At 42.5% G+C, this 142,445-nt stretch overlaps 6 protein-coding genes, 2 non-coding genes and 2 pseudogenes across 8 annotated transcripts; 5 read left to right on the top strand and 5 right to left on the bottom strand.

The window, feature by feature from the left end:
* Positions 1-7,211: 7,211 nt before the first annotated feature.
* On the top strand, positions 7,212-17,741 carry LOC114093905 (serine protease 40-like). Its single transcript, XM_027936795.2, has 7 exons — positions 7,212-7,338; positions 8,042-8,204; positions 10,136-10,422; positions 12,648-12,823; positions 15,690-15,968; positions 16,285-16,464; positions 17,598-17,741. The coding sequence occupies exons 1-7, from the start codon at positions 7,212-7,214 to the stop codon at positions 17,739-17,741; spliced, it is 1,356 nt and encodes a 451-aa protein (XP_027792596.2).
* A 10,277-nt stretch (positions 17,742-28,018) lies between these two features.
* Positions 28,019-36,162, bottom strand: Cfc1 (cryptic, EGF-CFC family member 1). Its single transcript, XM_027936794.2, has 6 exons — positions 36,140-36,162; positions 35,799-35,848; positions 35,535-35,705; positions 34,670-34,784; positions 34,454-34,563; positions 28,019-28,140 (listed from the first exon to the last, which is right to left on the bottom strand). The coding sequence occupies exons 1-6, from the start codon at positions 36,160-36,162 to the stop codon at positions 28,019-28,021; spliced, it is 591 nt and encodes a 196-aa protein (XP_027792595.1).
* A 10,828-nt stretch (positions 36,163-46,990) lies between these two features.
* On the bottom strand, positions 46,991-47,072 carry Trnal-aag (transfer RNA leucine (anticodon AAG)). Its single transcript has one exon. It is a non-coding gene; the product is annotated as a tRNA-Leu (tRNA).
* A 21,367-nt stretch (positions 47,073-68,439) lies between these two features.
* Ptpn18 (protein tyrosine phosphatase non-receptor type 18) lies at positions 68,440-80,919 on the bottom strand. Its single transcript, XM_027936770.2, has 15 exons — positions 80,812-80,919; positions 78,593-78,701; positions 78,344-78,420; positions 78,163-78,258; positions 78,043-78,081; positions 73,812-73,880; positions 72,924-72,986; positions 72,495-72,637; positions 72,076-72,142; positions 71,916-71,993; positions 71,732-71,821; positions 71,422-71,510; positions 70,602-70,804; positions 70,070-70,144; positions 68,440-69,847 (listed from the first exon to the last, which is right to left on the bottom strand). The coding sequence occupies exons 1-15, from the start codon at positions 80,902-80,904 to the stop codon at positions 69,780-69,782; spliced, it is 1,359 nt and encodes a 452-aa protein (XP_027792571.2). The 5' UTR covers positions 80,905-80,919; the 3' UTR covers positions 68,440-69,779.
* Positions 80,920-93,251: 12,332 nt separating this feature from the next.
* Positions 93,252-97,687, bottom strand: Imp4 (IMP U3 small nucleolar ribonucleoprotein 4). Its single transcript, XM_027936857.3, has 9 exons — positions 97,101-97,687; positions 96,885-96,993; positions 95,164-95,247; positions 94,447-94,556; positions 94,174-94,306; positions 93,938-94,092; positions 93,769-93,863; positions 93,585-93,658; positions 93,252-93,498 (listed from the first exon to the last, which is right to left on the bottom strand). Exons 1-9 carry the CDS (start codon positions 97,101-97,103, stop codon positions 93,386-93,388), a joined length of 876 nt encoding a protein of 291 aa, XP_027792658.1. The 5' UTR covers positions 97,104-97,687; the 3' UTR covers positions 93,252-93,385.
* A 123-nt stretch (positions 97,688-97,810) lies between these two features.
* On the top strand, positions 97,811-101,753 carry Vma22 (vacuolar ATPase assembly factor VMA22). Its single transcript, XM_027936851.2, has 5 exons — positions 97,811-97,972; positions 98,042-98,145; positions 98,226-98,308; positions 98,884-99,015; positions 100,576-101,753. Exons 1-5 carry the CDS (start codon positions 97,862-97,864, stop codon positions 100,686-100,688), a joined length of 543 nt encoding a protein of 180 aa, XP_027792652.1. The 5' UTR covers positions 97,811-97,861; the 3' UTR covers positions 100,689-101,753.
* A 919-nt stretch (positions 101,754-102,672) lies between these two features.
* Positions 102,673-102,744, top strand: Trnae-uuc (transfer RNA glutamic acid (anticodon UUC)). The gene has a single exon. It is a non-coding gene; the product is annotated as a tRNA-Glu (tRNA).
* A 1,273-nt stretch (positions 102,745-104,017) lies between these two features.
* On the top strand, positions 104,018-105,646 carry LOC114093903 (dual specificity tyrosine-phosphorylation-regulated kinase 2-like; annotated as a pseudogene).
* An 18,871-nt stretch (positions 105,647-124,517) lies between these two features.
* On the top strand, positions 124,518-133,333 carry LOC114093902 (serine protease 40-like). Its single transcript, XM_027936792.2, has 6 exons — positions 124,518-124,644; positions 125,313-125,475; positions 127,219-127,493; positions 127,579-127,754; positions 130,298-130,594; positions 133,217-133,333. Exons 1-6 carry the CDS (start codon positions 124,518-124,520, stop codon positions 133,331-133,333), a joined length of 1,155 nt encoding a protein of 384 aa, XP_027792593.2.
* A 5,256-nt stretch (positions 133,334-138,589) lies between these two features.
* Positions 138,590-139,392, bottom strand: LOC114093901 (dual specificity protein phosphatase 7 pseudogene; annotated as a pseudogene).
* Positions 139,393-142,445: the final 3,053 nt, after the last annotated feature.

The following is a 142,445-nucleotide window of genomic DNA, read 5'->3' as shown; positions in this document are numbered from 1 at the left end:
TCCCCATTCTGTTCACTCCTTCCAGATTCCATATAAAATATCCATATCTCTGACCATATTAGAGAGACACATATTACCTTTTTCTTCAGTTTTTAAAAAATTGTGGTTAAAAAAACATAATATAAATTTACCATTTTGACCCCTTTTAAGGGTACTGTTCAGTGCTATTAAATGAGCTCAAAAGCAGGTTATATCCCAGAGCCTTCAGTGAACCTGCAGCCAGCAGATACATTGGATGTAAGATCCTGAATAAGACCAAGTTGAACCATGCCATAAATTTCCGATGTTTTAAATCACTAGGTTTATGATCTGTTACACAGCATCTTAGTCAGCTCCCTGTTACTTTAGATTATCAGTTTATAAAGATAAAATGCTTAATTTGACTAACAGTTTTGAAGGTTTCAGTTCATAGTTGGTTGACCCTGTTACTTTTGGGCCTGTGGTAAGGACAGCACATCATGGTGGCAGCACATTGCAAAACCCTTTAGCTCATGGCTGGGAATCAAAAGAGACAAGGAGGAAGAGGTGAGGTTCCTTCAAGGGCACACCACCAGTGAACTAAGACCTCCCACTAATACTGTGCTGCCTCAGGTCCAAAAGGGACATGAACTGAAATTCAGTTCACGCAAACATGAACTAAAATTCTCTGAAACAACAAGCCAAAATACACGTTTTGCCTTTTTATATTGATTACCTTAGGTATGTGTTATAGTGACACAAAGTTGACTAACACAAAAAAGAATAGAAATTTTGATTCTGAGAATAGAGTGTTTCCATAAAAATACAGTAGACTCCCTTATCCATGGGACATATGTTCCCATATGTCCCATGGATATGTCCTAGTGGATGCTAGAAATCTACATCTCTGCCCTTTGCTTTTCTTTTATTTATTTATTTATTTTATTTTATTAGCTATACATGACAGTACAATGATCTTGACATTTCATACATTTGAATCAAATGGAGTATAATTTCTCATTTTTCTTATTGTACAGGTTGCAGAATCACATTGGTCATACAGTCACGTATATACATACAGCAATAATATAGTCTATTTTATTCTGCTGCCCTTCCTCTCCCTACTTCCTCTCCCCTCCCCTCCCATCACTTCTCTCTACCCAATCTAAGGTGACACACTTCTTTTTTTTTCCTCCTCACAACATCATACATGTATTCTGTATAATGATGAAGGTCTCCTTCCATCTTCCGTGCAATTCCCCTTCTCCTGCCCTTTGCTTTTCTGAACTTCTAATTTGATTCTTCTTTAGTTCAAACTTATTTGTTATGTACCACTGCACCCTTCTTGCACAAGGGGGCCTAGGAATTTTTTTCAACATGCTCAGCTACCCAGACACTCGGAGCCTGCTGCAGTCAGTGTCTCTGGAGGCTTGGCTACAGTTCAAGATGGCAGCAGACCTTGGAGTTAATCATGTGGTCCTGGTTTTATAGGATTGCAGGATGCTGTAGTTAAGAGGGTCATGGAAGCTTCTACCAAGATTTCCAAGGAAGGCCTTGGATACCAGGCAAGGTGTAGTAGGGTCAGAGTCCCTGGGGGCACCCCCTGAGAAGGCCAACTGTAAAGACTTGAGATGGAAATCAAAGCTGTAGTGGAGACCCCTGAGATTGAGAAATGCCAGTAATGTGGGATATTGTCCTAGGAAAGCTGCAAGAATTATGCAGAGACAAGCCAATAGAAAGGCTACTTGGGCTGCAACCAACAACACCACAGGGGCAGAGCTACACAAGCCCTTTGGAGAGAACAACATGATACCTGTGCCTCAGATGCCTGACATGGAGGATAAGGATAAAATTTTTTAAAGCTTCAAGAGAACAATGACTAGAAACATTTAGAGAAAAACCAATTTGAATTTCAACTGATTTCTCATTACATCTCTTTCAACACTGATGAGATCATCTGAACAAAAACTAAGTAGATTCTATAGAACTAAAAAATACAATATATAATTTGGACCTAATAGACATCTTTAAAATATTTCATCCATCCATGACTGAATTTACTTCCTTCTCAGAAGCACATGGAACATTTTCTAAAATATACACAAATAAATCACAAAGAAAATTTTAGCAAACAAACAAACAAAAAAAAAAATAGACATGATACCTTGCATTCTATCATATCATGATGGAATGAAATTAGAAATTAATGATAAGATAAAAAATAGAAAACACTCTAACATCTGGAGATTAAATAATACACTCTTGAATGATAAATAGCAGGGGAATTGGGAGAGAAATAAAAAAAATACTTAAAGGAAAATGAGAACAGGATATAACATATCAAAATCTTTGGGACAGTGTGAAGGCAGTTCTAAGAGTAGAGTTCATAGCATTAAGCTCATACATTAAAAGTATGGAATAATAATAGATAATCTAACACTACATCTCTAGGCTTCAGAAAAAGAAGAACAAAACAATACCAAAATCAGTAGAAGACAGGGAATTATTAAAATCAGAGCCAAAATCAGTGAAATTGAGATCTTAAAAAAAATATAAAAGATCAATGAAACAAAGAATAAGACAAAGAATAATATTTTTTGAAAGAATAAACAAATTGATAAACATTAGGCCAAATTAACTAAAAGAAAGAGAGAAAAAACACAAATTATCAAGATCCAAGATGAAAAAGGAAATATCACCATAGATACTACTGAAATCCAAAGGATGATCAGAAACTATGATACTCAGAAAGTGTATACTCCAATAGACTAGAAAATCTTGAAGATATGAACAAATTCCTAGAGACCCACCCAAGAGGATAGAAAATTTAAACAGATCAGTTTCTACTCATGAAGTTGAAGCAGCCATCAAAAGCCTTCCAACAAAGAAAAGCCCAGGACCAGAATTGATTCTCAGCTGAGTTCTACTAACCTTTAAAAAAGAATACAAATCCTTTTCAAATTATTCCTTCAAATAGAAAAGGATAGGACTCTTCCAAACTCATTCTTTGAAGCCAGTATCACCCTGATACCCAAACCAGACAAAGACACATCAAGGAAAGAAAACTTCAGACTAATATCCTTGATGAACATGGATGCAAAAATTCTTAATAAAATATTGGCAAACTACATAAAAAAACACATAAAAATCATTGCACCGTGATCAAGTGGGATTCATACCAGGGATGCAAGATTGGTTAACATACAGAAATCAATAAATGTAATTCATCACATAAATAGACTTAAAGACCAGAATCACATGATTATCTCAATAGATGCAGAGAAAGTACTGGACTGCATCCATTAATGCTTAAAACAATAGAAAAACTTAGGGATAGAAAGAACTTAACATTATAAAGGATATACATGATAAACCCAAGGCCAATATTATTCTGAAGGGAGAAAAACTGAAAGCATTTCCTCTAAAAATAGGAATGAGACAAGGATGCCCACTTTCACCACTCCTATGCAACCTTACACTCGAAATTCTAGCCATAGCAATTAGACAAGAGAAGAAAATTAAAGGAATATGAAAAGGAAAAAAAGAGTTCTAACTATCTCTATTTGCTGACGACATGATTCCATATTTAGAAGACCCCCAAAATTCCACCAGAAGACTTCTAGAGCTCATAAATGAATTCAACACAGGATCAGGACAAAAAATCAACACCCAGAAATCAATTGAGTTCCTATTCTCCAATAATGAATCTGCCAAAAAAATATTAGGAAAACTACCCCATTCATAATGAACTAAAAATAAAACAAAATTTGGGAATCAATCTAACAAGAAGGGTGAAGGACATCTACCATGAAAACTATACAATACCAAAGAAAGAAATTTAAGACCTTAGCAGATGGAAAACCTCCCATGTTCTTAGATAGGCAGAATTAATATTATCAAAATGACTATCCTACCAAAGCTCTCTAAGACTCAATGTGATTCTCATCAAAATGCCAATGATGTTCTTCACAGAAAGAGAAAAATCAGTCATGAAATTCATTTTGGAAAAATAAACGACCCAGAATAGCCAAAGCAATCATTGGTGAGAAAAGTGAAGCAGGAGGTATCTAATAATGGATCTCAAATTATACTACAGAGTTATAGTAACAAAACCAGACTGACAGTAAAAAGTGGGCAAACATTTTGTGCAGGTTGCACATTCCTTATCAAATTTCTCAAAACACAAAAAATTCAGTGCTTTTTTAATAAATATGAAACATACATTTTTAGTTTTTTGAGATTACTTCTGCCAAAAAGAGTTATTGTAAAAACAAAGTGCTGTCAGAAAAATAAAATAGTTAACAGATTTTCATTATACAAAAAAAGAAAAGATCATAAACAAAAAGTGCTGGTGAGGAGGTGGAGAGAAAGGAACACTTATATATTGTTGATGAGACTGAAAATTTATTCCCTAATTATTCCCAACAAATTATTAAGGAATAAAATAAACCATATTGTATATTTGTAACAGTATGAATCCCACTTTTTTATATAGTTCTAACACACCAACAAGAAAGTACTTATGAGATGGTGGAATGTGATGATCATTATTATCCAAAGTTACATGTAGGAAGACACGAATTGGTGTGAATATACTTTGTATACAACCAGAGATATGAAAAATTGTGCTGTATATATGTAATAAGAATTGTAATGCATTCCTCTGTCACATATAAATGAAAAAATTATGTTGAATTTAATAAATTAGAAAGGAAATTTAATAAAATTAAAAAGTTTTTTTTTTTAAAAGTACTTATGAATAAATATAAGGAAGACCTGAAAAGTAGAAAAAGGAAAACAGAGAGAGAAAGGAGAAATACTGGGGAACCAATTAGAGTAAATTACATTATGTACATATATGAATGTCACAATGGACCCCAATATTATGTATAATTACAATGCACTAGTAAAAACATAAATATAATCATGAAAAATTAAAAATCAATAAATGGGATGGCATCAAATTAAAAACTTCCTCACAGCAAAGGAAACAATCAAGAATGTGAACAGGGAGCCTACAGAATGGGAAAAAAATCTTTGTCACCTGCATTTCAGATAGGGCATTAATCTCCAGGATATACAATAAGCTCAAAAAACTTAACACCAAAATAACCAACTAACCCAATGGGCTAAGGAACTAATCAGACACTTCTCAAATGACAACAAATATCTGGAAAAGATGTTCTACATCTCTAGCAATTAGAGAAATGCAAATTAAAACCACACTGAGATTTCATCTCTCTTCAGTCAAAATGGCAATTATCAAGAATACAAGGAACAATTAGTATTGGCGAGGATATGGGGAAAAGGGAGTCCTCCTACTTTGCTGGTGGATCTGCAAATTAGTACAATCATTCTGAAAAGCAGTATGGAGATTCCTCAAAAAATTAGGAATGGAACAACCATATGACCCAGCTATCCTACTCCTTGGTATATATCCAAAGATTTAAAATCAGCATACTAAGAGCCAAGCACTGTGGTGTATGCCTGTAATTCCAGCAGCTCAGGAGGCTGAGGCAGGAGTATCACAAGTTCAAAGGCAGCCTCAGCAACGGTGAGGTGCTTAGCAACTCAGCGAGACCTTGTCACTAAATAAAATACAAAATAGGGCTAGGGATGTGGCTCAGTGATCGAGTGCCCCTGAGTTAAATCCCTGGTACTCTCCAAAATAATAAATAAATAAATAAAATCAGTACACTATAATGTCATATTCATATCACTTTTTAAGGCAGCACAGATCACAATAGGTAATATATGGAGCTAACTTAGGTGGCCTTCAACAGATGAATGCATCAAGCAAATGTGGTACATATACACAATGAAGTTTTATTCAACCAAAAAGAAAAATGAAATTATGGCATTTGTTGATAGATGAATGGGTCCAGAGAATATCATGCTGAGATGAAATAAGCCAATCCTCCAAACCCAAAGGTTGAATGTTTTCTCTGATATGTGGAAGCTAATCCAAAATATGGTAGGGAGGGGGGATAAAAACAAAAAATAGAAGTAAGATCAGAGGAGTAGACAAAGGGGAATGAAAGGAAGAGAGGAGGGATGGGATAGGGAAAGTCAGTGGAATGAATCTGACCTAACTTTCACATGTATACACTACAGTGAGTCTCACCATCATCTACATTTACAAGACACTAATTTAAAAAACAACAACTATAAGTAAGTGGTAGAAAGAGCAGTAGAGAAAAGGAGTAGAAGGAGCGGAGGGGATGGGGAAATCCTGGGGATTGAATTAGAATAAATTATATTCCTTGCTTTTTAAATTATGTCATAGTATATGCTATTATCATGTATAACTGAAAAACGAACCAAAAAAAAATCAGAAAAAAATGAGATGATTCACATCCTGGGTGGAATGGAGCAGGATGGTGTGATATTTCATATTTAGGAATTGTTTATTTCTGCAATTTTCCATTTAATATTTTTGGACCAGAGTTGATCATAAGAAACTGTGGAAAGCAAAACCCAGGAGAAGAGAACTACTTACCTAAAAACATTTCAATGACTTTGGAATTAGGCAGTGGGTGGAAGTTGCAAGAAAAAAGAAAAAGGAACCAGTAGGCTGGGCATGGATGCACACACCTGTAATCCCAGAAACTCCAGAGGCCAAGGCAGGAGGATCACAACTTTAGGCCAGACTGGTCAATTTAGCAAGACTTAGTATCAAAAGAAAATAGAGGGGAAAAAAAAGGAAGGTGGCTAGGAATGTAGCTCAGTGGTACAGCAGTTATCTAACTTGCACAAAGCCCTGAATTGGAAATATTTCAAGAATTGTACTCAAGAACTGTATTTAATAGATTACTGCTGGGGAAACTCATCCACACCGAATTTAGAGGATTTTGAGGAGGACATTGTGGACTGATGAGGTGGTGATTTTTAGGTGTGGACGATGACATTTTTGCATTTTGAGTGGACGTTATATTGGGATGGGACTCGTGGAAATTTGGGTGGAAAAACGTGGTGAGTGTATTTTGCATTGGGGAGGAAGTCAAATGGAGGTGAGAGGGAGGGGCCCTGTAACACCCTGTCTCTCCCTTCAATCTGGGGCCTCCCAGTGATCATTGTCTCCTGCAACCCTGGGGCTCTTGCACTTTCGGCTTGCCGCTTCTCGCACTGGGCAGCCACTGGTGAGGTCTGGTCCCTGGAACCCCTGGACAGACCCAGGCGGTTTGCCAGCGAGCTGTTTGCTACAGGAGCGCGCGCTGTCTGATTCATCCGCGAAGCAGATGTGAACCGACCACATGGCGAGTACCGGGATCAAACTATCTGGCGAAGGCAGGCAGGGGCTCTGTATGCTGGCTACTATCCTGTTCTGCCTGTGTCTGCAGCCACTGCATGCCCAAAACACCATACCCAACCTATCAGAGGGTAAGCGGGCAGATGCAAGGGGTGGCCTCAGAGGGGCCAGGCCCTAGTCGTCTTTCAGCAGAACTCATATCCCTTCTCCCGACCCCTGACATTTCCTAGGATAACCTCAGCCAGGCCAAATCTAGCTATAGGAGTCCTGAAAGTAGGCAGCCAGGAGGCCTCTGAACCAGGAGAGGGGACAATGGGAGGGGGACTGAGAAGGCCTGGGAAAGGGGAATATTAAAAGGGTGCCTTGTTTCCCTTATAGTTTTTCTGCAATGAATTTCATGTCAGTTCATGGGCCAAGGGCCTGCATTAGCTTTTCTGGGTGTTATCACAACTTCTCTTTAACCAGCAGAGGTGGGAGGTCACAGTCAAGCAACCTAACCCCTGAACAGTAACATCCCTTCTATCAGTTTTCAGTTTGTCTTCAAATAGGGCTGTGCTCCTTAGGTGAAAAAGATCTGAGCCCAGTTCAGGACCCACCACCCTCCCTGGACCTCTGCTCTGTGCTTACTTTTTCCATGAGATGCAGCATCAGGCTGATATCCCCCCGCCGCCGGAACCCATGCATGTCACTTCATCCTGGGCCTTGGATATTCCTACCTGGGAAATGAGAGGAGGGGCCATGGTGTCCCCTAGGTGCTGTTGAAGTTGATATGTGGGGGCATCAAGGGCTGGTATTCTGAATGCAGATACTTCATGTCTGGAATTGTCTCCGCAGTATGTGGCAGGACCAGATTTACAGGGAAGATCTTTGGTGGTCAGAATGCAGAACCTGAACAGTGGCCATGGCAGGCCAGTGTATTTCTCAATGGCACATATGTCTGTGGAGCTGCCCTCATTGACAGCAACTGGGTGGCCTCTGCAGCCCACTGCTTCCAAAGGTGCAATTTCCCTCTGTGGGGCCCCAGCCATTAGGAAGGGACTGCAGGAGGGAGGCACAAGGTGGGCAGGATAGAAGAGACTTTCCTATTTAGGCTTTATTCTAGGATAGTTTGCTGCCATCAGATGTCCCTGTGCTGTTGCTCTGCCTTTGGCCCAATGTGCCCTCTACCTGGAATGCCATCCCTGCTTGTTTGTGGGCATCTTTCAGGCAGAGGCCTTGGACTTCATCTTACACCCTAAGGATGCCCTGCACTCCCGCACCCCCACTTCCACTTTGGTAAACCCACCAAGATGATGTAGTTGTCACCATGACATGCACATTGCTTTTATTTTTATTTTTTTAAATATATTTTTAATTGTAGATGGACACGATATCTTATTTATTTACTTATGTGGTGCTGAGGGTTGAACCCAGGGCCTCACGCGCGCAAGGCAAGTGCTCTACCACTGAGCTACAACCCGGCCCACATGTTACTTTTAAATAGCTAACTAGAAATTAATTCACTCTGGTTGTGATTACCAATAAATACTGGAAATTAGACTTGAGTTCAAAAATGACCACCCCTACTCTTTATTTTCCATAAACACTAGGGATAAAAATCTCATCCCTCTCAGGATGGACTTTGTAGTCTGTGTCCTACCCACCCCTAGACAGTGTCTGCAGATGTCATCAGACCTTAGTTAACTCTTGTGCAAATGGTAGTGACTGTGAACTTATCCCTGGCCACACGTGTAGAACAGGTCCACGTGTTAGAATGCTAGTCCCAGGTCCCTGTTTCCCAGGGCAGGTGGATTGGGGTTAGCCCACATAGACAGATGTCTTGCCTCCTCTAGCCAGGGCTCTCCATAAGCTATTCAGGGCACACCTTCTGTGGAGTCTTTCGCCCAGGTCCTAGCAACCTGCACATTCCACTACATTCCTCTCTGGAGTTGTCCTGGGACCCTGTTTAACCAACACCAGGGGTTCCTGCTGCTCCTGTAGTGATATGTACCTAGGAAGAGCTGAGGGTAGTATAAGGCATAAGTAAATAGTTTCTGCCCTGAGAGAGTGAGGCAGGTCATCAGGAGGCTGACTCACTCTGTGACCAGAGAGAAAAAGGAGGACACCACAGTTCATCCCAGAAGTCAGAGCTGTAGGAGTAGCTGACTGTGAGATCCCAACTGGGTTCCATTCTTATATTCAGCACCTAGGAGTACCAAGCCCACATGGGAGATGTGGAGATGCAAGACCCACCTTGAAAGTGAGACACAAGCCCAACTTCCACATTAGACCCTAAGGACATGTCGGGGGCGGGGGGCACCATGGTTCCATCCAGTGTGAAAGCATGGAACTGGAGGGTCTTTTGGAGAGAAGGATCCAGGCATGAGGAGTCTGGGTAGGGGCACCACACAAGTGTGTCATGTGGGCTGGAAGGTCACTAGGATTTCAAAAAGAAGTTTCCAAGTATTCCTCCTTTTCCTTCACTACGACTTGTCGAGTGCCTGTGCCCAGGTTGGAGCCAGCCAGCTTGTAGAGAGGATGATGTGAGGATTGGAGGGAGGGGTCATGCTGGCCTGGGAAGTGGGGACTTTGAGAAGTCTGTTGGGCCATAAGAGGGTTTGATCAGGGATGAAAATGCGACACATCTCTTCCCCTCCAAGATGAAGGAGCGCAACTTGATGTACCCTATATGTTTCTTTCTAGCAATAAGGTCCTCTGCTCCTTGGATTCTGGGGCATGCTGGAAAAGCCATTAGAAGCCTTCAAAGGACTAATATCCTAGGGCTGTGGGCAATATCAAACTTACCTCAAGAGAAGGGCTATCCCGGTATTAGAAAAGGAGGCCAGAGAAACTTCTGAAATGATGGGGTGAGGCTGGTTGTCTGCCAGGTGGGTGGACAGTCGGAGCCAGGGTGCCCGTGCAGCACTCAGAGCATCTGCCTCCCGACAGGTCCCAGAACCCAGATGACTACTGGATCCTGCTAGGGTACAACCGGATGACTGATCCCAGTAACTACAGCATGCAGATGGCAGTGAGCCAGCTCATTGTCCACCCAGACTTCGACAAGCATCACTTTTTAGGGAGTGACATCACCTTGATGAAGCTGCACATGCCTGTGAATTTCAACTCCCACGTCCTGCCTGCCTGTCTCCCTGAGAGCTCCACAAAGCCGGACCCTAAGAGTTCCTGCTGGATAAGTGGCTGGGGGATGACAGTTGATGAAACTGATCATGCAGGCAAGCAAAAGAGGGCAAGGGGTTGGGAGACCATTGTAGGCCCTTCCTGTCCTTCTAAAACTTCACAGATTCCTCAGTCTACTGTGAAAACAAAACAAAACAAAACAAACAAAAAAACAAGAAGGAAAACAAAATAAAAAAAAACCTCTTACTTTCAGAATCAGAAACTTGAGCTCTTTGACTCCAGAGCCATTCTCATTTCCAGGGCTCTGAACAGCCAGACTCCAAGGTTCTGATTTATCTTTCATGGCTATGGAAAGTGTTGAGTATCCATAAGAAAAGGACCTGTATCTGGCTAAGACCAGCTGGGGCATTTATGGCTGAAGGACATTTACCTCTCTGAACCTCACTGCTCATCGTTGAGTGCAAGCAAAACTTGCCTATTCTGCCAGTTTCCGCAGGTTCCACATCTGTGGACTCAAACAATGGTGGATCCAAATCATTGATGGGCCAGCCACGGTGGCCCATGCCTATAATCTCAGTGGCTCAGAAGGCTAAAGCAGGAGAATCACGAGTTCAAAACCAACTTCAGCAATTTAGTGAAACCCAGTCTCTAAATAAAAATTTAAAAGAGGCTAGGGTATGGCTCAAATACTCCTGGGTTCAATTCCCCCTACACACACACACACACACACACACACACAAAATGGTGGGAGAAGAATGGGGGTTAGGTAATATGTATTTTCATTATTCTATAAACAATATAGTATAACAACTATTTACATAGAACTTACATTGTGTTAGGTATTACAAATAATCTAGGGATGATTTAGAGCATAACAAAGTATTAGTTCTATGCATATACTATACCTTTTTTTAATAAAGGACTTGAGCATTTGAAATTTTGGTATGGGGTCCCTGCAGATATGAAGGACGACTGTGTAGAGTTTTTTTTGTTGTTGTTGTTTTGTTTTTTGGTACTGGGGATTGAACTCAGGGACTCCTGGAACACTGAACTACATGTCTAGCCCGATTTTGTATTTTATTTAGAGATAGGGTCTCACTGAGTTGCTTAGTGCCTCGCCATTGCTGAGGCTGCCTTTGAACTTGCAATCCTCTTGCCTTAGCCTCCCGAGCCGCTGGGATTGCAGGCATGCACCACCATGCCCGGCTGACTGTGTAGTTTTAGGTTGAGAGGGAGAATGTCAAGCAAAGATTTTTACACAAGAGTGAATGCTTTTGATTTAGGAAAATATACTGGTGAGTGAAGAAAAAAAAAAGCAAAATGTAAATTTGGCGTGATTCATAGGGTTACTATCTGGAAGAACATCTCTGCATAAGCTTTGGAGACAGGAACTTCTTTGGGGTTGAGGTCAGAATCATCATCCCTGGTCTTGGTCTCTAAATGTCAATCATGAGAATAGCTAACACTTCAACATTTCCAAGGACCCCCTGCTGGGATGTATTGTTGCTTTCCAAGAACCACTGGCAAGGCAAGGAGGATCTCCAAAATGGGTCTAGATAATAGTTGGAGCACGAAGGGAAGTCATGGGCTGGGGCAACCACGAGGGCACAGAGTAGCTGACATCAGTGGGCCCTCAGTGTCCTTTCTCCAGGCCCTCGCCTGACCACAGTTGCTTGGCCTGAACTCAGGTCTGGGATTTGCCACCCATCAGGGCCTTAGATAGCAAGCACTGTGCCAAGTAAGCCATCATCCTAGCATTGTGCTCCTAAGTGGGGACCCCAGGCCACATGTGTGAGTGACAACTGGAAATAGAATCCAGTTGTCCAAGTCCACTTGCTCCTTGAGATGGGGCCGGTCTTATTGGCACCCGTGAAACATGCCACTGCTGCATCTTAGTCAGACTGAGAGTCCCAGTTCCCATCTTTGCTGCCTCCAGTACTGTCTCCACAGCAGCCAGAAGAATTGTTTCTGAAACATAAGTAAATGTTTCTATTATTTTGAAGTGTGCTTGGGATAAAATCCCAATTCCACAGACTGGTGAGGAAGACACTGCCTGTTCTGGGCCCTGCTATGATTGTGTCTCATCTTTTCAAGTCCCTGCTCTTGGGCCTTTGCAGTCACACTGACCTCTGTCCTGGTCCTTTCCACACAGACCCCTTACCACAGCTCTTGAGAACACCTTTTCTCCTGGTCTTGCCTTCAACTGGGAGGCCTTCCCAGCCCCTGCCAGCTAGAGTGGGCACCCTCCATCAGCAAGCAGGCAGGAGAGGGAGTTGGCTTTGCCCTGAGCTGCACCTCACATCTGAATCCTCTCCCACAGAATCACTGCCACCTGCTATAACGCTTCAGGAGGCAGAGGTCAGTCTCTTAGACAATGAGGACTGTAACGCCTATTATAGATATTCAGACCCCAACGCAACTGGCTCAAAATCTGTTGGTGTATTTGACGACATGGTGTGTGCTGGGGACCCCATGAATGGAACATCCATCTGCCGGGTAAGTGAACCAACTCATAGTCTCCAGCTGGACTCAGCCACCTCTCTGCTGCTGTGTTCCCTCCCCCTGGGTCTTCTTTGTACCTAGAGCCCCTAAAGAGCACCGTTAATATCCCATCCATTTTCTTTGTATCTTTTTAAAAATGTTGTCAAAGTGTAGCATGGAGAAAAGAGGAGATATAACTTGAACAGCTTGATGAATTTTTAGAAAGGGATATATTCATATAGCAGCACCCACAGGGTCCCACTCATTGCCCCTTCCTGTCATTAACTCCTCCAGAATAGCCCCCTCCTAGTTTATAAGGTGCTATGGCTTTGTTCTTAAACTTAACCTGAATGCAAATCAGATGTGATGAGGGCTTTTGCCTGGTCTCTTTTAGTCACCAATATGCTAGTGACATTTATCCATTCCACTGTGTAAGCACACATATCTACTTATCCCTTCTCGTATTGGTGGAATTGGGGGCAGTTTCCATTTGGGCTCTCTGTGAATGTCATTGCTGTGAACATCCTGTGTGTGTGAGCTTTAGGTCCCCATTTTGATTGGAGATCACCCTGGTAGTGGATTGTTATTTCATGATTGTGTCCATTTATACTCCCATCAGCAGTGAGTGAGAGTTCAGTTTGCTGCACGTTGCTTGCCAGTACTCTGGATCATCCACTCTTTTCATTTTCACCACTGTATGTGATTTTTGATCTGCACCTGATAACTAATGAAGATGAATATTCTTATATGTCTATTACAAACTATTTTTCATATATTATTGCCTTTTTGTGAAGTGTGGGGGTCATCTGTCGTTTGCATTGAATCATAGGATCTCTTTATATATATTGTGGATATGGGTCCATCATTGGATGCACATATTATGAATGTTTTCTCTGTGTAAACTTTCCATTTTATAGTGAGGAAATTAAAGAGAGGACGTGGACAGCATTCTAAGGATGCATGGCCATTAAGTTAAGCGTGAAGAGTCTCTGACCCCCTTGAGAGTTGTGTTCCCCCGACTCCTGCAACCTCCCCTCCCTCTCTTGTGCTTTCCCTCTTGCTCTTGCTCTTTCCTGGCTGTCCCTGCAGCTCAGAAGTATTCCTCACATGCTCACTTCCTGACCCCACAACTTCCTCCTGTTACTCAGTCCTCACTTCTCAGCAGGCCTCACCTCTGGCAGGTTTGCATGTGCTCTTTCTTGCTCTCTTCTCACTCTGTCTGTCACAAGCTGCAGGAGGCCCCTCCTGTCTCCCCTGCACTCTTCACCCCTCCTCTGGACACCAGAACCCAACCTTTTCTCAATGGTCAGCCTGCTGTTCTTGCCTTGCATTTGAACCTGGATGAAGAGGGGATCAGACATGGAAAATCCTGTGTGCTGACCATTTCCCACCAGACACGGCCCCCCTCCTTTCTTCCACAGCTGTATCCTGAAGAGTTCCAGAGCCCTGCTGCTGGTCTGACCCCAGCAGCCCCAGAACATCCTTTCAGAATCTGCACACAGTCCCTTCACCTCCCTGCTGAGAATTTCCATGTCCTTGCCTGTCTCTAACCACACTCAGGCCTCACTGCTCCTCCAGTCTCCTCAGAGAAGCTCTCTAATGATCCAGTTAGTATAGACCTTCTGGGACTCTTCCTGTTGCCTGTGTGGCCCCCTTTCCACATGTTATATGTGCAGGTGTGTGGACATGTGGTCTTGTCACATCAAGCACTGCTTGCATAGAGACTCCCCAGGGGTATTATTCAACAGACAGCTGGAAGGCAATATGTTTCTTTGAGCTCCTATTTTTGGCTTGTGAGATAAAGCCATTTCACCTGTGATTTTAAAAAGGGACCTTCCCTTCTGGGGCCCTGCCATATTTAACATTACCCAGCATTCTTCTGAAGACCCTGGAACTCTGTGTGTTTCCAACTGAGCCCCAGACTGGGCCAAGCAGCACCTCTTTTACCCTTAGCACATTCAACAGCTTGGCATTTTCTAAAGAAGCTCAGTTAAGGAAATGAAGATATGCTAGAGACCTATTAAGTCAAAGACAAAGGCATAGATGCCTTGCTGGACAGAGGATTTAACCAAAGTCCCTGGGCCAGGCCTCCAGGCCAGCCACCCAGCCACCCCATGGACCTCAAAGCCATCTCCCATGTGGATGAAAAGGTGGAGGGCACACTGTGGCTACTAGCATCCCCCAGTGCTTCTCATAGGTCTGTGACTGTCAGCTGTGGAATGGGTCTCTAGGGTCCTGGCCTGGAGATATTGATCCAGGAGGTTTATCCTGTACCTGGATTTTATTTATTTATTTGGGTACTAGAGATTGAACTCAGAGACACTTGACCACTGAGCCACACCCCTAGCCCTATTTTGTATTTTATTTTGAGATAGGGTCTGACTGAGTTGCTTAGCACCTCACCATTTGTGAGGCTGGCTTTGAACTTGTGATCCTCTTGTCTCAGCCTCCTGAACCACTGGGATTACAGGCGTGCACTACTGCGCCCGGCCATCTGTACCTGGATTTTAAAAAATTACCTCTGTGGTTCTGATGAACATGACTCTGAAGATGTTTCTTAATGGTAGAGCTCCTCCGAGTTTAATCTCTAGTACTGAAAAAAAAAAAAAAAAAGAAAAGGAAAAATTATCAGGGTGTGGTTGGGTGTAAGGGCATGAGAAAGCCCAGAGCAGGATCCTGGGATAAGCAGCAGCAACAGAGATTTTTGTCACTCCTAGGCTCTCAGGAACAAGAAAAGGGAGAGCCTTGGAGAGAAGGGTCCTTTGGAGTTGCAAAGACAGCCAGGAGACCTCTCGTGTCCACCTTGTCCTCTTCATACTGGGCAATGCATATTTCTGCCTGTCTTGGTCCTACTACCCATGTCCTTTGTCTTTCTCCTCAGGGAGATTCTGGGGGTCCCCTTGTCTGCCCGCTGGACGGTGTTTGGTACCTGTTTGGACTGACCAGCTGGAGCGCAGAATGCCGTTTTCCCGTTGGTCCCAGTGTCTTCACCAATCTCAGCTACTTCGCTGACTGGATCAAGCAGCACCAGAAGGAGGCTCCCACCCCCAGCAGCATCATGGCCTCATCTACACAAAAGCAGCCTGCTCTGAGCCCTGTCCTGAAGCCCAGGATGACTGTGCTGCTGTCTGCTCAGTTCCTCCTGCTGTGGCTGAGTTTGGTCAGTGCTCAGTGACAGGCTCGCAGCACGTCCACGCCCAGCTTTCCTCCACAAGGCCCCTGGCTGAGCTCCGCACTGTCCTTCCATGCTTCCATCTCTGGGCTGTCCTGTCCATCTAAGGCCCAGGCCTGATGAAATAAAAACAACCCAAGGAACTTCTGGCTCCTGTTTTGAAACTGTCAGTGCCATACCTCATGCCCTGCTGGGCTTCAAGGTACTTAGTGGTAGAGGGCCTCACTCCTCCCTAGGAAGGGACAGCTGAGGGAACACCCAGGGGACTGGGCTGGCCATATGTGAGTTTTGTCACTGTCTTCAGGCCCCAGTCTTGCCCTCAAGGGTATGTGGTTTTCTAGAAGGAGCCACAGTGCAGGGGTTGGAACCCCAGTATGTGGGGGAAGTTCTCATGATCCTGGAGCTGGATGATTTGCCCCCATTGAGTATGAGCAAGTGTCTTCCAGGCCCACAGGTCACGGAGGCTCTTCTGGAGAAGTTTCAAGTAAAGGGCAAAGGGCCCTGAGATCTGTGTCTTGGGTCAGCAATCTTGGGAGCCCTGTTGCCCCTGTACCCACCACCTCCCCTCCCCCAACACCATAAGCCTGGGCCCCAGTGCCTGTGGGCTTGCTTCAGCTTGTGTGTTTGAGGCTTAGAAGGCCCAGGACTTGCTGGCGTAGCACTCAGCTGGCCCCTGGAGCACTGGCCACCCACAGTTCCCGTTGCCACTTATCTTCCACCCAGGGTGGCTCATGCCGCCTGGCCTGGTGTTCACCCACACACAAACTTCAGCCTTGTCCCTTAACAGGCATGTTCCCGTGGGAAGCTTGGGGTTATCTGATTGCCCAAGTCCCTCAGGCCTCCTCTAACAGTGCAGGCAGGCTCCCACACCTAGTGTTCTCTGCAGACCTACTGGATCACAGCTTTAGCCCCACTCCCTGCTACCTGGGATCCACCTCAGCACTCACTTCTATTAGCCAGGTGCAATCTATTTTTACAGATCTGGATGGTTCAGTTACTTGTCTGAGGTCATGTAGGTAGTAACCTGAGGAGGATTTCACACCAAGATCTGGAGAAAGACCACAAGAGTTTGTTCTTCCCACTAGAGGCCACAGGCCCTGTCTGACTTTTCCTTGGAGGCCACATTTTAGAGGAATCAGCTGCCCTGCCCGACTGTGGTTGGTTGAAAGGGAGGTTCCCAGCGTGGAGAACACATCTTCAAGACTGGTGAGCCAGGGTCTAGGGGTATCCCTTGCATGACTTTCACCAAAGGTATGGACTTTGTAGAGAGTACACTTAAGTTGGTATATTTTCAGAGTGCTTATTTACTGAAGAACCAATGTTTGTCTGGATGCAGTGACACATGCTTATAATCCCTGCAACATGGGAGACTGGGACAGGAGATCACAAGTTAGAGCCTAGACTGCACAATTTAGGAGACCCTTCTCAAAATAAAAAATAAAAAGGTCTGGAGATGTTTCTTAATGGTTGAGCTCCTCCGGGTTTAATCTCTAGTACTGGAGAAAAGAAAAGAAAAATTATCAGGGTATGTTTGGGTGTAAGGGCATGAGAAAGCCCAGAGCAGGATCCTGGTATAAGCAACAGCAATAGAGATTTTTGTCACTCCTGGGCTCTCAGGAACAAGAAAGGGAGCGCCTTGGAGAGAAGGGGCCTGTGGAGTTGCAAACACAGCCAGTCATGGTAGCACTCACCTGTAATCCCAGTGATGTGGAGGCTAAAGCAGGAGCATCAGGAATTCAAGGTGGGTTGGCGGGGGCATAGGCACTAGGAATATAACAGATATAAAGCACACCTGGGTTCTAGTCTCAGCACCATAAATAAATATCAATAAAATGAAAACAACTCTGAAGTCAAATGACTCAAATATAAATTAAAAACAAAGATAATGCATAAACAAGTAAATAATAATCTAAAAATTAATTATCAGAATAAAATTCTTAGGCATAAAAGATCAGTAAAAACAAAGTAACACAGAGATGAAATAGTTTTAAAAGATGCATATAATCAAAAATAACTTTAAAGCTAACTGAATCAGAAAGCACACACCATTTAGAGGGAATAAATAGATTTTGGTAAAACAGTGGCAGCAATTCCCTCTGAGCTGTTATATAGTTCCCCCTCTGCTGAGGGGCAGACTCAAGGCAGGACACAGTTGCCGGATTTCTGTTCTCGCATCTAAAAGGCTCAGGGGTTACTCCAGTTGAACTGGGCTAACTGGGCTGCACAAAATAACCACACGAGAGACACAAATACCCTTTTCTTTGGGGTTGCTGTGATGGCTCCTCTGACCTTAAGGGTCTGCAGAAAGAGGAGAGAGGGAGAGCATGTGCTGACCCCTTTATTGAGAAGAAGCTATTCAAATGAGGCAAGGGGTCAGGTTTCAGGGGGCTGAGTCTATCTTCATGATGTCCACTGTCAGCAAGTTCACTGACACCTGGGTAGGCCACACCCAAGGGCACAGTAAGAGAAGGGGACACACACAAGGCACTTCCATGGAAGATTCTATCCTTAACAGGAAAAGGAGTTATATTACAAAGGAACAGGTGAGCATAGCTTCACCCATTGGGCTGTAGCAAGACATACCCATGCACGAAACACTGACCCTCGAACCCAAGAAGGGTGGGGAAAGCTCTGCCACATTTCTGCAGCTGAGCACCTCAACACCCAGCCGGGGAGTGTGACTCAGTCACGTGTAAGGTTGGTCTCCCACACACAGTCACAGTAGTGGTCATGAGAGAAGAGACCCTAAGAAAGTAGGGAGAAACATAGAGCCAGGAAATCTTCAGAAAAGAAACCAATTGTGTGTTTTAGCATTTCACAGGAGAGAAGGCAGTCCATGCAAAGTTAGAAAAATTACATAAATCATATTCTCTCTATGAGTTCAAGAAAACAAATATCATGTAAAAAAAATTAGCCCAGTACAGTGGGGCACACATGTAATCCTAGACTCAGGAGGCTGAAGCAGGAGGATTACAAGTTTGAGGCCAGCATGGGTGACAAAATAAAAAGTAAAAAGGGCTGTAACTGTAGCTCAGGAGTGTCCTTGGGGTCAATCCCCAGTACCTAAAAGAGAAAAAAAATTATTGGTTTTACCATAACCAAAATTATTGGTTTTACCATAATGAAATGATAATTGCTTTAGGAGATGAATATGCTTCTCCTGGTTTAAAAGTGACATTATCCAGTGTATATATGCATTGAAACATCATTTTACCCCATTATGTGTACAATTTTATGTTTTTATATCCCAGTTAAAAGATGAATTTAATTACTAGGCAAAAATTCATCAACTAATTAAGTAAAATTTACCCAAAGAGTGAAAAAGGAAAAAATTTAATGCAGAACAATGGTGGGGGGAGGGGAGGAATAACTGCAGAATAACACCATTGCAGAAAATGAAAGCACTTCTTCTCAATACACTTTGTGTACTACAATGTATTTCTTTCAAAAACAAGGTGTAAGGCATTAAGAAACGATAGAAACCAGGTGCTTTAATTCCAATGACGTGGGAGGCTGGGGCAGGAGGATTGCCGGTTCAAGGCTAGCCTCAGCAACTTAACAAGAACCTGTCTCAAAACAAAAATAAAAATACTGGGAGTGTAGCTCAGTGATAGAGTCTGCTGGGTTAAACCCTTATTACCTTAAAAAAAAATATTGAGAGAAAGAAGAAAAGAATGTGTAAGATATTAACTGACATCATCGACCAATTAGAAAAACTTAGGGAAAAAGTGAAAACCGAGTCATGAATAAGAAACCTTTGAAGGATTACTTCAGAGAGCTGGTATGTTAGGATACTAACTTAGCATAGAGGAAGCTCCGGGTTCCTTCCCTTGCATGGTATAGGAGAGGGGAAGAATTGAAAATGAAGAAAAATTACTCCATAAATGAATTGCATATTAAAGGAAACTAAGGGACAAGGGGTGCTTTATGAGAAACAGAAGGTGGAAAAGAAGAAAATATGTTTTTAAAAAAATTAAGCAAGAGGCTATAAAGTTTTGAGAAGAAATGTCAAAACTTATAGATAAGCACAGATGAGAAAGACAAAAACAAAGCAAAGACACAAAGAGTTTGAATGTCCCTCAAAAGCCCAAGCGTGAGAGAATGCAAGAAGGCTTAGAGGTGAAATGATTGGGTTTATGAGAGCCTTGACCCAATCAGTGACTTAATCCCTGATGGGATTAACTGAGTGGTGACTGAAGGTGGGGAGGGTGTGGCTGGAGGAGGTGGGTCATTGGGGGCCTGCCTTGGAGGGATATGTTTTGCATCTGGCAAGTGGAGTCTCTCTCTCTCCTCTCTCTCTCTCTCTCTCTCTCTCTCTCTCTCTCTCTCTCTCTCTCTCTCTCTCTCTCTCTCCTGCCCAATCATCATGTGAGCCTCTTCCCTCTACCACACTCTTCCACCCTGATGTTCTGCCTCATCTTGAGCCCCAAGGAATGAAGCTGGTTGTCTATGGACTGAGCCCTCTTCCACCCTGAGTCACCACATAAACTTTTCCTCCTCTGATATTGTTCTTGTGAGGCCTTTGAGTCACAGCAGCAAAAAAAAAAAAAAAAAGCTGACTGAAACAACACTGGAGCAGCAATGGGGACACAGAAGGTATCGGCTTTCTCATTCCCCTCCCATCGACTCCACACCCATGTCTCTCTGTTTTTCTTCCTCATCAGCTTTTACTTACTGGATCCCTTCTCTTAAGTTTATTTTATTATTTTTTTTAGAGTATTTTATTTTTTTTAAATTTTTTATTGTTGGTTGTTCAAAACATTACATAGTTCTTGATATATCATATTTCACACTTTGATTCAAGTGGGTTATGAACTCCCATTTTTACCCCGTATACAGATTGCAGAATCACATCAGTTACACATCCATTGATTTACATGTTCTCTTAAGTTTATGATGGAGAATTTCTGGAGCCAGAGCAGATGATCCACTCTGCACGTCCAGGCTCACTCCATGCAGGAAACCACTAAGCAAGGGGGTGCTCAAGTCAGAGCCAGGCTTCATGGGACTTCTCCAGCAGAGTGGGGCCTGGATCTTCTGACCCCCAACCCATCTCTCTGTGTCTGCTCCTGAGGATGACATGAAGTTGTTTAGGGACAACAGTCCCTTATTAGGTACCTAGCAGCCCCCCCCAGGGGAACATCTGTGAGGGTGGACATGTTCTCACTTTGCCAGCACAGCAGCCACTGGCACTGAGGGCTGTTGAGCATGCTAATGGGGGCTGAGTGACTACATGTTTTATTTCATTTTGATTCATTGAAACAAATACCTCATGTGCCCTCTGGGAGGAGACAAGGAGGGCATCTCCTTTCCTGACCTTGCAGCAGCACAGATACCAGGGCCAGGCATTGTGAAGTCCTGAAGACATTTGAATAGTAAGGTCAATTTCTAGCTCCTACAGGGATTTCCACTATAGGAAATCTCAGGGGCCACTAAGCAGAGATACAGTGCAGGCTGGGTAAGCCCTATGTTGGACACAGCCAGAGCAGAGTGGAGGGGACCTTCTCTGTCATCAATAACTGTGGATGAGAGTCTCAAAAGCCACCTAGCTTAAAGTGGGTCCCATAGTCTGGACATGTAATTGGAGGGGGGGGGTCCATCTCACAACTGAGCTATGCCCTATTTCAGGGGTGGGTTCAGCAGATGTATGCAAGAGCTGAGTATATTGGGATGAGCAATGAGGAAGAAAGACATCAGCCCTTGCAAGGCTTATCCTGGGATAGGATTCCTGCACCTATGATGATACCGACAGAAAATCTGCATCTGGGAATCCCAAGACCATTTCAGAGAAACTCTCAAGCTGATGCATTCTGAACTCCAAAGGAAGCAGCAACATCCTCTGACCCCTACCTCCCACTGCCATGCTTATCCTGACCTCAGAGTCCCTCACCCTTTCCTTCCATCACAAACTGGGATGTCCTAGCCAAAGCTACCCTGGTTGCAGGAGGACACCAGTATTTGTGAGCCAGACAATTCTCCTCCAATTATGTCCACAGGAGGACTGGTTATCAGGCAATGTACGGAAGCAGGTAAAGAGTAAAAGTGGTTTCTGTCCCAGCCTAGGAGAGAACCAGGCTCAGAACCCGACAGTCCCATCCCAACCCTGCAGCCTGTCCCCACCCACCCATCTCCTGGTCAGTTTCTAGAGAAACAGAGACCTGCCCTTTCCACCTCTCACCAACTTCTGTCAAGGAGATTGGCAGAGTTACAGGGGCATGTCTGGAGTGTGATTCAAGTGAACAGAGAAGACAGCAAACCAGGAAGGAAGCTCTTCTCTCCAGACTTGTAGAGCCCCTGGCCACATCATGCTCACTCAGAGGAAACACAAACATCATACTCACAGGCAAAGCAGGGCCCAGAAGATAATGCTACCCTGATTCTCCTGATGGAGGAAGTCCTCCAGCTCCATGGCCTGGGTGCCTAGTGTCTTCCTCTGACCTTCTAAATCTTTTTCCTCTTAGGATTGTGTCCAAAGACAGATGCTGGTCTCTCTCATGGAGCCTACCAGGGCCATCTCTGAGTTGTCCTACATGACAGACATTCTACTCAAACACGATGCTTTCACATTGATGCATGTGACCCTGAAAAGAAGCTCAAACTATAATTTGTCCCATCCTAAACCTGCGTACCCTGCCTCTCCCTATTTTTCTCACAGAAACCTCATTGAGTCTCTTGTCAGGAACTGGGGATGTAGTTCAGTGATAGAGTGTGTACATAGCCTGGGTTCCATCCTCAGCACCAAAAAATAGCTCTTATGTATGTTTTCCTCTCACTCCTAATGATGACCCTGGTGGCACTGCATGGAATGCTGTGCCTCTTATTACCAAGGATCCATGAGTATTAAAACTTCTTCCAGCGCTGAGCACAGTGGCACATACCTATAATCCCAGCAGCTCAGGAAGCAGAGGCAGGAGGATCACTTGTTCAAAGCAAGCCTCAGCAAGGTAGCAAGAACTTGCCTCAAAATTTTAAAATTAATAAAGGTCTGGGGATGTTGCTCAGTGATTAAGTATCTCTGGGTTCAATCCCTGGTACAAAAAAAAAGAAAAGAAAAAAATTTTTCTAGGACCTAGTGTGCACACTTATAATGAAGTGGCACCCCCTTTCTCCACAGAAAAGTCTTAACTGGGCTTCTCCAGAAATCTTCATCATGGCTGATTTTAGGACTGTCAGCAAAAGAGTCTATGCAAAAGAGTTCAACGTAGATAAACTTCCTATTTTCGCAGTCACCTTATTTACTTGGCCACTGGCCGAAAAGATACCAGCACTCCAGGTGCTGGACACCCCCTTACTAGTTTTTCACAAACATGTACCCAGTATAGTAGTTTGTAGAAATGTGCAAACAAGGCCTCTGGCCTTGAGCTGGGCTTCACAGAGATGTCTACATTTTTAAGATAAGTTACAATTGGGCTCCATGGTAACAGCTGGCAGGGGGAGGAAAGAAAGGAGAAAAGAAGTTCTCCCCTTCACAGGTGTAGTCCTTAAAGGGTTGACTTTTTTGTTTTTGTTTTTTTTAGAGAGAGAGGAGGGAGGGAGAGAGAGAGAGAGAGAGAGAGAGAGAATTTTTTTTTAATATTTATTTTTTAGTTTTCGGCAAACACAACATCTTTGTTTGTATGTGGTGCTGAGGATGGAACCCGGGCCGCACGCATGCCAGGGGAGCGCGCTACCGCTTGAGCCACATCCCCAGCCCTTGAAGGGTTAACTTGCCCAAAACAGTGAGAGAAAAGCTGCTTTTATGTGAACTTCTATAGACTGTGAACTTCTGAGGCCCTCCCCTTACATGCTGGGTATAAAACTCTGAAACTACCTGAACTCAGGGCTCAATGGATTGATTGATTACAGCAAAAGCTGTGCCCTCTAAACCTGGCTGTAGCTAAATAAAACTGTTTCATACTACCTTTGGTGCCTTGCCTCCTCTGTCCCTACAACAATAATACATGTGATGCGGGAGGCTGAGGCAGGAGGATAGAGAGTTTGAGACCAGCCTCTGCAACTTAGAGAGAATTTGTATCAAAATAAAAGAATAAAAAGGGCTGAGGGTAGAGCACTCCTAAGTTTAATTCCCAGTACTGCAAATAAATAAATAAATAATTCTTCCAGGCCTTGGGAGACTGAGTGGTAGGGTGCTTGCCTAACTTCCATGAGGCCTTGGGTATTTTGTGTTTTGAGGTTGAGGGGGGTGTTGTTTGTTTGTTTTGGGGGTTACTTATTTACCAATATACTGCAAATATGTTGGGATTGAACTAGGGATTGAACTCAGGGGTGCTCTACCTCTGAGCTACATCCCCTGCCCTTTATTAAGTTCTTTTCTATTTTGAGACAGGGTCCTGCCAAGTTGCCCTGGCTTGACTTGAACTTGCTATGCTCCTGCCTCAGCCTCTCAGATGCCCTTGGTTTGGTCCCAGCTTTGCAAAAGGATTAAAGGAAAGGAGAATAGGAAGAAAACCCCCAAATTGCATGAAAGGTCAATCCCAGAACTTTCTGCCTGTGTTATATAAAGCTGTGTGTACCAGAGTAGCTTTTGCAGACAACAAAAACTGCAAATACAGGGCTGGGGTTGTGGCTCAGTGGCAGAACATTTGGCTAGCATGTATGAGGCACTGGGTTCGATTCTCAGCATCACATATAAATAAATGAATAAAATAAAGGTTCATTAACATCTAAAAAAATTTTTAAAAACAAAACAACAACAAAAGCAAGCAAACAATAACAACAACAATAACAAACCCCGCAAATATAACCAGAAGCTGGTTTTGAATGTCCCAAGCCAAAAAGAGTCAGTTTGCATCCACACTAGCGGGAAAATCATAAGGTGGCCAAAAGGAACAGGGGACCCCTCAGCTGATAGTCCTTTGCTGTGCTTTTAAGGTAAACTCCATTGCAGGAGCAGGCTGCCCAGTGTGACTGATATAAACTCTACTTCTTCTCTTAGTGTCCCTGAGTGGCTCCCTCAAAGAGAGTACATGTGGGCATGAAGTGACAGATCCTGGTTTTCTAGGAAATTCCAGGGTAAACTGAGCAAACTGAACAGGCAAGGAAGGAGTGGCTTCTATGCACAATCACCACTTGGCTACATCTCCAACCCCCAACAAGAGACCGCATTGTGGTTTCCAGGGGAAAAGCAGGGAGACAATAATCCGGGAAGGGAAGGGAGGCCTGTCACTCTCTGTAAGGACGATCAGACCCAGGAGGTGTGAAAAGGCATATCACAGGCACAGAGGCTCAGAAGCACTAGGCCAGGAGGGCTGTCTGCTGTCAACAGCAGGAGACAGGCAGATAAGATCTAGGACAATTCCATGTGAACATTTCAACCCAAGGCCCTGGGTTGCTCTTTTGTCTCAGGAAAGTTGCTCCTTTTTAATAGTCTCCCTGAACACCTGAGGTGCCATTGACAGAAAAACTGAATCTTATTTTCAAATTCTTCAAGCATTACAGAAAAAAACTCCTGGATGAGATTTTATGAACTTTTCCGAGCTGAGTAACAGCTTCCTAAGTGGATGTTATTTGATTAGAAAAATGGGTGGATGAGTAGATATAAATAGATAGATGATAGATAGACTTCTATTTTATTGCATATAGTCAATAATTATGGGCTGGGGTGTGCCTCAATGGTAGAAGGCTTGCTTAGGAAGAGCAAGGCCCTGGGTTTGATCTAAAAAAAAAAAAAAAAAAAAGATTATATTACAAGGATTTATAATTCAGTTCCTAATTTCTATTTAAAGCAAATAAGTGCTTATACCCTATGTATTCATCCTTATCATGATTAAGTCTTGGTTTTCTTTTTACCACAATTGCAGCCTCTCAAATGTGGAGCAGTTTTCTTAGTTCAGTTTCCTAAGTGCAGCTATTAAAAATAAGATGCGTTTCTTTTTCCTCTGGCAATGGTTTTTCAGCACACTTGGAACTAGTGTCAAAAAAGCGGGGTGGGGGGGGGGTGGCATTTGTTAACACCAATTTTATACATGACATAAACATATTCATTGAGTTTCTTTTTTTTTTTTTTCAATTGAATTTAGTGGCACTCAATCACTGAGTCACATGCCCAGCCCTATTTTGAATTTTATTTAGAGACAGGGTCTCACTGAGTTGCTAAGCACCTCGCCATTGCTGAAGCTGGCTTTGAACTTGCAATCCCCCCATCTCAGCCTCTCTAGCCTCTGGGATTACAGTTATGCGCCACCTTGCCCGGCTCATAGAGTTTTTAGGATAAATGTGCAAAGTTTTTCACTTGTTTATTCCTATACTTACTAAACTCCAATAGAAGGTACTGCCTAGAAAGTACTTCAAAAAATTTGAAGACAACTTTGGGATAAGAAATGATTACTGCCTAGAAATATTTATGTCTCATAACTTGAATAATTATTTTTCTCATGAATCAAGGAACTCTAAGGCAACCTTCTATTAAATTTTACATTTTTTTTGTTTTTGTTTTGTTTTGGTTTTTAAATTCTACATTGTTTTACTTTGACACTTATGTGAACATTACATTCAGTTCATTTTTTTCATAGCCAATAGTTGAAAAGGTCAAAAATGCCAATAAATTTATTTACAATATAAAATTTTTAAATACTATAATTCATAGGCTTCTGAGCTAAAGTGGATTTAAGAAGCTGAACAACTTGGTGGAAGTTTCTTCTACTTGAGGCACATGCTCAACAGGGACATTCTGTATAACAGCACCTTCTTGTCTTGACTTTTCCTTTCAATTCAGCTTAGAATTTTTTTTTTTTTTTTTTTGGTGTGTGTGTGTGTGTATGTGTGGTGCTGGAGATGGAACCAGGACTAAGCAAGCACTTAGAATACATATTCTAAATGAAGTTCATAAGGTTTATAAAATAGCAGTCTTTTGATCAGTTAATTCATCAATCAGGCTGTATTACCTATTCCAGGGGCTTTCTGAGTTTTGTTTTGTTTTGTTTTTATTTTTGTTTTTAATGGGCTGGGCCTTATGCATGCTAGGCAAAAGCTCAACCACTGAGGTATATCCCTAGCCCCTTTCATATTTTATTTTCAAATTGTTCTTGCTAAATTTCCCAGACAGTCCTCAAATTTGTCATCCTTCTACCTCAGTCTCCTGAGTAGTTGAATTACAGGTGTGCACTAACATGCCCAGCTTCTTTTCTGTGAATAACTTGGAATATCTACTTGTTCTCACTCTCCTGATTTCCAGCTGTGGTCTCTGTCCAAATAGGGCAGTTGACCAATCAGTGGGAAGCCAGAGTAGAAGACAAGAGATTCTCAGATACCTTATGACTTGCTAGAAGACAGCACTTTATCCCTCTTTTTGTGTTTCCAAAGTTATTTATACAGTTTAGCATCTGTTTCCTACATGGTGCTGCCAGGAGACCCTTGTTGGGCCTCTTCAAACCAAATTGGTCCCCTTCCTAGCCTTACTGGGTCTGCAGCTACTGAAGATTCTTCCCTTTATGGGGATGTTGTGATCATCCCAGGAAGGTGCTAATTATAGCTGCAGAAAAGGAGCCATGGGTGCCAGGCTGTCTGCTCCTGCAATTGCTCCCTCTCCCCTGACTTTCTCTATTCAGGGAACATTTTTAGGCAGTTGCTCTTAGTCAAATCCACAGCACAGGAACACACACACACACACACACACACACACACACACACACATTGGACTGACAGTGAACAAATGGATGAGATGTGGTATTGGTAAGACACTGGGAATGAGGGCTTCTCAGAGAGTGGCATTGTCTTTAAAGTCTGTCGGGCCTCTTCATGTACACTCTGAAACTATTAGAGAGGAATTTTGGGTTCAACAAGCCCACACTGTAATATTCATGCATGAACTCAATGCAGAACTTAAAATAAGGCTCAGGAAGCAAGAAAGGCTCTTTCATATTTATTACATAGTACAAATATTCACCTAATGGTTCACTTTGTAGAAGAGTAAGCAATTCTATTATTTACAAGAGAAAATTAAAGAGGATGCCCAAGTCCTGGCTTTCCTACTGGGAACACAGTGGCTCTTGTACCATAATCAAGGTTTAGTCTTCCAAGTCCCAAGAGGGAGCTTCTGTTCACTTAGAGTCTCCTTCACAGACAAGGCACTGCAGGAGGGCACAGGACAGCAGGAGGAGAAAACTCAGTAAACTATATGAGCTTGGCCCATTGGCATGTGAGGGGAGAAAGTCTTTCAAATCTGAAAAAGAACAGGGAGAATACACTGTTATACACCTGGTTTAAAGGAATGAAATAGAAATGCTTGTACCTGTTCTTCTAAAGGCACTCTTCTGCCTTGCCCTCCTCACCAGAATCTGACTCTTGGGCCCTGCTTCAGGGCTGGCAGTTTGGGAGGTGGATGGGGGGGTGTGCGGAATCTGTGTTCAATGCCTCCTTGAGAGGAGATCTCACTGGAGCACAGTGTTCAGGGGCAGCCCTGCCAGAACTCAGCTAGGGGAAGTGTGCCATTTAACAATTGGGACCAGTAGAACAGACTTAAAACAATGCAACAAAATAAAACAGCCTTCAAACCATCTGCTGCAAAGATAGTCCAAGTTTTCCCCAGATTAGTTCTAACAATATTGCTTGTAAGTAGGAACAGAGTTTATTAAATAGGAGGATGCAGCAATTCCTAAAGTCACGATCATTCATTGGAACATTTCAGGAATGCTGGGTACATCCCTCACATTAAGACATCCAAGGTGGCTACAAAATTTTTTAACTTTTTTTAATCTCTCACTTTGTTGGTCAAAGAACAAACATACAACCAGAGACATGAAAAATTGTGCTCTATATGTATACTATGAATTGAAATGTATTCTGCTGTCATATATAACAAATTAGAATAAATAAATTAAACAACAACAACTTGAGCATATTCCCCATTTAGTGGTGGAAGCACAGTTGAGTGTGCACAAACTTTATTTTATTATTATTATTATTTTTTTAATATTTATTTTTTTAGTTTTAGGTGGACACATATCTTTTTTTTTAAGAGAGAGAGAGAGCGAATTTTTTTAATATTTATTTATTAGTTTTCGGTAGACCCAACATCTTTGTTTGTATGTGGTGCTGAGGATCGAACCCGGGCCGCACGCATGCCAGGCGAGCGTGCTACCGCTTGAGCCACATCCCTAGCCCGTGGACACATATCTTTATTTTATTTTTATGTGGTGCTGATATTTGAACCCAGTGCCTCATGCATGCTAGGCGAGCATGCTACCCCTTGAGCCACATCCCCAGCCCCAAATTTGATTTTATTTACATCTTCCCTTCCAGACATGAACAAGACTCACAGACATGATGAAAATCTCTGGACCTTTTAATAAATCTTGCCCATGGCCCACACAGGTGACAGAAAGTGGGTTCCCCTTCGTGGAGTGGACTGGCTGAGAAATATGGCAAAAAAATCACAGGCCACAGAAAATAGATTTAAAGAGTGGGGGCAGGACAGCTCTTCGACTTTAAGGGTGGAGCTTCCATGCTGGAAAGAGAAAGTGAGAGCCTGAATTTGTTTTATTTATATGGGGGAACTTTAAAGCTTTTGCACAGATGTTCTTAGTCAATTAAGGTAGGAGGTGGGCTGTCCAGTTCCCAGTGGGTCACGCCCAACTCTGGAGCTAGGAGATCTGTCTTCCTAGCCTAATGAAGACTGAAGTCACGTGTATTGTGTATCCCTTAAGTGGGAGGGACCACAAAATAGCATGCAATGCAAGACCAAAATCTCCTTGGCTCAAGGCTGAGTGAAGACGCTAAATAGCTCAGGAGTGGCTTCCCACAGATAAATGTATATACAAGGTCATAGTAAATCATCCATCAGTATCAGAGTTTCCTTTTGAGTATAACATAAAATAACAGTGGGTTGAAAAATCATTGATCATGATCATTAGGTTCACCTGTTGCCTGTTCATCAACACCCCCTTCACCACCAGGACACAGGAGCATACCTGAGCACCTCCTTCTGCAGCCCCCCTCCACAATAGTCCTCACTCATCTGTACCCTAGGAGTCCCCTTTCTGGTTCTCTGAGCCTGGGACCCCAGCCCTGGGCAGCTGAATGGGAATTTCTGAGGTGGTGGGGCTGGGCAGGAATCTTGGTTAAAATCCTCAGTGGTGATGACCATATGAACCTGCCAACCCCACAGGCAAGTTACCAATTCCATCACATCATTCTCACATCAAGACTGGGGGTGGGTGTCTGGCCGGGCTACTTAGCACATGCCAGCGTGGCTTGCCCCAGACAGGCACAAATAGTGAACCAGTGATTGGACAAGCAGTGGCAGCAGGGGCTCCCCAGACCTGTGCGAAAGTGGGCCACAGTGTGATCTGCCCAGAGTCTAGCTCCAGGGACCAAGGTCAGGCCCACTCCAGGACTGAGTGCTACCTCCCTGTATCACCCCACCGTGGATGAGAGTGCCAGATTCCCCAAACAGGGAGCCTACCAGCTGGGTCCAGGTGAGACTGATGTTGACAGGTCCTTACACCTGATCAGAAACTCTTCTGATGAGAAAGGAGTCAGTATTAGGTCCATGATGACCTCCCCTTGGGAGAAGAGAGCAGGCTTCCCTAACAGGAGAATTCAGGCCCCCTTGGCTGTGACTTTAGTCAGCTTTGTGAATCTGTAAAGAGGGTTAGACTAAGATAGCTGCTCAGTTAGGGGTCCCCAGATTGGAGATGTGAACACCATGGAATGTGCTCCCCAGAGGGCCTGAGGTCACTCATGAGTTTATAAAGAAAAATATTAGAATTTCCAATTCTAGATTTATGGAAAAAATTAAAAATATAATTTAATAATATTTATGGTGCTTACTAAAACTGATAAAATCAATGATTTTGCTATTCTCCATCATTTTATGTCACACCAAAAGGAAACTCTTCTACCAATGGATGGTTTATTACTGTGAACTGGGAGTATTATTATATACTTATTGAAAGGTCCTTCTCAGCTGGGTATGGTGGTGCACACCTGTAATCTCAGGAACTCAGGAGGCTGAAGCAGGAGGACCACAAGTTCAAGGTCAGTCTCAGCAATTTAGTGAGACCCTGTCTCAAAATAAAAAAAATAAAAATGACTGGGGATGTAGCTAAGTGGTAGAGTGGTAGTGGGTTTAATCCCCAGTACAAGAAAATAAAAATAGAGAAGGTACTTCCTAGACTTTAGACATAGCAGAGATCTTTGTCATTATGAGTCTTGTGCATATGTGAAAAGGAAGATATAAATGAAATCAAGTTTGTGTGGGCTCAGCATGGTAACAGTGTCTTCACTGCTGAATGGGGAGTATACTCAAATTATTTTTTACTAATGAAGTTTTTGAAGACCACAATGAATGAGGATAATATCACCTCTCAATATGAGGGCCAAACCCAGCATTTTTTAAATTCTTCAATTTGTAGCTACCCTAGAATCCCCTGGGAGCCAGAAGGCTTCCTCGCCTGCCCTCAAACCCAGGAAAGCTTGCCCACAGAAATGACACCAGTCACAGATAATATCCTAGGAAGGTAGGACAAAGGCTCAGAGTTGACTGGGTTCTAGGACCTTTAAGGCCATCCTTACGGAATCCGAAAGGCTAAGTCTGGCTAATTTTTGCTAATTTGTTTGTTGATTATTATTATTAATTTTTTTGCCAGAAATGCATTTTTTTTAAAAAAAATTGAGTTTACAGGGGTTGGGGATGTGGCTCAAGCGGTAACGCGCTCGCCTGGCATGCGCGGGGCGCTGGGTTCGATCCTCAGCACCACATAAAATAAAGATGTTGTGTCCACCGAAAACTGAAAAATAAATATTAAAAAATTCTCTCTCTCTCTCTCTCTCTCTCTCAAAAACAATTGAGTTTACAATAAGTAAATATAAAATAAAATTGAGTAGCTTGACTTGGCCCCACCTCACATTTGTGTTACCTGTCTATCTCTTGAGTTTGCTACTTCACTGGGCCATTACATAGGTACCAAATTTTAAATTAATACTAAAAAAATCTATTTTAGCATTGGGGATTGAACCTAGGGTCTTGAGCTCCACCATCATCCCTAGAGTATTTGGATTTTTTTTCCTTGTTTTTGCACTGCTAGAGATCATACCATGTCTCCCCTGCGTGCCAGACAAGTGCTCTACCATTGAGTTACACCACCAGCCTTTCAATTAGTTCTTGATGCTAATGACAATTTCTTGGTTCTCTGCTTCATAGGTAGCCATCCTGTTGGTCTAATTGAGATGAGCTTGAGCTGGTTTAAGGTCTAAGCAAAGACTCCTTTTATTCTCGAACATCAGTCAGAGTGACCCCTGGAGACCCTCAGCCTGAAAATTTCTGAGTGGGTGGAGTAGCATAATTTTACGTCATATTATCTATTTTCAATCCCTCCCATGCATAGATGTCTTTCCCTACTATTAAAATGATATTGTGAATACAGTTTTTCTTCTATCTATCTCCCATATACTCTTGAAAACATCATAAAAAGCTATTAAAGGATTTAGACCATAGCCACATTTTCAATATGCTAAGCAACACTATCAAAAATATCTCCATTCTGGCCTGGGGTTGTAACTCAGTGGTAGAGCACTTGCCTAGCACGTGTAAAGCACTGGGTTCAATTCTCAGCACTGCATATAAATAAATAAAATAAAGGTCCATCAACAACTAAAAAATATATTTAAAAAAATCTTCATTCTTTTCATATTGAGAATTAGTCTTACATGAATGGCACAGTGGTTAAGAATCAGGTCCTATTTGCTACCTATGGGAGTTAACTTCTCTCTAAGCCTCAGTCTCCTCAAATATAAAAAGGTATAAAATATACTTCATAGGCTGTTATGAGAATTAGATGAGATAATAGGTATAAAGTGCCTGAAACATAAAGAGCTAACAAATGCAGTTATCACCATCATTATCAGTTACATCCTGCCATTTGATCACTATTAGCAGTCGTCATCATCACCATTTTAACTCGCCTAGAGCAGAATAGGTCAACCAGCATAATGGTGTTACCCTTTTTTCTGCACCTGACAAACTGCTCTGAAATGAGACTGCACCGTACTATTTTATCCAGTTTTGATGAACAGAAGTCACATTTTCAGAAACTGTTGTGACTATTCTTCGCAGAAAGACAGCAGTCTCAGCCCTAGATGCTTTGAATGATATAAAATAGTGATTAAGATAATACTGGAACCCAGTTCCTGACCTGATGGCCTTGCATAGAAGCCTGACTCCAGCTATGACCTTCCTCAAATTCCTGCTGAGGAAGCGCTTGCAGGTGGAATCTGACTTCATCTGTGAGGGACTCTGTGTAATTCTGATGCCTGTCCCTAAAATCTATGTCCTTCACTCTCTGATCATAGTAGGAGCAGTTGGTGAATCAAAGGCATGGCCCCAGCAAATGGGACAGACCATAGGAGAGAGAGGACTTTGGGGAAATGTAGCTTGCATGAAAGGGAGGGAGAGATGAATAAGGTGCTAGAATTTCCTCTCCACTTGCAGGTGCAAAACTAGCTGAGGAGAAGGGAGTGAGTGATGGGCCAGGAGGGAATGAGAGCTGTGCCTAGACTCCCTTGACTCCTGGTCCCACTCAGAAGAAAAGAGGCGTGAGAAGGTGGGTTAGAAATTGAGCATTCACTGAGTGTGCTTCTCCATTAAGGACCCACCAAGGTCAGAATGAGGAGAAGACAGTAAATGGGGATGAAGGGCTTTCCCTCCTGGTTGTCCTGGCTGTCTTGTTTGAGGGGGAGAGAAGTGGAATTGAGGGGCAGTGCAAATATTAACTGTGTCGCTCCACTGCTGGAAGAGCCCAGTAGTTGACTGAGGTGGAGGGAAGGGCAGGAAAGAGGCTTTGGCCTTAGTCTCCCCTCTGGACACACTGCACAAACTACCGAGGATGACACAAACAGAGGCCCATGACTTGGGTTGAAGGGCGGTGTCTTCACTGACTGTGCTTACCACTGCTCATCCCAGTTAGCACCTGTTGAAAAGCAGTATTGAAAAGAGACAGGGCCCGGGCTATTGGATTGAAACGTGGTGCCACCTCAATTAGCTTTTGCAGCCTGACAAGAGAAAGGGTGCGACTGCCCAAGCCTCCAGAACCGAGGCCTGATCCCTTCTGGTTCCAGTGCCCTCTGGCGGGAAGAGATGGTATTGGCCAGTGTAGGGACATTTTCAGAGATTTATTCAGCTACCCTGACTCCCAGGTTCAACACTGCTTACCAGCTTGTCATCGCTGGAAGCTGCGCGCACAGTAAAGAACGCACATGTTAAACCCAGCAATCCGGACATGAGAAACCTTAAACAAAATTAGTAAATAATAATAATAATAATAATAATAATAATAATAATAATAATAATAATAATAATAATAATAATTCACTGGGTAAGTTACAATGAGTGTGGTTTTCTTCAGGAATGAATTTAGTTTCTTATTTCTGGGTCGCTTGGCACAGGAAGCTGTTGTTTGAGTCCGTACTCAGGATGAACCACAAAAAAGGCGCAAACGCACAAGTGTGTCAAGAGCAGAAGTCTCGGGTCCTCTTACCACAGCGGCCGAACGTCTGGCGGGGAAGACAATGTAGGGCCCCAAAGACGCACCTGCACAGGCGGCAACCACTGAAGGTCCAGGCTCCATGCACCAGGGCGCCGCAATCGCTGAGGAGGCGGACACCAGGCATCAGTGCCTAGGTCCACGCACCCTGCCCGCAGCGCCCCCTCCTGCCCCTTCCTTGGGTCTCGCCCCCCGGTCCCCAGCGCCCACCTGCGCCTCTGGTCGTGCTCGCAGTAGCGGCCTGTGAAGTGGGCTGGGCACACGCAGAAGCTGCCCAGTACACAGGTGCCGCCGTTCCAGCAGCAGCGCTGTCGCAGGGACGCACCTGTGGAGGCGGGGAGGGTGGGTGAGTGGGTGTCGCTCAAGTTTAATCCCAGCGCACAGTGCAGGCGCTCCTCCTGGTCCCGGGGAGAGTTGGCCGAACTCGTGACCGCCCCGTGGAGGCAATAAAGCTTTCCGCTAAGGGTGTTTGCTTGGGCAAACCCTGCTTGTTAATTTAGGGATTAAAAACAAACTACCCGGGGTGCAGGAGGTCAGCAGAGTCCGGTGACACACAGCAAATTGGATTTTTCTCTCTCTTTTCACATGTTAAAGTCAGTGGCTTTACTCGACAGGGATTGAAGAAGACAGGCCTCCCAAGCAGGACCACCCACGGGTGTGGTGACGCCAAACCCAGAGAGGCCCCCTGGGGACGCGGAGACTGGAGCCCCAGAGTGTGCGATAAGCCAAACCAGGTCCGCTATTATCTTGGTTTGGAACGTTTGTCTTAAACACATTTAAGTCACAGTTCTCTAGACCTGTGGAAAATAACCATTGGAGATCAAATGCAACGTTTTGCCAATGAAATAGTCAAACTTTTAAAGGAGGAAATTTCTCACTAGGAAATATATTTTTGCTTTGCAGTGATTCATAACTTGAACATGCCGAGATGTTCTCTCTGGGGTTTCTTATTTTTATCCCCAATTTATCCCACGGATTTTTGTTAGTTTGTTTTGTTCTGTTTTTCGAGACCCTATATATGAGCCCACCGACTTTGGAGAAAAATGTTTCCGGGGTGGGGGACGCCTAAACTTACGCTCTCCATAAGCTCTGGAATAGGGAGAACCCCGCAGCCACCAGTCCTCTTCGCTCCCATTCACCTCCCTGAAAGTACTCAGAGTCCAGTTGAGGGTTGTCTGCTGGAATTTGGGGGCTGCAAAATTTTTTGCTTCTTCTCTGCCACCTTTATGTTTCCTTCTTTGATAACCTTTTCAAAAACATTAAAAATATTAGACCGATAAGGATTGAGAAACATATTTCATGAAATGAAAACTGAGACTATGAATAAAATGCATCTTACTGTTTCCCAAATGGATGCTCTGTAATGCCAAACCCATCATAAAGAGAAGCCTAGAATATTTAAAGAAAAGTATTAGAGTTTGAAAGAGTATAAGCAGAACTTCATATTATACATATAAAAATGTAGTGCAATCATACATAACTACACAAAATATTTAGCACAGTAAATGTAATCAGTTTGTTACTTGTATATTTTGACTAATGTTATCATAGCTAGAAAGATTTTGAGATTCAAGTGCACACTTCCTTTAATGAGAAGAAACTGTCATGCACGCATTGCAATTTATCCTGAGAATTTTAAACCCTCATCTTGGCTCTAAGATCTAAATGACACTGTTTTACCTGACGTGGTGCCTCCAGGTCATTTTCCCACTGACACGCCTGGTCTCCTGTCATTAATACATTGAAGATCAATTTCCAAGGAAGTTGTGTCTGAGCAGTTTTTGCATTGGAAGGTATCTTTACTCAGAACATAGAATAGGTAAGTATGGAAAACACAGGCATTTCCTTCCCTCTGTCTTGTCTAAGAGAAGCAATGATGAGATCTTTGAGCTCTGCTGTTGAAGCCCAATAGGCGAGGGCCTGCTGTGACATCCAGGAGTCTGAAGGACTGTCCCTCAATGAGTCCTGGCTAGGAGGGGGTGGAGATATGGGCTCACCCCCACCCCCACCCCCAGCAGTATTTGCAATCCTAACTTCAGCAGGGGTGGCCAATCCCTGGGGTAAAACATTGGTGACCAAAGTGACAAATCTTCTATCACTGGAAAACAAAATTAAGACTCTAACACACATTAAAAAATGGAGATTTTCTATTGCATTCTCGTGTACTGGGAGTTGTGAGAGGGCTCAGCTGGAGAGGAGACATAACCAGTAGCTGGGGTCCCAGAAGTCATGAATTGTGAGCATGAACGTAAAGGAGGACATTTCAATCCCTTACTTCCATAGATGGAAACTTTGCCCAGTTTGGGAACAGCTGTACCCATTTACTACAACACTCCTTTGGGAGAGGTGCTAGTCCTGCTCCCAGGTAAAAGGCAGTAAAACTGACACTTTCTAGAGGCTAATCCTCTTGATCTTTGAAAAATGCAAAATGCACATATATTATGAGAAACCCACTGGTCATAGCATGCAGAGTCCCCTGTGCACAGGTGAAACTGCTGTACACATTTGTCTGATGAGCCTATCTGAATCCAAGAAGAGAGAGACTTGGATGTCTCACCTGGCACTTTGTAAGTCTCAGTATTTCTAATTGTTTAAACTGAAACTCTGGTTCTTTTATCAGCAATAAAAAGGACACCTTGGAACTCAGTGTGACAAATTGTTGTGTGACTTTAATTTAAAAAAAAATTTTTTTTTGAAAAATCATGTTTCTTCCAAAGTTGAGTCTTTGACACTATTTGATTTCTTACACATTTAAATGTGAGTCTTATTAAATAGAATGTTAAAAGTAATTTAATTTAATTATATGTAAAAAGTAAATACATTTTATGACTTTGAATTAACAGAAACTTCTGTATGAACTAAGTGTGTTATGTATTAAAATAAAAATTATTGAAATAAAGGACTGTATTTCTTTATATAAATAAGTTTTAAAATCATCCATGTAACAGAATGCTGTGGAAAACAAATATTTCTGATAATACTAAAGTTTTAAAAAGAAACATCTAAAATCTAATCCCCCCATTCAACTTTTTTACAGTGGACATTTCCAAACACATACACAAGCTGGGAGAATGATCAGTAAACTCAGGTTCACCAATTAAGTATTAGCCTTTGCCAATCTTATGTACCACAATTATTTTCATTGTGGAGTTTAAAAGCACTTGCTTGTTTAAAAGCACTTACCCCAGATGTTGAATTGTTTCATATCTAATAAGGTTTTGAAAATCTGCAATTTATAAATGGAAAATGTAGAAAAAGGAAAGGAAATGTTTGCTTGCAAGACAGGTTTGAGTCAGAAAATGAGGGCTGGGGTGTAGCTCAGTGGTACAGGGCTTGTCTGGTGGGTGCAAGGACCTGGCAGGGGGTAGGGGAGAGGGAGAAAGAGAAGAGAGGCAGGCCAGCAACAGAATGTCCCAATTCTGTTTACTTAAGATCAGCTCTGGGGATGGGGCAGGGCTGAGTGCCTGCAGTGATAAAGCTGCTGATAAACTATTTTTCACCATACTGTTACTCCATGCAGAGCTTTGTTGTCCTTTGTTGTCTCATTTGCTCGAAGGTTTTACAAAAAGAGTTTTGCATTTCAGTGCTGAGGAGCTGCCATGTTTGTGATCAACAAAGCCCAGCAAGTAAAGGTTGCCTGGGAACAGCTGGAGTGGGGGAAGGTGGGTCCTTTGCCTTGGGGGAGGTCCTCTCCCTTGTTATCAGTTGTAAACAGATAAGGTAGGAGCCACCAATCCAATCTCCAGTGGATGCCCTGACTCATTAGATGGTGGGAACTGGGACTCTCATGCCAAGAATGGGCACTGTCCCTTGTCATGTTTTCAGCACATCAAACATTCACAGAGGAAAATGCTCTGTAGCAAATTAGGTGTGAAGGAATTCTGTGAGAATTACTTTAAAGCTGAGGTTGTCCTCATCAGCTACTCACTGGGTTCCATGGGGGAGTGAAAATGTCTTCTCTCCATCCTCCTAGGTGCTTTGGCTTGGCTACTTTGTGTCTCTATAAATTTTTCTTTTCTAGGTATTTCATGTTAATGAAATTATACAATATTTGTCCGTGTGTGTATGTGTGTGTGGCCGGGGGTGGGGTGGGGATTGAACTGGGGACCTCACATTCTAGGAATGTGTTCTACCAAACCTATGCTTGTCCTTTGGCACCTCACTTCTTTCACATAGTGCGATGCTTTTAGGTTGTAGCATGTATTAGAACTTTATGTCTTTTCATAAGTGGAAAATATCTCATCATATGTATATTCTCCATTTTTGTTTATCTGTCATCTGTTCATGGATACTTGGTTTCTTTCTACCTTTGAGTAGAGCAGAGAGGGAAAATGGCCATCTACACACCAATAAGGGAAGACAAAATTTTGATATTGGACTTCCAGCTTCCAGAACCATGAGAAAACAAATTTCTGTTCGTTAAACCACACAGTCTGTGGTATTTTGGCATGGGCATATGAGCTCATACCAAGGTTTTTGGTTTTTTCCTATTAATTTTTTCTTTTTTTGTTGCTGTGGACTGAATTCAAGGCCTGGCTAGTCTAAGCACATACTTTACTACTGAATTATACCTCTAGCCATATTTTTTTCATTGTTGTTACATATTATGTGTATACATATACACACATAATATATATATACACACATATTATGTGTATTAAGTCATTTTGGTGTGACCAAAATACTTGTGGAGAACAGCTTAGAGTGTTTCTGGAAGCTTGGTCCTTTCCCTGATGCCAATATAATGATGAGGACATGGTTTTGAGGAAAAGGAAAAAGAAGTTTTATTGCTTTGCTAGCAAAGGAGAAACACAAGGGACTCCTGTCCCAGAGGCTATGATTTTGCCCATCAGCAGGAAGAGGGGGCTTTTAAAGAGATGATTCAAAGACTACATTCCACATGCTTTCTGAAGTTGTAATTCACTTGTTAATTTGGAAGATAGTCATTTCTGAGATCTTCCAGTACCATCCCCAAAGTCTGGATTATTTCATTCCTATGGTGGGTATGTACTTAGGGACAGATAACTCTACCTAGGATGGGGAAGAAAGGTAATCCTGTTTCCCCTAAGATTAGGGAGGGGGAGAGATTTGAGAGGAGCAGGGAGAGAGGAAGAGAAAGAAACATGTCCATTTTAAAAAGTCAGTTGCAGGGACAGAGCTGCAAGGGTAATATTCAAAGCATAAAGTGGAGCACTGTTACAAGAGGAGGAAAAGTTAATTTGGGTTCATGGTTTTGAAGGTATCAGTCCATGATCAGCTGGCTCCATTGCTGTAGTCAAGAACATCATGGTGGAATGGTGTGGAAGAGGAAAGCTGCTTAGCTCATGGAAACTGGGAAGGAGAGGGAGAGAGGCAGGGCACCAAAGATAGCAGGAAACAGTTTTATTTGGCCGCAGCCAGGTTCAGGGGGCACAGCTTTTGCTGTAATCAATTAATCCCCTGAACCCTGAGTTCAGGGAGTTTCAGAATTTTATACCCAGCATGTAAGGGGAGGGCCTCAGAAGTTCACAGTCTGCAGAAGTTCACATAAAAGCAGCTTTTTCTTTCACTGTTCTGGGCAAGTTAACTCTTCAAGGACAACACCTGAGAAGGGGAGAGCTTCTTCTCCCCTTTCTTTCCTCCCCCTGCCAGCTGTTACCATGGAGCCCATTTGTAACTTATCTTAAAAATGTAGACATCTCTGTGAAGCCCAGCTCAAGGCCAGAGGCCTTGTTTGCACATTTCTTCAAAGTACTATACTGGATATGTTTGTGAAAAACTAGTAAGGGGGTGTCCAGCACCTGGAGTGCTGGTATCTTTTCGGCCAGTGGCCAAGTTAACAGGGTGACACGAAAATAGGAAGTTTATCTACATTGGACTCTTTCGCAGAGACTCTTTTGCTGACAGTCCTAAAATCAGCCATGGTGAAGAGGGCTTTTCTGTGGAGAAAGGGGGACAGTCCACGCTCCTGTGCTGGTGGACTAGACCCACTTAAGAACACCTCTCAGCACTTTCCACTTCACTCCTGAATCATTCCTGGTTTCCTATCAGTTGTATAAATATGAATTTCCTTGACCCATTTTTAATTAAATACCTTATTTATCCTGTGTGTTATTTAGCTTTTCATTACTGTGACAAAATACCCAAGACAATCCACTTAGAAGGAGGAAAGGTTTACTATGGTTTTGGAGGATTCAGTCTATAGTTGGTTGGTTCATTACTTTTGGGTCTGTTAGTGGTGGGGTACATCATGGTGGGAGCATATGAAAAATGATGCTCATCTCATAGAGGCAAGAAAGCAAAAGAGGGAAGCAGAAAGGGACCAGGGTTCCAATATCCCCATGATACATCCCAATGACCTAACTACCTCCCAGTAGGAATCCTCTGAAAACAGAGGGAAGACCAGAGGAACAGAGGAAAGAGATGGAGGAAGAATGAGAGAAGGTAGGAACTGTGGAGTGTAGTTGACAAATGATATTATATACATGTATATATGAATATATCCAGTGAATTTCACTTTTATTTCTACCTATGTTGCACCAATTGAAAAAAGCAATAAATAAGTAGGAGGAAGATGAGGAGAATAGAGGAAGGGGAACAGAGATGGGAGGAGAGGAGGGAAAGAGGAAGTACTGGAATTGAAATGAAGCAAATTATATTCCATGCATGTAGCATTACGTCAAAATCAACCATGCCATTATGTATAACTATAATGCACCAATAAAACTGTTTCCTGCTATCTTTGGTGCCCTGCCTCGTTTGTCCCTACAACAGGAATAGTAGGGATGGCTCTGTAAACTAAGAAACCATAAATGAGGCCAAAATAAAAGCAAAGAAAGTTTATTCAGATGCAGAATAGATCTGAAAATTGGCAAACACTGGCTCTGTTTTGAAACTGGGTGAGGGCCCAATAAACAGCCAAAAGAGCAATCTTTAAGGAAGATAAGTAGGATTGTGGTTAAGTACAGTAGTTGGGAACTGCTGTCAACCAGGGTGGTTATGAATTTTGTAAATTCATTGGAATGACCAAGTTATTTGACCAGCATTTTTAGATATTAAAAATTTCTTACCTCTGGCAGTCAGTTCCTGACATGATGTTTGTATGGCAACTTAATCATGTCAGAAAAATCTCTAAGGTTTAGACAAGGATTTCTGCTCTCTTTTTGACCATCCTGCTGCCATTTTACTTTTTAGTGTTATGAACATATTGTAATGAGGGGCACCCTACAGATTTATTGAATTGAGTAAGTCAAGGCAAATACAAGGTCAGAAGCTGAGCATAGAGATTGGTCAGGAAGTGCTGGAGGCTTTAGCAGAGAGAAGTGAAACCATTAAAGAGTTGTCCTTAGGACAGGGAAAAGAACATTATGTAACTGCTAGCAGCATTAAAGACCATGGTCCACCACACTAGTGAGGGAGAAGCCCCTGTACCCTCTTTGCAAAGTTGAAGCATAGCTCTTTCCTTTACTTTCTTTTTCTTTTCTTTTCTCCTTCCTGCTTTCCTTCCTTCCTTCCTTTTGTGATTGGGATGGAACCCAGGAGTGCTCTACCACTGAACTGCATCTCCAGCACTTTAAAAATTTTGAGACAGGGTTTCACTAAGTTACCCAGGATGGCTTTGAGCTTGTGGCCCTCCTGCATATCAGACTCCCTCACTGTAGTTTTAAGTTTGAAAAGAGTCTGAATGTATTCATCATCAGAGTTCAGTCACAGAAACCAGCGAGGAATCCAGGAAATCAGTTAGGATGCTTGGCAGGAAGGTAATAAACATTGACTTGGAGAATGGGTGGATTTTTGTTAAAACTCGGGTTTAAAAAAAAAAAAAAAACAGGTACAGAAATGGGCCTAGGAGAAGGTTCTGGATGTCAAGAAGAGAATTTGTTAGTCCGTTCAGAGGCAAAGACACACTAAGAGGCTGCTGAGCACCAAACTCAGACTCTCACACGTCCAGTTGTTTTAGATAAAAGCCCAAATGGCGTTCAGCCATTTGAGATGGGCTTACTTGCATTCCCCATGTAACTGTACCCAGATCTGTTAGCCATAGATAAGATAAACCTAGGGTCTTCAAAGACCAAAAATCATTGCTGCCTTTCAGAAATCTCTGACCTAGTGCTGCCCCACTGTGCTTATGAGCTGAGGTCACCTGGACTCTCCCCGGGATTCCATCTACCTCTTTCCCTGGCAAGGGGTGCCCTGCACCATGATCTCTGAAAGGTTTCATGCTATGAAGAACTTTTTTTTTCTTTTTTAAAATTTATAGCATTGTAATTATATGTAATATTTGGGTTCATTTTGACAATATAATACATGCAAGGAATTTGATTTCAATCCAATTTCCCCATCTTTTCCTTCCCCTTTCTTCCTCTTTTATTCTATTGATCTTCCTTTCACTCCTTTATTTATTTTTGACGGGTATTTTCTACATAGAGGTGACATGACCTTTGGCACATTTTTGTATGTATGTAACATGACTTTATTAAGTTTATTACATATTTCTTCCCCTTCCCTGCTTTCCTCCCCTCTTCTTATTCTCCTTCTACTCCACTGATCTTCCCTCTCTCTTCTTCCACCGCCTTCTTTCCCTTGTTTTGGTCTAGTGTCCACATACAAAAGAGTTTTCTTTTCAACTCTTGATTTTCTAAGTCTGGCTTATTTCACTTAACATGATGTTATGGTTTAGATATTAGGTGTTCCTCCAAAGCTCGTGTGTGTGACAATGCAAGAACATTCAGAGGTGGAATGACTGGGTTATGACAGTCTTGACCCAATCAGTGAATTAATCCCTTGATGGTGATTAATTGAAATTGAAAATGGAAACTGAAGTTGGGGAGGTTGTGGCTGGAGGAGGTGAGTCATTGGGGGCCTGCCTTTGGGGTTTATTTTTAGCTGGTAAGTGGAGTCTCCTCTCTCTCTCTCTCTCTCTCTCTCTCTCTCTCTCTCTCTCTCTCTGCCTTCTGATCATGATGTGAGCCTCTTCCCTCCACCACACTCTTCCACCATGATGTTCAGTCTCATCTGGAGCCCTAAAGAATGGAGCCTGCTGTCTATCCACTGAGACCTCTGAAACTGTGAGCTCCCAAATTAAACTTTCCTCCTCTAAAATTGTTCTTGTTGGGTGTTCAGTCACAGCAGTAAAAAAGCTGACTAAAGCATGATTTTCTCCATTTCCTTTCATTTACCTGCCAATGCCATAATTTCATTCTTCTAATTTAGGACTGAGTAAAACTCCATTGTGTATATATTCCACAACTACTTGATCCATTCATCTATTGATGAACATCTGGGTTGATTCCATAATTTGACCATTGTGAATTGTGTTGCTATAAACATTAAAGTGACTGTATTGCTATAGTATGCTGATTTTAGTTCTTTGGGATAAATACCAAGGAGTGAACTAGCTGGGTCATATGGTGGTTCCATTCCCAGCTTTTTGAGGAATCTCCACACTGCTTTCCAGAATAGCTATATTAATTTGTAGTCCCATCAGCAATATATGGGTGTACCTTTTCCCTACATCCTCACCAACATTTATTACTATTCATGCTCTTGATAATTGCCATTCTGACTGGTGTGAAATAAAATCTTAGGGTAGTTTTGATTTCATTTCTCTAATTCCTAGAGGTGTTGAAAATTTTTTTCATGTATTTGTTGGGCATTTGCATTTCTTCTTTAGAAATATTTTTGTTTAATTCCTTTGCCCATTTATTGATTGGGTTATTTGTTTTGTATTGAGTTTTTTGAGTTCTTTATATGTTGTGAAGGAGTAGTTGGCAAAGATTTTCTCCCATTCCACAGGCTTTCTCTTTACTCTGTTGTTTCCTTTGGTGTGCAGAAGTTTTTTTTGATTTGATGACATCTCATTTATTGATTCTTAGTTTTATTTCTTGAGCTTTAAGAGTCTTGTTGAGGAAGTCGGTGTCCGCCTCTATATGATGAGTGCTTTCTTTGAGCAGTTGGAAGGTTTCTGGTCTAATTCCTAGGTCTTTGATCTGTTTGATTTGGCTTTTGTGAGGGTGAAAGGATCTAATTTCATTTTTCTACATGTACATATCCAGTGTTCCAAGCACCATTTGTTTAAAAGGTTTTCTTTTCTCCAACATACATTTTTGGCACCTTTGTCAAGAATCAGTTGGCTGAAAATATTTGGGTTTGTCTCTGTATCTTCTTTTCTCTTCCATGGTCTCCATGTCTATTTTTTGCTACTGAAGCTCTGTAGTGTTGAAACTGGAGTTTTGAGATGAGACTAGATTCCTGGCTTCCTCAATTTCCTTCTAGGTTCTTGTCTTGCAAATTTTGAAGAATCAAATTCATGGACAATCACAGAAGTGAAGAATAAACAGGGCAGGTTTATTTAAGGGAGAAGAGAGAACTCCCACCATGCATGAGGGGTCCTGATAGTAGGAAAAACAAAAACAAAAACATTTTGGTGTTGCCAGCCTAGAAACTTACATATGGTTCTGGGCAGAGCATGTAGCAACATGTATGTAAAATAGTATTGTCTTCCTTTCCATCTGGGTCACCCCCACCTTCCTTTCTATAACTTCCATCCAGGTCACCCTCACCTTCCATTTCTCACCTTTGGGATAAAGGAGTTGGCTGGAGGTATTTCCACAGGTAAGCCTCAAGGTTTTTTACATTTGAAAGAAGACTTGATGGTTCTCTTTAGCATCTGCTGGTTAGCTTCCAAGTATTATTTGAGATCAGGTATTGTGATGCCTCAAGCATCACTTTTCTTGTTCAGAGTTGTTTTAGCTATTCTAAGTCTCTCATTCTTCCAAATGAATTTAAGGACTGATTTTTCTAGTTCTGTGAATTAATGTCATTGACACTGTGATAGGTATTGCATTGAATGTGTACATTGCTTTTAGTAGTATGATCATTTTGACAATATTAATTCTGTCCATTCAGGAACATGGGAAGTCTTTTCATCTTTTGAAGACGTCTCTAATTTCTTTCTTCAGTGTTCTGTAGTTCTGATTGTTGAGTTCTTTCACGTCCTTTGTTAGATTAATTCCCAGGTCTTTCTTCCTTCCTTCCTTCCTTCCTTTCTTTCTTTCTTCCTTTCTTTTAAGGTTATTGTGAAGGTTTTTCTTATTTGTTTCTCAACTGAATTGGAGTGCAGAAAAGCTATTGATTTATGAATGTTGATTTTGTGTCCTATTACTTTGCTAAATTCATTTATCAGCTCTAGAAGTCTTCTAGTGGATTTTTTTTGGATCTTCTAGATATAGGATTATGTTAGCAAATAGAAATAGTTTGAGTATTTCTTTTTCCAGTTTATATCCCTTCAATTTCCTTTTGTTGCCTGATTGATCTGGATACAGTTTCAAGAACTATATTGAACATAAGTGGTGAAAATGAACATCCTTGTCTTGTTCCTGATTTTAGAGGAAAATCTTTCAGTTTTTCTCTGTTCTGTATGATGATTGCTTTGGATTTGTCATATATAGCCTTTACAATGTTGAGTTAAATTCCTTATGAAGGACCTTTCTTTCCTGGCAATCCTGTCAAAACACCACCCAAGTAGCTCTTGCGTGCTGCTGCCACCTTGTGGTCAACTTTGTATCTGTTCAGTGCAGAGATCCCTTAGTACATAAAACTCCATGAACAGTCCTTGTGAAAACCAATTCACCACAGTGCAAGGGTTTATTATGAGATCTCTATTCTATTCTATTCTATTTATATGCCTATGCTAGTTATTAACACATTGTTTTGATTACTGTAGCTTTGTAGTAAGTTTTGAAATTGGGAAATATTACTCCTCCATCTTTATTTACCTTTTTCAAGATTGGTATGGCTATTCAGAGTCTCTTGATATTCCAGATAAATTTTAGAATGCTATCGTATATTTCTGGAAAAAAAGTGAGGTTTTATAGGAGATTTAGATTTATATTTGAAGGTGAGGATCAAAGTGTCTGGTTATCAGTTTGACTTTCTACATGTATTTGTAAACATCTATAGATATATGAAATGTCCATACAAATATCAGGATGCAATTTTTTATGCTGCCAAAAATAAATAAAGAAAAAGAATACAGTATTTAACAGGTATTGAATCTGTGGATTGCTTTGAATGATATCTTAGTCCATTTTGTGCCCTATAACAGAATACTAAAGAGTCAATGGTTTGTAATGAACAGACATCTATTAATTTATGGTTCTGGAGGCTGGAAAGTCCAAGATGTAAAGGCAGCATCTGGTGAGAGCCCAATTTCTTCATCATTCCATGGCAGAAAGTAGAAGGGTAAGAGCAAGTATGTGTGCATGCATGTGTGCTAGATGGGAGAGGGAGAGGGGGAGGGGAGGGGAGGGGGAGGGGAGAGGAAGAGGGAGAGGGAGAGGGAGAGGGAGAAGAAAAAGAAGAGGTTGTTACCCTTTTATAATGGACACAAACCCAGATTAATGACATTAATCCACTCATGAGGCTGATCCTCATGGCTAATCACTTTTTTTTTTTTTTTTTGTTAAAGAGAGAGTGAGGGAGAGAGAATTTTAATATTTATTTCTTTGTTTGTATGCGGTGCTGAGGATGGAACCCAGCCCAAAAACCTTATGGCAGCGGTGGGATTCGAACCCACGCCCCCGAAGAGACTGGAGCCTTAATCCAGCGCCTTAGACCGCTCGGCCACGCTACCTCCTGGCTGGCTAATCACTTCTTAATGGTCCCACCTTTCAATACTGTTACAATGACAATACAATTTCAACATGTTTTGGGAAGGGGACATTCAAAACATAGTAAGTGGTATTATCACTTCAACAGTAAGTTACTTTATTTTATTTTAGTAGTGCTGGGAAATGAACCCAGGGCTTCAAACATGCTAAGCAAGCTCTCTACCACTGAGATATATGCCCATCCTATAACTGATTTTTGTGCATTGATTTTATATTCTGCAACTTTGCAGAATTCATTTATTACCTCTAAAAGCTCTTTTTGGATTGTAAGCTTTTTTCCTTTTTATTTTTATTTTTTGGTGGGATTGGTGTTGAAATCCTGGGCCCTGCGCTTGCGGGGGCCCCCCATCACTCTACTGCTGAGCTACAGCCCCAGCTCAACAATTTTTATGTTTTCTATCCACAAGACTATGTAATCTTCAAACAGATAATTTTATTTCCACTTCCTTTGTGTTGCCAATTTTCTCTAACTGCAACTTCAAGCACTGTGTTGAACAGAAGTAGCCAAAGCAGGTGGTTAAAATTTCATGAATTTTATTATCAAAACACGTTGAGGGCTGGGGATGTGGCTCAAGCCGTAGCGTGCTCACCTGACATCCGTGCGGCCTGGTTCGATCCTCAGCACCACATACAAACAAAGATGTTGTGTCCGCTGAAAACTAAAAAATAAATATTAAAAAATTCTCTCTCTCTCTCTCTCTCTAAAGATGTTGAGTTGTGTTAAATGTTTATATTGTGTCAATTGAGAGGATCATGTAGTGCTTTTCCTTCATTCTATTAATGTGATGAATTACATCAATTGATTTTCATGTTGAGCCACCCATATATTTGTAGAATGAATCCTACTTATTCGTGAGTTTAAGCCTTTTAATATTCTCCTGAACTCAGTTTGCTGATGCTTTGTTGAAGAATTTTGCCTCTATATTCACAAGAGATATTGGCTTGATGTGTTTTTGTCTGGCTTCAGTATTAGCTTAATGATGGCCTCTTGGAATAGTTAGGAAGTGTTCCCTCCCCTTTGATTATTTGAAAGAGTTTCAGAAATATTAGAATTAATTATTCTTTGAATGTATGGAAGAATTTACGGGGAAAGTCATGGAATTCTCTTTGTTGGAAGGTGTTTGATTACTGATTCAATCTCTGTGTTATAGACTATTCAGATTTTCTATTCCTCCTAAAGTCAGTTTTGGTAGTTCATGTGTGTGTGTGTGTTTTTTTTTTTTTTTTAAGAGAGAGAGAGAGAATTTTTAATATTTATTTTATGGTTTTCAGCGGACACAACATCTTTGTTTGTATGTGGTGCTGAGGATCGAACCTGGGCGGCACACATGCCAGGCGAGCACGCTACCGCTCGAGCCACATCCCCAGCCCCAAAGTTCATGTGTTTTTAAAAATGTGTCCATTCCATCTAAATTATCTAGTTTGTTAATGAACAATTGTTCAGAGCACAATACCTTAAAATCTGTTTTATTTCTATAAGGTTGGTAGTAAGTTTCCTTCCCTACCTTTTTCTTTTAGTGCTTTTACGTGTTAAGCACATACCTAAGCACATACTTAGGTATTTGTATCTTCTCTTTTCCCCCCTTTATTAGTATAGCTCAAGGTTTGTCAATTTGTTTTTCTTTTTAAACATCAACTTTTGGTTTTGATTCTGTTTTCCCTCCCTCCCTCCCTTCGTCTCTCTCTCTCTCTCTCTTTTCTTGCTAGTACTAGGACTTGAACCCAGGACACTCTACCACTGAGCTACATTCCTATTTTTAAAATTTATTTTTGAGACAGTGCCTTGCTAAGTTGCCCAGGCTGACCTTTAACTGGCAGCCTCAGCCTCTCAAGTAGCTGAGATTATATGTGTGCACTGTTAACCCATCTTCTCATTGTTTTTTATTCTCTATTTCATTTATATTCATTTTTATCTTTATAATTGCCTTTATTCTGCTAGTTTTGGGTAAAATTTTCTCTTTCTTTCCTACTTTCTTAAATATAAAATTAGATTATTCATTTGTAATGCTTCTACTTTTCTAATGTTGGTATTTATAGCTATAAGTTTCCCTCTGAACTCTGCCTTCACTAGATCCCAAAAGTTTTGGCATAGTGTCTTTTCATTTTGTTAATCTCTTAGTATTTTTTGAGTTTCCCTTGGGATGTTTCTGAACTGTTGGTTAAAGGTATAGTATTTAATTTCCATATATTAGCGAATTTTTCAGTTTTTCTTTTGTTATTGATTTCCAGATTCATTACATTGTGGTTGAAGAAGATACTTTTAATCTTTTAAAATTTCATTAAGACTTGTTTTATGACCTAACACATTATTTATCCTTGACAATGTTCCCTGTGTACTTAGAAGAGTGCGTGTTCTGATATTGCTGACTGCAGTGTTCTTTGGTCATGGTCTGGACTAATCAATACAAGTAATAAGTTATAGATTAAAAAACTATAGATTAATAAAATAGCGAGTATAGCCATAATGACTTCTTCTTTACGGTTCCCAGGTGAAACTGTTATATAAGCTGTTTATTTTAAAAAGTATTAAAAAATTGCTTTTCTATGCTTCATACATCTGCAAATGTACTCGAACCCAGGATGTACAACCACAACTGTGCTCGAACCCAGGATGTGGTTGTCTGACCCTGCTCTGCTAACTGCTTTTTTAGTTCCTTGTATCCTGCTCTCTTGCAATTCTCAGATTCCATAGAATGTGGTTTTCTTCCTTAAATATCGGGACCACAGACAACCTGTGGTGCGCTTCTATCAGAAGGGCATGGCAGATGCGTCTCTGGCCAGGAAAATATAGGTAAAATAAAATTCTTTGATTTGTTCCAAATTAGGACTTAGTGTGTTTTCTGAGCAGTCGCACATAATACTTTATGTCTGTCAGTTTGTTATGGTTTGGGATATGAGGTATTGCCTGAAAAGCTAATGTGTCAGTTGATGCAGAAATGTTCAGACGTAAAATGATTAGATTATGAGAGCTGTAATCTCATCAGTGAATTAATCCACTTAATGGATTAATAGCTTCGATGGACTACTGGGTGATAACTATAGGCAGGTGGGGTATGACTGGAGGAAGATTATATTTTGTCCCTGGCTCCCCTCTCTCTTTCTCTTTCTCCATCTAACTGTCATGAGCTGAGAAGCTTTCCTCTGCCATGATGTTCTGCCTAATCTTGGACTCAGAGCAGTGGAGTCAGCTGACCATTGACCGAACCTCTGAAACTGTGAGCTCAAAATAAACTTTTACTCCTCTAAGTTGTTCTTGTTGGATATTTTGGTCACAGCAACAAAAAGCTGACAGGTATGTTGGTTTATGGTGGTGTTCAAGTCCTCTGTCTCCTTACTGAGCTTCCCTCCAGATGTTCAATACCTTTTGTTGAACATGGTGCGTTAAAACTTTCAACTGTTATTTCATGACTGTCTACTCCGATCATTTCTATGATGGCTTCCTAGGGCTTTGTGTTTTAGTGCTGTGCTTAGAAAATGAATCATGCTTTCCTCTTTTCTCACTCTGCAGACCTCTGTGACCTTGAAAGATGTGTGGATTTCACCAGCAAGCAAGCAATTCTGCAACAGCAAACACCACCTGGGTATCCTCTCATTCAATCCACTTCTGTTCTGATGCTGTCCGTTGATAATGTCAAGTCCCACAGATGGAAGGCTCAGTCCCCAAGACTGCCCTTCTAATTTCACATGCTCACGATAAGCCCCAGATTATTTCACCTTGCTTTGTGACCAAGCAGCTGTAAACCAGGGCTTCCACAGCTCCCTCGTTGGGCCCAGTAAATCTGCTAGAACAGCTCACCGAACTCAGGGAAACACATATTTACATTTGCCAGTTTATTACAGAGAATCTTATAGATGAAGAGATGTATCATATGATGAGGGGTGGGGGAAGGGGCACCACTTTCTAAGAATATTCATGTGTCCCTCTATCAGGGATCTTTCTGAACCCTATTCTTTTAGGTATTTATGAAGTCTTCATTGCATAGGCATGATTTTGTTAGATAGGAGATGGGGAAGGAAAGAAAGAAAAGATGGGAGAGAGGGTAATACTCCTAGACCTTCAGCCCACATAACACTGTGTCTGAAGCCCCTTTCTGTAAGGAGGAAACTGGGTCATCTTAAAGTTAAAGGGAGGAAGCTAGATGACCACAGGAAAATGCAAGTCTCTAAAGGGAAAGTCCCTGATCTTCAGCATACACAGTAGCCTGAGAAACTGACCTGAAGTTAAATTGTTGCTAGTTAACATATTAGCCATTGCTGTATGCCACACCTCCATGCATTTTCATGGAGAAAAAAGGGACATACACTTAGGCAGTAGAGAAAAAATTATGTCAAATTCAGCTGTCATTAAAGGTACCAATCAATTTTAGATCTACCCAAGGAAGAAGGGTGAGAACTAGTAGAATCCAGTAAAATCAAGCTCTTCATTTCATTATGGCCCACTCCCAGGTAGAAAGATGAAGTAATATTAGAGTTTCTATGACCCACTGTGGCCTGACTTGGGGAGGAAGTTATGAATCAGCAACCATGGATGAAAACTGAAAAATGAATCAAAAAAAATCACAGGTACATCAATGCTCATAATTGTTCTCAAGCCCTAATTCTTGTGCATATATATTTATAATTGTTATAGTTTCTTGATAAATTTGTTCTTTTATCAATATATAATATCCTTTTTGTCTCTTATAGAAATTTTTTACTTTAAGTCTCTATTTTTTTATGTTAACATGAATAGCTCAACTCTGTTTTTAGTGAATATTTGCATGGAATATCTTTTTCCATTTTCTTCCTTTCAACTTATTTGTGTCTTCTAATATAAAATAGGTTTCTTGCAGTTGGATAGTGCTATTTTTAATCCATTTTGCTGATCTCTATCTTTTGATCAGAGTTTATTTACATTTCAAGTAGTCACTGATACGGAAGAACTTGCTTTTGTCATTTGCTATTTGCTTTCTGTATGTGTATACTTTCCTTTTAATCTCTTCTTTCCTCCATTATTGCCTTCTTTCATGTTTAGTTGACTATTTTTGCACTTTAGATTCCCTTCTCCTTTTATAAGTCTTTTTATATATTTTTTAATGTATTTATTTGTGGTTAATATGGGAATTACTTTTAACTTTCTAAAATTCATAACAATCTAGTTTGAACTGATATTATTTTATTTTCAATACTTTCCCTCACCCTGCTCCATTATGTCTGTTTTGGTCTGTTTGGGCGGTGTTGGAGATCTAATGTGGGGCCTCAAGCATGCTAGTCTCATGCTGTACAATTGAGTCACTTTCCTAGTACCTTGTTATATTTTTGTCTACATAAATCATATCTTTATATACTATATGATCAATAACATGAATTTATATTTAAGACACTTGTTTTTAAGTCTTTTTGTATTAAGTCCAATATCTAGGTTTCCTTAGGGATGGATTCTGTCAATTTTTTGTTGTTGCTTTGAACAAACTACACTGTTCATATTATGCTCTGTCCTTTTTTTTTAAATTGCCCATTTAAATATTATAATGTGGGAACTCTGAAAATCAGATTCCTCCCCTTTTTGCTAGGATTCCTTCCTTTCTTTCTCCCTTCCCTTCCTCCTTCCTTCTTTCTTTCTTTCTTTCTTTCTTTCTTTCTTTCCTCTTTCCTCTCAGTCTCTCTCCTCTCTCCCTCTCTCCTCCCAACCCCTTTCTCTTTCTTTCTTTTGGTTCAGGGCATTGCACTCACAGGAAATTTACCACTGAGTTACATCCTCATCTCTTTACAAAAATTTTAAATTTTGATACATGGTCTCACTAAATTGCCCAGGATGCTTCAAATTGGAATCCTCCTGCCTCAGCAGTCCTGAATAGCCAGGGTTAAAGGCATGCACTACTATGTCTGACTGCTCAGTGAGTTTTCCAGACAATTTCTGGGGGTTTTCTTTCTTTGTGTGTGTGTGTGTGTGTGTGAGTTCATAAAATCTCTGTTCTTTTAGCCTGTTTTCAGCTAGTGTTATGAGAGAGACTTTCTTGAATGTCAGGAGCTGAAGGAGAGGGTGGGTATCTTCTATGCCCAGCTTGCTGCCTGGGCATTAGAAGCAGAACACCATGTCCAAATGACTCAAGCTGGTATCCAGAAATAACTTAGAGGCATCTCACCCATCAACCTCTTTGCATGTAGTAGGGGCCCATGTAGGTGGGGGAGGGGGCCCTAAAGCTTCTATTTCATTAGGCTACCTAAGAAATTCTTTTCTGCCTATACCCTTTACAATTGCAGAATTATTTCCAAACAGCATTCATATATATTAAGCATTTTTAAAAATATAAAGTAAAAGTGAAAAATATAAAGTTAGAGGTGAAGGTTGGGCAGGGTGGCACATGCCTGTAATTCCAGAGGCTGGAGGGTAAGGCAAAAAGATCGAAGGTTCAAAGCTGGCCTCAGCAAAAGTGACGGGCTAAGCAACTTAGTGAGTCTCTGTCTCTAGATAAATAGAAAATAGGGCTGGGGATGTGGCTCAGTGGTTGAGTGCCCCTAAGTTCAATCCCCGGTACCCACCCTCCCAAAAATTCATAATTAAATAATTGCCAAGACGGTTTATGTACAGTTTTATTTCTACTTTATTAATTGCCAACTGGGGACAGATTTTGCCAGTCAGAGGATAGGTAATTCAGAAGCTTTTTGGTACCAGAAAGTACCTGATTTGGCTCATAGGAAATCTGGCTGAGCCTGGACCTGGAGCCAGGAGAGAAGGAGCCACCCAGGCCCCATGAAGGAGGTCAAATTCTTGGATGGCTCTTGATCCCAAGGATCCACTTTTGGGGGTTCCAAATAGGCCATGTCCTTTCAGATAAGATATTTTGCCTTTTATATTTATTGTGTAAAACAAAATCATCACCAAATTCAGAAACTTAAACAATAGCACTTCTTATTTAGAGTTTCTCTGAGTTAGGTATCTGGGTGTGGTTTTGGGGGTAGGGGATGCCCCTCCAGAGCCAGGTATCTTTGCAGCCCAGCCCTGCTCTGCTTGTATGTATTGTCTGAGATGTACATTTTACTCTCTGGAAGCCTATTTCTAGTAGGGCCTTTCCACAGACACAAAAGCTAAGGAGGTTGTTTCTCTGTCAGTTAAGTCTGAGTATTCTAAGTGCCATCAAATAGTCCCAACTCAAAGAACTCCTGACCAGGAGACCAATTTTGTTGTTCCAGGGCAGTGCCTGAGCCAAGGCCTGTCCAGAGAACTGGGGGAGGCATGCTGAAGTATGGCCCAGCAGCCTAAGCAGAAGCTCTTTCCTCTGTGTCTTGCTCCTCAAGTGTGCCTAGTGCTTGACGGCTCTCAATCTTTAATGCCAACAACTCTGTCTCACAGACCAGTGTTCTGGGCAGAGGCTGAAAACCACCTAGCCTCAGAAGACTCCCTGGCCACACGAGCAGGTCACATGGGTTGAATATTCCTCTTTTCTCCTACCTCTGCTTGTTCACCAGGCCTTTCACCCGCTCCCTCACCCCTGCCCCTCACCACGAATTCACCTGGGTGGAACCAGCCCACTTCCAACCCCTATCTCAAAGGTTCACAAGGGCAACTGCTTCCTAACCAGATGGTGCCCTGCCCTCTAACCCTCTAGCTCTTAGTTCCACACATTGGATGTGTAGTCCCTGCAGGTGACAATGTTGAGAGGAGACACAGGGTAAAAGCCACTGAGTAAATTCTGTCCAGTGCGCACCCAACCCTCCTAAACAGGAACAAGGCTGGCAATTTGGACATTCCTATGGCCTCCTCTGTCCTCCTGGCCAGAACCCAGAGGCAGCCTCTTGGGGTCACGGAGATGCTACACAGGATGTGGGCTTATTTACTGCTCTCTTGCGCAAACAACTTCTCTAGTTGTGAATCAAAACCCACAGAAACTGATGATACAAGTTGGAGACTAGCCTTGGCAACTTTAGCTAGACCCTGTCTAAAAATTAAAAAAAAAAAAAAAATGGTGGAATGGTGATATAGCTCAGTGGTAGAGGGCCCTCATATTCAGTCCCCAGGAATTATAGAGTGTGAATAAAATGATCAATTAACCATTTCTGCCTAGAGTTACAGACCTCTCCTGCTGTTGCTGCAGTGAAGAGCAAAGATATTCTGCAATTAGCACATTCTAGCTTTGATATAAATGTCAGCAGCCAGGACCTCCATGTTGAACCTGCTGGCCTGCTGGTGATCAGTCCGGAGCAAGTTATCCATGGTCTTAAAATCCTTTGTATTTGCCCCTCCATTTCTCTGAGCTCTGTTCTTCTTTGTGTGTACTGGTTCATGTCCTCTAAGTGAGCTCCTGGCTTCTCCTACTTTTCCTCATCGAGAAAACACTGTGCTTTCTAGTCCAACAGACCATAAGTTTTAAATCTTTCTCTTACCCCAAACACTATGTCCTCAATTCCCTATGTGAACTAAAAATATTCATCTTAGAACCCCAGAACTCAGTTTCTTAAATAAAAAAGAGACTTGAGCCTTTTTGCAAAAATGCATGTATTAAAAAAGGTAAGACTTGGAAAAAATGTAGAAATAGTTTATGTTTAAAAATGTATGTGGGAGTTGGAGGAGGAAAGGAAAAGAAGCAGTTGAGAAGGCGAGGGGGAGTGTTAATCATGAATCATATATTTTCTTCTTCCAGCAAATGGTGAAGCCATTCTAGAAATGTATTCATGTGTGTCAAGGGGACACTTAGTCCTGGGGACTTTATTATTATTATTATTATTATTATTATTATTATTATTATTATTGCAATGCACCCTCAATTAAAAGCATTTTTCAGACACAAAATGCCCCAAACATCTAAATATGTCTTTTTGAAGTGGGGAGAAGACAAATATAATTTAATGATAATTGTGTGTGAAAAAAACAGGCACTAATGGTGAGCACTGTGCATATGGTTAGTGTTAATTATAAGTTTTCAGAAGTCTGATTATTCTAGCACAACCCAAATCCCTCTCCATTCAAATAGCTCTTGGTCACTTCCTCTTTACCAATTTTCATATTACGTGAAAAGCAGGAAAATATAGTCACTTGGAGAACAATTCTTCAGCATACTTATACTGCTTACTTATGTGGCACATGATTTGATGGAATGAGTGTGCTTATGGGGTTAAGTTCACCTACACAAAATGGTGAAACAAAGTATCTCATAGTTACAAGGTATCAATGCAGCAGCTCCTTCCTCCCCACCACCTTTGGTTGTATTTCTATATTGTAGGAGTGGGATGGGCTTTGCTCAGCTTCAGGGAACAAGGTGCCAAATGCTTTTGTCCCAGGTTCAGGGAAGGAAAATGTGAGATCCCATTTTCCAAATGTCAATACTGGGGAGAGTGTATTCATTCCGTGCACGTTTGGGGATCAGTCAGGCGTCTCACAAAAATTTCTGAATATGACTGCTTTCACTTTCTATTTCTGTTTTTGTTTCTTTCTTTCTTCCCGCCCCCCCCCCCCCCCCCCCCCGCCCCAGTGTACTGGGGATTGAACTCAGGACCTCACACATGCTAAGCAAGTGCTCTACACTGAGTTACATTCTGAGTTCTTTTTTTTTAAATTTATTATTATTATTTTTTTAGGTGTAGATGGACACAACACAATGCCTTTATTTTTATATGGTGCTGAGGATCGAACCGGGGTCCTGCCCGTGCTAGGTGAGCACTGTACTGCTGAGCCACAATCCCAGCCCCATTCTGAGTCCTTTTAAAAAATTTTGAGACAGGGTCTCACTGAGTTGCCCAGGCTGGCATCAAATTTGTAATCCTTCTGCTTCAGCTGCCTGAAAAGCTGGGATTACAGGCCTGCCATGGCTTGACTGCTTTACTTAAAAGCATCTGTGAGCATGACACATATACATTTGTATCTAGAAATTTGTCTTCTAGATTTTCCAGCTTATTAGAATATAAATTTTTAAAATAGTTTATAATGATCCCCTGGATTTCAGAAATGTCTGTGGTGATATCTTCTTTTTTCATCTCTGATCTTGTTGATTTACTTCTTTTCCCTCTTTATCTTGGTTAGTTTGTCTAAGAGTTTGTTAATTTTATTTGTCTTTTCAAAGAGTCAACTCTTCATTACATTGATCCTTTGTATTGTTTTCTTATTCTCAATTTCATTAATTTTGGCTCTGATCTTAACTATTTCCTAACTTCTGGTTTGGAGATTAGTTTGTTCTTCTTTTTCATAAGCTGATAGAGCCATGTTTTAAATGTAGGCACTTACTGTTCTAAATTTTCCTTGTAAAACTACTTTCATATTATCCCAGAAATTTTGATATGGTGTAGTTCCGTTCTCATTTATTTCTAAGAATTTCAGATTTTTTTCCCTCTCATTTCTTATATGACCCATTCTTCATTTAAAAGAGAATTGTTGGGCTGGGTCTGTAGCTCAGTGAGGCACTGGGTTCCATTTTAGCACTGCATAAAAATAAACAAATAAAATAAAGGCATTCTGTCTATCTACAGCTACAAAAAAAATTTAAAAAATAAAAGAGTATTGTTAAATCTCTATGTGGTTTCTATTATTTTTCTTACTGTTGATTTATATTTGATTTCATTTTGATCTGATAGGATGCATGAGATTTTATTAATTTTTTGCATTTACTAAGACTTGCACTGTGACCTAGAATACGGTCTATTTTTGGAAAAGTTTCCATGATCTGCTGAGAAGAAATGAAATACAGCTGTTTGGGGATAAAAGTTTTGTAGATGTCTATTAGGTCCATTTGATTTATAGTATTATTTAGGTCAGAAATATTTTTCTTTATTTTATGTTTGGATAACTTGAATATTTGTGATAAGGGTGTATTGAAATCTCCCAGTATTATTGTATTGGGGTCTATCTGGTAATTTAATGTCAAGAAGTTTTTTGTTTTTTTTTTAGTGTAATTAGGTTTACTGACATTTGGGGCATATATGTTTACTATTGTTATACATTCTTGTTGGATTGTTTTCTTTACCAGTATGTATTTTTGTTCCTTGTCTCTTCTGATAAATTTTTAATTGAAATCTGCTTTGTCAGAAATGAGACTAGCCACTCATGCTTGTTTTCAGATTCCATTTGTATGGTGTACCAATTTCCATTCTTTACCTTTCAGCCTGTAGGTGTCTTTGCCTATGAGATGAGTCTCTTGCAAATAGCATATAGTTGGATCATGTTTTTAAATCCATTTTGCTAATCTATGTTTTTAAATTGGGGAGTTTAGTCCATTGACTTTCACTGTTATTATGGATATGTGTTTGTTGTTTCCTATCTTTTGTGTGTGTGTGTGCTAGATTTAATTCTGTCCTGATTTTCTTTATTTGGCTGCTCTTCTAGTGATCATCTTCTATTTTTGAGCTTTGGAGTTTGTCTATGTGCAACATATCTTTGAGTTTTCTTTGTAGTGATGGCTTAGTGGTCATAAATTCTTTTAGTTTATTCTGTCATGGAAAGTTTTTATTTGCTCATCAATTTTGAACGATAGCTTTGCTGAATACAGCAGTCTTGGCTAGCAATTATTTTCTTTTAGAGTTTGTAATATCTCATGTCAGGCCCTCCTTGGTTTTAGGGTCTAAGTTGAGAAATTAGAAGTGAGTCTTATTAATTTGTCTCTAAATGTAAAATGACATTTTTCTCTCACAGCTTTCAATATTCTTTCATGGTTTTTATGTTACGCATTTTAATTTTGATGTGTCTTGGAGAGGTTCTGTTCTGATCTTGTCTATTTAGAGTCCTATATGCCTCCCATATATGGATGTCTTCCTTATTTCTAATATAACAGGATAAATTGGCTGTTACTATCTTAAGAGACGATATTCTTAATGCCTTTAGTGCTGTGAATGAATTACTGCTGAGCATTTGGTCCCACAATTATGCACGAGGACTGAGTCCTAAAACTGACAATTTGTTTACTGGGCAGAGCTGGGGAGCCTGCAAAGCTTCAGACTGCTTTGTTCTTGCACAGCATGTCCTTATAGGGCACTGTGAGGTCACATCTTAACTATGGCATAACATACTGAAAACAACTAACTTGTTTGCTCGTATTAAGAAAACATTTTCCCTAGTGACAAAACAGGATATGCTCTCATAAAATACCAGGAAACATACACCTAAAGTGTTGTAGGGGACAGACAAGGCAGGGCACTGAAGATAGCAGGAAACAGTTTTATTTGGCTGCAGCCAGGTTCAGAGGGAACAGCTTTTGCTGTAATCAATTAATCCCTGAACCCTGAGTTCAGGTAGTTTCAGAACTTTATATCCAGAGTATAAGGGGAGGGCCTCAGAAGTTCACATAAAAACAGCTTTTTCTCTCACTGTTCTGGGCAAGTTAACCTTTCAAGGACAACACCTGAGAAGGAGAGAGCTTCTTCTCCCCTTTGTTTCTACCACCGCCCCCCCTCCCGCCAGCTGTTACCATGGAGTCCAATTGGTAACTTCTCTTATCCTAGAAATGTAGACATCTCTATGAAGCTCCAGCTCAAGGCCAGAGGCCTTGTTAAAGAATCTTTTTTTTTTTTTAATCACATTTTTGCATTTGCAAATACACTTCTACAAACTACTATACTGGATAAATGTTTGTGAAAAACTAGTAAGGAGTGTTCAGTACCTGGAGTGCTGATTTTTTCCAGGTCAGTAGCCAAGTAAAATAGAGTAACAGGAAAATAGGAAGTTTACCTATACTGAACTCTTTTGTAGAGACTCTTTCGCTGATAGTCCTAAAATCAATTATGATGAAGATTTCTAGAAAAGATTTAATTAAGATTTTCTGTGGAGGAGGGGGTGCCACTATAAAAGTATGCTGCAGGTAGTACAGTGGGGACATTATTTTTCTACTTAATCAGGGTCATCATGCCCCACAAGAATTAGCCTTGCATGAGAAGTTATTGCTGTCCTGCACATTTAGCATTCCAGCCTCCTTGGCTTTTGCTAATAAACAGGTACTTGGTGTTTGGATTCTTCAGAGTGCATGCTCGAAGACTTTAGGACATCAGGCCCCAACACTTTAGCCTATATCTTCATGTTCTCTTCTATCCCAGTAACTCTTATGTTTGTTCTCTTGATGCTACCCCAGAATTCTTGCATATTCTGATCAATTTTTTTACTATATTGTCATATACTCTGTCTTCAAGACCTGAAGTTCCATTTTCTATACAATCTAACCTGTTGGTGGTGCTTTCAAATAAATTTTAACGTGATTCATTGTGTCATTCGTGTCCAGGAGTGTGACTGGTTTCTATTCATTATATCTATTTCTTTATTAAAATGGTCTTGTCTTAGCTGTGAGTATTGCTTGGCACTGGGATCTTTATTCTGTGAATAATCACTTTCCAGCCCTCCTTAGAGGAAGGAGGGAACCAGCAATAGCAATGATTTTAACAACAAATGTACAGCCTTAAGATAAATATCCAGTGCCTACTTTGACATTCATACCACTAACTTCCACCTGTACAGGATGGTGGAGTCAGTATTTAACATCAGCCCCAACAATAAAAAAAATCATTAACTAGATCAGGTATTACATAGTAGATATCTACTACATCATCCACTTTATTAATAATCACAACAACATGACTGGGTCAAGAATTACATAGGCTATATAATTCTCTTAGTGCAATTTCAATTTTTTAAGTGAAGAAAATAAAGGGTAGAAGTCAAGAGAAAGTTCAAAATATTTAAACAGTGAGCAGAGGATAGATAAGAGATAGGTAGCAGGCAATGGCTACAAAGAAAGAATAAAAAATAAAAATATTAAAAAGAATAAAATAGAAGAGGGAACAGGAAAATTTGGCTATTAGTGGTGAAAGAGAGTGAAGAATGGGCAATAAAAGGGATAAAAACCAAGTTATGAACAAACAAATGTAAAATCAAAACAATTCAAATCCACCTATAGTTATACTCCATCTAGGCAAAACTAAATAATAACAGGTGAAGAAGAAAGTAATTAAAAGAGGGTAATGTATATTATAGAACATATAATATACATATATTATACATATATTTCAAACTTATTCATGCAGTGATAACATGCACACTTGCAGAATGGAAAAAAGTTAAAAAATGAAATGTAATAAAATAATAATTTTTGAAAAAAATTTTAAAAATTTAAATTAAGGGCTGGGGATATAGGGGTGGTGCAGAGTTCTAAATTGAAGCTCAGTTGGTAGAGTGCTTGCCTCACACTCACAAGGCCCTGGGTTCAGTCCTCAGAATCACCAAAAAAAAAAAAAAAAAATTAACAAAGAGTTAAAATGGAGAGGATAAAGGAAAAAGAGGAAAGAAAAGAATTTAAAAATCTTAATGAGAAATAAAGGGCTTGTTTTTGCTGAGGGATCAAACTATTGGCGAGGATGAATTTTCATTCTTTGTATGTATTTTTAGGCTCTGTAACCCTTGTTAAGGGCTGGGGGTTGTTAAGTCCAAAATCTTTGTGTTCCTCACCTAGCTGCCAGGTATGTGGCTAGGAGCTAATGCTGGTTGTAGTAGTGCTCAGCTTCCTGTCTCCCAGTACAGGGTGGGATAGACTGGTGAATGCTAAGAAATTGTATATTTTTATGATAGGAGTGGTGCAGAGTTCTAAATTGAAAGCTTCAGTATCTGGGGTTTGGTCTTGGCTGACTCTTGGAACTTTGTTGTTGGGTATTTGAGATTTGATCCACACCCCCTGTTGAGGTGAGATCCTGATCTCTGCTGGACCTCTGGGGCACTAGCAACAAAGGGAGGTCTTTCTTCTTGGTGTTCAGAGCCTGTATGCCCTAGATACAATTTTCTTTACACCTATTTCAGTCATGTGGGTCTAGGAACACTCTGGGTGGGGCTCATAATAGGTAGGCACCTGGCAACTTTCTTTATGAGTTCCCTATTTCCTGCCTCTTATTAATGGTTCCTGCACTGGTTACCCTGATTCCCATAGAACTATCTGCTGACAGGCCAAATGATTTTGGTGTCTTTTCACTTAACAACTTACCCCACCAACTCAGGTCCATTATGATCAGCTTCCCTCTCTATTCCACAAGTTCCCCGAGTCAATATTTTTGTTCCACTGTTTATCTCTCTGCTGAAAAACCAGCCTCTACCTCAGAGCAAAGCCTGTCCAAGGAAGGGACATGACCTTAGTCCTTGGAAAAACCCACGGAGCACTCCTAAGCACATTCCCACCCTGCTAAGTTATTTATCTACAAATAACAGGAGAGATCTGCTGTGCCAGGTGTCCCTGACTCAGTCAGGCTAGGTGGGGATCCATAGCAGCCCCCTAGCAGCCACCAATCAGCATGAGACAGGGAAATACCTGGGATGCCAGATGACCCTCCCAGTGGTTTATGGTGGTTAATAACAAGTTGGGAAACCATGTAGTTCAGCACGTACACCCCTCTTGACTCAAACCAATCAGTTCAAATGAATACCCCTTTTGTACTGACCAATCACCCCTACCCAACTTGTTCCCGCCAGTGAATGTGCTAATATGTTTTAGAGTTGTTATTTGATTTTCCTGCAGTGTGTGATGATTTGCTAAGGGATGCTATGATGTATGTGAAGTCCCTGCCCTCTCCAAAGAATGTATAAAACTGCTGCAAACCCTGGGCTCGGGGCCTCTCAGCGACACCAGTTGCTGTGTGTGCGTGCGGAGGACCGAGCTAGCTCGCAATAAACACCTCTTTGCTGCTTACATCGATCTTGGGTCTCTGGTGGTCTTTGGGGGTCCCGAATTCGAGCATAACACTGCCTGTGCTTTCCCTCCCCTCAGCAGCTACAGCTGCCATGCCACTGCCAGTCAAGCTGACACATCTCTAACATATTCTTATATTATGTTCAAAGTTTCTGACTTTCTGTGTCTCCATGGTTTCTTTTACTGTTCAGTAGTGAATTTCAATAAGTTCCCTTAGTTACTCACCTTAATGAGAAGCAGTCTTCCCACTTTTTAAATTTTGTTCCATCTTTTGAGTCTCCAAAATTCAAAAATTGAAGTACAATTCCTACTAAATGTGTATTGATTTTGCATGATCACCTTTGTAAAATTGAAAGTGTTAAGTTGAACCTTCCTAACTTGGGAACCATCTGTATACATAAAACACCCACTAGCACCTCACTAGCAGCAGGTTCATAGGAGTAGCAGGCCAGGGTGGGGGAAGGGTGGAAGACAGCATAAGTTTGGCTCTTTTGAGAAAACACAGAAGGGGAGATCATCTTGTGTGATGCAAGTATTCAAATGCAAATTGCTTATTTTGGAAGGCAGAGGATAGTGAAAGGAAAGATATGACTTTATATCAAATCCCATTAGGTGTGACTGATACCTAATCACCCAGGGAAAACTCTGGGAACCCATGAAAAATACACACCTCAGAGTTACCCACCAAATGTAGGAATAGGTATTCACACATCACCCCATCTTGCACTGATGGAAGGCAGCAGGGGGAGGAGAGGAGAGTTCATTTCAATCTACTTCTGTTTCACTAAGACTGCAGCTACTGAAGGCAGGAGGCATTGATGAAGAACAGTGGTGTATGTGGGGACAGAGAAGCTGTAGGGTAGCACCTCAGGGCTCAGGAGCAAGACTGCCAGTGGTCCAGAGACCCCAGGATTAGAGGAACTGCTCATGGGACTTCTAAAAGAGCATCTTATATTCTTTTATCTTTTCATTTTGAATCATTTTATATATTGATTGATTGAGATAGGATCTGACTATATACCTAAGCTGGCCATCTGGCCTTGAACTCCCTAGCTAAAGCCATCTAACTAGGACTACAAGCATATCATCGTGCTGGGATTGTTTGTTTGTTTGTTTTTCATTTTACAATGTGATTTGGAGATTTGCCCACACCTATGAAGGCATCCTCCCCTTCCTCTTCCTCCTCCCCTCCCCCCACTCCCCCCACTCCTCCTCCTCTTTCTCCTTCTTCCTTTTTTTTTTTTTTTTAACAGTTTCATAATATTCCATCCTAGCACTTATATAGCCAGGATCCCACTGGGGAATGTTTAAATTATCCCCATTCTTCTGAACTACAGACAGTACTGCAGTAGATAACCTGCTGTAATCATTTTGTCGTCATTTTGAGGTTTTGAGTAGCATGTAAGGTAAACTCTTAGAAATGAAATTTATGTTTCAAAGGATATGGGTTCTTTAAATTTTAACAGATACCATTAAAGTATCTATTAAAAATTTATACACCCAGTGGCCATATATAAAAACACCAGTTTCCTCACTGATACATACATAAATAAATATGTATTTGTGTGTGTGTATATATATATATATATATAAAATCTTTGTATATATATTGTATATATAAATATGTATTTCTGTATATTTCGTTATATATATATATATATATATATATATATATATATATATATATATATTACAAAAAAGGGCTGGGGATGTGGTTCAGTGCCCCTGGTTTCAATCCCTGAGTTGCTGAGAGGCTTGCTAAGTTTCTGAGGCTGTCTTTGAACTCCCAGTTCTCCTGTCTCAGCCTCCCGAGAAGCTGGGATGGGCCACCACACCTGGCTCTATGGTTTAATATTTAATTTACATTTAATCTTTGATGCATTTGGAATTTGTTCTTCTGTAAAGTATTATGTAAGGCTCAAATTTTTTCCAAAATTGCTACATAACAATTGTAGAAGCTATGTTGAATAAATTTATTTATTTTTGCCCACTAAATTTAGAATGAAACGATTATCAAATATTAGATCTGCTGGATTTTTAAGCAGGAAAATGCATAATCAACTTAACTTTCATTTATTTATGTTTAAAGTGGAGATTTCAATATTATTCCAACTATGTAAAAGTCAGGCATGGTAGTGCATGCCTATAATCCCAGTGATTAGGGAGGCTCAGGCAGGAGGATCACAGGTTCAAGGTCATCTTAAGCATTTTAGTAAGGTCCTAAGCAATTTAGTGAGACCCTGTCTCAAAAAAAAAAAAAACTTAAAAAGTGTTGGGGATGTGTCTGAGTGGTTAAGCAACCCTAGGTTCAATCTCTGGTACAAACAAAATAAAAATAATTTATTCTGGTGATAATTCTTGAAAAATCCAAACATCTGTCTTCATTTATTATTTAGCAGATAATATAGCAGATCCATACTTGCTCTGAAAAATTACATATGTGGCAACCCTATGATAAAGGTCACTTTATTATCCCCATTTCACAGATTAGGAAATTGAGCCAGAGAGAAATTATGACATTTGTTCAAGTTCACACAACTAGAAAGGGATTGAGTTCAAGCTACTGACTACTGTGATATAGGGCCTTTAAGAGTTTATGGTGGGGATGGGGTTGTAGCTCAGTGGTAGTGATTGTTTAGCAACTATGAGGCACTGGGTTCAATCCTCAGCACCACATAAAAATAAATGAATAAAATAAAGGTATTATGTCCATCTACAACTAAAAAAATATTTTAAAAAGAGTTTATAGAAACATTAAGTGATATCCTGTTCCCTGCAGTTATTACTGGGCTCTGTGAAGTGAAGGGTAACAAAGTTACTTCTATTATGGATTACTCTGAAGACAAATGAGTCCATCTATGTACATACAAAGCACCCAGTTAGTGCTAGCTATTAGTATTCATTTGAAGATTAGGGTCTTATTTGCCCACAGCCATATATTTCTATACCAAACACTGAGACCATTATTATTATTTTTTGGGGGGATACTGGGAATTGAACCCAGGGGCACTTAACCACTGAGCCACATCCCCAGCCCTCTTTACATTTTACTTAGAGACAGTACTCGCTAAGTTGCTTAGGGCTCTGCCAAGTTGTTGAGGCTGGCTTTGAACTTGTGATCCTCCTGCCTCAGTCTCCACAGGCTCTGGGACTACAGGCGTGTGCCACCCTGCCTAGGACTATCATGGTTTTCATGGAATCAATGGTCTCTGTGTTGCTAGATTAGATATGAACTTCAAATTAACAGTCATATTCTCTGAATCTCATTTTCACCTGTAATATGGACCTAAAAGAATATTTTACCTGTAATATGGAGCTAAAATGTTGCTTTAATTTTCAGGGCAGAATTCAGTACTAGAATGCTTGCCTAGCATGATGTATATGGCCTTGGATTTGATCCACAGTAAAACACACACACACATACACACACACACACACAGAGTTTTGAGGACTAAATGGAATAAAACATGGACAGAGTCAGCCTGGTACTTTCCTGTATCCTCTGCCTCTGCATACCTACTAGCTGCTGGGCCTGGGTATGGCTTACTGGAAGAGCACTTTGCCTACCATACATGAGTTCCCAAGTTCAATCCCTGGCACTGCATACATACAAAAAAACCTACTGATAATTTTGTGTTGCTAGGTGTCTTCCTACTTAGTGGGTCACAGGGACACAGTTCTTTCTCTTCAATTTCAGCAGAACTGTTCTTCTTTGTCTTCCCCCTCCCTTGCCTGAGGATTGAACCCAGGGGTACTTTACAGCCAAGCTATATTTTATTTTTAGACAGGGTCTCACTAAGTTGCCCAGGCTAGCTTCAAACTTGTGATCCTCCTGCCTCAGTTTCTAAGTTGCAGTGGATTACAGCTGTGCACCACCACACCTGGCTAGAACCTCTCTTCTTTCTATCCAGAATGAGCAGCTGAGAATTACATACATTTTATTCAGCTCAAACCTAATCCCTAAAAAAAATTAGCACAGTCCTGTCAACTTCAACCCCATAGTTCTGGTTTCTGGCCTCCAGGATAGACTCCAAGAGGCAGCTCTAATTGACCTCTGTTTCCTTTCTGGAGAGAACATGTCTCCTCAATCTGTCAGAGCACCTGCCTTTCAGGACACAACTGCTTTTCCCCTCCAGATCCATTTAAGTAATATTTCTGACTTTGAGGTTGGTCTATGCTTGGCCCTCCTCTGCTACCAGGAACCTGGGACCTCCTTCCTGCCTCTCTCCAACATAATCAGCCCCAACTTCCATCTAAGAGTTTGGACTCATGGTGACACCAGTTTCCTGTGACACTGAAAAACCCCAAAGTTTCTCTGCCCTCCCTGGTTTCTGTTGGTTGTGCTATTTCTTGGGCAGAGATCTTAAAGCACTTAAGTCATTGCAGCAAGCTTTGTAGCCAAGGAAAGCAAACTTCATCCTCCTTTTAGCAACACCCAAAAGGCAAATGGCTTGTGTCGGGACCAAGGTGAACCTGGGAACCCAGAGCCAATTATGGTCTGACATTCATGAAGCACAGCATGAGGATCATGAACTGAGATCCTGATTTGTTGTTTCACTGACTTCTCATAATAACTATGTGAGGGGTGTGTACCTGCCCATCATAGAGGCCTCAGTCTGTGCACAACATGGACGCAAGTCAGCTTTCCAACAGCCTCGTGAGAACAATGTACCAGCAGTGATGGTTAGGAGCCTGGATAAGCCTGGTATCAGACAGACACTGACTTGTCTAGGAAGATCACATTGGGAGGGAGGAGCACAGAACAGAATCAGGGTTTTGGAAGAACTATGCATAAATTTAGTCTTATCTTTTTGTCCACCTAGAGATCTGTCTGATTTGAAGTTCTGTCTTTCTGGATGGGGCACTGTTTGACGTTCTGACTAGTGGTTCAGGTGTCTACCTGTCCAGCTGGAGATCTTTCTGGATCAGTGGAAGTCTACCTGGGGGTCGGGTTGGCTGTTGTGTTTGTAACTGGAGGTCTGCAGGTCTGTCCAGCCAGAGATCTGTTTAAGGGTCAGCTTGATTCTTGTCAAGCTAAGAGTCAGTGTGACTGGGTTCCATTTTCCAGTGAGGTGTATCTTGGAGGCTCATCAGTATGTCTGGCTAGTGGCAGGTCCTTCTGGCTTGACAGGCTAGAGGTCTGTTTAGCTGACTACAAATGTGTCTGCCAAGCAGCAGTCTACATATGTCTAGTGATCTGGATCAAGAGCTAGGGGTCAGTCTGGTGGGACATCTGACTGGCTGAGATCTGTCTAGACAAGGTCTGATTTCATGGAGGGGTCCATCTATCTGAATATCTGAAGATGTGTATCTACTCATTTGGGAGTTTTACCTGTCCACCTGGGGGATCAACTGTCTGATCAGTTGGTGTCCATCTAGCTGGGGTCTATCTAGCTGGGGGTCCATCTATCTCTGGCTAAGGGTAGTTTGTCACCTAACTTAAGGGTTCATTCATCAAATGGGAAATCCACTTATCTCATGGGCTGGGAATTCATCTATCTGATATCAGAGAGACTGTCTGCCATAAGCATCTGTTGGTTTGCAGTGTCTACTCAGCTGGCAGTTGGTCTGGATGGTGGAGATGGTGGATGGTGGAGGATCTACCCAAGTTGAGATATATCTCTGAGGGTCCATCTGTTTGGCCAATTGACTGCCTAATGGTTGTGAGTCAGCTTTTGTGTTATGTGACCAAAATACTCACCAAGGAAACTTAGAGTAGAAAAAGTTTATTTAGGGCTCATGTTTTCAGATGTCTCAGTTCACAGATGGCAGACTCCATTGCTCTGGGTCCAATGTGAGGCAACACATCATGGGGAAAGGGAGCAACAGGGGAAAGCTACTCAGCTCATGGCAGGGTCAGGAAGCAGAAAGAAGCAGAGAGAGGAAGGGCCACTGGCAGAACAACCCTTCCAGGGCACACCACCAATGACCCACCTCCTCCAGCCACAGCCCCATCTGTCTACAATTGCAATCTAGTCAGTCTATTCAATCTAAGATGGACTGATTAGATCACAGTTCTTACAATCTAATCAATTTACCTCTGAATATTCCTGCATTAACAGGAGCTTTTGAGGAACATATCATGTCCAAACATAACAAAGGTCCACCCAGTTGCCTGCCCAGCAGGAGCTACATCAATGTGTCTATTGAAATGGGGGTTCTGTGTTGGTGGGGACCGCCTGCCTGCTGGGGATCCATCTGTCTGGAGAGCTGCAAGTCTGGCAAGCTGACTGCGATATTTGTGCATTCGAGGATCTGTCTGTGTGGCTGGTGTTTATCGGACTGGAAATCTGTCCAGCTAGGAGGTTGGTCAGTCAGTTTGTCCACCTAGGGGTTGAGTTAGGGTCTGTCTAGCTGAGATGTCTGTGTATCTGACCAGGCTGGGAACCATTGGCTGTCTAGCTGGTGGAGGGGTCTGTCTTTTAGGGGCTCTGTCTGCTCAGTGGTCTCTTGAGACTCATCTCTCAGGCTGTTGGTTGGTCTCTCTCAGTAGGGTCCATTTGTCCAACAGTGGACTTATCCCACTGAAGGTCTGGCTGTTTTGGGGTCTGATTGGTGATCCATTTGTCTGGGGATCTTCTTATCTGTCTGGGGTCAGTCTTCTTGGCTGTGGCTAGGCTTGGCTTGGACATGTCTGAATGGCTAGGGATCCATTCACATTTCTTGAGGTGGATCCATCTCTTTGAGTGAAGAAGGCTCAGATACTGAGGATGGGCCACCTATTATGCAGTGAGAGGGGAAGTCTCTGGCAGTCCATCTGTCCATTCTCGTCTTCATAACTGGGGGAAATGGGTGGTGGTGGTGCCCATTCCAGGTGTTCTTTTTAGGATCTTCTCAGGGCAGCCTCACTAGGCATTAATTCCTACCTCTGTCACCCAGCCTCAAGTCTTGACTGCTGATCACTGGAGCAAAAATCCTCATATTCCCACCCCAATAAATTTTTATTTGGATCCAGACCCAGCATCCCATCCCCAACATATCCCACAGCAGAGTGGTGGCCAGCAGCAGTTCAAGCACACATGTAGAAACAGGTTGGTATGGATGCAGAGCTCACACCCGGGTCCACTCAGCAGGGGGGTCTCGGGGTCCTTTTGGCCTTCCAATGCGCAGATTGAAGCCTGAGACGGGAAGGGTGCCATAAGGTTTCACAGACACTCTACGGCCTGAAGAAGCAGGCAACTTGTGGAAGGTCCTCCGCAAGTTGGAGGTGTTCCGGTTTTCTGCAGCCACATCCACCGGACACCGATAGCCTGAGCCCCACACCCCATTTCTAAACCCCAAACTTCTGAGGTTCATCCAAAGCTGCAGAGTCCCAGCAAACCAGGTTCTACCAAACTTACCTAGCCCACCAGTCTGAGCTCCCTCTGTCACGTCCTCATAGGCATCAGGCCCAGCAGGGCTTTGATTAGCAGGAACTGTGGGCAGGAAATCCCCCCACAGGTCAGCTCAAGGAATCTCATAGTCCTCCACCTGGCATGGGGACACAGACTTCTAGGTCCCAGGAGGCAATCTGGTGTGTGTGGGGGTGCCTACCTGGAAAGGGTGTGTGCCAAAGGTGTGGCCAGGTTGGGGGGTGGTGGTGACATCCGCCTTTGGGGGACTACTTAGCCAAACAAGATTACACAGCCTGAGGCTGGACTGGGACCCTACAGCTGCTGGCCTGCGGAAGCTTCCGGGATGTCACCAAGAAATAGAAGGGGCGTGGCCAGGGAAACCTTGACGCCAGCTTCGGGGGCGTGGCCACACCGGGTTACTTGGCCAGGGGATGGGGTCCTCCAGGCCCACCCAGTACTGCGGAGCCCAGAAGGATGGGGTCCCGAAAAGGGCAGGTAGGTTTGGACTCTCCCCAAACCCACTATAGTCTTGACTCACCGCGGCCAGGCAGCGAAACCCGCTTGTCCTCTGTTTGTGCCCCGGGACGCTGGGTGCGTGACTTCACCTGGCTGTAGAGTGGCTTCTCCTCGGTGCTGTGCTCTTGCGCCACTGGCCCGGCGCCCGCGGGGGGCCGGCGCTTGTGCACTACAGCATAGGTGTCGGCCATGGGGACAGTAGGGGCCCCGGGCACCGAGATGCTCCTGCAGAGCCGGAGGGTGCAGAGGAAGTGAAACGGCAGCTCGGAGGGAGGGCGGAGGGGTGTGCATGCTCAGCCCAAACCGCGGCTTCCTTCCCGCGGGAGAGGAGGGAAGGGGCGGGTTGGCTCCGAGGCTGAGGGAGGAGTCTTTCGTTTTGTTTGTGTGAGTCGTCGGTCCCTAGCGCCCCGCCGGTAAGTGGGGTAAGTGGGTCGGGTTAGTATTGAAGGGTGATCATTTCCGTGTAAATGTTTATTGAGTCAAAATACGAGGTAGTGGCATTTAAGTAAAGCCGAAGGGAAAGCCGAGGGCGAGTTTCGAGGGTGTAGGGTGAAGTTAGCTGCGGAGGTTTAACTGTGCGCACAGCACCCAACAGGAGACTCCAAGTGAATGGCATCCGGAAATATTTGTCAAATTAATTACTGACTTGGACGCAGAGACAACAGTACTGCTTGGATAAAGTGGTCTTCTCAGGGAGGGTTCCCAGAGTTCAGTTCAAAGAAAGGGCCAGCAAATACTTGGTGAACTGAACAGCAAAAAGGGGCTGGTTTTTCAAGAGAGTAAAGGGCTGGCCTTAGAGCCTGAGAAATTGAAAGGGAAGAATAAAGGGATGGCACCAGTACCTGAGCATTCCGCTTGGTGGGCGGGGTAAGGCAAGAAGGGCTGGAGAAGTCCAGAGGGAGAGGGCATCATCATAGAGTGGGACACAATTCTGGGGCGGAAACAGGAGAGGGGAGTCATGAAGCTTTGGAAGAAAATGGCCAGCATCCTAATGGAGGAGGATCACTATGGATTCTGGAGGTAAGCTTAAGAGGGGACAACCTCCTAAGGGAGCCTGACAGAGGCATCATAGACAGTGCCTGTTCTTAGAAGGAGTCAGGGGTTTGAGGGTGTTGAGCATGAGCAGGAAGAGATTGGGAATAGGTTCTGTACCTCCTTGAGGTTCTGGTAGTGGGGGCTGGTGGTCTGGAGTGCTGAGTAGAACATCTGAGCCACTGTGTGGTACAGGAACCTGTACTGCTCCTGTTGAGGTGAGGGCCATCAACAAGGGAACACAAGGGGAGGGGAATGGAAACCCAGCCTATGTCCTTGGGTGTAAAGAGACCGCAGCTCACACCTCTGTCTGGACCACTGCTGGTCGCTGCTTCCTTATCTCGAGGACCAGGTTGAAGAGGTTGAAGTTAGGTGGAATCATCTAGGGCAGAGAGAGGAGTGTGGTATGAGCTGGGCCTAGTGGATGTGGAGCACACTGCACACACACAGATGGCCTACCATACCTGGGTCAGGAGCAACTGTCTGACGTAATCAACAATGCACAGGACTCCTGTCCGCCCGCAGCCGGCACTAACAGAAGGAGAATCCGAGCAAGCTCATCAGGACCAACCCAGGTATCTTTTAAAAGGAGCATTTGGGGTTGGGATGAAGGGAGACCCCTGCAGGACCTCTTGATTTACAGAATCCCCAGATTATGATTTCAGAGGAAAAACTTTTTAATCACATATATTTGCTGACCATAAGTTAGCAGGCAGTCTATCCTCAACAAATACTAACAGTTTCAGTCCATGCAGCATGAGCAAGTATGGCCCCAGGTTTTTCTAAACAGATGGAAAGCCAAACTTCCACACCCTGCTCTCCCTGCCTCACCTCCCTCCATCACCAGATCCTCATAGAACCTCATAGAACCCATTTACTAAACCTGCAGTGGACACAGAGAGGCCCCGGGCCACATCCTTGGAGGCGATGGGCCTCCTCCACCATGATAAGTATGTGGTCAGGATTGCTGGGGACCCCACGGTCTGGCCAGGACATATATTGCAGCTGGTGTACAGAACGGGATTCCTGAGATAGGAATAGAAAATAGAAAAAGCATTTATTGGGCATCTACTACTTGCCAGGCCTACTAGAAGCATCTTCCATTTATATCCACCAGATAGGGCTGGGGATGTAGCTCGTGGGGATGTAGCATAGGCAAGACCCTGGTTCCATCCTCAGTACCACAAAGATTTAAAAAAACAAATCATACGATAATAACTGAGGAGTATACTATTGTGAGTGCCCATTTTACAGAGCAGGAAACAGTCCTCCCCATGCAAGAGCCCCTTCACCACTTCTTCCCCTTTCATACCTTCTGGAATGTGACTTGAAGGGTCCTAAGAATGATATCTGCTTTCAACTGTGTCTCCTTTGTCTGAGTATGTGGAGTAAGTGGGAAGAGGAAGAAAAAAGAAGAGGGAGAACAAATGTGCCCCCAAACACATTTATACAAAACATTTTTGATGAGATATTGAATTTAAAACATTTTAAAAAATAATTTAATCCAAACATCCTCCAAAGCTGTCATGAAGGAAACATTTGAGAGAGGGGAGAATGAGGATTACACAAACCCAAACAAGCCTTGCTTTATAGATAACAAGAGATATTTTGGTTCTAAAGCAAAACAGTTTCATTATATTTATTTATTAAGCACTATGTATTTATTAAACATATGTGACTTGAGAGGTTGTCCTGAGTTCTTTTGAAATGGTAAAAAAAGGGGCTGGGAATATAGCTCAGTTAGTAGAATGCTTGCCTCACATGCACATTGCCCTGGTTCAAATCCCAGCACCATAAAAAAAAAAAAGGTTAAAAAAATAGATTTGAGGAACATGACTAGGCACATTTACATTACAGAGACAAATGATCTGAGCCAAAATAATGCTAGGGTTTGGAGTTGCAACTCAGTTTTAGAGTGCTTGCTTAGCATGCTCTAGGACCAGGATTCCATTCCCAGCACTGGGAAGAGAGAGAGAGAGAAAAAAAAAAAATGCTTGGGCAACACATATATTGAGTTTTGATCATTTATGTGCTGACACCAGAGCATTCTCTTGAGTATCGCAGAGTGTAAGGTGACTGGGGTAAAATGATTCATCCTTCTGCGCCCAGCCCAAATATTTACCACCTGTGTTTCTTTCTTGAAACCTCCCATAACACCCAAGGCCCATAGAACCCTGTTCCCACTGCTGCCCCAGCTCACCAGGGTGATACAGAAAAACCCAATCTGCAATGGCTTGTGCTCCTGGGCCCAGTAACGCTCACACTTTTTCTGCAAAAGTAAGGGAGAAAGGACAGGAAGTGAGGAGGGGGAGTCAGCTTCAGAGTTCCAGCTGCCACTGAACACCTCAGGTGTTGCTGGTAGAAGTGCAGGCAGCTGCAGCTGAAATGGAGGCTAGCCACAGAGCCATCTCATTAAACATGTGCAGGCCCCATGGAGGTGAGTTGTTGGCCCTGCAGGAGGAAGGCATACCCTCCAACTACAAGAGGCTAAAAAGCTAGATGAAATGCATGAGCCATTGTTGTCCATAATTGGTTGCTATGTGTTGCAGGACTGTGGTCGCTAAACAGACTACCTGGAGGCATTACTAGTCAGAAGGACATGAAGAGCCCAGTGATTCCACTGAATTGAAAAGTCAGAGATCATGGCTGAGGTAGATCAAGGTAGAATTTTCAGAACAAAGTTCTGGAAAGAACCATGCAAACAAAAGCAGAAAAAAACAAAAACCTGCTCCAGAAATATGTATAGTCCCCCCCACCTTCAGTCTTTGGCTGCATAATGATCTGAGAATGTATAACCAAGCAAGAAAAACTTCTCATGAAAGAATAAGCATCTGTAGGATGAATATTTCCTAGAGTTCACAATGGGACAGAAGTAATTTACATTCTCTTCAGCCAGAATAGAAAGACCTTCATTCAGTAGGATTCCCAGAAGTAATCACACATTCAAAGCAGAGCCAAATTAGTTCTAGAATAAAGGTTACCCTAGACCTGCCCTAAAAGCTTAAAAACAAACACCAGGGGCTGGAGGTATAGCTCAGTGGTAAAGGGCATGCTTAGCATGTGTGAAGTTCTAGGTTTAATCTCCACCAAAACTGAAAACCCTTGAATGAAAGAAAGTTAAGTTCTAAAAGAAACTTAACTGCTCTTCTGAAAAAGCAAAATCTTCTTTAAAGGAAGAAAACAGAATCCAACACTTACTTGTGTAAAACTCAATATCAAGCATCTGATAAAAATTTACTTGACATACAAAGAAGCAGGAAAATGAACACCATAACCAGGAGAAAAAAATCAGTCTAACAGAAAGAGGCCCAGAAATAACAGATGAGGAAAGAAGCAAAGACCTTAAAATAGCTATTATAAATGTTATAAATATACTCAAAAGATGAAATGGAAAGCAAACATGATGAAGAATGAAATGAAAAATACAAAAAAAAAAAAAAAAAAAAACCTAAATGGAACTTCTACAGAGGAAAAATAAAATATAAAAAATGCAGAATTCACTAATAGCAGATTAGACAACAGAAGGAAAAGTTCAGTGAACATGGAAGTATAGCAATAGTAACTATTTGAAATGAAAAAGAGAAGATTGGAGAAAAGTAAATAGAGAATGAGTTCCCTGTGGAAATACACCAAAAGGCCTAATATATGTATGCCTAGAATCCAAAAGGGAAGGAGAGAGGGGAGAACAGGAACTATATTTGAAGAAATAATACCTAAAATTTTTCCAAAATATGATGAAATAATGAACCTACAGATCCAAGAAAGTCAGTAAACTACAAGGACAATACATAAAGCTGTACCAAGGCAGATTATGACTGAATTGCTGAAAAACAGTTATAAAGAGAAAATGTTAAAAGCATCACATAAAAGTGCACTGATGAACAAAGATAAGAATGACAGCAAAATGTTTTCAAAAACTGAAAGCCAGAAGTCAATGGTCTAACATCCTAAAATGCTGGGGGGATAAAAAAAAATAAGCAGGGGGAAAACCAAGGGCTGGAGTGTAGCTCAGTGGTAGAGTGCTTGCCTAGCATGTGCAAGGTACAAACAAAATAAAACAATCAAAAAACAAAAACAACAAAAAAAACCAATAAAACCCAAACACCTTTTCAGGCTAATAAAAGCTGAGAAAGTTTATCGTAAGTAGAACTGCACTATGAGAGAAAAATTAAAGTAAGTTCTTCATACAAAAGGAACATGTTGCCAAAATGATATCTAAAATAATAAAGAGCAAAGAAAAAAGGTAGATAAAAGACTAGATGTAAAAAGAAAATGTCATATAGCAAATTAATAAACTATAAAACCCACACATGATCATCTGAATAGATGTTGTGGGGGGAGAATCTGACAAAATTCAGCACCCCTTCATGATAAGAACATGAAAGAAACTAGGAACAGAAAGGAAATTCCTCAATGTGATAAATAACTACAAAAAAAAAAATCCACAGATAACATCATATTTAATGGTGGGAGACTAAAGCATAGGAAGAAGAAAAGTAGCACTACTTGTATTCAGCTTTGTACTGGAAATTCTATACAGTACAACTAAGAAAAAGAGATGGTGCATGGGTGGTAGGGGAGGGAGGAAGAAACAAACAAACAAAAGGATGAGTATTGTGATTCCACTTACATTATGCACCTAGAATAGGCAAATTAAGAGGGACAGAAAAAATAGAAGAATAGGCTGGGCATGTAGCTCAATTGGTAGTGTTTGCCTTATATGCACAAGGCCCTGGGTTCAATCTCAAGTACCACCAATAAATAAATAAAAGTTAGAGGAGGCCAGGATCTGGGAGAAGGAGAGTGGGAAGTTGTTTAATAGATATAGAATTTATGTTTGGATACAGAATTTATGTTTGGGATGAAGAACAGGTTCTGGTACTGGATAGTGATTGATGGTTGCCCAACAATGTGCATGTACTTACTGCAATTGAGTTGTACACTTTAAATGGTTAGGGGGCAAATTCTACATGTATTTTACCATGATTTTAAAAAGACACAGTGGGATACCATTTCCTAGGATGGCTATAATAATAATAATAATAAAAAGGGCAAATGGTGAGGATGTGAAGAAATTAGAGACATAATACTTTGCTGGTGGGAAGGTAAATTGATATAGTTATATTATAGGAAATGGTTTGTCACTTCCTCAAAATGTTAAAAATAGGGGCTGGGGATGTGGCTCAAGCGGTAGCACGCTCGCCTGGCATGCGTGCGGCCCGGGTTCGATCCTCAGCACCACATACAAACAAAGATGTTGTGTCCGCCAAAAACTAAAAAATAAATATTAAAAATTCTCTCTCTCTCTCTCCCTCCCTCCCTCTCTCACTCTATCTTTAAAAAAAAAAAAAAATGTTAAAAATAGAGTTACCATATGACCTAGCAATTCTACCACTTGGTACATATTCAAGAGAGATGAAAATATATGTTTACACAAAGACTTGTATGTAAATGGTTCATGGTAGCATTATTCCTAATAGCCCAAAAGTAGAAATAAATGGCTTATTGGATAAGCAAAATGTGATAGATACACTCAATAGGATATTATTCAGCAATAAAAGGAAGTATTGACACATGCTACAGTATGCATGAATATTAAAAACATGCTAAATGAAATACCAGTAACAAAAGACCACTATATGATTCCATTTATATGCAGTATCAGAGTAGGCAAATCTATACCAGGCCAAAAGTAGATTAGGAGTTGCTTGGGGCTCTAGAGATTGTTAGGAAATGGGCAGTGACTGCTTGTGGGCTGATGAAAATGTTCTAAAATTTCTTATGGGAATGGTTGTGTAATCATCAGGAATATACTAAAAACAATCGTACATTTTAAGTGGGTGAATTGTAACTAAATAAAGTGGTTTAAAAAGGTAATTGAAAGCTAAAATAATAGCACATTGTGGAGTGTATTTCATGTTTAGAATTATGTAGTGTGTTAGAAGTTGTTAAGAACTGTGAAGGAAAATGGCAACTCGGACAATGGGAATGCTGGAGTCTGAAATGGTGTGAGAGTACATGAGGGTCTCACTGAGGAAGTGAAGGCTGGAAGGAGGTGATGGGGCAGAAGGTTCCAGGCAGAGATAATATAATGGTCAAGGCACAAGCCTGAAGTACAGCTGAGCAATAGAGCCAGTGTGGTTTGAGCGAGTGAATAAAGAGAAGTAAAAATAGAGATCACAGCTCTACGAAGGAAATGGTCAGCATAAAGTGTCATGCTCTGTGAGGTGGTATGGGTGGGAAGCCCAGCAGGAGAGGGGTAAACAACACTGTGGGAAATGAGCCCCATGAACAGAAGGAAAAAAAGATCAAGGCAAGATTAGAGAGAAGCAGTGGGTTCTCACTGAGTCCCAGTGACATCACTCCCACTGGGTTCTGGATTAGGGAGGAGTTAGTAAGAGTCAAGCACTCTGGGGGCTGAGGACACCTACCCGCCCATTCTCTGTCTCTCGACATGCCATCAGGATCACCTAGACAAAAAGAGTAAACAGAGATGGAGGTGATTTGGGTTAGTGGAAACTCAGAACCTTGTTTTCCTCCCCCAAGCTGACCTTGATCTCAAACTCCCAGACCAGGCGCCAGAAGTCTAGCAGAGTGTGAGGCAGGGGTCCTTGTGTGGCGATGTAGGACTGGTTTCCATCTGCGCCCTGGGAAAGGCCCATTCGCCGTTGAGATTCCACTCCCAACCTCCACCAACCCCAATCTGCCCCCTTTTCTGACCACTATCCTGACCTGGATGAAATTGCCATTGATGTAGTCGCCATGCCCTTCCTCCTGGAGCAGGGAGAGGATCACGCGCGTCTGATCATCTGCCAGTGGGGGAGGCGAGAAACGTGGAATTGAGGGCGACGCGTGTGTCTAGGCTCAGACAGCCCCTTGGATGAAACCCGCATGCCCCGCTGGGAGCACATTAAGGGCCCACAGTGGCCTGAGGGTGTGTGTGGAGCCACACAGACTCTTCACAGAAGCCCTCCTACGTACATGGCACCACATCTTTGTAGCGGTTCTTCTGTATATTCTCTGGCCGACTGCCAACCTCGGTGGAGCGCACCCCATCAGCCTTCCAGGCAGCTGAGCGCACTCGGATGTCCTGGTGGGAGGCACAGTGAGGCAACAGGGAATGCAGGAAATGGAAAAGAGGAGCCAGGTCAGAGTCCTGGGACAAGAAGACACTTGGAATCCAAGGCAATGGTCTGGGGTGGTGGTGGTGGTGAGGGGGTAGAGGAAGGGTAGTGAGTGCAGACTCCAAGAGGCACAAGCCTAATAATAACAACAGTACAATAATAACAGCAGACCAGAACCCTTCTTTGTGCTAAGCTCTGCTCAGGTCATTTAATCATCACAAGGTCCCTTTGAAGTGGGTGCTGTTATTGCATCCTCACTGTGCAGATAAGAAAGTTAATTCACACATGCCTGAGGGACTTGCCAAAGGTCCCACCCAGGAGGCTTTGGCAAAGAACCCAGATTTAGCCCCTGCTCACTCAAATCAGTATTTTTATCATGTACTCCCCCCCCCCTTTCTGGTACTGGGGATTGCACCCAGGGGCACTCTACCACTGAGCTACATCCCCAATCCTTTTTATTATTATTTTTTAAATTTTGAGACAGGGTCTCCCTAAGTTACCCAGGCTGGCCTCAAACTTGCAATCCTTTTGCATCAGCCTCTGGAGTCAAAAGGATTACATGTGTGAGCCACTGCACCTGGGTAGTCTGCGTTATGCTGTATTGTAAGCAATAATAATTGGAATGAAATATGTATTATTTAATATAATAAAGCAATTTACAATATATGTGAATTGTAATGTACACTATTTATGTAATAAGGTAACTTCTTATTGGTAGATTATCAGGTATTCATAACCATAATGATAATAATACCTTCCAAGCCACCATTGCAAGTGGTCACCTTTCCAAATGCTTTACTTATGCTCATCAGTAATTTAAGCCTTGATGGTCACCATTCTGTAGTGGGCAACGCTAATAGGAATTTCTACTACACAGATGAGAAACCAAGGCCTGGGAGTGCAGAAGTCAGGATTGTGACAAGGATACCCTCACCACCCAGCATTTCACTTTGGGGCCCTCAGCAATGCTCCCTTTATTGACTCTGTAGTGGTTATATACCACATCGATATTATACGTTTATGTATATTTTTATATTTATAAATTATATATTTTACATTTACTCTATTTCTTATATACTACAGAATTTTTACATGTGTAAGTTATTTAGATTTATTTATATTTTATACTTACGTCCACTCCTTACTTTATATTTACTCACAAATTCATTGAATATCTTTGGTGTTTATTAGATTTATATTTGTTGTATTGTTTTTTGAAGTTATGTGATGTTTGTTGTGTAAATCACCTTTTTAAAATCACATTTATTTTTATACATTTATATATTACATATTTCTAAATTTGATACATACCATCATATATCAGGTTTGAGTATTTATACAGTATGTTTCTATGTTTGGTACGTAAGATACATTTTAAATATTTTATTGCCTGTAGTATGCCCATGCCTAGGGTGCTTCTTACTCTAGCGTTAAGCTTTGATTGTATTACCCTTATTGAAATATTTAGAATCTTTTAAGTCGTGACAAAGGCACCTAGGAAGTGGGCCCCAAAGATATGCTAGACACTTTTACCTACACTTTTTAATTCTCAGTTTGGTCATTAACGTCCCCACTTCAACAAGGAGGCTGAGACCAGAGGGATCCGAAAAGCCCTGGCTATCGGTGTCCTTCACCCACGTCCTTCATCCACTCGGCGTTAGAGCCTCCCTGTTCCTCTTCCTCCCGTTCCTTGGAATCACAGGGTGACCCAGGTCGTCAGGTGTAGCCTGGGTGTGGGACTTCCAGCGCAGGTGTGCCATCGCCCTCTTCTACTGCACCTGCGTGGCCTGCCCTGCCCAACAGGGGCATTGTTCCCCAAGTGCGACCAGGACACTGGGTCCCGAGTGTGTATGAACCGTCCAAGCGGGCCGTGGACTTTGTTCTCTGGGGACCTGTAGGCAGGGCGAAGACAGCGCGAGAGAGCTAGAGGTGTGAGGGAGAGGAAAACAAGAGACCTCAAGGCAGGGAGACAGCCCAGGACAGCCAGAGCCTACAAAGTGCACAGGACAGACGTAGGGACCGTCCAGGGTAAGGAGCCGAAACGCGCCTCCCAGTTGTACACATTCACCCACTCACACTGAACTCCGCGGCCAGAACCTCCCCCTTCAGGCCGCCCTGTTCCTCCAGCTGCTCCAGAAAGCTCCGCGCCGCGTCCAAATTGTGGCTCATGACACCGTCTGCCAGCAAGGTCCCGTCCAGTAGTTGCGCTCAGCGCTACCAGCTAGTGTAGACACTGAGGGAGGCGGAGGAAGGCTGCCGAGGCTCCGCCTTCGTTGTAACCAACCATTGGAAGACGGGCGACAGCTGGCAAGGCGCACCCATTAGCCAATGGCACTCGAAACTCGCCCTGTCCCGCCCACAGGCGCCTGAGCTGCTTTGGCTGCTGGAGCCTTAGGTCCTTGAGCGTTGGATTGGTGAGTACAGCTCTAGCGCTTCTCTCCGTTTTTTTTTTTTTTCTTTTTTGATTGCTGCTTCCGCTGGTTTAGTCGGCACTATCCTACTGTCACTTCCTCTCCCCCTTGAATTCCGGATCTTCGCCCCTCCTCTGTGACTAGTCAGGTTCTGAGCGGATGAAACCAGGTCTCCGACCAGGTCTCCTGGGAGTCAGGCTGCATTGAGGACCAAAACAGGGTAGTGCAGCAGCCATCAGTAGAGATGGTGGCCGAGATCACGCTACTTCTCCCCACCCCGGGGAACTTTAGCATGGGATGTCCCGCTCAGTGTGCTCCATTTGGGTCCAAAGAAGGTCCGGGTGGGGAGACCGCGAGGAGGAATGATTATCGTACTTTGGAAAAAGCGAGAGGAGATGGAAGTTTCTATATCTGTATTTCCTCAGGTTTTTCCTATTCCGAGACCGGCTGGGAAGGGCTGGAGGACACAAGGATCCAGTTTTAACTTGAGAATCTCTATCCTCACAAACCTGCCAGGGAAACAGAATTGAGGCACTGGAAATGCATTCTAGAGGATAGGAGTTCTCAACCCCTTTAAAAGAGCTGCTTTTTCTGTCGCCACATCAGAAAATGTACAGGATGTATAATCACTGGAAGGTCAGGAGGATGGAGAAATAGCTGCTGTCCCTGTTTCCTAGGTCTTGGAGGGGAGGAAGGAGAGAGTGGTTGGGTGCCAAGGAGCCTGACAAGAACAGGCTTGGGTAGATGGCTTGGGTAGATCTGTCGCTGGGGTTATGGAAATATTTCAAGGGGAGTCATTGGAGGGGGCATCATCAGTGGAGGTCAGTTTGAGGTGTCAAAGTGTCACTGGGACAGGACAAGACACTGAAAGGTCAACAAGGTCATTATTAACAGGTTGTCAATTCAATTCATTACAAATCATGTTTGTCAGGGATGAACAAATATTTTAATTGGTATAGTATAATTATACATAATAGTGGGATTCATTGTGCCATATTCCTATATGCACATAATTTGATCATTCTCATTCCCCAGTACCTTACCTTTCCCTCCTTTCCTTAGGGATTAGCAAACTTTCAAAAGGCCAGATAGGAAGTGGCTTTGCTTTCTCTGTTCTCTTGTCCCAGCTGCTTCCCTCTGCTATGAAAGCAGTCAGATATTTAAATTTAATTATTATTTTTTTTTTTGTTGTCTGCAGACTAGTTTGCTGGCTGTGGCTTAAGTGAGAGATCAAAGTGAGTCATCAAACAACTGGAGTTATTCTGCTTATTGTGGGGTCACTGGGAGTCCCCTCCAGTTAGTGTTTAATATTTAGCAATTCCATCTTTTTGAGTGTTCTAATGAGGCCATAGGGTGTTAATTATAATCACTGGAAGGTCAGTGGTTTGTTTGGGGCAAGAAAGTGCCTAGCAATGAAAGTAACTGAGGGACTATTGGGATTTGGAATATTATTTTTAATTACTGAGGATTCAGAAGTTAGACAAGTGATAAACAGTTCCTGCTCAGTATTTGTTAAAAAAAATTTTTTTTAGTTGTAGGTGGACACAATGCCTCTATTTATTTATTTTTATGTGCTGCTGAGAATCAAACCCAGTACCTCACATATGCTAGGTGAATGCTCTACCGTCTAGCCACAACCCCAGCCCCTCCTGCTCAGTATTAGTGAATGCCAGTGGAATCATTCGTTTCGTGGATGGGCATTGGTTGCTGGTCTCAGTGGGGTGGGACACAATATTGTGAACTTGTAGAAAAAGATTTTCTGGGGGAGTCATGGAGGTGTGAGTTATTTTATGGGCGAGTAACTGAGGTATCATGAAAGGTCTCAGTGGACTATTGTGATACAGATCAGTGGTCACTGAAGACTGGGTGGTGCCTGGAAGGAGTAGCAACAGTGAGGGGTCACTGGCATATCTATGGTGGTAAGCAAGGGACAGGAAGACTGACCTAGTGATTGCTGGCTAGTTAGGGATTTTCTGTTCAAATAGGGCTGAGTCTGTTTGCCTGACTGGGAAGCCCTGGCAGGATCTGTCTGTCTAGAAAACTGGATCCTGCTGAGGGTATCATTTTCAGGCCAATGTCTGTCTTACTGGTGGAGAGTAAGTCTTTCTGTCCAGCTGAAGGCCTACTGGGTGGGTCAGCTTTCCACTGAGATAACATTTTTGTCCATTTAGGGGGAGGGGTTCTGTTTTCTGCTTGATTGAGGTCCACCTTTCAATAAACTGGGGAGACATGGTCCATATTTCTTTCTGGCCACAGGTCTATCTGGATGTCCGGTTGATTTTTTTTTTCTCCCACACACCCAGGAATCTCCCCATTTGTCTGGCTACCTGTTCAGCTGGGAGTCTGTTTTCCCTGGGATTTTGCCTGTTCACCCAAAAGTCTGCCTGGTTGGTTGGCTTTCTATTGAGAGAGAGCTTTTTGCCTATCTGGCTGAGGATCTGAGGGACTAGCCAAAAACTGCCTTGTGGCCTGTGAACATTTACTTGTGATATCAGCTGGGTTGGGTGTCTGTCCTTTTTGGTCAGAAGTCCACCTTCACTTCATGACCCCTCTTGTTCAGTCTGTTTGCCCTCTTGATGCTTAACTGTCCCTCCATGCCTTCCCAGCATCCCAGTGTTCCTGGTCTGCTCTCTGTTCCACTCAGGAAGGGTATGGGAGATGGTAAGATCCCACAGACTTTCCCCAGTAGCCTTGGCCAACCCCACCACTCCTTTCTCCCAGAGGAGTACAGATTCTTGCTATCAGATTTGCTGCTGCAGGTGGTCCTCCTGTTTCCTGATACTAGCAGTCACCTACAGTGAAAGCTGTTATCACTCTTGAGCTCAGAGTGCTTGCTGCATAGGCCATTCAACAAGCTTAAGACTGGATGCTGGGCTGGGGATGTGGCTCAAGCCGGTAGCGCGCTCGCCTGGCATGCACGCGGCCCGGGTTCCATCCTCAGCACCACATACAAACAAAGATGTTGTGTCCGCCGAAAACTAAAAAATAAACATTAAAAAAAAAATTAAAAAAAAAAGACTGGATGCTGGTCAGTGCTCATCTACACCTGCACAATGCTATCAGAAGCCCAACCTGCACTGAAGTTGTAAAGGTAATGAAAAACTATGGTGGAGAAATTTGGCAGGCACATCTTAACTCAGGAAGCTTATGAGGGGATTTGAGATGACTGACGTTCCAAGGTTATGGTTTTTCTCTAGGTTCCTCGTTTGTTAGACTAGAAAAATAAAAGGGGATGGGGCAAAGACAAGTAAAAAAAAATTTCCCACTGCTGTACTTTGTTAAAAACCTCAGGTGGTTAAAGAAGAAATTATGGCATTTGCAGGTAATTGGATGGAGCTGGAGAATATCATGCTAAGCAAGATAAACCAAAACCAAAAAACCAAAGGTGGAATGTCTTCTCTAATAAGTGGATGCTGACCCATAATAGGGGTTGGGTAGGGAAGAATGGAGGAACTTTGGATTGGGAAGGGGGAGGGGAAGGAGTATGGGGGTGGGAAGGGCGCTGGAATGAGATAGACATTATTACCCTCTATGCATGTATGACCACATTACCGGTGTGACTCGGCACCATGTACAGCCAGAGGATGAGAAGTTGTGCTTTATTTGTGTACAATGTGTCAAAATTCATTCTGTCATATATCACTAATTAGAACAAATTTAAAACAAACCAAAAAACCTCAGGCTGGGTGAACTGTCCCACTGGCCCATCTATAAGTCTAGCATTTGGCAAACCATTTGGAGAACCATCCTCCTTTCCAGTTACAAGCAGGAGTATCTGCATACAGTAGTGCCAGGGAGATTAGTCTCTTTTGTAGTTTTTGCCAGGCTCCTTCAAATCTCCTCAGAGGTTGCAGTTTTCAGTATTCTGAATCCCTCCTGGATACTCCCTGGGTCAGGTATCAGCAGCTCCTGGTTGTGGGAACACAGTCCAAGGAGAAAGCCATCCTACCCTTTTGGCCCCACTGCCAAAACTCCCAACTTCCAGCCATTTGTGAAGGGGTTCTACCTTTAGGACCTGCCCTGCAATTCTGCTTCAGGAAATGGGGGGAAATCCTTGGGAATTGCACGGCATGTCTTCTCCCCATCTTAAAAAAATGAAATCCTAAAACTGCATTATCATCAACTTTTCCCCAGGCTGGTCACCTCTCTAGGGCAGAGCCTGGACATCTGCATTAGCCAGAGTAGGCCCCATATATTTCTCTTAGAGGAAATACATCCAGGCAAACAAGTGCTACTACATTATTGCTGGAGGCACCCCCAGGGCCTCTGATCTATGCAATTGGCCAGGTACCTGTGACCCTGGCCTGCCCCGAAAAGAAGAGTGTTAAGTGCATTTAGGTGGAAGCCCACTAAACTGGCTGCAGTGAACACCTTACCCCCTATCCTATGTTCTTTCCTAAGACACATACTAGAAGGAAATTTTCTGATCTAAGAACATGCCCTTAAGGCTTTTGATATTTAGTTTCAGAAGTCTGTAATCTGAGACTGCTTTGATCTATCAGAGATGAAAAAGCTGGAACATGGCTGGTAAAGGTATGGGATATTGAAGTTGTAATAAGAACTGAAGAGGAAGATCTTGTATTAGCTCTAAAAACACCTCTACCCATTATCTCTTTGATTCAATACAGAGTGCTAGTAATTGGCACAAGGGATTCACTCCAACAGCTGCTCAGTGAGCATCATAGTTTGTAGCACCAAAAGGAAAACTATGGAGATACCCAACAGGGCTACAGTTGTAGAAATTAGGGTATACCAAGAGTAGGATACAATGCTTTTTAAAAATATACATGCTGAACATTTTAGTATACAAGTTGGTTTGGAAATAAGTACATACTTGTAAAATCATTACTACAATCAATGCTGTAAAGAGATCCTCCTGTTCAGCCTCCAAAGTAGCTGGAACTACACCTTGTCCAGCTGTAAGCAACATGATATAGTATTTGACCTTCTGTGTTTGGCCTTATTTGACTTGGTATGATGCTCTTGAAGTTCATGTGTGGTATGTGTATTCCATATTTTCCTTTTCATTTGGCCATTAATGACCTCATTTCTGTATCTTGGCTATTATGAACAATGCTGCTGCAATGAACATGAGATAACTTCTTCCAGATACAGATTTCATTTCTTTTGGATGTATACCCAGAAGTGGGATTGCCAGGTGGAATGGAAATCCTTTTTTTTTTAAAAGAGAGAGAATTTTTTAATATTTATTTTTTAGTTTTCAGCAGACAAAACATCTTTATTTGTATGTGGTGCTAAGGATCGAACCCAGCGCCACGCGCATGCCAGGCGAGCGCGCTACCGCTTGAGCCACATCCCCAGCCCTGGAATGGTAATTCTAGTTTTAATATTTTAAGGAACCACCATCCTGATTTCCATAAAGGCTGTTCCAGTTTCCATTCCTACCAGCAGTGCACAAGAGTTCCTTTTTCTCTACATCCTTGCCAATTTTTTAAAAAATATAATTACCCTAACAGATGTGAAGTGATATCTCACTGTGGTTTTGATTTGCATTTCCCTGATGATTAGTGGCATTGAGCATTTTTTCATATACCCTTTGGTTATTTATGTCTTTGGAGAAATGTCTATTCAGGTCTGTGGACATTTTCAAAAATTAGGTTGTTTCTTTGCTGTTGAGTCATTTGAGTTCCTTTAAAATCTAATCCAAAGTCTTGATTTTAGGAGATGGGACCCTGGAAAGAGATTAGATCATGAGGATTCTGCACTCATGAATGGGATTAGTGCCCTTAAGAAAGAGGTGTGAGGGAGCTTGTTCACAACTTCCACCTTGTGGGGACACAGCTATGAAAAAGCAAGTAGACTCTCACCAGACATTTAATCTGCAGACACCATGGTCTTGAACTTCCCAACCTCCAGGTCTGTAAGCATATAAATTATCCAGTTTATGGCACTGTAGCAGCAAATTGAACTAGGATAATAACCCTTTATCAGATAGATGGTTTATGTGTTTTCTCCCATTTTTAGATGTGGCATTGAGAAAGTTCTTGAGGTAGATATTAAAGAAGCATGTAGAAAGGGCCTTACACTTGTGTATGAACTAAATGTAGAAAGGGCCTTACAACTGTGTATGAACTACATTATCTCCAGAAGGATGGATATCTTCCTGGTGCATTGGGCTTACAAAAAGGAGGGGGATTCTTCTGTTACTGTGGGCAAACATTTACTGGCCAGTGAACTGCTTCCTGAGTTCTATGATTTTCTTTGGAGTGTGGAAGGCACTTGGATTTTTTTCTCTAAGTGTAAAAGCAACATATCTGAAAACATACATTACTGTGCATGGTGGAAAATAAACCACCTTCTTAGTCCTTCTACTTTCAAATCCAGCTCTATGCTCCAGAGATTATTACTATTGGCTTTTTAAAGTACCTGGCCAGATATTTCCTATTCATGATACATAATTGTCCCTCCCTTATCCTTTGGAGATACATTCCAAGACCCTCACTGGATGCCTGAAAGCCCAGATAGTACTGAATGCCATATATACTGTTTTTTTTTTCTTTACATGCCTATAATAAAGTTTAGTTTATAAATTAGGCATAGTAAAAGACTGACAACAATTAAAGCATAACAAAAAATTATGCGAGTATTGTTTTTTTCTTTTCTAAAATATCTCATTGTATGTACCCCTGTTGACCAAGGATAAGAGATAGGAGATTACTGTACTCATATTTTAATTAATTAGTTGGTATTGGGGAGATTGAACTCAGGGGTGCCTAACCACTGAGTCACATCCCCAGCCCCTTTTTCTTTTTTATTTTGAAACTGGGTCTCACTAAGTTGCTGAGGCTGACTTTGAACTCATGATCCTCCTGCCTCAGCCTTCCAAGCTGCTGGGATGACAGGTGTGTACTACCATGCTGGGGTTATCATCTTGTACGTTTATTTTTAACTGTCAGTTTTTGCTTTTTTTTTTTTTTTTTTAATCTGAGGGATCATGTTTGCACATGATTCTGAACCTTGCCATCTTTCCCTCTAATGATAACACTAGGATGCCACAAGTTGTTTGGGCTTTCAAGTGTGTTGTTACCTGCCTCCTTTTCATCATGTGGTTTCCTGCTTTTATTACTATATGCAATGCAATGTTTCAGGAACATCACTGAACATATGCAAGTATATCTGAAGAATAAATTCCTACAACTGGAATTTATGTTTTTAAAGACATAATTAATAACAACAGAGGTTGTGTTTGTTTCATGAGCACCATTAGCAGATGTCAGCGACTGTTCCCCATATGACTACTTAACCTTTACCAACCTCTAGGCATCAAATGTTTCCCCAGATGATTCTGCATTTCTTTAATTATGATGAAGGTTGTGCATCTTTTCAGACACCTAATGGCATGATGAAAAGAGTTCTGGAGATTGGTTCACAATTTAAGTGTACTTAATACTACTGAACTATATACTTAAAAATGGTTAAAATGGCTATTTTTATATGGGGTTTTCCACTATTAAAAATAGCTAAATACCTGTTGAATTCAGAAACTTGTGGGGAAAAAAATTTCCTCAATGGCCACCTGTTTGTATTGTGGTATTCTGTTACCGCTCACTCTCTCTATGGAAGCAATTGTTCATCTCTGCATTGATTGATTAAGTCTACTAGTTTGGGGGAAATTTCAAACACAAGAGAAGAGAACATGGTATAGTGAGTCTCAGCCAGTATCTCAAATGTTGCTTTCACAGACCCAACCACGACCTATTCTACTCCACCACTTTATTTTGAAGCAAATCACAGATTTTACACCATTTTATCCATAAATATTTCCATATTTATCTCTAAAAGGTAAGTGCTTAATAAAAACAACAATACCACATCACATCTAAAATTACCAATTTATTCCTTTAAATCATCCCATGTCCAGTTAGTATTCAGGTTTTCATCCATGATTATGGTATATCTGTCTGAACTAGGGTCCAAATTTGGTCTACTCATTGCAATGTTGACAAGTCTCTTTAAGCTTCCTTGAGATATCTACCTGTAAAAAGTTCTAGATGAAGACATGCCAATCTATCAATGGTGTTTGAAAGCCAGAGTTTGGGGAGGGCCTGGGCAACAAAGGGAGAACCTGTCCCTTAAAAACCAAAACCAAATCACCACGAAGAACCTGCCCTGTTTATATTACCAAAAGCAAAATAGAGATTCAGTGTGATTCCCATCAAAATACTAATGACATTCTTTAAAGGACTAGGAAAAACAGTCCCAAAATTCATTTGGAAGAATTAAAGACCCAGAATAGCCAAAGCAATTATCACAATACTGGACTTCAAATTTTACTACAGAAACATCATAACAAAAACAGCATGGTACTGGCATAAAAACAAGACACATAGGGCTGGGGTTGTGGCTCAGTGGCAGAGCACTTGCCTCTCACATGTGAAGCACTGGGTTCGATCCTCAGCACCACATAAAAAAAATAAACAAAATAAAGATATTGTGTCCATGTATAACTAAAAAATTTTTTAAAAAGTCAGACACATAGACCAATAGTACAGAATAGAAGACACAGAGACAAGCACGCACACCTATAGTCATCTGACCTTTCACTAAGTGTCGCGACCCCTCGCCGGCAAGGGAAAACACGACACAGGATTCTTCTTTCAGCAGTTTATTCAGGCCTTGATTCAAGTATCATCTTCTAGTGACCCCCCGCCGAGCGCCCAAGCACAGCCTAATAAAGCCTCCCGCATACCAATCCCAAGCTGCCACGTGGATCTTTCTCATAGGGTGGTAAGGGATTGCGCGCCAATTCTCCATAAAAGGAGTTGTTTATCACAGGCCACAGTGGAAGCCGGCGCCATCTTCTAATGGCGGCCAAGGTCTATAGGAACGGCTCACCACAACTAAGGTGCCAAAAATGTACATTTAAGACAGCCTTTTTAACAAATGATCCTGGGAAAGATGTTTGTTGGGAGCTGCCACATAGGAGTTGAGCGCCCCCTACCTTTGAGTGATGGAAATGTGGAGACTGACTTCTTCAGCCAGGAGGCAGGTGGATCCCCATTTCCCCTCAGCAGAGAAGCAGAGCTTTGGGTGTGAGCTGCCCCTTGTAACATTACCCCCCCCCCCTGTCTTATATGGATAGAATGTTCTTTCAGACAGCCTCTCCCAATAAAACCTGGATTCGAGGCTGCTCCCTTTCTTGCCTGATTTGCCTCATTTCTGGGAGCTGGGTCAGAGGGGCCATCACAGAACCCCCCCCCCCCCAAAAAAAAGTATTTCTCTGTCATTATTTCATGCCAACCCAGGAGTGACCCTGACTGGATTAGTTGTGTGTTGCAACAGCTGTTATTTATATTAAAAGAATGAAGACCCTTATCTCTCTCTGTACAAAACTCAACTCAAAATGGATCAAAGACCTTGGAATTAGTCCAAAAAGAAAATGTAGTGTCAACACTCCAGTACACAGGTATAGGCAAGGACTTTTTCAATAGGACCCCTAAAGCTTGGGAAACAATGCCAAAAGTTAATAAATGGATGGCATCAAATTAAAAAGCTTCTGCACAGTAAAGAATTAGTGATATGGAGAACCCACAGGTTTGCCAGCTATTCTTTTGATAGAGGATTAATATCCACAATGTATAAAGAACAAAAAAAAAATCAAGTAATCTAATTAATAAAGTGGGCAAATGAGTTAAACAGACACTTCTCAAAAGAAGAAATACAAATGGCCAACAAATACATGAAAAAATGTTCAACATCATTGGCAATTAGGGAAATGCAAGTACCACTCAGAATGGTATTGATCAAAATACCAACAATAATGGGCTGGGGTAGAGGCTCAGCGGTAGAGTGCTTGCCCAGCACATGCATGGCACTAGGTTCGATCCTCAGCACCACATAAAAATAAATAAATAAATAAGGTAAAATACAAACAATAAATGCTGGAGAGGATGGGAAGAAAAAGAACACTTTTTACACTGTTGGTGGGATTATAAATTAGTACAACCACTATGGAAATCAGTATGGAAGATCCTCAAAAGACTACACAAGGAACCACTGTACAACCTAGCTATACCATTCCTTGGTATTTATCTGTAAGAATCCAAGTCATCATACTACAGTGATACATGCCTATGCATGTTTATAGCAGCACAATTCATAACAGCCAAACTATGGAACCATCCTAGGAGAACCATCAATGGATGAATGGATAAAGAAAATGTGTTATAGGGACACTATGGAGTTTTTGTTCAGCGATAAAAAAAAAAAAAAAAAAAAAATATGTGAATTGCAGGAAAATGGACAGAACTAGAGACCATCATGTTAAGCGAAATAAGCCAAACTCAGAAAGTGAAGGGTTGGATGTTTTCTCCCAGATGCAGAAGCTAGATAGAAAAAGGGGGAAGAAAAGTGGGGGCAGATCTCATAAAAATCAGAGGGAGATAATAGAGGAAAAGGAACAGGAGGTGGAAAGAGGGAAGGGCTGGGGTGTGACACTGTTATACTGTGTGCACAAATATATGACAAAAAAAATCCCACCATTATGCACAACAATACACCAATAAAAAATGTGGAAAGGAAAAACCCCTACCCAGTACTGGGGAAACTGGAGTGGGAGGAGCCCCAGCAGGGGGTATCCTTGGACTGGGATGGCTGTGACATGTGGGCTAGAGAAGGGTCCAAAGCTAAAGACCATTAGAGATGAATTATGGGGACATGCAGTGGCCAGCCCCACAAAAAATATCCCACATCTTAATTCCTAGGACCTGATAATGTGATTGTATTTTTAAATAGGGTCACTGCAGATGTAATTAAGATAGAATCTTGAAATGCAGAGCTTATCTCAGGTCATCCCCTGGCCCCTAAACCTATGACATAGGTCCTTGTAAAAGAGAGAGAGCGATTTGATAAAGAAAAAGGAGGACACATGTGAAGATGAAGGCTAACAATGAAGTGATGAAGCATTGCTTGGCAAACACTAGATGCTAGAGAGCATGTAAAGGATCCCTGCCATTCCTCCAGAACCCCCTGCTAGAGTCCTGGAGGAAGCTGACACCTTGATCTTGGACTTTATCCTTCAGAGCTGTGAGGGAATAAGTTTCTGTTATTTAAGTCACCTGGTCTGTGATATTGTGTCACGGCAGCCAAAGGAAATGAACACAGGACAACATATTACTCTACTTTTCTATGTGTTTTGAAATTTCTGTAACTAACAAAACTTAATGACAAGTTCCTCAGGATGCAGCGAAGCTGTGGCAAAGTGGCAGGGGCCTGGTAGAAGGAAATGGATTCTGTAGGTGGGGCTAAGCTGCAGGGGTCCCTCAAGGTCCCATCAGTCTTCCCCCAAACATTGGCCCAAGTTGGTAACCTGCTCCCACTTCTGAAATCCCCTTTCTCACTGGCACCAGGGCCTTTGCACAGTCATCCAGATAACCTCTGCTACCTCACCCCATCACTCAGCTTTTAGGAAAGCTATGAAGAACCATGCCCCCAACCTTTCTCCTGCCCTGCCTGACATGTTTCCTTACAGGCCCCCTCCCACCTGCCTGAGAAATTTCTTATTGTTATTCCTCTCCTCCCAGTAAACTCAAGTCCATTCTATGCAGGATCTTAACAAGTCTGCTTAAGATCAGGGCCCTTGGGTGCAGAGAGAGAATATGGGCACAGAGAGGTGGCGATCATAAACTGGGAGAAGCCAATAAGAAAACCTTACCTCCCAGGGCTGCACTGACCCTCCCCATGTGACCTTGGATAATCCTCCCATGGGAGAACTGAAGTGGGCCATTGGTATCACTCTTTCCAGTCAATGGAGGGAAGGTGTCCCACCTGACTGTAGCAGGGGAGAGGTCCCATTTAACACTGAGCCCAGCCTAGGCCCTCTAAGTCAGGCTCATGCTCACATGGGAGTCAGTGTGTCACCAGTGACAATGTCTCACCCAGCTACCAGTGTCTATTAGCACTCACAGGGCCCAACTCCCAAGGAGACAGCCACACCAAACCTCCCAGATCAGATCATATTAACCCCCTTGTTGATATAAAGCCTGAGTCCATCCCACAGCTATCAGGTTCTCTACCCAAGGAGAGTACATGGGCTTTACCTTTCAAGCTTAGCCTGACAGGATACCAATCCTGACCAGTCAGAGGTAGGTGGAAGGTGTAATACAAAGAATTTATTTGGACCCTCCAGCCCACCATAGTCCCACACCTGATCTGAAAGGCCCGTTTGGGACAGACCCCTCTCTCAGGTTCCAAGTCTACATTCTGACTGGAGAGCAGGCTCACTCGGTGCTCAGGAAGACCCTCTTGCGTGCAGTGTTGGTATAGGGGTGCCAGCGCCATTCCACATCTGCTGTGGCCTCCTGCTCCAGTGTGCCCAGGCGAATCATATACACTGGATACAGAGGGACAGGACATTATCATCTCAACCAACCTCTCCTTCTTTACCCCCTCTAAATGTGGGATAAACCTCAAACTCACATTTCATCTCAAATCGAGGTCCAACCTCAGTTAGCTCCACATTGCGATGGTCCACCTTCTTGTAAACGTGGTGCCTGAGGAAAAGAATGTGGCAGGAGTGTGAGCTGGAAAATGCTGTGCGTCAGCCATAGTATGAAGGACACACAGGCCAGGATGCCAACCCAGGCAAAGCCCAAAGACCCACCGGAATGAGATATAATCATCCTGGTTTGCAAAGGTGATGACCCGGTGGCTGTCATCTTTGGGCACAGGGAACAAGTAACGGAGGATGTCTGAAACCTGGAGTACAAAGAAGGAAAGCAGCAAATACCTGGCCTGGTCCCCAACTCTTTCCCCAAGGCCCCTAGACTTACCCGCTTGCCCAGCCGGGAGGAGAAGCCATGCGTGATGAGATGAGGCTTGGCCTCTGACACGGTGTCCAGGTCAGGGATGTCATGTCTCATAACCACATTACACAGTGTGAAGTAAGCAGTAGGGCCAAATGGCAGGTGGCTGATGATAAGCCCCACTGTGAAGGCCAAATGTGCTATCAGAGACCCCACCTGCCCTCAGGAGACCTCCAGACCCATCTCCCTCCCACCAGCCTCACCAGGTGTGCCTCGGTGTTCATGTACAACCAGGAGGTCAGTGACCCCGTTGGCTTTACAGGCTCGCACTAGTGCCCCCACCTCATGTCGGCCTCGGTTCATGCGCTGGGCACCCGGGAACACAAGCTTTAACTCCTGCACATGGATCAGAGAGCCCATCAAGAGTCATAGAAGCTGGCAAACATTCCAGTGGGGGAATTTTCTATGACTCTTAAATCTTAAGATTAGGGATGCTAGTCTTAGATGTCCCCCACTCGCTTCCTGCCCACCAATACCTTTGCAAACATCTTCAGGCGGGAACTGGGATCCCGGGAGGTGGTGATCATGACCTTAGGATCCTCGACTCCAGCCCATCGATATTCATCATCTACATGACTGGTCACACCTATTAGGAGTATGAAGGGACAAGAATTCAAAATTTTGGGGGAGTAAACTGCTAATCTGGGAACAACTAAATCTGTCTGAGAAATCTTCGATGATGGGAATGCATCACATTCACAAGAGCTAAGAGGTGGCCACTAGCCTACTGGCTACCAAGCACAAGTACAACGGAGGGATGGAATCTTCCATGTTTGCAAAAGTCTAGATTCTGTTGACACACTCATCTGCCTCACAATAAACATCTAAAGTGTTTGTGATTCCTTCCTTGTTTTTGAATAATGCAATACTTGAAACATTTGAGTGCCAATGTCATGCTGGGTGTTAGGGACATTCTTCTGAGCTGGCAGACATTCCAGTGGGGGAGATGATTAGAAAGCAGAAAATAAGTCGACCACTACTGTGTTGTATAAATGGAACTGGAAGCACTTAGGGAAAGCCCCTATAGTACCATGTATGCAGACACAAGGGCACCTAGGGGACAGTTCCAGGAACAGTTTCCATGGAAACTTTCCTTAGGTGGGCAAGTACCCAGTGTGTCTGAGAAGGTCAGGGAGGCTAGTGGGCAGAGGAGTTGGTTCAGTGTTAGGGAGGGCTATGCTGTATACGGTCACCTTCACCACCGGCATCATCGAACTCCAGGGACCCCTGCAAGGCCAGAGCCTCCCGGCGTAACTCAGTGGGAATCAGGCGGTTTTCTGTAGGGGAAAAACATGGGCTGAGTGAGACATAAGCAAAAATGCTCTCATTTTATACTCTGCAGCTTACAGGAGTGTACAAATTTGATGAAAAAAATGTTACTCCTTTCTGAGCAGAGGCAATACAGAATTATTGGGAGAAAGAAAGGCAACAGGTTGGTCTATTTGCCAATCTGTGGTCACAGGGAACTTCATTTTCTATGACTCTTAAATCTCTAAAAGCTTCTTAGAATATTTTATCACAAGCATACAGTCAGATGAAAATTTAAAAATGGTTTAGCAGTAGAGTGCCTGCCTAGCATGCATGAAGTACTCAGTTCTATTGCTAACAATGAAAACAAAGTTAACTATTAATAATATTTTTGTGATGCTGGGGATCTAACTCAGGGTCTTACGCATGCAAGTATATACTGCTAAGGTACATCTCAGGCCAAAATTAATTTTTTGTTTTTGGCACTGGTGATTGAACCCAGGGTCCTGTGCATTCGAGGCAAGCATTCTACCAACTTAGCTATATCCCCAGCTCCCCAAAATTAATTTTTTAAAGATACATAAATGTCCTACCTTGTAGGAAGGTAGGCCAGCAACCCTAAAACCCTCAACAATAAATCCACTCATTATAATGCAAAAAAATGCCTCATCTGGCTTTGGGTCAGAGATTTCCTTTGTGGACTAAGCAGGGCTGGCTGGGGACTGTGCTGTGGAGTACCACCCCTCCAACTCTGGTGTACAGAACTAAACCTGAGAATACCTGTGTGCCCAGCTCTGCTTTCCAGCTTGCCCTGGAGGCACATTTGCACATGGAAGGGAAATCCTTTCAGTGCTTAAAGATTTAAGATTCTTGTAACCCAATATTGAAGGGAGTAAGAACAAACACCAAGGGGGAGATAATTTATAAGATCATATAAAAAAATTAAAACTTTGAAAGAACTTGCATACTGTAAACAAAGTTAATAAGCTGGTTCAGCATAAATACCAAGTAATTGATACCGACATATGGAAGGAACATTCACAAACCTAACAGGTGATAAACCCAACCTAATTCCCTCAAGATTGGGAGCTATCTCCTCACAAAGGCATGAAAAGTTAATTTCGGCTTTACTATAAATTATTGCGACTTCCTAGCCTACCCCTGCCTTGAACTCACCCATGCCTGGTTTTCCCTGACCAGATAATGACCCTCTCTGAAACTTTAGTGGTGCCTCATAAATTCTGATGTTAGGATCTAAATTTACACCCTAAGTGCTGGACCATTAACCTACTACCTGCCTTTGTGTTATGCTTGTCAAAACCCTGTTATCTGTAAGTTCTCAAGACACCCTACCCCTCTTTTTTGCAACTTTCTGTGCTATAAAGCTGTGCTCCTAGCGAGCTGCGGGCTGTCTTCTATTCCTACGGGCTTCGGGAGAGTCAGCTCCCAGGAGTTACAATTACAAGCTTGTTTTAATTTGATTTAAATTGGAGTCCGTGGTCTTTTCTTTGCATCGTGGTTTAACACAGGAAAGTAAAGCGGGCAGTAAATACTGAAAACGTGCTCGTCCACGCTAGCACAAACATACTAGCATTTTGTTTTACACAGTTGGATTACACGGTCTTTGAAATGGCTCGTCTTGCCCTGCCGGGACTGGGTAGCTTACCTTCCAGCGCGCGCCGAACTTTCTCCTTCTTCTCCTGGGCCGATCGCTGGGCATCCTCGCGGGCCTTTCGGTACAGGTATTCGCGGCGCAAGCGGGCCTCACGGCGCAGCTGGAGAACACAAGGCTGTCACTGCTTGCCCCCAAACCCCAATTCCATAACCCCAGCCCTCTGCGAGCCCCCCACCCCTAAAACCGGAGTTCAAACATCCCTCCTACCATCCTGAGCGCCGCTTCCACGTGAGTCGAGAGCCTGTGGGCGTGGTCGGCGCGACGGCGGCCTTCACTTCCGCCCTCAACCAAAAAGGTCGCTAGAGGTTTCGTCAGAGTCTATCGCTGTCAGAAGAATGCCCTATTTTAAGATGGCGGAAGAGCGGAAGGGGTCGCAACCAATCAGTTGGAGTCAGGAAGCCGTTAATAAAGATGTCTGCTCCCGGCTTCACCACCCGCTACGCCAATGCATGATTCCCAGTTTTAAAACGATAAACCGCTAAAACATAATCACAGCTGAAAACAGCCCACCAGCTGTAAAAGCGGCAAGACGAATGACTGGGTAGTTGAGTCCTAGAGACTCTGGCACTAAGTTTAAAGCCGCTGCTCCCTTAATCAAAATAGTTGTCATACAACTTCGCCTTTTTACATTGCCATGGCGGTAGAGCGGCTTTTAAAGTTCATTCGCTTCGTGAAGTAATTCATAACCCCCTTTATCTCTCGCCGTCCGGTTGGCGGATTCGCTTGAGGAGCTAACCAGAGATACCAATTCATCCATGCAGTTTCCAGGACCGAGCTTGCAGTTAAAAGGGGCAGCAGGGCCTGGAGACCAGAGGCTTCCGGGCTACGGTGGGGAACGCTTCTCAGGGGCTGTTTAGCGCCCCGATTGGCTGTCCTACCGGCGCAGTTGGCGGTGATTGGACGACCGGGAAGGAGGTGGTTCCGGGTCGGGGGCCTCAGACCAGTTGAGAGCCACGGGTGGCTGGCCCATGGCGGCGCGCAACCTAAGGGTGGAGTTGGACTCGCTTCTCCTGCAGCTGCTCAGAGACCTGGAGGAGCTGGAAGTGAAGCGGGGGTCGCTGAACGCTCGAGTGGAGGAGGTGGGTGCCTGGGGAAAGGGGGAAGAGCCCACAGGCGTAAACTGGGTCTCACAGCTTTCCTCTCTTCAGGGCTGGCTCTCGCTTGCAAAGGCTCGCTACGCAATGGGTGCCAAGTCTGTAGGGCCCTTGCAGTATGCCTCTCGCATGGAACCCCAGGTCTGTGTGTGTGCCAGGTGAGGAACCTTCGACAGCGGAGGGAGGAGTGCAGGCCCAGGCCAGGGCTCTCAAAGGTCTGTCTCCCCTTGTCCTTCAGTGAGACCCAGAACGGATTCCAGACCTTCAGGGTGGTGAGAGCTGATGCCCAGACTCCAGAGGAGGTGGGGCCCAGAGAGTCAGGTGAGTCCCCTTCCTCCTGTTAGGGACCCTACCCGATATCAAAGACAAAACGCCTCTGAGCTGTAGATCAGAATGTTTTAGTAGTGTGGTTTGGCTTTAGACTTTTATAGGGAGGATTTGAGAAGTTATATAGGTGGGTTGCATTACAGTTGGGGTAGTTTTGCAATCAGGGGAACTCTCAGCCGAACAGAAAATCTTATTATCTTAACTATTTTGGAGGAATAAGCTTATAATTCTAGTTGACTATTTGAGAGACAAAGAATGGGAAGTTGGGGTGGGGTGGTCCTTCCAGATGTTTCAGCACATTAGGCAAAATGGGTAAGACCAGTGTATGGCTTTGTCAAGGGAAAACAAGATCATTTGTGAGTTTTACTGGGGAGTCATGAGGAAGTGGACAGAGTATCATCTGAATCACAAGAGGAAAGGTGGTGCTATATCTAGGAACATAAAAGGTGGGGATTTCCCAACATTCAGTGTTTTTTAGAATCATGAGCTCAGAGTAAGCTCAACATTGTCATCAAGACAACAAAGTCCTATAGTAAGACACCATTCACCTTCAACCTTTCTTTTTCCAGCTTTGCGCAGGCGCAAGGGCCCTACCAAAACTCCAGAGCCAGAGCCCTCTGCAGCCCCACAGGACCCCCTGAACTGGTTTGGAATCCTGGTTCCTCACAGTCTGCGGCAGGCCCAAGCCAGCTTCCGGGATGGTAAGTAGATCCTGCCAGTTGGCCATGTGGCCCTGAATTATTTTTCTGGCTCTCTAACCAGAGAGCACTTGAGCAATAACATGTTAGGACTTTGCAGGTTTACTCCATTGCAAACTTTTGTTTCACACCTGTTTTTTCCCCAAAAGGTACTCATTGGCTATTGTCAGTGTAGAATACAGTGGGGAACAAAAGGGACAAAGAGCCTTCATGGAGACTTTATTCTGTGGTGGAGAGAAAGGCAATGTCAAATAAATGAGTAGGCCTTTAATATAATGTCAGTCTGTGAAAACTGTGAAAAAAGTAACACAGAAAGGAGTGGGATAGGAGTGAGCTAAGGCAGCAATTTTATGAAGGATGGCCAGGGAGGGTCTGTCTGAGGAGATGAAGAAAAAGCTGTGTGGGTGATCTGGGGGAACAGAGTTCAATGCAGAGGAATCAGTCAGCACAAAAGCCCTAAGGGGAATATTCTTGGTGCATTGGCAGAAGAACAGAGATGAGCCAGTGGGCTAGAATGGAGTCAATTCAGCATGAGTGCCAGGAATAAGGGCAGGAAGGCCAGGCCCTGGTAATGTAGGCCCTAATGAGGACTTCTGGAACCATGAGGTGGCTCATGGGTAACAGGAATCCTTTAAGATACAGAGTGGAGATAGATTGGAGAACAGTGAGAAGTAGCAGGTGCCAGAAGCATCCAGGAATGAGAAGCCAGTGAAGGTGGGGTAAACAGTGGGAACTTGCACATGTTTTGAGAGGAGAGGCCTTGGCATTTGCTGACAGATTGGATGTATGAGTAAGGGAAAGAGAGTTCAGGAGAACCCATGGTCTTCACCCACAACCCTGGGAGGATGGAGCTGGAGTGGGCAGGCTGCAGGGCAGTAGGCTGTTGTTTAAATCCACAATTTGTTAACACAGATGTGCAGGGTTAAAGCTGAGATGGGATGAGATCTAAAGAAAGCCTGGGAATGTGAATGGGAGGTGTGGGAGAGGAGACTCTGGAACAGTGCCCAGAAGGTGGGGTGTCTCAGAAACCAAAAGGAGAAAGTTGCTTCCTGGAGGGAGCAGTAAAATAGATGTGTGATCATCCCTGCTGTGAATGGGAGGCTTAAAACTGAGGACTGACTGGAGACTGGGTGATAGGGAGGACTAGATAGCAGAGACATTGGCAAAAGTTACCTAGAGGTGGATCCAGAGTATGGATCACTTTCAGGGACAGAGAAAAAAGGTGGAGGGAGGGAGTGCCATGATGGAAGGAGGAAGGGAATGAGGCCATGGAGAAGGTGTTACCATCCATGAGGTTTTCATTTCTGCTGGATGATAAGGCAGGCAGGGAAGCCTTCTGAAGAGATGACATTTTATCACAGACCTGAAAGAAGTGAGGATATGGGTGTGTGTCCAGTGAGGTCTGGGAGCAGCCAATGATTTGCCATACCAGGAACATTTTAGGAATAGTGTGAAGGCCAGAGAGGCCTGGAATCTTTGCAGTCCCTGGGGAGTCAGGCAGAGCCTTCTGAGTCATGTGTCACACTATCATACCATGGTGACATTTTCTCTTCTTTCCCCCAGGCCTACAGCTAGCTGCAGATATAGCCAGCCTCCAGACCCGTATCAACTGGGGTCGAAGCCAACTCCGGGGGATCCAGGAGAAACTCAAGCAGCTGGAGCCTGGGGCTGCCTGACCGTGTCCACAGAGGCAGGCACTCAGCACAGCTGTTCATGGATGTGGCTGTCTTTTCTCAGGCATTCTTCCTTCATAAATAGTCCCTGCTCCAACCTCCAATCCAGCTAATGCCCTCTCCTTAAAATGTCATTGGTCTTCATATTTTCGACTTTGTTAGGTGTGAAGTTCCAAGTTTTTAATCCTATGTTCACATTGTGAGATATAAACATTTCTTCCCAAACTGAGTAATATGAAAGTCACCTTCTTTGGAACCACTTTTAGGCCCATGTTATCATAGGAAACTCCCACCCCCACCCCAGAGAGCAAGTACAAGGTTGTTCGTGTTAGTGAACAATTGAACGACCTCATAGATGAGCCAACTGCAGTCTCATTCCTGGATGATGAAATACTTCACAAACAGTGGCAGGAAAGGATAAGAGGTAGTGCTTCAGGGTCACCATATCCTCAGAATTGACTTGGATAGAGGAGAAGATTGTACATGACCAACAGATCAGGACAATATGAGTTAATAAAAATACAAACATCTACCTGAGTGTGATGTGTGCCCCCCTGTTGTCCCATTTACTCAGGAGGCTGAGGCAGGAGATCACTTGAGTCCTTGAGTTTGAGACTAGCCTGGCAACATAATGAGATTCTCTCTCAAAGACAAACACCTGAGTAGACAGGTAGCCCTTAACAGGATCTAAACCAGGAAGTAAAAAAGGTTTGACCTGGATATGTTTAGGAAGAGACTTGTCTATGTTTCAAAAACCTGCCTTTATCTTACCAGGAGTGAGGCAAAGACATTCTTTCTTTTTTGAAGGGCCAGTTGTGTATTCCCTGTTCTGAGAACTCTTGTGTTTCACTTTTCTACTGGTGGTTTATCGTTTTAGCAATATCTAGGGGTTCTTTTTCTGTTTGTTTTTGTTTTTTTGCCAGGGGTGGTGGGGGTATGTAATCCTTTGTTCATAATATGAGATGTAAATATTTCTTCCCAGTTTGTCTTTAACTTTGCTTGTAGTGTTGTTTTTTTAAAAAACTTTTTAATTGTAAAATAAAACTACATCAACTGTACAGAATAATAGTGAATGACTGATGTGAAAGCTATAGTTACCTTATTCAAGCTCTTACGTTTTTTAAAGTAGAGTTTATCAGCCAGTTATTAGGATTTTGGGTTTGAGGTTGTAATTAATGTGATGATAAGGGAAATATCTGGTATTTCATAAACTTGAGGTTTCAGGTAAATCCTGTGCCCAACTTTTCCACCATGTGCATATGGTGTTAATCCACCTTACTCTGGTCTGAGAGGCCACCTTTTATTTTGCATATGATCAGTGTAAATAGGAATTTTAATTTTGGAGCTTCCATTGTGTTTCATTAACCTAAGTCCATCAGTACACCGGCATTATGCATTTTAATTCTTGAGCCTTTCTACTTAAACGCTGGTAATTGTGTTGGGGAAGGGGATCCACATTTTTAGCCTCGTTGAGCATGAGTAGCCAGTGAAAAGCCTAATGGAAGAACTCAAATGGAACTGTACTGTGACCCGGGATGGGGTTGTGTAGAGAGAAGTCCTCCCTCCCTCTCTCCGCTCCTTAAGCGGTTATTTTATTTTTTTTTTTAAATCCTGCTATCAACAAGGTGATATCTTGAAGCCAAAGAGAGTACACAAAGAACATATTCAGTTATTACTCTGATCAGTGCTGTTGTAAGGGATGAAACTGCGACCTCTGCTAACACTGCTGAAGACAGCAAAGTGCCATTCATTCGTCCTCCGAGCTTCTGCCTTAAATCCAGCTCCCAGCCAGACAGGGTTGGGGTGGTTGCGAAAGTAGGAGATTCCAACTCCAGCCCAAGTCCTGGCTTCCCGGGCTCACGCAGCCGCAGTCGCAATGAATCTCGGAGGCGGGGCGAACCTGTTAATGCGCAGTTGGTGGGAGAGGTGTGGCAGAGAGGCACACGTAAATGACAGATACGAAACTGGGGAAGAACCAGCCAACAGTTCCCATATGGTCTAGCGGTTAGGATTCCTGGTTTTCACCCAGGCGGCCCGGGTTCGACTCCCGGTATGGGAACAAGTCATGTGTTTTGCTTAAAAAGTGGCCAAAGTTTTGGCTACACACCACTGCAATGCCTCAGGTCAGATGGGGAATTTACTCTCCCTTCGGATCTGACGAAAGTGAGACCTTTTGAACTGGGCACTTTCAATCTGTGTTTTGATCGATGTGATCACTGTCATCTCGTTATAGTTGTCCATCAATAGCTTATTAATTCTATTAGATACATCTACAATATAGATGTGAATACTAGTATTCTTGACATATAAATAACTTTTAAAATATTTAAAATTTATTGACAACTTCCGATGTAGAGGGCAGAGTCTTTCAGTCCGCACTTCCTAGATGCTGTAACCCTCTCTCCTCTTCCACCCCTGGAGTGAAGAGAGAAGAAGGGGAGTGGGTGAGTGGGAAGAGAGATGGGGGGAGGGGGAAGGGAAGGTGGGAGGTTGGAGTGGGAGGAGAAGAGAAGGGGGAGGGAAGAAAGCGGGCGAGGGGAGAGAGGAAAAGGAACGCGGAGGGGTGCGGAGAGGGGGTTGCGAGCAGATGCTGTAGTGCCCCTGGCTCAGAGGGTGCACCTGGGTCTATAGAGGTAAGTACAGTGAGATCTCCGGAGGCACTGGGGAGCCAGGGGCTGGGAGGAAAAGTCATTAACAATTTTGCTTTCTCTACTTTTGCTGATGTTTTTCAGAACGAGGGATAGAACCCAGGAGTCCTTCTACCATTGAAATATATCCTGAACCACAGCCTCTTCACCGCCCCCCGCCTTTTTATTTTATTTATTTATTTATTTATTTAGGCACAGGGTTTGAACCCAGAAGCGCTTTGCCACTGATCCACATCCCCAGCCCGTTTTTATTTTGTATTTTTGAGACAGGATCTTGCTAAGTTGCTTAGGGCCTCACTAAAGCTGCAGAAGGGTGGCTTTGTGATCCTGCTTCAGCTACCCAACCTGCTGGAATCCCGGCTACTCCCCATCCCCCCCACCCCACGCCCCCATTAAAAAATTAAAAAATGGGGCTTGTGTGTGAGTGTGCGCAGGGTGTGGGCGCGCGCGAGCCTGGGAGGAGGATTTGGAGCTAGTAGGTCCTTGCATCACAGCCAGCTCTTGGCGCCCTTGTGTGAGGGACTCGGGGAGCCAGCCGTGCACAGCTGGGAGCGAGGCAGTTGCAACTGCGGGAGGAAGAGGAGGAGGGCTGCAGCGAAGGGGGCGAGCGGGGCCCGCGGAGGAGATGGCAGCCCTGAAGTGCTCCAGCGGCCATGTTAATGAGGAAACTTATGCAGAGGGGGGGACAGCCCTGTTCGCCAGCTTCAGGCTTTCCCGGGACTCGGTGTGGGGGCCCCGCCCCACCCCATCGCCCTGCCTCCTCTCCTGTCTCTGCACCCCACAGGATTGGTGGCACTAAGCTCACAATGAAGGATCACCTGCAAGTTAGCAGTCACAGCCACGGACAGATCCAAGATCAGCAACTGTTTGGGGATAACAGTAACTAGAGGGCAGTGCTCACGACATAACCAAATGGGCAAAATGGGCTTGCCAGGGGTGCAGTGCCGCAGCTGGAAAGCATTTACGGATGGCAGGGGAGTTCCACCTCTCTGAAGTCCATGGAAGGCATGGGGAAGGCAAAAGCCACCCCGGTGACTCCTGAACAAGCAGTGAAACAATATATGCAAAATTTAACAGCCTTCGAACACCATGAGATTTTTAGTTACCCTGAAATGGTAACTATTTGGACTTTGGTCCAAATGCAACGAAGCACCAGGGCATGAGAGGTGGACCCAACAATGGTGGCTATAATGATGACCAGAGATTATATGTGCAGGTGCCCCACAATCATGTGGCTTACAAGTATAAGATTCTCAAGGTCATTGCAAAGGGGAACTTTGGTCATGTTGTCAAGGCCTAAAATTACAAAGTCCACCAGCATGTGGCCCTGAAGGTGATGCAGAATGAGAAGCCTTTCACCAGTGAAGGAGATCCAAATCCTGGAACACCTGCCCCACCATGAGTGTCATACACAAGTTGGAGAATTTCTTCTTAGGCAACCACATCTGCATGACATTTGAACTGCTGAGTATGAACCTCTGAGTTCATCAACAGGAGTAAATTTCAGGGCTTTAGCCTGCCTTAGGTCTACAAATTAGCAGTGCTTGGATGCTTTGCTCAAAAACAGAATAATTCATTGTGACCTTAAGCCCGAGAACATTTTGTTAAAGCAGCACAGTAGAAGCAGTATTAGAGTGAGTGATTTTAGCTCGTTAGGCGCATCAGTGTGTCTACACATACATCCAGTAGCGTTTTTACCAGGCTCCAGAAGTGATACTCTGGACCAGGTACCCCATGTCCATTGATATGTGGAGCCTAGGCTGCATTTTACAGGGCTCCTGACAGGTTACCCACTCCTACTTGGGGAGGATGAAGGGGACCAAGTGGCCTGTATGACTGAACTGTTGGGTATGCCTTCCCAGAAACTGCTGGATGCCTCCAAATGAGCCAAAAATTTTGTGAGCCCCTAGGGTCATCCCCATTACTGCATTGTCACTACTCTGAGATGGTTATGTGGTCCTCAATGGAGGGGGAAGCTGAGGGGCCCACCCCAGAGCAGAGAGTGGGGAAATGCACTGAGGGGATGTGATGATCCCCTTTTCCTTGACTTCTAAACAGTGTTTTTAGAATGGAATCTCCTGGGCCAGGCTTTATGGCACCCCTGGCTGAGGAGGAAGTTGCCAAAGCCTCCCACTGGGGAGAAGACATCAGTGAAAAGGATAAATGAGAGCACTGGTGCTGTGGATTATGTTGATTTCCAAGTTAACTCCACCTTCCAGTTAGGCTTCTAAATTGAGGACTAATTTGGCACAAATGACAGATGCCAATGAGAATATTCAGCAGAGGACAGTGTTGCCAAACACTGTTAGCTGAGCTGGTAACCTGAAAGATATGACATAGCTGAGCCTTATTGAGTTGAAAAGGTGTAGCTCAGAACTGTTTTTTTTTTTTTTTTTTTTAGGTACTGCAGAGTAAACCTAGGGGTGCTTTACCACTGAGCTGTTGAATTTATCACAATGGAACCATCATGGTGAAGATTTAAAAAGAATAGAAAAGAAAAGCCCAGGAACTCTGCCAGTTGGCACATTGACATTGTGGACGTTCGTATCTTGTTTGCTTAGTCCAAAGCCTTCAGTTCAGACAAAGGTAGAGGAAGGAGAAGACATATTGATTCAAGTAAAAGAGAAGGTCTCTCAAGTTAGTCAGAGGAAAAGATTCAAGTAAAAGAGAAGGTCTCTCGAACTAGTCAGACTGAGGAAGAAAGTTTAGAGCAAAAAAAGCCATCAGGGGAAAAGTTACAACAGGAGACTGCTACTAACACCTTTCTATCACCAGAGGGTGTAAGTGTCCAGCCAACAGCGCCACCTCTACAGGAGACTGCTACTAACACCTTTCTATCACCAGAGGGCATTAAGTGTCCAACCAACAGCGCCACCTCCATATGCTGGGAGGCTCCCAACCCCTGCAGTTGATAGTTGGGATCCTGAGACAGGATCTCAAATATTAACATGCCCTGTATTTGAGCAGGCAGGAGGGCAGTTGGGCTCTGAAGGTTTTTCCTGAGGAGCTGTGTGGTTTGGTGTGTGTGGTTCTAAAAATAAAGTTCGTTTCTTTTGACAAGTGGCTCCTGAATTGTGCCCAGCCAGACTGCAGCACTGAGCTACATCTCCAGCCCTTTTTTATTTCATTATTATTATTATTATTGTATTATTATTATTATTATTATTATTATTATTATTATTATTTACCAGGAATTTAACTCAGGGGCACTCAACCATTGAGCCACATCCTCAGCCCTATTTTGTATTTTATTTAGAGACAAGGTCTCACTGAGTTGTTTAGCACCTTTGCTGAGACTGACTTAGAACTCACAATCTTCCTGGCCCAGCCTCCCAAGCTGCTGGGATTACAGGCACATGTGCCATGGTGATGGCTCACCACTTAATTTTAATGTAAGACAGTTTGTTTTTATAAAATACATGGGGACAATGCTTTAAGTTTTTGTACTTTCTGAAACTGTTTTTGTTTTCTACAAGTACGGTGAGCCTTACAGTATTTAGTGTGACAGAGTAATAGTATCAGTCAGGCCACTGATTACTTCATGACTGCCACGTACTTATAGATTGGTCAAAAACATTCACTATGTTTTTATGGTTCATATTATATTCTACCCCCCACTCTCTTCACACTCCATGTTCATGCACAGGTGTAGCATGTCCTGCTTCTTTTTTCCATAAATTAGTCTTGGGGGGGTAGTGGTGGTGGGAGGATAATAGTCAGAATGAAAATTATATTCTAAGAAAAAATACATCATAGAGATTTTTTCCTGATGTAATGATCAAACAAATACAAAATAAGATCCCCAAGGTTTAAATTGTCTAGTAAGTATTCTGACATTTTATAAGCTAGCAAGGCAGCATTTTGGTGGCTAAGTAGAAAATGAAACGTGTGTGTCCCTTCAAATTATCTACTCTGATTGGCAAACTGTTTTGTCAGGAAGCCTCCTATTACAAGATTGGCTATGCACCTAATTTTAGAAATATTTCATGACTGTTCCTCACTTCTCTGTTCTTTGTTCCTCTTTCACAACACATCTGTTATCTGCATTCCACTAGTCTTTTTCCTTTGGCTATATATCCCAGAATGTTAATTCAGAAAGAGACAGCTCAGTTGTGTGATTGTGACCACCACTTTATATTCCAGTTTAAAAAAAAGAATAGCAGTCTGGCTACCAAAGGTGGGGATTTCCATAGTTCCAAAGAAGATTTAGTAGGTTTGAGTGAGTTCACACTCTTCAGGTGCCACTGTAAGGTTCTCTTGGCCTGGGAAAGAATCAACTCTCTTAAAAAAAAAAAAGCAGGGTTGAAAACCTTCTTGGTGAACAGAAATCATAGTGGCCATTCAGTAAGGCCAGCTTTCACAATGCATTTAAAGGAAGAGAAGTTCAACTTCAAATTAAATGGTTTGACTTATTCTTTGCATGTTTAGAAGAACCACAGGATTTGCATTCTTCTAGGTTATTTTCTTTTGGATTGCACTGATTGTTTTTGTGGGAAAATAATGCTTTACCTGGGAAAGTAACTGTATTTTCTTCCTTTAATAATGATTAATTTAACAGTGAAAATTTCAGTATTTTATCACTATTGTATGAGCAATGGTATATATCAATTTCAAGGCACATGGAAAAAAATTTTAGTAGGTGAGATTTAATATAGAAAGATTTCTACCTGTTTGGACAATAGGTTTGGGATAGTATAAATTAGGATAAATAACCTTTTATATGCACAGATATTATACTTTCAATTTTTTTATTCTAATTTGTTATATATAACAGCGAAATGCATTTCAATTCATATTACACAATACAAATTTTCATATCTCTGGTTGTATATAAAGTATATTCATACCATTCGTGTCTTTATACACGTACTTTGGATATCGATGTCCATCTCATTCCACCATCATTTCTAAACCCATGTCCCCTCCCTTTCCCTTCCACTCCTTTGCCCTATCTAGAGTTCGTCTATTCCTTCCATGTTCCCCTTCCCTACCCCACTATGAATCAGCCTCCTTATATCAGAGAAAACATTTGGCATTTGTTTTTTGGGGATTGGCTAATTTCACTTAGCATTATCTTCTCCAACTCCATTCATTTACCTGCAAATGCCATGATTATATTCTCTTTTATTGCTGAGTAATATTTCATTGTGTATATATACCACATTTTTTTATCCATTCATCTACCGAAGGGCATTTAGGTTGGTTCCACAGTTTAGCTATTGTGAACTGTGCTGCTATAAACATTGATGTGGCTGTGCCCCTGTAGAATGCTGTTTTTAAGTCCTTTGGGTATAGACTGAGGAGAGGGATAGCTGGGTCAAATGATGGTTCCATTCCCAGTTTTCCAAGGAATCTCCATGCTTCTTTCTATATTGGCTGCACCAATTTGCAGTCCCACCAGTAATGTATGAGTGTGCCTTTTTCCCCACATCCACATCAACACTTATTGTTGTTTGTATTCTTAATAGCTGCCATTCTGACTGGAGTGAGATGAAGTCTTAGAGTAGTTTTGATTATGCACAAATATTATTGTATTGCTTGTAAACTGACTTACAAGTACTTAAAACTTGGTCCCAAGTGAGGCCAAGAAGGTTTCTGGTTCAGTTCTTTTAATATGAATCCTCTCTTACTTTATGATAAAAAAAAAAATTGTAGTTTTGAAAATTTTTTTTTAATTTATTTTGAAGCTTTGCTGGTTGATGGTGGAAAAATATGTTCAGGAAATATTTCAGATATTTTCCAAAAAGAGTAATAAGATTAGCTTATTAATAAGATAGTAATTTTGATATTTGCTTTACTATTTAAAGGTGTCAGTGATAAATTGATTTGTATTTCTCTATTTAGAAATTATAGCTTATTTCCCCTAGTCAAATTCTTTAGCTTATTGTACACATTTATGTGTAATCCATGAAAATACAATATGTCAGTAAGTTGTATTTTAAATAATGCTCATATGATGAAACTTCCAACCAGTGGTTTATAGGACTTAAATACCGTGTATTTATTGAGATTTTTTAGCTTAAAGGCTTAAGAATATAAGACTTGGTTTAGTGACTTTGTAAAACCATGGGTCTTTTAATAATGGTCAGCTTCTTAAAGTTATTAAAATAAATAAAAAACATATAAAGAACATTTTCCCTTTACAATTTTCCTTTTCCATTTCCACTCTCATTTTCACATTGTTGTTCAAATACATAATACTGAGCATGTTATTATTAATTTCCCTATAAAATGATTATACATACAAATTTACACTAAATTATAAAAAAATGTTTGTCTTTTCTCTACCACACAAAATTGGTTCTTATCTTTACTCACAAATGCAACTGGAAACTTTTAAAACAAAGTATAATGTGCAGTGCTATGGACTTTTTTTTTTTCCTTCTTCTTACCCATATACAGTGAAAGTTTCTTTATTCATGAGAGTCACCATGTTTCAGCATTTAGTGACAGAGCTGCTTTAAAAAAAAAAATTCTGGTTTGATTATATTATAAGAAAAAGAAAAATGTTGCATCTTTGCAATTCAAAAACCTAAAAATTAAAGGGCTAGGCTCCCAGGAGTCTTAGAAACAGTCCTTGGTCTCACAGGTTACCACTGTTTGAGCTGTTGTCACATTTAGGAATAGCACAATGTTGTCTTGTCTTTGGTTGCAGTCTCATTTGGCTCTGTTTCTTGTACCACCAGAGTGTTCATTACCACTTCAGTATATTGCTACAACAATGAAACAACTGTGATGCAAGACCATGTAGAATAAGAGTAGAGGAGAAATTGTGCCCTTAGTGTTAGCAATGTGCCTTATGTTCTGAATGCCATGTTGTAGGGCATGCATTTTTTTGGCCTCTTTAACTCTTTGAATGCTAGGCGGTAAGGATGGAACCCACCTCTGCAAAGATATATTTGTTTTAAATATATCTAATAGAATTATTATCAGGTGTTGAACAAGATAACCATTGGCAAGTTACAAGGGAATTCCTGTGTTAAAGTGTCCTTTGTGGGGTTGCTGGAGTTGTGGCTAAGTGGTAGAGCACTTCCCTAGCACAGGGTGCGGGGGAGGGGAGCTGGGTTCAATCCTCAGCACCACATAAAAATAAATAAATAATTAAAGATATTGTGTCCAACTACAACCAAAAAATAAATAGTAAAAAAAAAAAAAAAGAAAGATGTCCTTTGTTGTATCTTAACATCAGACTGATCTTTAAAAGTATTTTTTTTTTTGTTATGCGAACACTAGACAAAAACCAACTGTATTTATAAAAGTTTACCTCAAACAATTTGATTTAAAAGTGTGATTAATCTTAGGGCATTTGATATGAAGCAAAGTGCATTCCTTTTATATGTGCCTGGTGTTATGCTCGAATTCGGGACCCCCAAAAGACCACCAGAGACCCAAGATCGATGTAAGCAGCAAAGAGGTGATTATTGCGAGCTAGCTCGGTCCTCCGTGCGCACACAGCAACTGGTGACGCTGAGAGGCCCCGAGCCCAGGGTTTGCAGCAGTTTTATACATTCTTTGGAGAAGGCGGGGACCCCCACGTACATCATAGCATCTCTTAGCAAATCATCACACACCTCGGGAAAATCAAATAACAACTCTAAAACATGATTAGCACATTCACTGGCGGGAACAAGTTGGTTAGGGGTGATTGGTCAGTACAAAAGGGGTATTCATTTGAACTGATTGGTTTAGGCCACGAGGGGTGTACGTGCTGAACTACATGGTTTCCCAACATGTTATCAACCACCATAAACTACTGGGAGGGTCATCTGGCATCCCAGGTATTTCCCTGTCTCATGCAGATTGGTGACTGCTAGGGGGTTGCTATGGGTCCCCACCTAGCCTGACTGAGTCAGGGACACCTGGAGCAGCAGATCTCTCCTGTTATTTGTAGATAAACAACTTAGCAGGGTGGGAATGTGCCTAGGAGTGTTCTGTGGGTCTTTCCAAGGACAAAGGTCATGTCCCTCCCTTGGACAGGCTTTGCTCTGAGGTAGAGGCTGGTTTTTCACCTGGCTCCAGGAAGGATAGCCAGGGATTTTTACAATTTTGATGCAAGGCACTTAAGCCACTTTTAAACTTAATGGGTGATTTGGAGTCATATTAAATGACTCCATCAGAATGTTAGAAAGCATCAGTAACATTTGGCCATATTGGAATCTTAAAATACAAGTGTGATTTATTTTAAAGACAGCATTCATTTTTGTATTTTTTTTTAATCAAGAATATTTCTGGTAAGCAGGAGAGTTTTTAAAAAATCTGATTTGTTGGTAAAGGTTTTAATATTGCCCAGCAATATTTTGAGACAGGGTCTTGCTAAGTAGCTCTTAAAAAAATAAGTATTTGTGAACTCTTTGTTTCTTAGGGGCTTTTACATCTCTCTGGTATGGGCATAGACAAAATTAATTGTAATTATACTCAGCTCAACTGCTACAGTGATGTCTAGGCAGTGGCTTGTGTTTTTATTGAGCAACAACTGAGACATGACTGTAATATTACGTAATTGTGTGTACTGAAAATATGTGAAAGTGGTTGAATGTGAACTGTGTATATATGTTTGTAAAAATTTCTGTAAGATGCTGCTGTTGAAGCCAGATTTAAAGTTAGGTAGTCAGTGTAGTTAGGTAAATCGGGTCTAATACCAAGTGAAATCTAAAATGGAGGCCATGCTGAGAATGATTCCAGGAAACACAGGACAGCTCATGGAATGTTAATGAAGTCCTGAAAAGGCCCTAGGCCAAAGTCCATCCCAAAGAAGTGTTAATGAAGTCCTTCCTGCTCAGACTACTTCTTTGGCCCACCTGTGTCCCACCCCTCGGGCCTTCCCACCTACGTTCCATCACTGAAAGAAACTATAAAATGGAAAGACAACCGCACTTCCACGGATTCCACCTCTTGGGTCCCCTTCTTCCTCCGGGAGAAGTCTTTTCTGCTGTCCTTTAATAAACTTCTAATTTCTACTCTGACCTTGCCTCAGGGTGCTTCTTTGGTGTTATTCTTCAACATTGGGGAAGCAAGGACTTGTCACCGGTCAACAGCGGTAACACTGTCACAACTTCACATGAAATATGTTCTAGTGGATTTTAATCCTGGTGGCCAATTCTATGATACTGTATGTTTTGTACAGCTGATGACAGGAGTAAGACTTCTGTTTAGTGAGTATTTGTTAAATTTTATTGTTGTGGCCAGAGATAATTTCAGAATAAAATTTCAGTGTCCTCCCTTAAAAAAAAATGTATTTGAGACAGGGTTTTGCTAAATTGCCAGGACTGGTGATCCTCCTGCCTCAGCCTCCCAAGCTGCTGACCTAGGTGTCTACACATGCACTGCATTCTCATCAAAAGGAGAACCAAGTTTACAAAGCCCCACTCAGCAGTACCTTCTCAGTTTTTCACTCCTTTTTGCTTGCTACTTCTTTCTGTTAATACAGGAAGATTTCACTCAGGGTTGAGGTCCTGTTTCCAGAGGTGTACTACCCACACTCATTAGATCATTCATTCCTGCCTTCTGTTTGTGAGAAATTATTGCTGCAATTATTAATTTTTAGCACACCAATTAAGATATAATTGTTTCTTGTTGAGCGTGTAAAACCCCACAGTTCACCAGGTGCAGAAGTTGCTCCTGGAGCCAGTAACTGGTAGGGAAATGTACAGGGCAATTGACTAATTGCCCTGGACTAATGAGCATACTGGTTTAAGAGATAAGAACTGCTGGGCCAGGTGCAGTTTTTTTTTTTTTTTTCACACCCCTGTAATTACAGCCATTCAGGAAAACTGAGGCAGAGGAATTTTAAATTCCAGCTCAGCCTGAGCTACTTAGCAAGACCCTGTCTCAAAATAAAATGAAAAGGGCTGGGGACATAGCTCAATGGTGGAACCATATGCCTAGCATGCCCCAGGGGCCCTGGCTTCAACCCTCAGTACCTCAAGACCATAAATAAAAGTTCCCAAGACTGGGAAGACTCAGTTTTAAGTGACCCCCACACTTTCATGGATTTTTGTCTTCAGGAATCCTACCAGTGAGTCAGGGTGATGATTATGAAAAACCCCACTGAAGAGAGGAGGGGAAAAGTAACCACTCTACTTACTTAACCTGGGAAAAGAGAAATACAGGGCTCCAGCCCTTTCTAGCCTTCCAGTTTCATCTAAGGGGAGAAAAGGAAATCTGGAAACAGTTGTGAAGGTCACTGCTCAGGGGTCACAGTCTCACTAAAAGGCTGAGATCATGTGTTTATAGAACACTTCTTTTGCCTCAAATTTTATCACATCCAGGGCTTTTTTTTTTTTTTTTTCCCATAGCTTTGTTTCCAACCATATCTATAGATCTAATCATTGCATTAACCTTAAGGGTTTGTTAGGATTGGTAATATTATCTCCTTGTTGTAGGTAAGAACACAGAATTTCACAGACATTAGAATTTGTTGGGTTAAGCACTAATCCGTGCCTCAGAAAACCTCCCATTAGATAAGGAGTATTTATGTGATAATGAATGAAATGGAGAGGGGAAAGTGGCCACTTCCCTTATCTCCAATCTTTAAGTGAGGATTTAAACAGAGTGACCTTGGTTGTAAAGTAAGGGAAAGTACCTATACATCATCTGAAAAGATCCACCTGAGCAGTGGGCATTAGACCTGTCCTATATATTCCCCCTGCTTGTAGGTGAGGTCCAGCTGTTCCTCTCCACTAAGTCCTCCAGGTTCTTTCTTTGGGATCAGTAAACAGTATGCTTGGGGTGTTTGCAACCCTGAAGTTGAGCAGGGTTAAAATAATCAGAGGTCACAGAGATAAAATATTGCCTCATACTATTGTGAGCATGAGCCAGGATGAGATCTACAGCTTCTATTTCCTCAATTCTAAGACGTCAATCAATACCTGTAAAAGGTACTGTGGATTTAAAATCCACCTTGCAGAAGGGGAAAAAGAGAAATGACTGATGTTTCTTTTGAAATCCATTGTAGGTGGAATATTCAGTTAGGAAATGTTACAATGTGAAGATAAAAGTTCTTAGATTTGAGAAAATATGGTGATTTTATATAAAATATAGATATGTCTGTGTATTTATGTAATTTATGATATTCCAAATTAAAAAACCTTTTGGTGGTAATTACTTGAAGTCATAAAACCTTCATAAAAATATGAAAACATTATCCAGCAAACAACACTGGCATATTTGACGGAAAATGAGGTATAGATGATTGGAAACTGCATGAAATTTGAAAAATATCTGCTAAATCTCTATTTAAATTTAGTCTTTTTTTCCCCACTTGATCCTAGAAACTAAAAAATTAATAAAAGTTCATACAAGAGCTCAACATCTTAAACAAATTCCACAAAATATTATTCTTTCCTGGAGTGATTCTATCATTTTCAAGTAAATACCACAGCCTATAATTTTTGAAACTACTGATGGAAAATAATTCATCCCCAACTAATTCAGCATTCTCAGAATTTGAATATTTTGGACCAATGTTCATTTGCCCTATACTTGCAATTCTTAATCTTGCATGTGCTGAATCCTTCCAAATTCCTTATCTTTATTTGGACTTTAAAACTATAAATCTCAAAGGTTTTTTTTTTTTTCCCAATTACAAAGGCTTTATCAGTTGCCAAACTAAAAAAGATTAGATGATATTAAACTACTGAGGTAGGATATAGGAAATAATGATAGGTAGAAAGGAGATAAACAGGAAAGGAAAGAGAGACCATAGCTTTAAATGTAAAAACTCCATGAACTTCCTCACCTTCACCCCTAATCCTGTTTTCCTCCAGGCTTGACTTCTTCAAAGGATCCATAAATCTTAGAATACTGTAAGTCTAGTTAATTAGTGTTTATGTGCCTTTTTTTTGCATAGGGGTATGTGATGTGATTACATGTTTCTCTCCTTTGAGCTCAAAACCAATTCAAAAATAAAACTAGGAGGTCAGATCAATATCGATAGCTGTTACTCCTCACAAAGCTGTTTTGAAAAGTATGACCTGACCCTTTGACCAAAAAAGAATTTTCTAATATTTTCTCCTGCTCTTGACTTTGGAACCTGAACATAAAGAAGGTTGGTCAACAGAATATACACTTACCCAGATGATGCATACAGGGTCTTCACCTGCTTTCTACCTCTCTTATACGGAGTCCAGGACAAAAAGTGAGATTGTATGTACTTACTGATTACTGACACATTAACCTCTGTAACTGGCAAGCATGGACCAATAGATTTAAGACTTGTACCATCCACCACCTCAATCACTCCTCCTTCTACCTCTGGGAAAGGGCCAGTTCAAGGTGAAGAATTGGCAGTGTTTCCACTCAGGACTGTTAGAGACTGAAGTTCTTGTCTATATGTAGATAGGAATGTGATGAGAGGGAAAGGAAGTTTCTCTTATCATTAACTTTATTTAATTTACCTAATATATGCTTAAGGTTGCATCTAGAATAATTGACTTTTGGAAAGAAAATTCCCCTCACAATTATTTTACCTTGGACATTTTACTTTTGTGGTTAGAGAAATGATGATGATTTGTGGTTTTTAGTTACATTGAACTAATGCAGAGACTCTCAATATGGAAGTTCAGGGAGTTTCTCTTTCCTTTTTACTGTTTCAGGAGCCATCAGCTATGTACTTAGTCATTGTGTGGGGCTGACCAGAATGGAGATGAGTCCTCCAGAGGGGTCGCTGTGGTCTATGGACTGTCTGCCATAATTCTTCTATATCTGCTCTAGCATGCAACGAGAGGATAAGAGTGTCAGGCCCTTTCTCATGACTGTAATAACCAGCCTCAGAATTGCTTTCAAGTGTCAATATCAATAGTGCCTGATAGGGGATATTACTCCCTTTGTAACAGAATGAAATTTAACCCCTATCTCTCACCCTGCACAAAACTCAAAGTGGATCCAAGACCTAGGCATTAGATCAGAAACCCTGCACCAACTAAAAGAAAATGCAGGCCCAACACTCCATCATGTTGGCTTAGGAACCGACTTCCTCAATAAGAAGTGCAAGAAGTAAAATCAAGAATCAAAAACTGAGATGGTATCAAACTAAAAAGCTTCTTCACTGCAAAGGAAACCATCAAGGGCTGGGGATGTGGCTCAAGTGGTAGCGCGCTCACCTGGCATGTGTGCAGCCTGGGTTCAATCCTCAGCACCACATACAAACAAAGATGTTGTGTCCACCAATAACTAAAAAAAAATATTTAAAAAAATTCCCTCCCCCTCTCTCTCTCTCTCTCTCTCTCTCTCTCTCTCTTTCTCTCTCTCTTCTTCTCTCTTAAAAAAAACAAAGAAAGAAAAAGAAACAATCAAGAACATGAAGAGAGCCTACAGAATGGGGGACACAATCTTTGTCACCTGCACCTCAGATAGAACATTAATCTCCAGGATATATAAATAAAGAACTCAAAAACCTTAACACCAAACAAAACAAAGCAAAGCAAAACAAAACATAACCCAATCAGAAAATGGCAAAAGAATGCAGAAGAAGAAATACAAATGGTCAACAAATATGTGAAAAAGTGTTCAGCATATCTAGAAATTAGAGAAATGCAAATTAAAACTACACTGAGATTTCATCTCACTCCACTCAGAATGCCAACAATCAAGAATACAGGGAACAATAAATATTGGCAAGGATGTTGGGGAAAGAGTTACATTCATTCATTGCTGGTAGGACTGCAAATTGGTGCAACCACTCTAGAAAGCAGTATGGAGAATCCTCAGAAAAATTGGAATGGAACCACCATTTGTTCCAGTTATTCCATTCCTTGATATTTACCCAAAGGATTTAAAATCAGCATACTACCAGTGCTGCAGCTACAAAAATGTTTATAGTAGCTCAATTCACAATAGTTAAGCTATGGAGTCAACCTAGGTGCCCTTCAGCAGATGAATAGATAAAGAAAATGTGACAGTGCACACACACATACACACATACACACACTGGAATATTACTCAGCCATAAAATATAATGACTATGACATTTGCCTGTAAATGGATGGATCTGGAAACTATTACGAAGCTAAATAAGCCAATTCCCAAAACCCAATAGTCAAATGTTCTCTCTGATATGTGGATGCTAATGCACAACAAGCACAGGGGGAGGGGAAGAATAGAGGTTCAACAGATCAGACAAAGGGGAATGAAGGGAAGGAATAGGAAAGACAATAGAATGAATCTGACTTAACTTTCCTATGTGTATATATAAATACACCATAGTGAATCTCCACATCATGTACTGGGATCCTAATTAGAATAAGGTGTACTCCATGCTTGTATGAATATGTCAAAACATACTCTACTGTCATGCATAAGTAAAAAGAGAGTAATCACAGAGGGTGCAAATTAGTTAAGAATATACCAAATGGGTTAGTGCTGCCACCTCGTGGCAAAGCTTGGAGCAACTTATTCCTGGGAAACCTGACTGAGTAGGAAAATGCAGAGAATGGAAAGGGATGCAGGTCTGCCCTTCGCTGAGTTTGGGTGAGTGCAGACACTCAGCCAGAAAAGACTGTGCAGACCGCTGTGTGGACAGTGGTAACTGGTGTGGTTCTAATGCCTGCAGACTGGGGCCAGGCTGGCACTGACCCTGCCTGCAGGTCACTTTGCTCTGGGTGGCTCCTCTCTGTGAAGTGGGGATACACCCAGCGTATTCCAAGAGCAGCCGTGGGACTTCAGGATGCAGCTCTTTCCAAACACCCACAGCCTGCCCAGCACCCTGTCTTTATTCACAGCATCACAGGTGATGGACACGAGACTCCATCCATACTCTTGTCCTCTATGGGCCCACTGATGTTCCACATTCAGACTGAACACCACTGATCTTCTGCACCCTGTTTGGAATTGCTTGGAGTGGGTGTAGATGCAGGTAGTCATTAGGGCTGTGACCCACCAGGAGCAGGACATCTGAGGACGCCCTCGCAGCAGCCTAGATGGTGAACAGCAGATCCCGACACTCCTGTCTCTCCAAAGTTCCTTTCTTTTCCTAGATTTCCCTGAAGACATTTTCCCCAAAATGCTGTGCTTTGTCCTGAGACCACCTGCCTGGTTTGTCCTGGCTCTGCCTAGCTGTCACTCCTGTCTCCTGGAACCCCTCTTGTCCCCACACAGATGCCTCCTCTGAGGCCTTCATCATGTTTCTTGCCTCCCCATTCTGTCCACTCCCTCCAGATTCCATATAAAATTCTCCATGTTATCCTCTAAATCTCTGGCCATAATAGGGAGGAGCATATTACCTTTTTCTTCAGTTTTTAAAAAACTGTGGTAAAATATACATAACATAAATTTACCATTTTGACCCCTTTTAAGTACAGTTCAGTGGCATCCACATTCTTTTGCAACTATTACCACCATCCATCTGCAGAACTTTTTGTTTTTCAAATGGGGTGTCTCTATGTTGCCCAGTCTGGTCTTTAACTCCTGGGCTTACCTGATCCTCCTGCCTCAACCTCCTGAACAGATGGAATTACAGGCATGTGCCACTTTGCCTTGCCACTTCAGAACGTTTTTGTCTTCCCAAACTGAAACTCTGCATCCCTTCAACATGAACTCCCTTCTCTCAGCCCCTAGCAATGACCATTCTACTTTCTTTTCTTCTTCTTCTTCTTCTTCTTCTTCTTCTTCTTCTTCTTCTTCTTCTTCTTCTTCTTCTTCTTCTTCTTCTTCTTTTTTTAAAATTAGAGCTTTATGGTTATACATAGTATTTGGGCTCATACTCACACATGCATACAAATCAATTTGAGTCATAATCCCCTGTTTCCCTCCCCCCATTCTACTTTCTGTCTTTAAGAATCTCACCTCTCTAGATACCTCACATAAGTGGAGTATATGGTGTTTGTCCTTCTCTGTCTGGCTTATTTCACTTAGCATAATGTCTTTAAGTTTCATCTACATTGTAACATGTGTTAGAATTTCACTCCTTTTACAAGGTGTATAATACCCCATTGTATGCAGGTACCATTTTTAGTTTATCCATTTATCTGTGGATGGACAGATTTTAAGATTTATAATTTTCTACTTCTATAAGAAATACTAGGAGGATTTTGATAATGAATGCATTGAATTTATAGACTGCTTTAGGTAAATTTTCACATCTTAAGGATATTGTCTTATAATCCATGAACATAGGATATCTTTCCATTTATGTCTGTTTTATTAAATTTTTATTTAATTTATTTCAGAATGCTTTATAGTTTTCAGTATACAAGTTTTTGGCCTTTTTTTTTGGTACTAGGGATTGAACCCAGGGGTACTTAACCACTGAGACACATCCCCAGTCCTTTTTTATATTTTATTTAGAGACAGGGTCTTTCTGAGTTGCTTAGGGCCTCAATAAGTTGCTGAGGTTGGCTTTGAACACATGATTCTCCTGCCTCAGCCTCCCAAACCACTGGGATTACAGGTACGTGCCACTATGCCCAGTTTACACAATGTCTCTTATGGGGAGAAATGTACAAAGACATACTAGATAGAGGGGCACAGACAATAACCTCTGACACATAAAATTAACTTAAGTATGTATCTAATTAGTACAACGTATATTGATTTCCCCAAACCAATACTGCTGAATAAGAAGCAAAACAGGACATGAATCAAAATGTTACATAAACAAAATGCAAATTCATGGCTATCTGTGCAATGGATTAATGGGATTAGAGGCAAGAATAGATTGGTGGCAAACAACTCTGGACTTATGCAGCATGTGCCAGTAGGTGAGGATTGTCCCTTAGCCAGGCAGAGGATATATATATTTCCTTTCTTAAGTTATTAATGCTCAAATGATTGTATGTGATTGCTTCTTATCCATGAAGACAATAATTCAACCAGTTTTACACAAATTTTGTGTTGTCAAAATCCCAAATTTTGTTTTTGTGAATACACATAATTGTTATTTATTTTCATGACTTTTACAGTAAGTCTCTATTATTTCAAATGAATCCAGAATGCTATTTTTAAATTCTTCTCTAAAATTAGTAACTGTGATTACAGCTATGGTTCATTACAATTATCAATTAATTTAGGACTAAATAACCTATGGAGAGAAATCTAGAATACCATTCATATAAATTTCTGAAGCACACTACAAATGTTCTTTGAAAATTTCCTCTGAAGGTTAAGAAAATATTCAAGGGCAAGAATAAGAAGAAAGAAAAGATGGAAAGAAAAACAAACGGATGAACTAATAAAAAGTTCAGAGAAATAAAAGGATCAAATTTTTTTTGAAGGATAGATAAAAGCATATAGCCTATAGTCATTGTTTCCACGCATTGTTCCATGTACAATCTTGAGAATCTTGTGCCTGTGTTAATTGTTTATTTTACAGTACATTAAAATTGTTGATGCACTTTTCTGCTTCTTTTGCTAGAAATTGAGATTTTTTGCATGAAAATCTTGTGTCTGATTAGCAGCATCTGTCTCATAGATAATTGTAATAGGCAGAATTCTAACAGAAACCTCTGACAGGAAAAAAAAATCAGAATGGAGTAGCCATGGTCTGGGGTGCTTAAAATGGATTTGGAAGGCCATTGTTAATCAGATCTTAGGTAGGTTCACAGCCAAACCTTTGAATTGGACTACAGACATCTCCCGCCTCCTGCCAGATTTGAGTTGACCTTTGAAACATTATTAACTTCCACTGACCTTCTGTACAATGGACCTCTTCCCCCATACTCCATAAAGAATTAGGCTTTACCCAAACCCTTTTTTACAAGCCAGCTTAACTTTTACCAGTACCAACTATAATTCCTGACTGACAAATTATATAATTTATAATCCCCTTCCTTCCTTCCTTCCTTCTTTCCTTCCTTTCAGATTGAACTGAACCACTAAGCCACATCCCCAGCCCTATTTTGTATTTATTTAGAGACAGGGTCTCACTGAGTTGCTTACATCTTGCCTTTCCTGAGGCTGGCTTTGATTCATCCTGCCTCAGCTTCCTAGGCTGCTGGGATTACAGGCATGTGCCATCATGCCCAGCCATACCCCTGTATCTTAAAGCTATAAACACAGCTGCAATTTTGTAAATGCTCAAAGCACAGTTTCAAGACCACTTGAATCTGTGTTTTCCTAGATTGCAACTCTATTTAGTCCCAAATAAATACATTTTTTTTGTTGTTCTCAACTAGGTTAAATTTATTCTGGTTTGCTATCTCAATGACTGACATCACTATATAATTCCTCCCCTTGAGAGCTTGAGAGACTGCAGATATGATGAGCTATGACTCCCACGATTACATATTATATGACCCCCCTTTAAGATGGGGACATTACTGTTTCAGGAAGGGTGATTGTCCTTGGTTTATTGACCTAATCATGTGTGTCGTTTTATTTGGTCTAGATGTCACAGACAAGTGAGAGATCAAAAGCCTAATGAGAATTTAATATTAGGGCTCTTTCTGATGGTGCTACAGGATTAAGTTGTGATATTATGAGAAGGCCTGTGGGAAAAACCATGAGTGGCAGCTAGGAACTGAGAGTGGCTCCCAGTCATTGAACCACAAGTGAATTTTGCCAACAAACTAAATAAGCTTGAAAGCAGATTCTTTCCAAGAGCTTTCAGTGAATCTGCAGCCAGCAGACACATTGAATGTAAGATCCTGAATAGGACCAAATTGAGCCATGCCATAAATTTGTAAGTTTGTAATGTTTTAAGCCACTAGGGTTATGGTGGTGATTTGTTATACAGTATGTTAATCAGCTTCCTGTAACAAATACATGAGATAATCAGTTTATAAAAATAAAATGTTTATTTTGGCTCACAGTTGTGGAGGTTTTAATCCATGGTTGGTTGGTGGGCAAAACATTTCAACTTAGGGCTGGGAATCAAAAGACAAAAAGAAGAGGTGAGGTTCTTTCAAGGGCATACCACCAGTGAACTAAGACCTCCCACTAGGCCCCACCTTTTAAAGTATCACCTCCCAGTAGTGACAAGCTAGGGACTAAAACTTTAACACATGGCCTTCTGGGAGACATTCCAGATGCAAACTATAGTTCACTGTACTAGAAAACGGCTATAGTTTGGACCTAGGTTATCCCCTGTGATGAAGATTTGGCCTCCAACTTGTGGGAATCCTTAGGAGGCAAGGTGTATCAGGGGAAGTGAGGTCATTAGGGGTATACCCCTGAGGGCTCGCATGGAATCCTGGCCCCTTCCTTTCTCTCTTTGCTTCTTGGCTTCCATAAGGTGAACCAGCTTTCTCTGCCCTGTGCTCTTAGTATCATGTACTGTGCTGCTGCAAGCCCCAGAGCAACACTACCAAGCAAATATGGAATGAAACCATGAGCCAAAATACACCTTTTGGCTTTTTATGTTGATTACCTCAGATGTTTATCACAGTGACAGAAAACTGACTAACACAACTTTGGTTCCAGGAATAGAGTATTGCCATAACAAATACAGTAGTTCCCCCCTTACCCATGGGACATATGTTCTAAGAGCCCTAGTGGATGCTTGAAACCTATATTTCTGCCTTTGCTTTTCAGAACTTCTAATCTTATTTCTTTTTAATTCAAACATTGATTATATATCAGTGAAAATATTTAGCTATCTGGTTTCTTCTTGCTGCGTATAGCACAATGTGAGAGGAGATTGATACATGGCAATAACCATACGAATATGGGTTCTCTCTCAAAATATCATATTGTACTATCACTTTTGCATCTAAAGGAAATGCTTTGCAGCTTCTCTTAGGTATATCTGAATTGCAGCACTAGTGCTCTTGCACTTTGGGGCCATTATTAAATAAAAAAGGGGTACTTGAATACAAGCAGTGTGATTTGCAACAATTAATCTGAAAGCTGAGACGACTACTAGTGACTAAGAGGTAGGTAGCATATATAGCATGGATATGCTGCACAAATTGATGATTCACATCCTCAGTGGTATGGAACAGAACAGTGTGAGATTTCATCAAGCAACTCAGAATAGTGAGCAATTTAAAACTTATGAATTGTTTTTGTTTTTTTTAAGAGAGAGAGAGAATTTTTGATATTTATTTTTTAGTTATCGGCGGACACAACATCTCTTTGTATGTGGTGCTGAGAATCGAACCCAGGCCGCACGCATGCCAGGCGAGCGTGCTGCCGCTTGAGCCACATCCCCAGTCCAATTATGAATTGTTTATTTCTGCAATTTTCCATTTAGTATTTTTGGAGCAAAGTTGATTATGAGTAACCGAAACTGTGGAAAGCAAAACCCAGGACAAAGGGGAACTACTATACCTAAAAACATGTCAATGACTTTGGAATTGGACAGTGGGTGGAAGTTGCAAGAATTTCAAGAGACATCATAAAGGAAAACAAACCAACAAACAAACCAACAAACAAACCAGGAGGCTGAGAATGGGGACACACACCTGTAATCCCAGCACTCCAGAAGCTGAGACAGGAGGATTGCAAATTCAAGGCCAGCCTGGGCAATTTAGCAAGACCCTATCTCAAAATCAGAAATAAAAAAGACTGGGGATGTAGTTCATTGGTACAACAGTTTCCTAGCTTGCACAAGGCCCTAGTTTGGAACTATTTCAAGAATTGTGCTCACTGTGTAATCCCAGCGGCTCAAGAGGCTCAGACAGGAGAAGTTTGAGGCCCTATGCAATTTAGTAAAACCCTGCCTCAAAAAAAAAAAAAAAAAAAAAGGAGGGGGGGCGGGGCGCTGAGGATGTAGCTGGATGGTAAACTGCTCCTGGGTTCAATCTCCAGTATTCTCTACCCCCAAAATTGTACTCAAGAGCTGTATCTAACAGACTACTGCTGAGGAAACTCATCTACACTGCTTTAGAGGATTTTGATGATGAGACCATGGACTTTGAACTGATGAGATGATGATTTTTAGGTTTGGATTAAGTCTTTTGGTGAGTGGACGTTACAATAGGAAAAGACAGACTCTTGAAAACTTTGGGTTGTAGTAAAATGTATTTCGCATTTGAAAGGAACATGTGTCACTTGAGGTGAGAGGGAGGGGCCCTATGATACCCCGTCTCTTCCATCAATCTGAGGGTTCTCAGTGATGACCATGTCCTGCAAACCTGGGGCTCTGGCACATTTGGCTTGCCACTCCGTATGGGGCAACCATGGGCAAGGTCTGTCCCTAGAGAGCCTGGATTGACCAAGACAGTTTGCCAGCAAGTGCGGTTTGCCAGGGGCACGTGATGGGTCACGCGCGCAGTCTGCTCAGTGCGGTACACCGAAGTGGACCAGCCGAATGGCCGGTGCCCGGGCCAAAAAATCAGGCCTAGGCTGGTGGGGGACCTGTGGGCTGACTGCCCTCATGTACTGCCTGTGCTTCCCGGCACTGCAAGCTCAGGACACCGAGCCCAACCTGTCGAAGAGTAAATGGACAAAGGCCAGGGGCGGACTCAGAGGGGCGCGCCCAGTCACTTACCAGCCAGTTTCATGTTCCTCCCGGCCCTGCCATTTTCCAGGATGACCAGAGCCAGGCTAAGTCTAGCTCTAGGGGCTAGCGTTGGCAATTAGGAAAGGGGGCAGTGAGAGGGGGACTGAGAAGGCCTGGGGAGGGGGGATACACAAAGTGTGCCCCCTTTCCCCTGTTGGATTTTCCCCAGTGGATGACATCTCAATTTAAGGGCCAAGGTCCTGCATGAATTTGTCTAGGTCGGGTACCCACACGGGCTCTTTATCAAGCCAAGCTCGGGACTCACAGCTGCTGTCTTCAAATAGGGCTGTGTTCCTTAGGTAAAGGAAGGTCTGAGAAGTCTTGCCCAGGACCCATTTCCCTCCCTGGACTTCTGCTCTGTGGGGATTTTTCCCATGAGAGGCAGCTTCATGCTGATATGTGCCCCCCTGTCCCCCCGCCCCCCACTCAATGTAAAAATTGCTTGGTCACAAGGGCCATGTCACTTCATCCTGGGCCTTGGGTATTCCTACTTAGCAAATGAGAAGAGGGGCTGTCCCTGAGGTCCTCTTACTATTATATTTGGGGGCACCGAGGGCTGGTGTCCTGAATGTAGGTGCCTCATAGCTGGAATTGTCTCCACAGTATGTGGCAGGAACAAATTATCCCCGAAGATCTTTGGTGGAAAGAGGGCAGGACCTGAACGGTGGCCATGGCAGGCTGCTCTACTTCTCAGAGGCAAATTTATCTGTGGAGCTGCCCTCATTGACAGCAACTGGGTGGCTTCTGCAGCCCACTGCTTCCAAAGGTGCAATTTCCCTCTGTGGGGCCCCAGCCACTAGGAAGAGACTGAAGGAGGGAGGCACAAGGTGGGCAGGATAGAAGAATGAAGATGTCCAGATTTCCCTATCTAGGTTTTATTCTAGGACAGTTTGATGTCATCAGGTGTCCCTGTGCTATTGCCCTACCTTTGGCCCAATGTGCCCTGCCCACTACTGGGAATGCCATCCCTGCTTGTCTGTGTGCTTCTTCCAGGCAGAGGTCTGGGACTTCATCTCACACCCTAAGGATGCCCTGCACTCCCCCTACCCATTTCCATTTTGGTAAACCCACCAAGATGATGCTACCTGGAAAATAATTTACTCTGGTTGTGATTATCAACAAATACTGGGAAACAGACTTTAGTTCCAAAATGACCACCTCTACTTTTTATTTTTCCATAAACACTAGGGATAAAAATCTCATCCCTCTCAGGGTGGACTTTGTAGTCTGTGTCCTGACTACCCCTAGATAGTGTCAGCAGATGTCATCAGACCTTAGTTAACTCTTGTGCAAATGGTAGTGACTGTGTCCTTGTCCCTGTCCATACATGTAGAACAGGCTCCAGGTGTTAGTCCCAGGTCCCTGTTTCCCAGGGCAGGAGGATTGGGGTTAGCCCACATAGTCAGATGTCCTGCCTCCTCTAGCCAGGGCTCTCCACAAGCTATCCAGGGCACACCTTCTGTGGAGTCTTGGGTCTGGGTCCTAGCAACCTGCACATTGCACTACATTCCTCTCTGGAGTTGTCCTGGGACCCTGTTTAACCTACACTAGGGGTTCTTGCTGTTCCTGTAGTTTTATGTACCTAGGAAGAGCTGAGGGCACCACCATCCCCTAGACCAGTATAAGGGATGAGTAAATAGTTTCTGCCCTGAGAGAGTGAGGCAGATCATCAGGAGGCTGACTCACTCTGTGACCAGAGAGGAAAAGGAGGACACCACAGTCATCCCAGAAGTCAGAGCTGTAGGAGTAGCTGACTGTGAGATCCCAATTGGGTTCTATTCTTATATTCAGCACCTAGGAGTACCAAGCCCACATGGGAGATGTGGAGATGCAAGACCCACCTTGAAAGCGAGACACAAGCCCAACTTCCACAGTAGACCCTAAGGACATGTCAGGGGAGGCACCATGGTTCCATCCAGAGTGAAAGCATGGAACTGGAGGGTCTTTTGGAGAGAAGGATCCAGGCATGAGGAGTCTGGGTAGGGGCACCACACAAGTGTGTCATGTGGGCTGGAAGGTCACTAGGGTTTCAAAAAGAAGTTTCCAAGTATTCCTCCTTTTCCTTCACTACGACTTGTCGAGTGCCTGTGCCCAGGTTGGGAGCCAGCCAGCTTGTAGAGAGGATGATGTGAGGATTGGAGGGAGGGGTCATGCTGGCCTGGGAAGTGGGGACTTTGAGAAGTCTGTTGGGACATAAGAGGGTTTGATCAGGGATGAAAATGCGACACATCTCTTCCCCTCCAAATGTTTCTTTGCAGCAATAAGATTCTCCGCTCCTTGAATTCTGTAGCATGCTAGAAAAGCTGTTAAAAGCCTTCAAAGGTCTGGTATCCTAAGGTTGTAGACAGAATCACACTCACCTCAAGAGAAGGGCTATCATAGTATTAGGAAGGGAGGAGAAAAAAAAAAAACCTCTGAAATGATGGGGTGAGGTCTGGTTGTCTGCCAGGTGGGTGGGTGGTTAGGGCCAGGGTGCCTGTGCAACACTCAGAGGATCTGCCCCCAACAGGTCCCAGAACCCAGCTGACTACCGGATCCTGCTAGGGTACAACCAACTGAGCAACCCCAGTAATGTAAGCATGCAGATGACAGTGTACAAGGTCATTGTCCACCCAGACTTCGACAAGCACCATTTTTTAGGGAGTGACATCACGTTGATGCAGCTGCACCAGCCTGTGAAGTTCAGCTCCCACATTCTACCTGCCTGTCTCCCAGAGAGCTCCACAAAGCCGGACTCTACAACGACCTGCTGGATAAGTGGCTGGGGGATGATAACTGAAGAAAGTGAGCACCCTGCGTCAACTGACAGGCTGGAGAGAGAGTTGGTTTCGCTTTGGTTAGCACTTCATGTTTGAATTCTTTCCCACAGAATTCCTGCCACCTCCCATGCAACTTCAGGAGGCAGAGCTCAAGCTTGTACCCAGTGATGTCTGTGACTCCTTTTACAGACCTCCCAACCCTGCTGACGCTGGCCCCAAACCTCCTGGTGTACACGAGGACGCATTGTGTGCTGGGGACTATATAAATGAAAGGTCCATCTGCCGAGTAAGTAAGACCAGCTTAGACTCTCCAGCTGAGCTTGGCCACCTCTTTGCTGCTGTGCTGCGTCCCTCCATCTATGTCTTCTTTGTACCTAGAGCCCCTATGCACCACTCTATCCCATCCATTTTCTGTAAAAAATGTCAAAATATAGCATGGAGAGAAGAGGAGCTATAACTTGTATTGTTTGATGACTTTTTAGAGATGGATATATTCACATACCAGCACCCAAAGGGTCCTACTCTTGGTGTCTGTCACTAACTCCCCCAGAATGACCCCTTTCTGGCTTCAAGCACCATGGGTTTGTGTTTGGACTTTAGCTGAATACAACATGTAGAATCTAGGCTTTTGCCTGGTTTCATTTACTCAATACTATGTGTGTGACATTTATCCAACCTACTGTGTAAGTGAACAATTTTGCTTTTCCATTTTTATGTTCAGAGAATGGACAGTTTTCATTTGGGGTCTTTGTGAATGTCATTGCTGTGAACATCCTAGTGTCTTGTGTGTGTGCTTTAAGTTCACATTTTGATTGGGGGTCGTGCTGGCAGTGGAACCGTTACGTCATGAGGTATGTATGCATTCGTTCTTCTCTTGTGGATATTCCAGCTTTCCAAGCTGGTTGTATCCATTTACATTCCCACCAGCAGTAAATGAGGGTTCAGTTTGCCTCATGTTGCTGCCAGTGCTTTGGATCATACACTGTTTTCATTTTAACCATTGAGTGTGATCTTTTTTATTTTTTATTTTATCTTTTTTAGTTGTAGATGGACACAATGCCTTTATTTTATTCATTTATTTTTATGTGGTGCTGAGGATTGAACCTAGTGCCTCACCTATGATTGGCAATTGCTGTAACCACTACAGCCCCTGTATGTGATTTTTAATCTGCATTTATCTGGTAACTAATGAAGATAAATATTTTTTAATATGTTTATTGCGAACTTTAAAAAATCTGTTATTGCCTTTTTTGGTGAAGTGTGTCCCTTCCAACTATGGGGGGGTCATCTGTTTTGTATTGAATCATAGAAGCTCTTTATATATTGTGGATACGAGTCCATCATTGGATGCATGAATTATGAATGTTTGCTCTGTGTAATCTTTCTGTTTAATGGTGGGGAAACTAAAGCCCAGAGAGGAAGTGGACAACACTTTAAGGATCCATGGTCATAGCCAAGCTTGGAGAGGCTCTGACCTCCTTGAGAGCTATGGCCCCCCAGGTGTTGTCCTGCAGCCTCCCCTTCCTCTCTTGTGCTTTCCCTCTTGCTCTTGCTCTTTCCTGGCTGGCCCTGCAGCTCAGAAGTATTCCTCACATGCTCACTTCCTGACCCCACAACCTCCTCCTGTTACTCAGTCCTCACTTCTGTCTGTCACAAGCTGCAGGAGGCCCCTCCTGTCTCCCCTGCACTCTTCACCCCTCCTCTGGACACCAGGACCCAACCTTTTCTCAATGGTCAGCCTGCTGTTCTTGCCTTGCATTTGAACCTGGATGAAGAGGGGATCAGACATGGAAAATCCTGTGTGCTGACCATTTCCCACCAGACACTGCCCCCCCCCTTCTTCCACAGGTGTATCCTGACCAGTTCCAGAGCCCTGCTGCTGGTCTGACCCCAGCAGCCCCAGAACATCCTTTCAGAATCTGCACACAGTCCCTTCACCTCCCTGCTGAGAATTTCCATGTCCTTGCCTGTCTCTAACCACACTCAGGCCTCACTGCTCCTCCAGTCTCCTCAGAGAAGCTCTCTGATGGTCCAGTTAGTGCAGACCTTCTGGGACTCTTCCTGTTGCCTGTGTGGCCCCCTTTCCACATGTTATATGTGCAGGTGTGTGGACATGTGGTCTTGTCACATCAAGCACCTCTTGCATAGAGACTCCCCAGGGGGTATTATTCAACAGACAGCTGGAAGGCAATATGTTTCTTTGAGCTTCTGTTTTTTTTGAGATAAAGCCATTTCACCTGTGACACCAGGGATCTTCCCTTCTAGGGGCCTGGCATATTTATGGTAGCCAGCATTCTTCTGGAGACCCTGGAGCTTCCTGTGGTTCCAGCTGAGCCTAGCAGCACTTCTTTTCCCCCCTCAGCGCATCCAACAGCTTGGCATTTTTCTCAAGAAGCTCAGTCAAGGAATTCAAACTAGAGACCTTATCAAGTCAAAGACAAAGGCCTAGATTCTTTGCTGGACAGAGGATTTTACCAAAGTCCCTGGGCCAGACCTCCAGGCCAGCCACCCAGCCACCCCATGGACCTCAAAGCCATCTCCCATGTAGTTGAAAAGGTGGAGGGCACACTTGTGGCTCCTAGCATCCCCCAGTGCCTTCTCATAGGTCTGTGACTGTCAGCTGTGGAATGGGTCTCTAGGGTCCTGGCCTGGAGATATTGATCCAGGAGGTTTCTCCTGTACCTGGATTTTTAAAAATTTCCCCATGGTTCTGATGAACACTATTCAGACAGTGGAGACCCCTTGTGTCCACCGTGTCCTCTCTGTACTGGGCAATGCTTGTCCCTCTGTGTTGGTCCTACTACCCATGTCCTTTGTCTCTCTCCTTAGGGAGATTCTGGGGGTCCCTTTGTCTGCCCACTGGAAGGTGTTTGGTACCTGTTTGGACTGACAAGTTGGAGCCACATATGTCAATCCCCTGTTGGTCCCAGTGTCTTCACCAATCTCAGCTACTTTGCTGGCTGGATTAAGAAGCACAAGAAGGAGAATCCTGCGCCCGATCCTGGAAAGGCTCCTCCTGTAGAAAAAGCACCTGCTCTGTCCACTGATGTATCTAGTGAAACTGTCCTGAAGCCCAGGATGACTGTGCTGCTGTCTGCTCAGTTCCTCCTGCTGTGGCTGAGTTTGGTCAGTGCTCAGTGACAGGCTCGCAGCACGTTCACGCCCAGCTTTCCTCCACAAGGCCCCTGGCTGAGCTCTGCACTGTCCTTCTATGCTTCCATCTCTGGGCTGTCCTGTCCATCTAAGGCCCAGGCCTGATAAAATAAAAACAACCCAAGGAACTTCTGGCTCCTGTTTTGAACCTGTCAGTGCCATACCTCATGCCCTGCTGGGCTTCAAGGTGCTTAGTGGCAGAAGGCCTCACTCCTCCCTGGGAAGGGACAGGTGAGGGGACACCCAGGGGACTGGGCTGGCCATATGCAAGTTTCGTCACTGTCTTCAGGCCCCAGTCTTGCCCTCAAGGGTATGTGGTTTTCTAGAAGGAGCCACAGTGCAGGGGTTGGAACCCCAGTATGTGGGGGAAGTTCTCATGATCCTGGAGCTGGATGATTTGCCCCCATTGAGTATGAGCAAGTGTCTTCCAGGCCCACAGGTCACAGAGGCTCTTCTGGAGAAGTTTCAAGTAAAGGGAAAAGGGCCCTGAGATCTGTGTCTTGGGTCAGCAATCTTGGGAGCCCTGTTGCCCCTGTAGCCACCACCTCCCCCTCCCCATATCTCCATCAGCCTGGGCCCCAGTGCCTGTGGGCTTGCTTCAGCTTGTGTGTTTGAGGCTTAGAAGGCCCAGGACTTGCTGGCGTAGCACTCAGCTGGCCCCTGGAGCACTGGCCACCCACAGTTCCCGTTGCCACTTATCTTCCACCCAGGGTGGCTCATGCCGCCTGGCCTGGTGTTCACCCACACACAAACTTCAGCCTTGTCCCTCAATAGGCATGTTCCCATGGGAAGCTTGGGGTTATCTGATTGCCCAAGTCCTTCAGGCCTCCTCTAACAGTGCAGGCAGGCTCCCACACCTAGTGTTCTCTGCAGACCTACTGGATCACAGCTTTAGCCCCACTCCCCGCAACCTGGGATCCACCTCAGCACTCACTTCTATTAGCCAGGTGCAATCTATTTTTACAGATCTGGAACCCAATGCCTAGGATAGTTCAGTTACTTGTCTGAGGTCACGTAGGTAGTAACCTGAGGAAGATTTCACACCAAGATTTGGAGAAAGACCACAAGAGTTTGTTCTTCCCACTAGTGCAGGTCATTCCCAGAGGCCACAGGCCCTGTCTGACTTTCCCTTGGATCCACATTTTAGAGGCATCAGCTACCCTGCCCCCTGTGCAGTGTAGGAATCCCTCTGGTTGGTCGAAAGGGAGGTTCCCATATACTAAGATGGAGGTCAGCGTGGAAAACACATCTTCAGGACTGGTGAGCCAGGGTCTAGGGGTTTCCCTTGCATGATTTCACCAAAATCAACATTTGAGGCTTTCAGGCCTTCCTAAATGCTGCTGGCCCTCTCTCTAAAATCAAGCTTGGATGAGCTGTGGAGGAGAGAAGAAAATGTAGACTTCAGAAACTCACCCAAATCAGAACTTAGAGATGGCTGTTGCTGGGGGTGAGAGTAGGGCAGTGGAGGATGGGCCTCAAGAAGGCTGTTCTCCTATTCCACTCTTACTCCCCACTATGATTTCTTCTAAGGTGTGTGTGTGTGTGTGTGTGTGTGTGTGTGTGTGTGTTGTGTTGTTAGGGATGGAACCCAAGGACTCACATATGCTAAGCAATTGTCCTACCACTGACCTGCATGCCCAGTCTCTCTTCCAAGGCTTTAATTTAAAGCCTTGATTATTGGAGTTGCCCAGAAGGTAACAGGGTACAGGAGAAGGGAAGGGAAGTGCCTTGGTGCCTGGGGCCCTCCCCTTCAGCTCCTCAGGACTTTAGCCTTTTAAAAGCCATGTTACCAGACTGAGAAAAAGAGCAGCTGCCAACCAGGTGAACATGTACACATGTACCACAATCACTACCCACCTCAGAAGTATGATTGCATGGGAAATATCACAGAAACTGTATTGTGCTGACAAAGACAACACATCTTTAATAAGCAGAATAAATATCCTTATGAATATACAAAAACATTATTAGCAATAAGATCTAAGACAAAGAAAAAACACACACAAGAAAAAACAAGTCAAAATATTACATATGAAAACGTCATTGAAATTAACAGTGTAATAAATTGGGAGAATACTAGGATTAATACAGATGAAAGAGGAATGTCATCATGACTTTATATGAATATTATAAGGTATGTCTTTGGAGCTGATACACTTAAGTTGTTATGTTTTCAGAGTATTTATTTGCAAATGAACCAATATTCAGCTAGATGCAGTGATACATGCTTGTAATCCCAGCAACTTGGGAGGCCGAAAGAGGAGGATCACAAGTTGAGAACAGACTTGGCAATTTATGGACACCCTATCTCAAAAAAAAAAAAAAAAAAACCAAGAGCTGAAGATGTTGCTCAGTTGTAGAGTTTTCCTGGTTTCTATCTCCAGTATTGCAAAAAAGAAAGAAAAAAATAACTAATTATCAGGGTATGGTTGGGTATAAGGGCATGAGAAAGCCCAGAGCAGGAGCCTGGTATAAGCAACAGCAACAGTGATTTTTGCCACCCCTAGGGACAAGGGAGGGAGAGCAGTAGAGAGAAGGTGGCTTAAGAGTTGCAAAGACAGCTAGACATCATCTGTAATCTTAGTGATTTGGGAGATTGAGGCAGGAGCCTTACAAGTTCAAGATCAGAGTCAGCTACTTAGCAAGAACCTGTTAGCCGAAGAAGATGAGGAGGAGGAAGAAGAAGAGGAGCAGAAGGAGAAGGAGATGTAGGGGGCTAGGAATGTAGAGATGTAGGGGGTTGGGAAGGTAGCTAAAGTGTAAAGAGCCCCTGGGTTCCATTTTTAGTACTATTAATAAATAAATATCAATGAAATGAAATTGAATGACTCAAGTCAAACGATTCAAATATAAATAACACAAAAACAAATATAGTTCATGAATAATGTAAGTAATTATAACCTAAATTTTAGTTATCAGAATAAAATACTTAAACATAAAAAAGTAGAAATAAAGTAATCAGAGATGAAATAATTTAAAATGCACATATAATAAAAAATAACTTTAAAGCTAAACAAATCAGAAAGTATACACCACTGAAAGGGAATAACTAGATTTTGGTGAGACAGTGACAGTTATTCCCTCTGAGCTGTCATAATTTTCTCCTTCTGCTGATGGACAGACTCAATGCAGGATACAGTCACAGTAATGGTCAAGAGAGAGGTGACCCTACAAAAGTGGGGAGAAGGACAGAGCCAGGAAGTCTTCAGAAACAAACTATTGTGTGTCACAGGAGAGAAGTCCATGGAAAATTAGAAAAACTACATAAATCATATTTCTCTCTAGGAATTCAAGAAAATAAATCTCATGAAAAAAATTAGCCCAGTATGTGTTATGCATCTATAATCCTACAGACTCAGGAATCTGAGGCTACGAGGATCATAAGTTTGAGGCCAGCATGGGCAATAGTTGAGACCCTCTCTCAAAAGTAAAAAGTCAAAAGGGCTGGGGCTGAGATCAGTAGTAAAGTGTCCTTCGGTTCAATCCCTAGTAACCTAAAAGAGAAACAAGTTTGGTGGTTTTAGATAATGAAATGATAAATGCCTTAGGAGATGGATATATTTTAATACATTTGAGACATAAGATATAACAGTGGTCTGCATCATGCTTTGAATATTGTACTTGATGCTCTGCCACTGAGACTTATTTTGAGTGTGTTTTATCTTCTCCTTCTCTCAAATTAGCAAGTGAATTTTGACACGCCCCCCCCCCCCCCCATCCCAATCAGGGCACAACTGGAATGTAGCTTTTGAATGATCTCTTTGAAAACGTTCTTTTTTATATACACAATGGAATATTACTCAGCAATACAAGAGAAAAAAATTGTGGCATTTGCAGGTAAATGGATGGAGTTGGAGAAGATTTTGCTAAGTGAAGTTAGCCAATCCCAAAAAACCAAATGCCGAATGTTTTCTCTGTTATAAGGAGCTGATTAATAGTGGGGTAGGGAGAGGGAGCATGGGAGGAATAGACAAACTCTAGATAGGGCAGAGGGGTAGGAGGGGAAGGGAGGGACATGGGTTAGAAATGATGGTGGATTGAGATGGATATCATTATCCAAAGTACATGTATGGTGAACTCGAATGGTGTACAACCAGAGATATGAAAAATTGTGCTCTACATGTTTATTATAAATTGTAATGCATTCTGCTGTCATATATTAAAAAACAATAAAAAAATCAATCAATCAAACAAACAAACAACAACAATAATAACAACAAAAAAACACTCTTTTCCCCCTAATGGGAAGAATCATAGCCCCTGGACAGGATTCCCCTGTGTTTCTCCTTTGGTAGCAAAGCAATAAAACTTTTTTTCCCTTTTTATTAAAACTGTGTCCTTTTATTGGATTGGCATAGGAACAAGGACTGAGTTTTTGTTAACGAATTGGCAACTTAGAAGGGACCTGAGAGGAGCCCTCACTCTGGCTTTCTTGTGCAGGACTGGCACTCCAAGAAATGCCACTTCCATGCTGATGTGCAAAATGAATTTGTTGAGATCCAACTGCTGAAAAGGTAGAAGCTGGGTGAATTTTCCTTGGGTTGAACTAGAGAATCTATTCCTGTGAGTAAAGGGAGGGACAGAGGAATTGTTCCAGCAGCTGCCAAAGCTCTTTTACTATGGGGAACTATCTGCTACTCTCCCTTGGTCCACTTTGAAAAAAAGAAAACTGAATGAAGTAAGGTTTGTCACTTTAGCCATCTGGTAATCTCCCCCCTCCCACATGCACACAGAGACCCTTGCTTCTACACCTCTGGTTCTCCTTTGTGAGAATGTCTTGTCTTTCTTTGTAAGGACATCTGTAGTTCTACTGATGTAGAAGTCATAGTTAAGTGGGAATAGGGAATTTAGGGGATGTTACTCCTATCTGGTCCATTTAAAAAGTTTCCGTCTGTTGGCCATGGTTTTGGGGATCCTCTATGGTTGTCTCTGTGTTTTTGTTTGTGTCTGTTGCTGGTCTTTAAAACATGGGCAATACTGCATTGATCCATCCTATCAATAGTCTCTTGGGAAAGATGCTGACTGAAAAGGACACTTATATAAACCTGTCTAAGAAAAAGGACTGAAAAAGACACTTATATAAACCTGTCTAAGAAAAAGATGATATTTTACTATAACACAATCTAGGCTTTGAATGACTCTCTGAATTATTATGCAATCTTGCAGTTGGAGTAGGTCTGTCAGAGGTAAAATAGTGAAAGAAATTCTGTATATACAGACATTTATTCAGTTGCATAATAAGGAGTCTGAACAGGTATAAATGGAGTTGATGGTGCAAAAAGGCACTGCTTCTTAGTTCTGCCCCAGACAATTGTAAATCATCCACTGTGAGTCAAGGACACCAGTCCTGGGCTGAAGGAAAAAGTCCCAGGAAAGCTGCTTGGGCTATTTAAAAAAAAAATGGACCAAGAGGAACTTGCCTCAGCCCTGCCTTCTGGCCCCTTTAGGCCCATGGGAATGAGACCCATGTTTAAGAATGAAGCTGTTTGGTACTTCTTCTGGAGGCTGCAGGCATCACTGATTTTTTTCTGAGTTCTTGTCTCATGGGATCAGAAACTAAAATCCATGCCTGGTGGCAAAGGGAAAATATAAAAAGAGTAAGATTTGTTTACATGAGAGGAAGAAAGATGGAGTTTCTGTAATGCCAGGGGAAGAGGGAAACTGGTTGAGTGTTTTTTTTTTGTGTGTGTGTGTGTGTGTGTATTTTTTTTACTTGGATGCATCTATCTGGGGACTTGTATGATTTCTGGGTAGGGGCATTGATCAGAGTCCCTGCTAATATGAGACAAAAGAATAAACCACCTAGCAGTGGTCTGCTTTATGCTTTGACTCTATCCTTGCTGCTCTGCCACTGTGTCCTGTTTTTAAAATGGACATGTTTCTTTCTCTTCCTCTCCCCCTGCTCCTCCCTAATCTCCCTCCCCCACCCCCAAACCCCAGAGAAACAGGATTACCTTTCTCTCACATTGTTGGCAGATTTATCTGTCCTTGAGTACACACCCATAATAAGAATGAAATAATCCAGACTTTAGGGATGGTACCAAAAGATCTCAGAAATGACTAATTCCCAAATTAACAAGTGAATCACAACTCCAACTGAGAATATGTGGAAGACAGCCTCTGAGTCACCTCTATAAAAGCCCCCTTTTCCAGCTGATGGGCAGAATTAGAGCCTTTGGGACAGGAGTCCCCTGGATTTCTCCTTTGCTAGCAAGGCAATAAACCTTCTTTTTCCTTTTTCTCAAGACCATGTCTTTATTATTGAATTGGTATCAGAAATAAAGACTGAGCTTTGGCAACATATTTGGGGACTTGGATGGGACCCAAGAACAGCCCCATTCTAGCTTTCTTGGGTAGGCTTGTGTTTTTCAAGGAACCCCACTTCAATGCTGAGGATGCAAGGTGCTGGTGAACTTGAGAGCCAACTGTTGGAGAGTTAGAAGATGAGTGAGTTTGCCGAGTTGAACCAGTAGAGATATTCCTATGAGTAAAGGAAGGGACTGAGGGATCATCCAAGCAGGTGTGGAAGCTCTTTTTGCTTTAGGGAACTCCTGCTGTCTCTCTCTGAATGGTACATATTGTTCCATCATAGCCCACTTTGAGAAAAAGGAAACAACTCAGTAAAGTCAGGACACCATTGGCCATTTGTAAGTCCCCTGGTGTGCATGCCAAGACCATTGATTCCACACATCTGGTTCCTCTTCATGGAAACATCTGGTTCCTCTTCATGGAAATATCTGGTTCCTCTTCATGGAAGCATCTGGTCCCTCTTTATGGGTCCATCTGTGGCCCCACTGGTGTAGGAGTCATGGTTAAATGGGACCGAGAACCTAGGGATCTTTTTGATCTGTTCTAGGTTCTCATCTGTTCATTGGCCATGGGTTTGGGAATTTACTATGGTTGTTTGTTTTTGTTTTGTTTGTGTCAGTTATTACCCATTTTAAGACATGGCTAATACTGCATTGATCCTATAGATAATCTGTTGCAAAAGATATTGGCTGGTCAATTTAGAGTTTTCTATCTGTTGGCCATGGGCCTTGGTTTGGGGGGCTCCTCTCCAGTTGTCTTTCTCTGTGTTTCTTTTTTGTACAAATTTGCAATTGGAATTGGTCTGTCAGAAGTAAAGTGAATTGAAGAGCCACCTATAGGTATAAGCCTAAGATAATCTTTTATTGTAACCATCTGTCTTTTAAATAGCATTTTGGATTATTATACAATCTTGCATTTGTAGTTGTTCTATCAAAGATAAAGTATATGGAAAATATTTGTATGTGCATGTCTGTCTGTTTTAAATTCCCATCTCTCAACTTTGGTTTCAGTGATCCTCTGATCCTCTCTCATCTTTTTTTTTTTTTTTTTTTTAACCTGTTACTGGTCCTTTAAGACATGGGGCATGCTGCATTGATCTTACTGGTAGTCTGTCTCCCTCTCCCTCCCCCTCCCCCTCTGTTTTAAAATATATTTTTAGTTGTAGTTGGTACAATATCTTTATTTATTTATTTTTATGTGGTGCTGAGGATGGAACCCAGTATCTCATATGCTCAAGGCAAGTGCTCTACCACTGAGCTACAGCCCAGGCCCCTCTGGGAGTGGAGAGATCTTGGCTAAATAAGCCACCTATAGGTATAAGCCTGTCAAAGAGAAAGATGGTTTATAACACAATCTGGCCTTTGAATTGTTTTTCTAGATTATTATACAATCTTGATGCTGAAGTTGGTCTTTCAGGGATAAAGTATATGAAAGAGATTCTGTATGTACATGCATTTATGCAGTTGCATGACAAGGGAGCTGAACTGCCAGGAAGTTGAAGGTACCAAAAGGCACTGCCTCTAGGTGTGTAAGGTAGCAAAAGCCAGAAGAAAGGGTTAAAAAAAATTTAAATCTTTTAAGCCCAGTGCAGGCACTCCCAGCACTGTTTCTCAGCTTGGCCCCAGGCATTACCAGATCATCTCACTGTGGTCAAGTACACTAGGTCTTTAAGAAAAAATATTTATTTGCAATATAAACAAAGCCCCGTTGCTGGTTCAGGATCTGAATGGGTAAGGCTGGCTGGCTGGCTGGCACAGGGCTGCCATTCGGTTCTGTGGCACTGCTGGGCAGCTCTTGGTCTGACTCGCCATCGGAGCAGTCAGAGCTAATGCGCAGGCCCCCCCAGGCCCAGTGCTGAGGTGGGCGGGGACCCGCTAAGCGAGGACGGGCTGTCCACATTGGTCTCACAATGCTCCGAGTACTCTGTCTGGAACTTGTTGAAACCACCTTGGAGGTAGTAGGCCTGGCAACCGTCGTCGCATAGCTTCTGCAGGAGCAGTCCGAGCATGGAGGCCGGAGCACCGGGCTCAGGTTGCCGCTCGGCTGTGGCCTCGTCGTAGAGCAGCACAGTGGCCGCTTTGCAACGCGTGGCAAAGCGCTCCTTGTCGTGGTTGGGGATGATAGAACCAATGGGCAGGTTGCCCTTGCGCAGGCGGCGCAACATGAGACCCAGGATGGCCAGGTTGAGGGCCTTCTCAATGTGCGACGACTCAAGAGCTCCTGGGGTCGGCAATCCCGAAACAGAAGGGACGCGCCGCCGCTCGTCTCCAGCTCCTCCTGCAGCCACTCCGCGCTCTTGCAGGACATGGCCCCGCTCCTGTCTCCGCGCCCGTCGCGGTGCCTGCGCTGGACCCAGACCCCGCACTCGGCTCCGACCCCGCCCGGGTGCCCCTAGACGCTGCCGCCTCCCCAGAAGTCGACCTGTGCACCCGCGCTGGGGGGCCGCGGAGCTGGTTTTTCATGGGGAGCGCGGACAGCCCAGGGCTGAGGCCGGGCAGCATTGCCATGGGACGGCGCCCTGGTCGCACGCGGGCCCCAGCCGCGTCTCCGGGCGCCTGCCTCCCGCCGAGCTGCGTGCCCCCGGCCAGGCCTCCCGGCCTCAGTCCCACCCGCCCTCCGGGCGCGCCGTGGCCTGACAGCCCCTTACACTAGCTCTTAACTAGAAAAAAAAAAAATCCCAGAAAAAAAAATTTCCTGGGATATAGAAAAAAAGCAAAAGAAAAATGGGCTTCTACCCTGCCTTCCAGCCCCTTCTGACCATGAGGGTAGAGGATTCTGTCCACAAAGGATGTGGAAGTAGGTTCCAGCATTGTCAATATATGACTTAGGAACAGGAATAGACTCTCCTTTAAAGATCTTACTGGATCTTATTCATCACTGGGGGCAGAACAACTCTTACTATAACAGTATATCATCAAACTAAATGCTTGGGGAGACTGGCAGAATAAATAACTGCACCCAGAAAATAAAAAGACAGACCAACCTTGTTTTGTAGGTAGCCTCTGTAAAAAGATCTTCAGGGAAGCCTAAAGAAAAGGATAAAAATGACCTTCTCTATTGCATATTGATATGCCCAGTGTGAGAAAAATGCCCCAAAGGAGACTCTGTGTATAACAAACAGTTAGGAACTCATATAAAGTTGATGGCATCATTGTAATGATAAGGTGGACTGGTCAGCCTCAAAAGTATCCTGTGTTCCAACCCCTTGAATGCCACCTGGGAAGGAAAAGATTAAGACACAGTTTTTGTGTATGCCAGATTGTCTTATCCCTCTCCTGGGATAAAATTTGTTGTGTTAACTAAATGCACAGATAACATTCATAAGGATTATCTCAAAATATGAATTTAAAAAAGGGTCCAAAACTAGAAAAGATAAAAGAAAGTTATAGGTATGGAAATATATTTTGTACAGAAAATTAGAAGGTAAAAGAAATGTTTCTGGATGAAAAAGTATTTTGTCTGGTAAAGAAATATTCTTGGAGGTGAAAGACCTCTACAATGAAAACTACAGAATGCTAAGGAAAGAAATTAAAGAAGACCTTAGAAGATGAAAATATCTCCCTTGTTCTTGGATAGGCAGAATTAATATTGTCAAAATGACCATACTACCAAAAGCACTGTACAGATTTAATACAATTCTGATCAAAATCCCAATGACATTCCTCATATAAATAGAAAAAACAATCATGAAATTTATCTGGAAACATAAGAGAACCAGGATAGCCAAAGCAATCCCTAGCAAGAAAAGTGAAGCAGGTAGCATTGTTATGGGGAGCTGCCTCAGAAAACACTCTAAGTCCTAATTCAAACAAAAGAGACCTTTATTTACCTGGCCAGGGACTGCCTCCCTCCCATAGAGACTGATGCTCTGTGGGAGAACAGCAATTTCCTGGCCTGCTCTTGGAAATTTAAGGATGAATAAAACACCACAACTGGGGTGTGGGGGGGGGGAGGCTTTTCTCAGCATCATGCAAGCAAGCAAGTTATAGGAGCTAAAAAAAAAAAAAAAAGGCAGTTAGCTTAATTGCATCTCTAGTACAAACAAGTGTTAGACAACCATATCCTGAGTTTTCAGCTGAGCTGGGGTGATAATCTATTTTAAAGTCATGTAGACCTATAAATGTACTCAAACCCAGGATGTAGCTCACCATGACCACCACTATAACCTGAGCTGGTTACATTCTGTGGGGTACAAAGTACAGAAAAACATTTTTTATAAGAAGACAGCTTTCATTTCAGTTTCTCAGAAACAGCTCCTGTAACAATTTTTATAGAAGGCAGCAAAATGGAGTCTTAGGCCTATCTATGAGAGTTCTTGCTTTATAATTGTCTTATTTCACTTATCAAAATCTTATATCTATAGTCTATACTTTTTACTAATCTACAACCTATAACTTACCCTGTTACTGATTTTGTTGATTAGTTTACACCACAACAGCATCACTATACTAGACCTTAAACTATACTACAGAGCAATAGTAACAAAAATGGGATGGTATTGGCATCAAAATAGACTTGTACAGTGATATAGAATAGAGGACACAGAGACAAACTCCCATAAATATAGTTATCTCATACTAGACAAAGGTGCCAGAAACATATATTGGAGAAAAGGTAGCCTCTTCAACAAATGTTGCAGGGAAAACTGGAAATCCATAAGCAGCAAAATGATATTAAGCCCCTATCTCATGCATAAAACTCAACTCATAGTGGATCAAGGATCTAGGAATTAGGCCAGAGACCCTGCTTTTAATAGAATAAAAAGTAGGTCCAAATCTTCATCATGTTGGATTAGGCCCTGATTTCCTTAACAAGATTCCTATAGCACAAGAAATAAAATCAAGAATCAAATGGGATGGATTCAAACTGAAAAGCTTCTTCTCAACAAAAGAAACAATCAGTGAGGTGAAGAGAGAGCCTACAGAATGAGAGCAAATTTTTACCATATTACATCAGATAGAGCACTAATCTCTAGGATATATAAAGAACTCAAAAACATAACCCCCAAACCCCCAAATAATCCAATCAATAAATGGGCCAAAGAACTGAACAAAAATTTCCCAGAAAATGTTATACAATCAGTCAACAAAAATATGAAAAAATGTTCAACATCTCTAGCGATTAGAGGAATGCAAATCAAAACTACTATAAGATTTCATCTCACTTCAGTCAGAATGGCAGTTATTAAGAATACAAACAACAATAAGTGTAATGTTGAGGATGTGGGGAAAAAGGCACACAGATGAAACTGCAAATTGGTGCAACCAATCTGGAAAGCAGTATGGAGATTCCTTAGAAAACTTGGAATGGAACCACCATTTGACCCAGCTATCCCACTTCTGGATTTATACCCAAAGGACTTAAAAATAGCCTATTATAGTGATGCTACAGACATAAATGTCTATAGTAGCACAATTCGCAATAGCTAAATTGTGTAACCAACCCTCACACCCTTCAGTAAATGAATGAATAGGGAAACTTTGGTATATATACACACAATGGGATATTATCAGCA

Source organism: Marmota flaviventris, chromosome 11 (genome assembly GCF_047511675.1).
Source record: "Marmota flaviventris isolate mMarFla1 chromosome 11, mMarFla1.hap1, whole genome shotgun sequence".
Classification (NCBI taxonomy): Eukaryota; Metazoa; Chordata; class Mammalia; order Rodentia; family Sciuridae; genus Marmota; species Marmota flaviventris.
The sequence above is the reverse complement of the archived record's forward strand: the minus strand, read 5'-3'. Positions and strand labels throughout refer to the sequence as shown.

Bases quoted from the DNA above. Each gene is read 5' to 3' on its own strand.
- Cfc1 (XM_027936794.2), bottom strand. From the start codon at position 36,162: ATGACCTGGAGGCACCACGTCAG. The intron at 35,849-36,139 runs GTAAAACAGTGT...TAAATATTCTAG, and splicing joins ACCTGGAGGCACCACGTCAG to GCTTCTCTTTATGATGGGTT. The intron at 34,564-34,669 runs GTGGGCGCTGGG...CCGCCTCCTCAG, and splicing joins GAGCACGACCAGAGGCGCAG to CGATTGCGGCGCCCTGGTGC.
- LOC114093905 (XM_027936795.2), top strand. From the start codon at position 7,212: ATGGCGAGTACCGGGATCAAACTATCTGGCGAAGGCAGGCAGGGGCTC. The intron at 7,339-8,041 runs GTAAGCGGGCAG...TTGTCTCCGCAG, and splicing joins CATACCCAACCTATCAGAGG to TATGTGGCAGGACCAGATTT. The intron at 12,824-15,689 runs GTAAGTGAACCA...CTTTCTCCTCAG, and splicing joins ATGGAACATCCATCTGCCGG to GGAGATTCTGGGGGTCCCCT.
- Ptpn18 (XM_027936770.2), bottom strand. From the start codon at position 80,904: ATGAGCCACAATTTGGACGCGGCGCGGAGCTTTCTGGAGCAGCTGGAG. The intron at 78,082-78,162 runs GTCAGCTTGGGG...CTTTTTGTCTAG, and splicing joins TCTGGGAGTTTGAGATCAAG to GTGATCCTGATGGCATGTCG. The intron at 70,805-71,421 runs GTACTGGTGCCA...CCGGCTCTGCAG, and splicing joins CCACCAAGCGGAATGCTCAG to GAGCATCTCGGTGCCCGGGG.
- Imp4 (XM_027936857.3), bottom strand. The intron at 94,557-95,163 runs GTGACCGTATAC...TACTCCTAATAG, and splicing joins CGATGATGCCGGTGGTGAAG to GTGTGACCAGTCATGTAGAT. The intron at 93,659-93,768 runs GTGGGTCTTTGG...TCTTTTCCTCAG, and splicing joins GATGATTATATCTCATTCCG to GCACCACGTTTACAAGAAGG.
- LOC114093902 (XM_027936792.2), top strand. From the start codon at position 124,518: ATGGCCGGTGCCCGGGCCAAAAAATCAGGCCTAGGCTGGTGGGGGACC. The intron at 124,645-125,312 runs GTAAATGGACAA...TTGTCTCCACAG, and splicing joins CGAGCCCAACCTGTCGAAGA to TATGTGGCAGGAACAAATTA. The intron at 127,755-130,297 runs GTAAGTAAGACC...CTCTCTCCTTAG, and splicing joins ATGAAAGGTCCATCTGCCGA to GGAGATTCTGGGGGTCCCTT.
- Vma22 (XM_027936851.2), top strand. From the start codon at position 97,862: ATGGCGGCGCGCAACCTAAGGGTGGAGTTGGACTCGCTTCTCCTGCAG. The intron at 98,146-98,225 runs GTGAGGAACCTT...CTTGTCCTTCAG, and splicing joins CAGGTCTGTGTGTGTGCCAG to TGAGACCCAGAACGGATTCC. The intron at 98,309-98,883 runs GTGAGTCCCCTT...TTCTTTTTCCAG, and splicing joins GGTGGGGCCCAGAGAGTCAG to CTTTGCGCAGGCGCAAGGGC.